Source organism: Adiantum capillus-veneris, chromosome 3 (genome assembly GCF_014529385.1).
Source record: "Adiantum capillus-veneris isolate H3 chromosome 3, ASM1452938v2, whole genome shotgun sequence".
NCBI lineage: Eukaryota > Viridiplantae > Streptophyta > Polypodiopsida > Polypodiales > Pteridaceae > Adiantum > Adiantum capillus-veneris.
Genome location: NC_140933.1, coordinates 104,187,391 through 104,331,569, shown reverse-complemented (window position 1 = coordinate 104,331,569; position 144,179 = coordinate 104,187,391). Strand labels below are relative to the sequence as shown.

At 43.5% G+C, this 144,179-nt stretch overlaps 3 protein-coding genes and 5 pseudogenes across 5 annotated transcripts; 5 read left to right on the top strand and 3 right to left on the bottom strand.

Moving 5' to 3' along the window:
- The first annotated feature begins 15,416 nt into the window (after positions 1–15,416).
- Positions 15,417–17,066, top strand: LOC147461437 (uncharacterized; annotated as a pseudogene).
- Positions 17,067–18,091: 1,025 nt separating this feature from the next.
- LOC147461436 (uncharacterized) lies at positions 18,092–18,710 on the top strand (annotated as a pseudogene).
- A 15,876-nt stretch (positions 18,711–34,586) lies between these two features.
- On the bottom strand, positions 34,587–36,662 carry LOC147461435 (uncharacterized; annotated as a pseudogene).
- A 2,952-nt stretch (positions 36,663–39,614) lies between these two features.
- Positions 39,615–40,146, bottom strand: LOC147461434 (uncharacterized; annotated as a pseudogene).
- Positions 40,147–41,296: 1,150 nt separating this feature from the next.
- Positions 41,297–105,241, top strand: LOC147461431 (cytochrome P450 709B1-like). 3 transcript variants are annotated; one of them, XM_086508995.1, is made up of 5 exons: positions 41,297–41,655; positions 58,047–58,282; positions 58,400–58,644; positions 104,285–104,582; positions 104,727–105,241. In XM_086508995.1, exons 1-5 carry the CDS (start codon positions 41,373–41,375, stop codon positions 105,156–105,158), a joined length of 1,494 nt encoding a protein of 497 aa, XP_086365121.1. In that variant the 5' UTR covers positions 41,297–41,372; the 3' UTR covers positions 105,159–105,241. The 3 variants fall into 3 exon arrangements, with proteins under 3 accessions (XP_086365121.1, XP_086365119.1, XP_086365120.1); XM_086508993.1 differs by having other exon boundaries at positions 41,299–41,655; positions 104,285–104,642; XM_086508994.1 differs by having other exon boundaries at positions 41,301–41,655; positions 58,059–58,282; positions 104,285–104,642.
- LOC147461432 (uncharacterized) lies at positions 45,604–57,424 on the top strand. The gene is made up of 2 exons (XM_086508997.1): positions 45,604–56,494; positions 57,077–57,424. The coding sequence occupies exon 1, from the start codon at positions 45,604–45,606 to the stop codon at positions 47,017–47,019; it is 1,416 nt and encodes a 471-aa protein (XP_086365123.1). The 3' UTR covers positions 47,020–56,494; positions 57,077–57,424.
- LOC147461433 (uncharacterized) lies at positions 49,152–57,424 on the top strand (annotated as a pseudogene).
- A 15-nt stretch (positions 105,242–105,256) lies between the features above and the next one.
- On the bottom strand, positions 105,257–108,054 carry LOC147461430 (uncharacterized). Its single transcript, XM_086508998.1, has one exon. The coding sequence runs from the start codon at positions 106,876–106,878 to the stop codon at positions 106,123–106,125; it is 756 nt and encodes a 251-aa protein (XP_086365124.1). The 5' UTR covers positions 106,879–108,054; the 3' UTR covers positions 105,257–106,122.
- Between the last annotated feature and the right edge of the window lie 36,125 nt (positions 108,055–144,179).

The following is a 144,179-nucleotide window of genomic DNA, read 5'->3' as shown; positions in this document are numbered from 1 at the left end:
TAGCCGGGTAGCTCATCCCTCCGGATTGATAATTTTGTTGGTCATTGGAGCTATTGCAACGATGGGACCCCCAACATAGTTTGATGAACAATTTTGCAAATTGGCCGTTCGAGTTCTACTGCTCGTTACTCAGGTGGAGTAGCTTACAAAGTTGATCACCTCATACATCTTGCAAGATGTACTCATTACTCATGGGGAAAGGGTCAAAAAAGTCTTTATCAATGTGGCCAAGAGGAGACTTTTAGTTACAGACTTTAAGAGATCAAAATTGCAAAATTTATGCTTTAATTGCATGGGACAACATCATAGAAAACATTGCTACCTCTTTTAATATTGGGCAATCCCATGATTCCCAATAAGCTGCATGATTTGGCATGGCCGTTCCTCTATGAAAGATCGACAGTGTTGATTCTCTTTTGCTTTGACATTTGTGTCAACCCAGCCACCTGTTAGCTAAGAGAAATCATGCTCAGGTTTGTCCCATCTCCTCGATGAACTTATGCAAAGCAAGGCTTCATTTTGGGGCATTTTTCCTAGAAGCTTCCAAAGTTTGGAATATGCTATTAGCATACAAACTTGGAAAAACCTTGGCAACATGTCTACCTACTTATTAGAGGCCAGTATGAACCAAGCCACAAGGGCATGTAGAGTACATTTACGAACATCTCAAAATTTCTCACCATATATGGCTACGAGTCACAGCTCCAAACAAAGGCAACTCTTCTTAGAGGGGCAACAAGGTTAGACAATTTTAAGTTCTACTTGTATTTATGTCTTTAACATTTCATTCAAAAAATTATTTCTCTGTTGTGAAAAGAAAAGTGCTTTGACTTACTGCAAAGCAAGGCTTTTATTACGTGCCACAATACTATCCATTGACTTAAGATCAAGGATAATAGCACACAGGTTTGGCACTACGAGGATATAAGCTCACAATTATGGTTTGCAATGACCAACTATGATATATACATGCCATTACTGTGGAATCATTCCACTAAAGCATGGTTTACACTTTTGCTATAGCATTAGCTAATATGCTCAAAGAGAGTTGGCGTTGCTATAATCTTGCTATATTTGCTTGTGATCGTTGTGTATCACTACAATGGCGGGCAATTTTTGTGCACAAGGTGCTAGCAATAGAAATGATGCTTTCTATGGATATCAAATAGGCATGACCTCTCTATCAAGAAAATATTTCATGGGACGACATGAATATATTAAGAGAGCGTCCCAGTAGGTAATCTCTTGTTGCAAACCCAAGAAAATCTAGTATGACTACTTTCTTCGGGGTGTTACAAATCATTCTCTTTTGTTCGTGGGAGAGATATGATCATTTTGAGATTCATTTGTGAATAAAACTCCAACTTAAGAAGAGTTGTTGCTTAGCTCTAGCCCTAATTATGTCTCTAGGATTTGTATTTTTAGGGGTATGATACAGCTAATACAGAATCGCTTCATCGTTGTTGAAAATCACACTTTGATCTTATCACAATTGTTTTTTCAAGGAAAGAAGTCCACAATTTTCTGAGGGGTAGTGGATAAGCTCAACATTCAAAGTTGATTTCAATCACTATTACACACGGTAGACACCGTTGGCCACTATTTTGAGTAATTTCCATGGAGAGTCTAACCAAGGGATTTGGATTGCAAAGGCAACACCAGGGGTTACCAGTGCGCTACTGCTTCATTTTCACTACTATTTCAACTAGTGTTACTAGTCCTTTGTTGGTGGGAGATTTGGTCATATGCATTTGACTACGGGTCAGTGAACACTATGTTCAACCTCCATGTATGCACCTGATTTTGTTTTAGCTCATTGTTAAATATGCTTTGGTTAATTTTTCCAAGTAAGATGTATACTCTTCTATGCTTTCATCCATTTTTTTCTTGAGAGACATGACACGATCATGTAAGAGAAAAGTATTTTGGGTCATAGCGTCCGAAGTACACTTTTGCATTATGTAGTTATCAACCTACGTATAGGATTTCATTCGGCACAGGTTGTCGTATGGGATACAACATAGTCTAGGGACTCATGGAGTTCAATTTAGCCAGAGTGGAGAAAATCTATGAGGACCCCTCTCACTCATGTCGATGAGTGTTTACAGTTACCTTCACACACAAGTATCTCTCGTACTTGAAGGATGTTCTTCTTTCGGACATCCTTATCTAAGATATGTTCCACATGTGGAGCATATGAGTGTCTGGGACTGACATTGGTACCCATTATTTCAATTATGTGTCTCGCCAAGTCCCCAGGTGTTGGTTAAACCTTTTTCTTTGACCATTCTGAGCACATTGTATCAAGAACAATTTTAGTGGTAAAAAATTGTCGGGTACTTAGTAATACTTGTAAAGGTTCCAAGTATCGTTAAACGACTTTAACAGATGTTTGTTTACACACATAGCATAATTATATTTTGTTATGAACTAGTTCATTTGATACCTAGATGTGATGGGATTTTCACATTCTATTATAGTCCAAATAAGTTAGCACGGTTTTCACGTGGATGGTATTTAGTTCTTTCCCCATGAGCTATGAGCATAACAGTAGCCATAAGCATTGGCAAGTACAATTATGGATATGCAAGTTCAGATTTTCTTTTGCTAAATGCATGCACACCAGGTGTTATGGGTCCTAGTGTTTAGCAAAGGCTAATTTGGAGTGGTATGCACATTCATGACATAATAGCTTATAAAGCATTTCGAACTCTATGTGCACTGTCACTATGAGATTAATTGTAGATCTACTAATCACCAATAGAGGTCATGGATCGGTTTGGGTGTTTGTAGATCAACTTACTAAATTTAACCAAGATGGTTGTTCCTAACATTGTTGATTAATTAGCATTGCTCCAAAGAATTCTGATTCCTATTTACCGATCATTATGGCGGACTATCTGAAAGCAAATATCAGTACTGCATGTCATAATAATCAATATCTAATTCTCCTAAATGATTTTCTCATGTTAAACTGATCATTTAATATGGGGAAGTGCCGCGGGAGAAAAAGCTAGAATATTGGTAAGTTAGCAGATCGGTCACAGTAGGGATCCAAAGGGGGGGCCATCTGCAAAAGAGCATTGTGCAACAATGGGCTTAAAAGACCTTAAGGTTCAGACCATTAAGACTTCCAAAATGCTAAGGTTCCAAAATTCAAAGGTTGTGTCCAAAAGTCAACTTTAGGGAAAATTGGATGCTTTGTGTGTGTCCCAAAAGTCTTGGTCAAGCCCTACATAGGAGGGAGCAAGCCCAAGACGTAGGGGACGAGAGAGAAACTCACACACACACACACACAAGCTCCCTTTACACAAAGGGAATGAGGGACACATGTCAGCTCCCTAGCCCAGATGCCCACAAGGTGTACCCAATTCCTATTGGATGGCCTTGGAGGTGGACCAATGAGAATTAGGCTAGAGTAAATCTAGTTTAATTAATTTAAAAACACTTAATAAAAGAACCAATAAGAATTAAGCTCTCTAGAAGACTATTGGATAGTCTCCCAAGGGGACCAATGAGCATTCAGCAACCCAATGGCTTGCCTGATTCCTATTGGCCAGGAGACAAAATGGTCCAATGAGAGTTTAGTTGAATTATTAAATGACCTAAAGCTCTCACAAAAGGGGAAAGGGGGACACATGTCAGAAGGCTATCACTTATGCTGCTTACTTGTCATTGGCTTAAGCATGGGGAGGTCCAATAGGATGCTAGCATGAGTAATTAGCAAGGGGGGTCGACCAAGAGAGAGAGAGGGGGCTGATTTTTGGTAAGGCATTATTGACACACACACTCACACTATCTCATGCGTGAAGTAAAGAAGACTCTCTCTCCTTCTCAACTTTTAATTGGAAAGCTTATCACCTGCTCCAAGCTTGTGAGAAGGAAGGCCTACACCAACAACTCTTGGCTTTGTGATGCAAATCCAACCAAGAGCCAAGCTTCAATGCATGCTCATCTCCTCTACCATGCTAATTACTAAGCTAATCTATGCTAATATGAGTGATTATGTGAGGAGATGTACATCTTTCTCATAAGAATACTCCTTCTTCCTCTCAATCTACTCTCATACCTCGCTAGATCTCACCATCCTTGAAGGTGTGTGAGGTCTTGGGTCTAAGACCGTGAGGGAATTGATGTTGTGTTTGATAAGTGTTTTGCTTAGTGCGTGAAGTTTCCATCTTCATTGCACTAGCTAGTATTGAAGGAACACAAAGAATTGTATTGTAAAATGTCTCCCTTGATGGGAGAAACCATAATACAAAGCCTTTTGGAGGGGGGACCGGCTCAATGCAAATCCGATCTTCAAGTGTTGTCAATTGCTTAATTTCTCTCTCTTTTGAAGTATTGTTCATGCTATCTAACTAGGTGTTATGCTTTTTGTTGCTTTCTCCACCCAAGCACTCTTGTTAATCTCATTAGGAATCTATTCTAATGAAATGCTCACTATGTTCATTCTATTTTCTGCTACACACAAGTTACTAGGCCCTTGAATGTTACATTGGTATCAGAGCACAAGGTTTTTATTTTCTTGCTCAAGAAGGGAGGTCCTCAAGCTAGCTATAAATGGTTGGTACTATTAATTGCATGTGAGTAAGTAGAATAGGGATTTTTCAGCCTTGCAGTGCGCCTACCTTTGTGCAGTTAACGGGGCATCACCGTCGAGAGATATGGTCTTAATAGTGGAGTCCTACGGGGCTTGCCTACGGCTTAACCACTATTAAGCTATTAGAAGCTTGTCAAGAGCCGGTGTTGTTTTAGTGTTGAACGACCCTTTCTTCTATTCCTTGCAATTAATGGTATTCAAGCCATGGGTATAGTAGCTTGAGTGCTTTTTCTAAAGGGGTAAAGAGGAGTAGCAACTAGGGCTTGAAGTGCCAAAGTACACCTAAAAAGTTTACACCTAAAAGTTGTTAGAATGGCTGAAAATAGTAAAGAGAGTGAAATTAATGTTGATAACTTTGATTTTGCTAATGAGCAAGCTACTAATGATGCCCCGATGCTTGTTAACTATCTTGTTTCTAGGCTTCAACAAGCCATGGGCAATCCATCCCTCCAAAGTGAAGTGCAACAGCAGCTTCGTGCTCATGGGATTCTTCAAGCTCCCCACCATGACGAGAGAACACCTAGCAAGTCTCCTTGTGAGACTTCCAAAAGAGGTCTCTCTTCGATTCGGGAAGAAGAAGAGGATCCCTATGAAGGGCTCAGAAATTTTCTCCTTGATGATTCATCTCCTTCTCAAAGGACAATTCAAGAGCCTCCACCAAACGAACGAGAAAGAAGTGAGTCTCCCGCCACCTCGGTGGAGATGGCTCCACGAAGACGGCGGGCTAAACACTCTCCATCACCTCCAAAACGGAGAAGACCATCGCATACTTCTCCACACCATACTTCAAAGAGGGATTACAAAAAGCAAGAGAAGAAAAAGACGAGAAAGAGGACACCCTCTTCTCCATCTTCTTCATCCTCTTCCTCTTATGAAAGTGATGGTGAAGACAACGAAGATCAAGGCAAGAAAAAGACGAGAAATAGGTCACCCTCTTCTCTATCTTCCTCAAATTCTTCATCTTCTGAAGAAAGTGATGGTGCAACCTTTGAACCATCAAAAAGAAGAGGCCATAGGAAATCCTATGCCGCGTGGAAGAGGTCATCCAAGCTCAAGAAGTTCAAAGAGGGAGGGAAGAGCATCTCTTTCCTTACCTACAATGGCACTTTTGGTGCTACGGACAAAGTCTTGGCCTTTATCCAACAATTCGATGCGGCGGTTGGAGATGAGGGCTTCACGGCGTCCTCTAAGCTACACCATGTAGCTATGCACTTTCAAAAGTCCGCCAGACATGGTGGTCTAGCCTACGGGCCAACGGTGAAGCTCCACGAACATGGAAAGCTTTAAGAGCTTCCATTATGAAGCAGTTTTTGGCCACTGATGCCAAAGACAAAGTACTCACTGAATGGCGAAGCTTGAAGCTCTCTCCCTATGAATCCATCCACACATATATAGACAAGTTTTGGGACCTACAACTCAAAGCCACTGTCTTCAAAAAGTTGGATTTTGGAGAGCAAAAGCAGCAATTTTGTGCGGGCTTAACCGAAGAAATGGTGGAGTATGTCAACTCCCAAAGGCCAGGGACCATATCGGCGGTAATACATCATACTATGGTGGCCTCTCGAATCAATTTCTAAACAAGGGCTAAGAGGAATTCTAAGCCCTCTGAAAACAAGGGTTCCAATGAGTCTAAGGGGAAGGACAATGTCCAAAATTCTCCTAAGGGCAACTCCAACAAAGCTAAAGAGAAGGGAGTTTATAAAGGCAAAAATAAACTCTCTCCTGAAGAGCTTGAGCGTTATCGCAAGGATAACCGGTGTTTCAAGTGCGACGAACAAGGGCATGTGTACCGCACTTGTCCCCAAAAGAACAACCACCATGATCCTCCTAGAGCTACCTTGGTCGAAATCCAAGAGGAGGAAACTCACCACAAAGGATCTCCTCTATGCCATGCTTGGGGAAAGGTAAGAGAACAAGATGCTTTTATTCTCTTTGACCCCGGTTCTACTCACAATTTTATAAATATAGAGTTGGCCACCAAGCTAGGCATACAAGCCTACGAGATGGGAGATGTCCTACCCGCAGACGGTGCTTTAAAGGGGCAAGAAGCTTTAGTCACTCCCTTAATCGGGAAATTGAGGCTCTATATCCAAAGCTATGTGGACAAAGAGGATTTCTTTATCTCTCCTCTCAAGCATGAGGATGTAATCCTAAGGGCACCATGGTTTGATCGCATGGTTGCCAATGTTAAATTCCCTGAAAGGAGAATCTCCTTTAAGTTCACAGAAAAAGATATGTATATAGATGCTAAGGAAATGGGTAATACTATACCCATTGTACGTATACAACCTTTCAACAAGTCAATAAAGAGCTCTATTTCCGTGTACATGATTTTTGTTTAAAGATTCTCAAAATGAACCTAATGTTTTAGCAAAAGAAAATATACACAATCAAAAGGAATTAGAGTTATCCAATTTTCTCAAGGGGTTTCAAGCTAGATGTCTTTATTGACGACATCCCTTGTGAGCTACCTCCTAAACAAGGCAATGATGACTATGCAATTGAACTTCTTCCAGGAAGTTCACCGCCTAACAAACCTCCTTATAGAGTTTCTCAAGCTCAACAAGAGGAGATTATGCGGCAAGTGCATGAGTTAGTTGAGAAGGGCATGGTTAGGCCTAGCTCATCTCCATTTTGTTCTCCTGTGCTACTAGTGCAAAAGAAAGACGGCACATATCGTATGTGTGTCAACTATAGAGCACTAAATAGGATACTATAAAAAATAGGTTTCCCATTCCACGATTAGAAGACCTATTTGATAAGCTACAAGGCTCCACCTACTTCAATAGGATTGACCTAAAAAGTGGCTATCATCAAATAAGGATAGTTGATCAAGACATTGTAAAGACCGCATTTCGCACTACGTTTGGTCTTTATGACTACATTGTTATGCCTTTTGGCTTGACCAATGCACCAGCCACATTCAACCGCTTGATGGAGAAGCTATCGAGGCATCACCGGACCTTTACTGGAGTGCTCTTTGATGATATCATCATCTACTCTAATTCATTAGACGAACACAAGCAACACCTCCAGGTGATATTTCAAGTTCTAAGAGAGAATAAACTTTATGTTAATTGAAATAAAAGTGAATTTTTCTTACAAGAGATTCAGTATTTAGGTCACATTATCTCTCAAGATGGCATCCAAATGGATCCATCAAAGTTAGAGGTAATAAAAGGATGGCCTAAACCAAGGAATCTTCATGAGTTAAGAAGCTTTATAGGTATGTGCGCATACTATAGATGCTCAATAGAAAATTTCTCACTAATAGCACGACCATTACATGATCTAACAAAGAAAAACATTAGGTACACATGGTCTGCCAAGGAGAACAATGCTTTCGAAAAGCTTAAAGAAAAGCTTATATCTCAACCTGTGCTTACACTACCGGATCTCTCAAAGCCATTTGAGGTCCAATGTGATGCTTGTGGTGATTGCCTTGGAGCTGTTTCGCTTCAAGAAGGGCACGCCATAGGCTATGAAAGTCGAAGGCTCGACCCTATTGAGCAAGCTCTAGGCATATATGAAAAGGAACTCCTTGCAGTTCTACATGCCTTAGACTCATGGAAGCACTATTTATTGGGGACTCCTTTCATTCTGCGAATGGATCACCAAAATCTTAAGTACTTCATGATGCAGACCAAGATCTCCGACAAACAAATGAGGTGGGCAAATTTCCTTTTGCAATTTCATTTTCATATTGCTCACATTGCTGCCAAGCATAATCAAGTAACCGATGCACTCTCAAGACGGCCGAGAGTGAATGCGGTTTCCGTAGCAACTCACAATGATCTATCTTCTATGATAGATGAGTATGCTATTGATCCCGATTTTAGAGATGTGATTTCAGCCCTTGCACTAGAGAAGAAAGAGGAACCATTTACTTTACAAGATGGTTATCTTCTCTACGGCAATAGACTATGCGTTACTAGCTCACTACGTGAGAAAGTAATGTATGAATCTCATGCTCCTCCTTATGCGGGGCATAGAGGGATTCAGTCTACCCTAAAGGGAATTGAAACATATTTCTATTGGCCTACCATGAAAGCAAACATACAAGAGTATGTTTTTAAATGTGTGGTATGCCAAAAGACAAAATTTGATAGAGGGAAGCAACCTGGATTGCTTCGACCATTGCCAATCCCTAATTCACCATGGGAGAGCATATCCATGGATTTTATCTTTGGATTGCCTAAGTCTATCCATGGGAATACGAGAATATGGACGATAGTAGACAGGTTCAGTAAACAAGCTCATTTTATACCTATCAAAAAGACTATCAAAGCCCATCAAATGACAACCCTCTTCATTTCACAAATCTTCAAGTACCATGGCTTGCCAATGTCCATAGTGTCGGATAGAGATCCTAGAATGACCAGTAACTTCTGGAAGGGTCTCTTTGAGAATTTAGGAACAAGGCTAAACTTCTCTTCGGCCTATCACCCGCAAACGGATGGCCAAAGTGAAATAGCTAACCTAACAATTCTTGATCTACTAAAAGCCTATGTAACGGAAGTAGATCAAAGATCCCAATGGGAGAAGTACTTACCCTTAGTGGAGTATGTCTACAATAACACTGTACATACTTCCACGGGAAAAGCACCTTTTGAGGTAATTGAGGGAAGATCAAAAAGTCCCTTGCTACTTAAGGTACGGGAAGATCTTCGCTGCAGATGAGTATAGCCGAGACATACAAGAATCTTTCCAAAAGATTAAGGATGCTATCTCTATCTCACAGCAAAGGCAAAAGGCTGCTGCTAACAAGCACAGAAGAGCCCAAGCCTTTAAAGAAATTGATTGGGTCTTACTCGAATTTCCCAAGGCTCGATTAAGGCACACGACGGGCAAGAATCCTACGGGACACCAAAAGTACTATGCTAAGTTAGCAAAAAGGTACTATGGTCCTTTCCAGATTCTTAGACCAATCAATGAGATGGCCTATCAACTCAAGTTGCCCAACCATTGGCTCATACACAATGCTTTCCATGTGTGCCTACTAAATCCTTACAAAGGAGAGCCACCTCAAGAACCAACTAATGAAGACCCACCGGAGATCGAGGACCAAGAAGAGGTGTTGCAGCCCGAGTCCATTCTCCGACATGAAGACAAGGTACTAAGAGGCGGTAAGACTATCCGACGATATCTTATTAAGTTTAAGACTTATCCTTTTGAAGATGCTAGATGGATGCAAGGCATACAATTAAAGGATAACCTAAATCTAGTCAATGCTTACAATGCTTCCCAAGAGTAAGCAAATGTACAAATGTTAAAAATGAACAAAGTTTTTTTCTTATAAGACTCTCTTTTTCTTTATTGTGCACAAAAATGAAATAGTATGCATGCTTAGATCAAGTTTGCGGAGACGATGTCTCCCGAACACCAAGTAGAGCTTGCCACTCTACTGTGGAAGATTGATAGGATTAATGTGCAGACATGCTTTCGGCAGCCTCAAGCTCTCAAGCGCCAAATGGACTAGTCATCCATTGTGGAATGATATCGTAGGGTAACATAGGGATCCTCTACCCGCTAAGAAAAAGGACTCATGAATATGCTTTATCTTCTCTACACCATAGTCGAGGACGACTATGATTTCAAGAGAGAGGTAATGTCATAATAATCAATATCTAATTCTCCTAAATGATTCACATGTTAAACTGATCATTTAATATGGGGAAGTGCCAGGGGAGAAAAATCTAGAATATTGGTTAAGTTAGCAGACCGGCCACAGCAGGGATCCAAAGGATGGAAAATAGAGATCCAAAGGAGGGGTCATATGCAAAAGAGCTATGTGCAACAATGGGCTTAAAATACCTTAAGGTTCAGCCCATTAAGACTTCCAAAATGGGCTTAAAATACCTTAAGGTTCAGCCCATGAAGACTTCCAAAATGCTAAGGTTCCAAAATTCAAAGGTTGTGTCCAAAAGTCAAATTTAGGGGAAATTGGATGCTTTGTGTGTGTCCCAAAAGTCTTTGTCAAGCCCTACATAAGAAGGGGTGAGCCCAAGAAGTAGGGGATGAGAGAGAAACTCTCTCTCACACACACAAGCTTCCTTTACACAAAGGGAATGAGGGACACATGTTAGCTCCCTAGCCCAGATGCCCACAAAGGTGTACCCAATTCCTATTGGATGGCCTTGGAGGTGGACCAATGAGAATTAGGCTAGAGTAAATCTAGTTTAATTAATTTAAAAACACTTAATAAAAGAACCAATAAGAATTAAGCTCTCTAGAAGACTATTTGATAGTCTCCCAAGGGGACCAATGAGCATTCGGCAGCCCAATGGCTTGCCTGATTCCTATTGGCCAGGAGGCAAGGGGGTCCAATGAGAGTTTAGTTGAATTATTTAATTACCTAAAGCTCTCACAAAAGGGGAAAGAGGGACCAATGAGCATTCAGCATCCCAATGGCTTGCCTGATTCATATTGGCCAAGAGGCAAGGGGGTCCAATGAGAGTTTAGTTGAATTATTTAATTACCTAAAGCTCTCACAAAAGGGGAAAGAGGGACACATGTCAGAGGGCTATCACTTATGTTGCTTAATTGTCATTGGCTAAGCTTGGGGAGGTCCAATAGGATGCTAGCATGAGTAATTAGCAAGGGGGGTCGACCAAGAGAGAGAGGGGATTGATTTTTGGCAAGGCATTATTGACACACACACACTCACACTATCTCATGTGTGAAGTAAAGAAGACTCTCTCTCCTTCTCAAGCTTTAATGGAAATCTTATCACCTACTCCAAGCTTGTGAAAAGGAAGGCCTACACCAACAACTCTTGGCTTTGTGATGCAAATCCAACCAAGAGCCAAGCTTCAATGCATGCTCATCTCCTCTACCATGCTAATTACTAAGCTAAGCTATGCTAATATGAGTGATTATGTGAGGATATGTACATCTTTCTTGTAAGAATACTCCTTCTTCCTCTCAATCTACTCTCATACCCCGCTAGCTCTCACCATCTTCAAAGGTGTGTGAGGTCTTGGGTCTAAGACCGTGAGGGAATTGATGTTGGGTTTGATAAGTGTTTTGCTTAGTGCATGAAGTTTCCATCTTCATTGCACTAGCTAGTATTGAAGGAACACAAAGAATTGTATTGTGAAATGTCTCTCTTGATGGGAGAAACCGTAATACAAAGCCTTTTGGAGGGGGGACCGGCTCCATGCAAATCCAGTCCTCAACTGTTGTCAATTGCTTAATTTCTCTCTCTTTTGAAGTATTTTTCATGTTGTCTAAGTAGGTGTTATGCTTTTGATTCTTTCTCCACCCAAGCACTCTTGTTAGTCTCATTAGGAATCTATTCTAATGAAATGCTCACTATGTTCATGCTATTTTCTGCTACACACAAGTTACTAGGCCATTAAATGTTACAACTGCCAGTCATTCGGAGAGGATAGAAAAATTGCAAGTACTAATCTTGTGCTTAAGGATATGCTAAGCGCGTATATTAGCACCAAGAAATCCAATTGGAAAGGTTATCTCTATAGTTGGAGTTTGCTTATCATACAACAAAGCATGTTGGCGACTAAGTTTAGCTTCTTCATATTTAAATCAGGTTCTCAACAACTGTTATGGTGGGGTTGTAAATTAATGAAACATGATATTAAGTCAAGGACTTATACTTTGCTGATGAATTACTTCAACCAATTACTTTCATGGAAAGTGAAGAGAGGTACTCTTTTAGGTACATATTAGTTGTCATAATTCATTTAGCATACTCATTTATACGCTATATGGGCCAGTTCCACAAGACGGTTGCAAAAGGACAACAATGTGAAAAATCAAGTTGCTTGTGTTGATTTCATTGAACCTCCTATTGAATTGTATCCCGGTCAAATGGACAGGTGTATCCATGAAGGATGCCACTGCCAAAAAAATTTAGTGTTTTTTCTATTACCACTTTTGTGTTTGAGGACAAAAACTCTTCTCCAAGGGGGGAGTAATGTAATGCAAAGGGCAAACCCAGGTGGGTCACAAACCCAGGCCAAGGGCTGACTGCTAGGTGTGGACACAAGGGATTCTAAATCTGGATGGCCAAGGGCCTATATAAAGGGTGGTAGGATGAAGAATCCTTATGGCAGTTCGTTGGGCTCTCAGAAAACCCAACACTTTGTCTATATTAAATATTACAATTTTGGTACCACTTCCTAGTGCATGGCTCAAGCAGGAGCTTGCTAGTGTGTTTGAAGTTCAAACTGAAAATTTAGGCTACAATCAAAAGGTGACATTACGTAAGAAAAAGTGATGCATTGTATACCTTGTTTCTTATTTTCTAACAAAGTGAACTTGTGCAGTTGTAGGTACCCTACAATTTGTGAATATCAACACTGTGTCAATGGAGAAGCATTGTAAAAAATGTATGTCGACAAAATGTATAGGACGAGCATAGGACCTTGTTGTCAATTGTGTAACAACAACACCGCTATAATCACAATCGCAAAGTTGGAAGCATGTGTCATAGATAAAGACAAGAAGGTTTTTGATGTGCAACTTATTGGTACAACAGTAGATTTGGTACATGCATTGGATAGAAGCTTCAACAAGATTTACCACGACTCCATTTTACTGCTAAAGGAACGAGATACTCTGGCAGCAAGCTCATGTGTTGGTCGCTTCAAAATTAACACAAGCGGGCATGTAGTGGTATATGAGCCTGAACCTTAGTGTTTTGGATTATCACCTATCATTTCTAGCTATGTACATTTGGATGTCTGTTATATCTAGGTCTTTGAATCGGACCTACATGCATGTCATCTTCACTAATTTCTAGCATGCATGTGCACACTTTTGATTGTGCGTTTAAACATTATAACCTTATAGTTGCAATTCAGATCTGAAAGGATTACACTCTCGATCTCTCTCTCTTTATCTCTAAGTACATGACTACCTCATTATCTGAAGCCATGCACACACAAAACCCACTATTTTTCATAGTCATGAATAATGCTATAGTGATTTGAAAACAACACAACAATTTCCTAATTATGTGTGTGTGTGTGTGTGTGTGTGTGTGTGTGTGTGTGTGTGTGTGTGTGTGTGTGTGTGTGTGTGTGTGTGTGTGTGTGTGTTTGTTTGATAGAAATTATCACAGCAACTTGCATCAAGTATAGCATTTTGTTTTTGCCTCGCACACACAAAAATACACAAACACATACATATACACACACAAGCAAGTAGTCTCTCTCGTTCTCTCTATTCTCTCTCTCTCACTTACTTTAGATCTCTCTTTCTCTCTTGCTCTTAGGTGCATGCACACATACATACAAAAACACAAGATTTTCACAATCATGGACAATGCTCTTAATTTAAGTATTCCAATGGACATACACATCAACACAGTCTTCATGCAAATCCTTTCAATCAAGAAATGTTTTTAGCACTCCATAATATACTCCAAACGAGCATAAGTATCGAGACATTTATGACTGCCATTTTGGAATCCCTATTTGAGGACTACTCAATCAAGAATTGTTTTTAGCACTCCATAATATACTACAACGAGCATAAATATCGAGACATTTATGATTGCCATTTTGGAATCCCTATTTGAGAAGTACTCAAAAAATTTGATAACAGAACCTGTTGGCTCATTATTCTTTGTATCATAACTAGACTCGATCAACTGGAAGCATTGCAAGGTTCAATGCTTTGTACAAAGCTTGTAGTACATCAATGAGTCTAATAATGGAGGTTATTAATATTTTTACCCACCACAAATTCAAAAAAGCCCTTGTCGTCATCCTTCATAGTGTTACTACAAGAGAAAGCAAACAACAAATAGTGGGCAAGTCACTTGTAGATTTTCAAAAAGGCCTTCTAATTATAGATACATCAGCTATGGGTTTAATATATTATGCTTTCACAATTTCTTATTCACAACGTAAGGTCATTTCTTGGGGACAGATGAAGATCGTGATATGTTAATACACTTGTGCAAAGAGAACATGTGTAAAGTGGCAAGTCTAATTGCAAATTCATTTCTTGAAAAAACACTACTTTGTGAGCATACACACTCTGCAATTTCAATGAAATTAAAACGACTAAGAAATATAAAGTCTTTGCAAACTGCCCCATTGATCCAACATCCTTTTGTTCATCTACATCCCTCAGGACTAAGTTCCACAGGGTCTTAAGGGAAGGGCGAGCGATGGGATCAAGGGTAGGGAAGTTGGGCGCAAAGGGAGAGGGGATCTTGGCGCTCCACGTCAGCATAAAAAGTAAACTTGGAAAAAATTGGTAAATGCGGACAGGCCTGCTGATGTGGCGCGGCTAGGTGGCATGGCGGGGCTGAGCTATGCAAATCGTGGCTGATCTGGAAAAAAATTTGGATTTGCGTTGGGTGCGGGGCCCATTTTTGAAATTGTGAACGTTGTGCACTAGCTTTGGTGCAGGACCACCCTCCTTGCTTGTTGCAAAATATGGGGCTGGATGCAAAGTGTGCCTGTCAAAGAGAGGGTTGTCCAGTAAATCTATTGTTGCTCCTCAGTAATGGCTAGTAAGTTTTAGGGTTTGGGAGGGGCACCATCTGGGTGCTTGTTTAGGGTTTGAGAAAGAACAGCTTGGGAAAGAAAAAAGTACCTTTAATGAGGCTACACACACTGGAGTCCAACAGGAATGTCAACCAGGTTCTATTTTGATCTTTTTTTCTACAAATGTCTCTCCCTCGTGTGTGCATTGCAATAAGCATCTAATGTCTCCACTATTTTGCCAATCTCTTTGTCTACCAAAGTCTCACTAATGTGTGCATGTTTAATATCAGCAAGTTGGGTTAGTTGGGTTGCTTGCAAGGGGTTAAAATCATTAGGCTGGCACTGTTATGCTCTTGCAGGTGCATCAAGCCAACAATGCAACCAATCTTTTGTTTAAAGATTACCTTGGTTTTGTGACTACTATGGAGGGTGAATCAAGCGATGATGATCTAGATCAATATGGATTTTTGGAACACTATAATCTTGGGGATGAGATGGATGTTTGTATGGATCCATTGCCTAATGTTGAGGACTTGGGGGATTCCTTAGATGCATTACAATACTTATCAAACACATTCTTCTCATTTGATGAGAAGATGTACTTCTTAATGGTGGTGAAGAATTTGACTGGGGTAGTCACAATGTCGCTTTCAATTCTAAAAGCACATGACGTGAGAGGTTTGATGAGTCTAAAGAGGTGGAATAGAATGAGAGATGATATCTCCCTCTACCCAATTACCACCTCACAACAACTCTACTTGCAAATGAAATCATCAAGCCTAAAAATTTCATACATAGAAGATTGGGCATGCATTGTACGTGTAGCCCATTGTCCCTCAAGGATGAGAAACACTTGGGAGTGGCTACCACTATTAACGCAATCAAGAACGAATGGTGCATTGACATGAGAGAACATGGGATATCTCATGACTACATAAGAGATTTGGTAATTGCCTGTGGTTGTTTGTTGGAAGAGAAACCTATTTCCCATGATGTCTCCTCTTGGCATGCTTTGTAGTTACTACTTGTAGTTGGGTCTATTACTACTTCAAGCACATCGATTGAGACAACCCTATCCCAAGTGGAGCCACAATTGGTAAACATCATGATAAAGCATCAGACAAGGTTTGTCTTGGTCAGATCAACAAAGAGGCATGGATTAAGCAAGTGTGTGCAAGAATACATGTGTCATCGATGGGGTAGCATTCAATGAAAAGGTACAGACAAGCGACGAGATCGAAAATCCAAAAGGCGGGGATGTGGATTCAAGGTGGTGGTCCAACGCTTTGAAGAATTTGATAAGGTGATTATCAAAGTCCAAGGTACTCACGAGGGACATGTACCTGGCTCTTGTGTGGACCTTTTTCACCTGCCAATGCATCCATCTGTAATTGCATGTTGCAAGAAGGATATAGGCACTTGCCGGCATGTTGCAAAAAGAGTCAAAGTCAAAGGAGCACCTTCACATGGATCATGCATCTCACTTGATCGTGTGATCTATCGGTTCTTCATGATACCAAAAGAAGTGTGAATGTTGCTACACCGGATGCGCACATAAGGTATTTCACTCTCTCCAAAAGCATCTCAAGGGTTGAATAGTATCATTTTATGAGTAACTCTTTGCAAATCTATATTATGTTGCATCTCTTGGCCTTACTGTAGGAGAATATGCAGAGCATTATTGGATTGCAATACTTATGAAAGCACTTTGCTTGCAAGATTTGAAGAAGGTACCATTCAAAGCTCAACATCTAGTCACAGTTTTCATGCTTTTTGGTTCATGGGCATGCGCTTGCTTGTAGGTCATATTTGTCCAACCGTACAACCGGAGGGCAGATGATGAATGCAAGAGACCCTTTATTCTTTTCATTCAAGATGAGGACATGCTTGAAATTTCTATTTGTTTCTCTCATCATAACTCTTGGGTAGTGGATAGCACATTCAAAACTTTGGGTTACCGCTTTATGTTGCAGTCTTGCCCAACCAAATTGGTGTAGGGATGCCAATATGGCTAACGTTATGCACGAGCGATGTGGGCACTAATCAATAAAAAGTGGCTTTGGAGTTGACCTTCAAGCTGGTCTAATTTGCAAGGCTAGGCAAAATTTGTCCTGCAACTATTGTCATTGACAAGAATCAACAAGAGCTGGAAGTGATCTCATGGTGGTCAATGTGGATCCTCATTGCTAGAGAGAAGATGAAGCCGGCAACTCAAAACAAGTTGCATGCCATGTGTTACTATGCTGGTTCCATGTCAAGAAGGCATGGGTGGAGAACTTAATGCCGTAGGTATGCAGTTGTTGTAGTTGTTGCATAGATTTTGGTTCCTTTGGTGTGTCAAGGGCTACTATCAATATTAATAACCAACTTGTTGAAATCATTTTATAGGTCCCTAAGGACAAGCAAGCCGACGTCTATAATCACTTATCAAATCTAATGCAAGCACCAATTGAGGAGATTTTTAATATGGGATATAGACAATTGCTAGATACATCAACGCATGAAAACATCCAGCGTTACGTGACAAACGGTTGGTGTGGCAGCACATGCATGTGGCAAACAAGGTGGCCAAAGTTTGGGCATCTATTTGTACATGGGAATGTGGACACTACAAACATGGTTGAATGATTATGGCACTATATCAAGTATACTTTGCTTGATGCAAAGATAAATAGATCGATACTTGTCCTTTTGCATGCACTTGTGGGTGATTCATTGCAGGCACCTACATCGGAGGAACCTTGCTTGAGTTCTTTAAGCAAAAGCAAGAGATTGGTAAGAGTTGATTGGTTTTGGAGTTTGTAACATCGTATTCTATTGTATATGCCAACTCCTAATTTCTTGTGTTTAAACTTGTGGCAGCTGATTCTACGCGTTTTAATTGAGTTGGGTCAAGCAAGCAGCACACATCTAGATTAGCAAGTGGTGAGGCAATTCTGAAAGGTTTGAGGCTAGGTTTGAGGCTGATCCTACCACCCTTCAAGTGATAGAGGAAAGCACTTTGCTGTTCAAAATTCTTAGCATGTCATCTCCTTCCCAATGGTATCATGTGAGCGTCCAATCTAGCTATTGTGATTGTCCTTACTGGGTTCAGAATGAAAGCATCAATAGTTCAAAAGCATTTTCCTCAACTTCTATGTATTTTCCCAGTTCTTGATAGCATGCATGCCTTCAACCATGTGGTGCGGGAGGCCAATGCTCAAGCAAGGGAGCAAGATGCAATGTTGGGGAACCAAGATTCAATGGGGTACCAAGAGATGTCAAGCCAGCTACCCACCATGGCCGAGGAAAGTGTAGCCATTATTGATAACCAGATTCTTGGATGCATCTTGGACTTGAAATGACTTTTACAAAGCTTTGAAGAATAGTTGGGGAAGTGTGATAGTGACCTAAAATTGATTCTCTTTAATCAGTTGTGCAACTCAAGGGATTGCCTCTCCACTCTGATTGTCCCAAAGCGCATTGACTTGCTAGCAAGGGGCTCAATCAGACACGTCCAAACACATGTAACACAAAATCGGCTTGGTCATGGTGTGGCACGAGAAGCCGATGGATGTGGAGCTGAAGCTGGTCTGGTCTCAGTTGTCCCTCCAAAGACTACTAGAATTTTAAGACATAAACATCAGCGAGGAAGGAGCTGAGTAGGCTTCAAAAAGAGAGCTAAAGTGTTCTACTTCCATTGTTGTAGCAAAAGTATTTTTCTTGATCCAAGAGAAAGCCACTCATGCCATACATGCCATGCTCTCTTGCCCTTGACACTTAAGCAAGCCGGTTCAGAGTCTCTGTTAGGAAATATAACGTATCTAAGTAGATAATTGAGTAGATTACTTAATGGAGAGAGATACTTTTCACACACAAGATATTATAGAATAGAGAGAGAGAGAGAGAGAGAGAGAGAGTACACACGATATACGTGGTTCACCCAATGTGGGCTATGTCCACGGGAAAGCAACCACTCAATGGCTTTAGTACTTCAAAACAAGAAGTAGGCTACAAACGGATTATACCCTTTTGGAGCTCCCGCCTTACTTCACTCTCACCACCTCACACCCTCCTTGTTGCATCAACTTCACACTGTGAAATGTGTATAGAAATGGCCTCCTTTTATAGGCCAAAAGCAACCTCTCTCATGAGAGGCAACCATGTGTAGCCGCCCTTGTGTAGATAAGTCCAAATCGGACCCTCCAATCTGTCCATGTGTGGCCGCCCTTGAGAAGACAAGTTCGCTTTTGAATTTGGCCACCAGCCATTGAATTCGGCCATCGGCCACCGACCATTGACTTCTGACCACCAGCTACTGGCCATTGACTACCGGCCATTGGCCATTGACTATCGGCCACCGGCCAACGGACCGGTCGTTTTTCGACCACTTTCCGACCACCGTCCGGCCATAATATTCCGGTGAGAAAATTTTGATTTCCAGAGAGTTATTTTTCTTCACGCACAATGGCTTCTCCTCATAATGGGAGACTTATAATGTGCGTTTTTAACACAAAAAATTACAAGGGGTAAATCAAGCTCCAAATTTAACAATCTCCCACTTGGAGACTAATCTCCAAACCAAAACTGTGACTGCTTTCCATCCTAGCTTCTTATCCTTGAATGCCGATTGAAGATGAGCAAAATCTCAACTTCTCCTTGTTGAACACCTTTGTAAACATGTCTGCAGGATTTTCACTTGTATGCACCTGTCCTAACTTTAGTTGTCCCTCTTCCAAAAGAGTGCGTATGAAGTGATATCTCACCTAAATGTGCTTTGTCCTTGAATGAAAGGCTGAGTTCTTCGCAAGATGGATAGCGCTTTGGATATCCCTGTACAAGACATAATTGTCTTGTTTGAATCCAAGCTCTTCTAAGAATCTGTGAAGCCACATAATTTCTTTGCTTGCCTCCGTCATTGCTATGTACTCTACTTCCGTGATAGAAAGTGAAACCAGTTTTTGCAGCTTTGAAGCCCAGCTTACTGATGTGCCTCCAACCGTGAAGACACAGCCAGTAGTGCTCCTTTGAGTATCTTTGTCACCTGCCATATCTGCATCATCATACCCTTCTAGAAAAATATCAGCTCCTCCAAAATACAAAGCATTTGTTGTTGTCCCTTTTAGATACCTAAGTATCCACTTCACAGCTTGCCAGTGCTCTTTACATGGGTTGTTGTTGGACGGATACGCCACGATGGACGTCAGCATAGCGAGAACTCACCTAACATATAATGTCAACTGAGGATGGAGCTCGACCCGCAGGCGCGTGGAAGCAAGCAAAGGGTGTCAACCTCTACTCGACCGACTAATGACTACTTCCTACAGACATATCAAATCTACATGCCATCGGTTTTGTGAATGTGAGAGTCTCCTATGATGCTACCGCAAGCCAAAAGCCCATTAGACATTCTCAAAACACCACATCACTTGAAGGAGACCCTACTAACACCAATAGGTCGCTCTCCCTAAGGTCCATGAACCAAAATCCCAACCCTAAACACCTGGTGCAAAATCGCGTAGGATGTCTGGTCAAAATTTGCAGGTCCTCGTTTCCAAAAACTAAAGTGCTTAATGTGTATCTCTACTCACTCTGATCGTGTGGATATGCTGAAATGCAAAAACGGACAACATTTACTCACCGAAACTCCATAAGTAGCTCGCGGGTGAATCTGCCAAAACACAGACGAACGCGCGTGATGTAAGCATCAACGCATAGCTCCCTCATGAGCAACACAATGCTACTCTCCGTTTGCGATTCCGACCATCGTAGCTCCTGTAGCACACACACACACTCTCTCACTCTCTCGCGGTCTCCCAACGACACAGAAGATCAGAGTATTCGAAGTCCCCTTTACAAAGCTTTAGATTTTGGCTTATATACTAAGCCTTAGAAAACCTAATGTCAGACCAAAATGACCTGATTTGTCCCTAGGCTTCTATAGAGCTTAATTACAACACTGTGAGAGCTGGCTTCGCTCATCCAACAAGCATTTGTGGCCAAAATACAATTGTCGACTTAAAATATGAAGTTCCAGTAAACATTACAAAAGTGGGCGTAATGGCTCAAAATGATAACAACGAAATATTTGATGATGTCCATGAGCTTGTATCTTCACATTACAGTATCCATCTTCATCTTCATCTTCATCACTTCATCAGCATCTTTATTTGGAATCTTTAGAGAATCTTTGAGGAATCTTCATGGAATCTTTGTGGAAGCGTTGTTGAAAGGTTGACCTGTCAACACTCTCCCCCTCCGAAGTCTTGTCGTCCCCGACAAGACCCTATGTCTGCAGTGGCCTTGACAAGTGCTTCATGTTTTGGTGTTGGTTGAAGCTTTTGTTGTTGCAGTTGCTTCTACCAGATGCTTTGTATGTTGTAGAGTTACCTTTTTCTTGTACATGCAGTGTAGTTGAAGCCATAGCTCTCCCCCTCCGATTGGTTGTTGTAGCGTGAATAAGTCGAGTGAGGTTTGTTGTTGCAGCAAGCCTTTATCTTGGCAGCTCTGTATTGTTTGTTCTTTGGGTGTCATCCTGCATGTGTACCTGTAATCTTGAACCCTTTTTGAATTTTTTCTGGGCCGTTCCCCTTTGATCTTCTAGTTGATGAGCATGTAGTTGTTTGGGGATGTCGTTGGTCTGCTTTTCTGTGTTTTTATAAGAAAAATAAAATGTGGCATATATTACAAAATGAAGGTCTTGGATACCTGGATAGGACTAAAGGGAAAAACCCAGTGGAAAAAAATACCTTTAGTCACAATTAAATGTGAGGCTATATGTACTTATGTTTTGATGTAACCGAGTTTTGTTGAGTTAAAGTACTTATGGCCGTATGGCTACTATTATTGACTTGATATACATTGGATAAGTGTTAGTAGCTTGAAGTCAAAGTCATTGTTGTTGAGCAAATGCTCATGAAACCTGTTACCGCTTCGTCATCGTCATTTTGTTGTGTAAGTGCATGGGTGGAACACAAATCATGTCAAATGCAAATGTCCAATGATGGGACATTGTATATGCTTGCACAGATAGATGCATGGGAAACAATATTTTGTGCAAGAAAAGTTTGAATGGGTGCTTCCAGGAGTGGACGTAGCTAGAAAAGCAAAAATATATTTGACTTCAAGAGCTGCCGTTACTCACAAGAAGGGTTTTTGTCGACGAAGTTTTTTCCACTCTCCTCACTGTGTTCATGTGCGTGAGTGTTTTCTGGACTACTCTGCCATTCCACCATTTAAAATAGTAGACTTTGACTCTTATGCTCACCTCTTCCAGCATGAGTGACATGATTTTATGTATGCTCAACTCTCCAGCTTGAGCTTATATCTATTAGCTAGACTCATAGACCACAGAGAAAATATTAGACTTGAAGCTTGGATCTGACACTTTGCTCATTTAGTGGCTCAGCTACCCGACTCTAGACTCTTATGCCATGTATTTTTAATGGCGACTTGGACTTACCTGATCACGTCCTGAAATCCAATTCCATATGCTATTGAGGTTTAGGCCATTCTCTTTGGTTTGGTTTTGTGATGCCATTTTGTCAAATACCTGCTCTTCATGCTTTGGTAGCACACTGATGTTGCGTGGTGAGAGGTTTTGAGGTTGAAGCAATGGTTGATGAAGTCTTCTTCCAGACTGTGTTCTTTAAAACTGTGACTTCTTCTTGTATCCTTGCTTTACCTTTGTTGATAAGAGGCTGTAGACTAGTTGTGGGCCTCTGTTGTTGAGTTCCGGCTATAGGTTTTGGAATCCAAGTTGTCCTTGGTCCTTGTGTGACCTGCTTTTCCACTTGCCTTGTTGCTTGTTCGACTTGATGGTCCTTTGGCTTCAGTGTCCAAATATTGTTGTTACCTTTGTAAAAGCCTTGCTCCTGTAGTAAATGACGAGGGATCCACCTTGGAGTTGTAGCACTCATGGTTGTGTAGTTGGGTTGTCGTTGTTGGGCACGTTGTGCTACATGAGTTTTCTTCATGATCTCAGGGGAAGCTTTAATCTTTGGCAACCAAATTTGAGTGTTATCTGTATAGTATCCTTGTGCTTCCAGTAGCTTGACTGGGATCATTCGTTGCACTGCTTGCTGTGTGACCTTAGCTTGACGTTGTGGGGTATTTTCACCGCAGAGCTCTGACTTTGGTACCCACAACTGCTTCAATGTTTGTTGCTTGGAAGGTCTTTGCTTCTTCTTCCTGTACCTGTTTTTACTCCTGTATGAACAGTTAGACCTGCGCTTGATGCCCTGTTGATCTTGTTGTGAAGAGATACCACATGCTGGGTATGTCCAAGCTGTTACCTTTAGTTTTTTGACCCATACTTTGATGTTCTCATCATAGTAGCCTTGAGTAGTGATTGAACTGTTTGATGCTATCCAACCTGTGACTTTTGCTTGTCGTGGTTCTTTTGATGCTGGTACCCAAATTGGATCTTTGTCCTTGATGTACTCCTTGAATACTAACACTTGGTTGACGTGTTTCTTCCTTTTGTGGAGGCTTTGTTGCGATAGAAACTTTGGTTGATAGACTTTGCGCTTTGGTTTCCATTGTGTTATCGAGGGCTTGGCTTTTGATGTAGAGGCTTCTTCGTGTACGTGAATTGGCTGGGCTAAAGACTCTGACTGAAGTGAAGGATTTGGGTTGCAGAACACTATTTCACTTGCTTTAGCTTTTCCTTTGTCGATAGTGGCCGAAGATCTTTGAGTTGTCGTAGGCTTAACCACTGTTGAAGATTCAGGTGCTTCTTCAAACATTTTCGCCCATTGCTTGGACAAAATCAAGTGTGTACTCATTTTTTGAGAGTCCACCATTAGGAATTTGTCTTTGATTACCTTTGACCGTAGTGTAAGGGTAGATTTTGCAATCCCTAAACTTGTGACGGCTATTCCATGTGATATAGGAACCTGTACTTAATTTCATACAGTTCTGGTTTATCTAGAAGTAACCACAACCCATAAGACATGACATTAGTCGTGGCAGTGCAATTTATGTCTGCTATAAAATTGAATTTCAGTTTCTCATGCACATCCAACGAGAATTTAATCTTCTTGTTGGCTGCCAAGTAACTGATGTCCTCTTTGCTTTTGGTACTTTTCTTGGACTTTTGTGCCTTGGAAGCTTTGTCATCCTCTTGTATGTTTAACTTCTTTGTCATTTGACTGGTTGTAGCATGTCCCAAGTGCTCACTATCTATTGTTGTAGCTGCTTGTTGGTGTTCATTGCTAGTTTCTGACTGTGACGCCTTGATTCTTGATTTCAGAAGCTCTCTATTACTATTTACTGCTTCTAGCACTTGAAGGTAATTCAATGGTGACTTTTTCTTCTTGGAAATCTTCTGAAGCTTGTGTAGCAGGATGTTGAGGCTGACTGTCTTCTTCTGATCAATGGTCGCCGTGGCCTTTGGTTTCCATTGTTCCATGGGTTTTTGTAGAGTCTCTTCTTGAAAATATTCATTCATATTCTATATTTCTTGTCCTTGGTAGTCAATCTTGGACTCAGTCATTTCCTGTTCTTCTGTGCATTCTATGTCTTCAGTTACATCTTCTTTTAGCTTCTCATACTCTTTGATTTGTTCAATCACCAATGAAGAGTCCACAGTAGAGAATTTATTTGGTAGACGTTCAACTTCATCCATTGATTCTATTTGCATGTCTTCCACTTGTGACGTGGCACTAAGAATTTTTGTTACCTCTGCCACCTCTTCTGGTGTTGGCTCACTATCGTCAAAATCTTGGCTTCTTTTGCTCTCAACCCTTGAACTGCGAGCGTCATTTTCATCACCTTGTGGATGCTTTGACTTGTCCTCACTGAGGTTCTTTAAGCGATCTTGAATCAGTTGATTCAATTGATCTTTTTTGAAAGCCTGATTCTCTATGATAATGTCGTTGACACCCTTGAATTCAAGCAACTGTTTCTTGAGCCTATCTTTTGTGCTCTGCGACAAGATCTGCTTCTTTTCCGGAGATCTTGTTGGGGATTCTTGCTTCCGTTCCCTTGTTGTCACTGTCTGAACTTTGCTTTTGGCTTGTTGCTTCTTCTTTTCCATGTAGAGCTTTGCTAGGTAGTCCTTCACTAAATGACCAATGGCACATTGGTCGCAATATGTTGTTATCTCAACATGTGCACCCTTTGGACGAGGCAGCTCTCCATAATACTGCTTATAATGGTTTCCTGTGGTATCTAGATACAGATATGACCTCTTCTTTGCATGCATGAACCTGTAGATTACGACTGACTTAGGTGTATCCACTGGCTTTGTCTCTTTATCCTTCATTGTCTTGTCCTTGAGAAGCTGAAAATAGCTTCCATTATTGCTTGCATACAAAATCAAATCACTATCCATGCTTTCTAGCAGTTGTAATGCTAATTCTTCCATTAGTATATGGTCTTTGACATGGGGCTTCTGCATAGCCTTAGGGCTATGTTTCCGAGTTGATTTTGGCGAGTTCTGCACCGAGGGTGAAGATCGAACCGAATCTTTGTTTTCTGTTTCCCTTGATGGTGCTTTTGGACGGGGTCCAAGTATGTGACTTACATGTTGCCCAATGCTAAACTCATCCATATTTTTCACATCGGCTATTTCATAGTGCCTATCGTATTTGTCGACCACAATGACATCTTGACCTGACCTTCTACATTGGGCATTGTGAATTTCCAGTGGTTTCTCCTCCGGCTCGGCATCTTCCAATGCTTCTTGAAATTCCACTTGGGTTCCTGAAAAGGACACTGCTTCTTGTAAAGCTGGACTTCTTAATCCCACTCTTGAAGATATAGGGTCTTTTTGTTGTGTTTGAACTCCCCCCATCTGAGAGGGTTCCATATCTGATGTTGGCATCTGTTCAATGCCTGATGATATGACTTGTTGTGCTATGTTAAGTAGCTCTTGAGACAGAGCTAGTTCTTTTTGAAGTTGTGCTATCTTCATAGCTGGTACTTCCGGCGTATTCATTGTTTGTGCAATTTGGTGTGTTTGTGCTTTGTCTTGTGCTGGTGTGGTGCACGAATCCAATGATGTTGAAGGTGACCGATTGATAACGTACTTACAGCTTCCGCCCAAAGCTCAAGCGGTAGGCCTGCATGTAGCCGCATGCTTCATGCTCGCTCCATGATTGTTATGTTCATCCTTTCGGAAATGCCATTTTGTTGAGGTGCCCTTGGGGTTGTTCTTTGCCTCTGAATGCCACCGGCCACCGGCCATTGACTTCCATCCACCGGCCACTGGCCATTGACTACCGGCCACTGGCACCGGCCATCGACTTTCGACCACCAGCCACTAGCGAATGACTACCGGCCATCAGCCAACCGGCCAAACGACCGGTCATTTTCCAACCACTTTTTGACCGCCATCTGTTGGCCATAATATTCCGGCAAAAATGAATATTCCGGCGTGAAAATTTTGATTTTCGACGAGTGATTTTATTTTCCGGCTAGTTATTTTTCTTCACGCACAATGGCTTCTCCTCATAATGGGGGCCTTACAAATGTGCATTTTTAACACAAAAAATTACAAGGGGTAAATCAAGCTCCATACTTAACAATCTCCTCTTCTAAATTGAAATGTTACTCTCTTCAATGATGTCATTTAGAGGGGGCAAGTGGCTAGATGTGTATATGGAGATCTTGGTACGGAGGAGAGGAGGTTTACGATTCGATGTGGGGATGACACAATACTTGATGGGGTCCTTGCATCCCAATAACAAATGGTTCTCATAACACCACTCTTTGCCCTTCGAAAATATTGCTCTTTGATAACAAAGTAGTACATACGGTGGTTTACGCCGATCCAAGATTGTAAGTGTCTCTTCATAATGCATGTTTGTATTAATACTACTTTGACTGGGAGTTTTAGTGATGTATGGCCTTTGGACTTTGCAAATGCAAGCAAATCTTGCTGTCTTAAATGGTCATTGCTAGGCAATCTTTCTGTATGGTGATAGTTTTTGTCTTCCCTTTTCTTCGAACATGCAAGGATTGCTTACATACCAAATTGGTGGACAACCAACAATGCAACAATTTTTGGGTCAATATTTGGAGCGTTTAGTGCCTGGTCGTTTATTGCATTGATATCTGTAGCTTTGGAGGCCTTCTTACATACCAAACTTTTGGGCAAATGAGTAGGGTTGGGTCTAAGGTTGAAGTAGACCACATGGGTTTGGAGGTTGCATCAATTTTTGGGTTGATATTTGTAGCTTTCAATGCCCGGTCACTTATTGCATCGATTTTTGGATCGATATCTGTAGCTTTTAAGGCCTGCTTACATACTAAACTTTTGGGAAAATGAATAGTGTTGTGTCTAAGGCTGAAATAGTGGAGATGGGTTTGGAGGTTGACGATAGATTACAATTATTGCATAGATTTTTGGGTTGATATTTGTAGTTTTCAATGTCGGCTTACATACCAAACTTTTGGGCAAATGAATAGTGTTGTGTCTAAGGCTGAAGTAGTGGGGATGGTTTTGGAGGTTGACATCAATTTTTGCATCGATTTTTCGGTTGTTATTTGTAGCTTTTAATGCTAGTTCTCTTATTCCATCGATTTTTGGATCGATATCTGTAGATTTCAAGGTGTGCGTACCATGCGTGGTCACTTATTGCATCAATTTTTAGATCGACGTCTCTTAGCTTTGGAGGACGTACCAAACCGTTGGGAAAGTGAGTAGTGTTGTGTCAAATCAATCCATTGTGTCTCAATGTCTCATGCATTGAGGAGTTAAGGTTATGTGGGTGACAATAGCCTTAAACAAGTTCGAATTCACCATGGTCAAGTCACGATGGCCATAGCCAATAATAAGGGTTGACCCCATGCTGGCTGTAATGATTATAACCTATAAACATGGAGAGTGACCATTGCAACTCTATCTACTGAGAATACCTACATAAGAGACTTAAGAATTGAAGTAAAGAATGTAGAAAACCATAACCAGTGACTATAGAAATGATGATCATAACCTACATATTGAGACTTAGCAACCTTAACTAGAAAAATCAAATGTGCCCATAATGAGGTGACAATGGCCATAACTTATGAGTTCAAAGATGGCGATGGTCACAACTTCACCTGCTAAGAATCGCATGCTATAACCTTGTTGCATATCAAAGCCCTAACCAACAGATTCAAAGGCCAGGACTTCAAGACATTTCAATTTCACCTTTACAGAATGCATTTGCAAACCATAACCTTCAAAGCATAGCCATAACCAACAAATCCGGGCCCTGTGAATTGAAATAAAAAGTTTGAAACCATAGGCAGTGACCTTTGTCAAGGCACAGTTCGCATAATCGATGACCATATTGGAGACATAATGCCAGAGACATAACAAATGATCATAACCATCATATTGAGACTTGGCAACCTTAACTAGAAAATTTAAATGGGTGCATAATGAGGTGACAATGGCCATAACTTATGAGTGCAAAGATGGAGACGGTTGCAACTTCACTTTCTGAGAACGCAACCGCATGCCATAACCAACAAACACATTTCAATTTCACCTTTATAGAATGCATTCGTAAACCATAACCTTCAAAGCATATCCATAACCAACAAAGCCGGGCACTATGAATTGAAATAAAAAGTTGAAACCATAGGCAGTGACCTTGGTCAAGGAACAATTTGCATAATCGAGGACCATGTTTGAGACGTAATGCCAGAGACATAACAAATGATCATAACCAACATATTGAGACTTGGCAACCTTAACCAGAAAATTTAAATCGGCGCATAATGAGGTGACAATGGCCATAACTTATGAGTTCAAAGATGGAGACAGTTGCAACTTCACTTGCTGAGAACACACCCGCATGCCATAACCAATAGATTCAAAGGCCAGGACTTCAACACATTTCAATTTCACTTTTCAATCGACGACCATATTCCAGACATAATGCGTATAACTTGTGGGGGAGCAGGAGAGAGAGCCCACTTGCTACTCTATGCAATGAGAGTGAAGGAGAAGAGGAGAGTGGCGCAGAAGAAGCACACGCAGAGAAGAATACGTGAGAGAGAGAGAGAGAGAGAGAGAGAGAGAGAGAGAGAGAGAGAGAGAGAGAGAGAGAGAGAACGTAGAAATTTGGGAAAAGTCACGATATTTCTTTTGGGCTTCACCTTTGAGTATATGAGTAAGTGACTAGGGGGCCATTCACACTTGGGCCCCCTCACTTATAAGTCTTTTAACTTATAAGTTAATAAGTACAAGGCACTTAGGCCTTTATTCCCTAACAACCTCCCACCTAAAGGCAATGTACCTTGGGAGAGCAAAGAATCAACTAACTATGATACATCAGCTGATCATGCACTTACTCATCCAACACCCATCATCTGTCGGCAATATGCAAACCGCTCTGCTGGAAGACTCTTGGTCAAAAGATCTGCAGGATTGTCATCTGTGTGCACCTTGACAAGTGTAATGCTCTTGTCATCAAGCACACTCCTGATAAAATGATACTTCACCTCTATGTGCTTTGTCTTGGCATGAAAAACAGGATTCCTTGCAAGCATAATAGCACTCTGACTATCACAGTGGAGCACAGGAACCGGTGACTTAATGCCAAGCTCTTCTACCAAACGCATGAGCCACAAAGCTTCTTTGCATGCCTCAGCGGCAGCCACATACTCAGCCTCAGTGGTAGACAAAGCAACACATTTTTGCAGTCTAGAAATCCAAGAAACTGCACCTCCTGTGAATGTAAACACATATCCAGAGGTAGACTTCCTGCAATCTGGATGTCCAGCAAAATCTGCATCTGTAAAGCCATGCACAGATGTCTCACTCTTCCCAAAACAAATGCACAAGTCTTTAGTGCCTTTCAAGTATCTCAAGATACACTTCACTGCTTCCCAATGCTTTTTGCCAGGATTGCTCATGTACCTGCTTACCACTCCCACCGCAAATGCAATGTCCGGACGTGTAGCAACCATAGCATACATCAAACTGCCAACGGCTGATGCATAAGGAATCAGCCCGCATATCATCTGTGTTTGGGCAGTCATGTGCAGTCAGTTTTACATATGGAGGCAGCGGAGTACCAAGTGCCTTTCCCCCATCCATATGAAAACGATGTAGCACCTTATTAACATAGTCTCGTTGAGATAGATACAGACGCCGGTTAGGTCTATCTCGAGAGATACGCATGCCCAAAATATGATTAGCATAACCAAGATCCTTCATGTCAAAGCGATTCTTTAAGCTTTGCTGTAATGCATCCAACTCCGTGACAGTTTTACCCGCAATAAGCATGTCGTCAACATACAAAATCAGCAATAGAAGAGATCCATCACTTGCCGTTTTGATATACAAACAGTGATCAGAATTACTTCTTTTGTATCCTTGAGACCTCATGAATGTATCAAACTTGTGATACCATGCACGGGGAGACTGTTTCAAACCATACAAGCTCTTCAAGAGTCTACATACTTTCTTCTCTTGCCCCTTTGACACAAAACCTTCTGGCTGCATCATATAGATCATCTCAAGCAAATCGCCATGCAAAAACGCTGTTTTGACATCCATTTGCTTTAACTCCATATCTTCAGAAGCAACCAGGCCTAAAACAAGACGTAATGTGGCAAGCTTTACAACAGGAGAAAAAATCTCATCAAAATCCACACCATGCTTTTGCTTGTACCCTTTAGCAACCAAACGTGCCTTGTACTTAGAAGAAGCATCAGATGTGACCTTGGTCTTGTAAACCCATTTACATTGGCAGAGCCTTATGCCCTTTAGGCAAATCAACCAAGTCCCATGTATGGTTTTTCTCCAAAGACTGCATTTCCGAAACCATTGCTTTGAACCATTTCTTACTGTCTTCCCGTTGCATAGCCTCTTTATAGCAAGACGGCTCACCACAATCAGTAAGCATGACATAGTCCAAAGACGGTTCATATCTATCGGGGGGCCTTGTCACCCGAGTAGACCTACGCACCCAATGATCCATAACAGGTGGGATTTCAGCCTGTAAACCATCAAAAACAGCAGGCTGTTCAGCCCGTTGCATCGCAACAACGGGCGGTCTAGGAGCATCAACCTGTTCCCCTACCTGTGGTGCATCAATGGCAACTTGTTGGGGCTGATTTTCAGCATTTAATGGCTGATTTTCAGCACCATTTTCAGCATGTAAAGGCTGCTGAACATTGGGCCTTCTTGGCTAACCATATGTAACATCTTCACGAAAAACAACCCGGCGCACTTCCTCGACCTTTGTGGGCTGTTTGTGCATGCAATTCTCATTGAAGATGACATCATTGCTGCGTATGATTTTCCGTAATGCGGGATCCCATAATCTATACCCCATTTCACCATCCTCACCATATCCTAGGAAAATGCATTTATGAGACTTTGGTTCTAGTTTGGTGCGCAGTTCACTCCGGATGTGAACATAGGCCTCACAACCAAACACTCTTAAATGTGCATATGAGGGTGGCTTGCCAGACCACACCTCCTCAGGCACCTTTCCACCCAAAGCCTTGCTAGGTGAGCGATTAATCAAGTGAATAGCTGTTTGCACAGCTTCTGCCCAAAAACCATGAGGTAATGCAGCATGTGACAGCATACTCCGAACTTTCTCTTGGATAGTCCGGTTCAACCTCTCTGCAACTCCATTCTGAGAGGGATTAAAAGGAGCCGTGAGCTCTCTTTTAATACCTTTAGTAGCACAAAAGTCAATAAATGCTTTTGATACATACTCCCCCCCATTGTCTGAGCGCAAAGACCTAAGCTTCTTGTCAGTTTGATTCTCAACAAACGCAAGAAACTTCTTGAAAGTATCCAAAACATCGCTTTTAGCACGTATTGGATACACCCACACCTTACGTGTAGCATCATCGATAAACGAGACAAAATATTTCTTTCCCCCTAAGGACAACTGTGGCATTTCACATACATCGGAATGCACTAAGTCTAACCTGTCAGACTTCAAAGAAAGAGACCTTTTGTGCGGTGTTTGACTGTGCTTACCATAAATATAGTGCTCACAATGAGAAAAATCAGCATACCTCAAACACGGCAAATAACCACAACGAGACAGAGTTTCCATTCCTCTTTTACTCATGTGTCCCAACCGGCCATGCCACAAAGAAACACTTGGCTGCTCGGTTACGGCGACAACATGGTCACGCACACTAGATACATGCAAAGGATACAAAGTGTCCGATTTACAACCCTTGGCTACAATCCGGGCCCCTTTACAAATTTTCCACTTGCTATCACCAAAAGTGGTGTGATAGCCTGCATCATCTAGCTGCCCTGTACTAATCAAACTCTTCTTGAGTTGTGGCACATGGCGCACTTTGTGCAAAACAAAAGTCATACCATCAGCAAAGGAAAACTGGACACTGCCAATACCTGCAATGTCACATGCATAGTTATCTCCCAAATAAACAGTGCCCTGCACCTCACCTGAGTACTGTGTAAACCAATCCCTATGAGGTGTTACATGAAAGGAGGCACCTGAATCAAGAATCCAAGTATGCATGTCCACATCAGAACCCATAGCAAGGGTATGTGCATCCACAGAAGAGGCATTGAGTACATCAGTGCTGCTGTCACTGTCACAACTACTAGCAACATTGATTTCCTCAATCAACACAGTGCTCTTCTTGGCATTTCCCTTGTCCTTTGCATCAGTTTCAGCACCCTTGTTCTTTTCTTTCTTCCACTCATAGCATTCCCGTTTATAATGCCCTTTCTTTCCACAATGATGACACACAACATCTTTCCTACGAGATTTGTTGCGTGCCCTGTCCTTACTGTCAGATTTCTCCCTCTGTTGAGACCTGCCTCTCAAGTGCAATGCATTAGAAGACCCACCTGTGGTGTTCTTCCTGTTCATCTCTTCCATCAAGAGAGAACTCTCTACATCTGCATACTTAAGTGACGCACTTGAGTTACTAAGAGCTGTCCGGAATACATCCCAACTCTCGGGCAATGTGCATAGCAGAAAAGTAGCTTTGAACTCCTCATCAATCGTGAATTTCAGCTCTGTCAGTTGGCTGAAAATAGAATTGAATTCATTGAGGTGCACTGACATGTGCGTGCCCTCCTTCATGCGGAGATCCATAAGCTTCTTAAGCCAATACACTTTACTGGCAGCACTCTGCTGTGCATACAACTCGTCTAAACGCTTCCACATGCCCCATGCTGTCTGCTCATTCTCTACATTGAAGAGTAAATTGTGAGACAGCGAAAGCATGATCGTGGAGCGAGCCAACTCGTCCACTTCTTCCCATTCTTCAACCTCCATATCAACCGGTTTCACACCCTGTAACTTAATAGGTTTCGCCTGTTTCTTCTGCAACATCACATTATAACATTGCTTCTTCCATATAGCAAAGTTATGGGCACCTTCAAGCTTGCGAATGTGCAACAAATTGCCACTTTCACTGCTAGAAGCCATTCTGAGTGATTGCAAACACTGAAACCCTGTTTTGCCGACCTAAACACGCCCAAATGTGCGCAATCGGGCAAAAAACAGCGAGCAAATTTCACGCGAAATCACCCCAAAACGGCGTACATTCACTGCCAAACCCTTACCAAAGGTTTCCACAAGGTGTATACCTCATTTGCTTGCTGAAATTCCCTGTTTTGGGGCAAAAATCAGACCTGTAAACACCTGTTTTGCTGAATTTTCAGAACCTCGTTGGTGGAAACACCTGTAAGATTGACCTGTGAGACTTGCCCTAATGTAATTGCATCAAATTGACCCCGAAATTGGTCAATTTCAGCAGAAATAGGCTGCTGTTCACCAGTTTTTGAAACCCTAATTTTGGGGAAACTGTCATCGGAGGTCGATTCTACACGGTGAGAGGATCCCTTCGCGACAGAGTTGATCGAAAACGGTTGAATATCCTTCCCGCAGCGAGCAAGAACAGAATTCTGATCTGTGTTGCGAAAATGGCTCTCTTGGAAACCCTAAAGCTCTGATACCATGTGTGGGGGAGCAGGAGAGAGAGCCCACTTGCTACTCTATGCAATGAGAGTGAAGGAGAAGAGGAGAGTGGCGCAGAAGAAGCACACGCAGAGAAGAATGCGTGAGAGAGAGAGAGAGAGAACGTAGAAATTTGGGAAAAGTCACGATATTTCTTTTGGGCTTCACCTTTGAGTATATGAGTAAGTGACTAGGAGGCCATTCACACTTGGGCCCCCTCACTTATAAGTCTTTTAACTTATAAGTTAATAAGTACAAGGCATTTAGGCCTTTATTCCCTAACATAACTGATAGCCCGGGAGACGGCAACCTAAATTATAAAATCCTCAATCGGGACATAACTTGGGATGACAATGAGCATTAAACCATAGAATTTTTAGAAAGAAACCTTTGCGAGATAACAAGTAGACCAGTAAAAGACCAGTAAGGAAAGTATTGATTCAGAAAAAAATACATATAGTCATAGTCACAAGCATCTATTACAGCCGAAAACCCAAAATCACAAGATGTATTGCAAGTCATATATTATGTCACTGATACAAGTTGTCGTAGTCATTGATGTTGTTAAGCCCAAGAGCTGGGACACAATAAGCCTATATTGAGGACAAGCACTCCATACACCAATCATGGAGCTGTTGCTTCATGTTGCATACTTCGTCGTGCTGAAACCAGTTTCGTGTCAGCCAGTTCCTTTGCGGCATCTCCTCCAATCCTCCCACAATAAGTTCCCTGCAAAACAACCCAACTGTTTGTAAACCTTCCAAGAGATACACTTATAAAATGCACTTGATGTGTGTCTTGGCTAGCCAGGTACCTAATGTATTTCATGACATAAAATCCACAATCAATGCTATTCGACTGTTGCGAGGCATCCACAAACTTGAGCTCAAGCTGTGACTCCTCAATTAAGGCACACTGAAGGGCTATATCCACTTGAGCAAGGCTCCAAAGGCTACTACAAAAAATTCATGGCACTAAATGGGTTTGTTGCTAGAGGTCATGTAGAAGAAAGTGATGTACATACATAGGTATCAAGTATATTGACATGTGCATAGCATCAAGGCACTCAAATAGACTCATGAGATGTAAGGAGTCAAAATAAAGAAAATAGTGCTTCTTTCCGGGCAAGCAAAGGAGCTTTGCACCTCTATTAACATAAAGAACAAACAATGACCAATGGTGCCTAAAACAAGAAGATCACAACTGTGAATAAGAGTATTTATTATTGAAGCATTGCACTGTGTCTTTCTTGGATGTGACTAATACCTGCAAATTAGTGGCCACACAAAACATAATACCATTTTCAACAAGTCAAGGCTATCAAACTGTGCTGAGAGAAATTGCTCAAGAAGGTGGCCAGACATTGTGTACCATAAAGCATCAACAAAGCAAACCTTCTTAAGAATAGAAGGTGGCAAAACATGTTCCATCCACCTGCATGCAACCAACAACCTTGGAGATTAGAAGAACACATTGCCAGCAAAGAGAGAGAGAGATAGAGAGAGGGAGAGAGGAAGCTTACTAGCCAAACAAGTCTATAGTCCGAGAGCTAGCCTCTCCATGCAATGTAGCATTGACTAGGGGCTGATCTACATTCGTCGACAGTTTGAATCTTGAGGAATTGAATGTGATGCTAGCATTAGAAGAAAGCCTAAAACACTAGCATGCAAGGCTTAGAATGATGTGAATTCTTACCGACACTCTTTAAAAATGCAAAGCTGGGATATGAAATCACCTGGCTGTCGCAATATTTTTCCGTGTGGTGACCACCCTACCGCCCCCTCTTGAGAAACTAATACTCGGCCATTCTCGATGGTGAATTTAAGAGATACATGGGTCTCATGGTTCGGTGATGAGACATCAATAACCACACTTGTCTTTGTAGATGACCAAGTTGGCAACTTTTACCGATGTTCCATTATGAGTCCCTGCACAAAGTTCCTGGAACGATTAGCCCAACAAAAAAACACAGCCATAATCAGATCATCAAATAAAAGCATAGCTGCAATCAATGAAAACCTCAAGATCCAACAAAAACACACAGCCATAATTAGTGACAACCCAAAAAACCGGCAAAAAACACAACCATAATCAGCTTTACCTCATTTTGGGAAACACCAATGTTCAGTGTCATGGAAGCAAATCTATCAAAGGTGTCCACAATGTGCTCATTGTTGGGTTCATCACATTGGTGACCCTCAAACTCGACCACTGGAAGATCCTAGGCATCATCACTGGGCGGCATCTTGTATAGTGGCGTATCTCCAAGGCCATACTGGGAGCTGGAGCTAGTAGACCCGCTACTAGCTGCAGCCTCATCTTCCTTCGCCTTGGACCCTTCTCCCTCCAAGACCCCTCCATCTTCCTTTTTCTCTTCTTGTAGATTGTCCTCTCCTGGCTCATTTGTGATCTCATCATCACCAAGGTCATCTTCCTTTATCTCTCCTTGGAGATTGTCCTCTCCTGACTCAATTGGGATCTCATCATCACCAAGGTCATCTTCCATTTTCTCTCCTTGGAGATTTTCCTCTGCCTACTCATTTGGGATCTCATCGTCACCAAAGTCATCTTCCCAAAACACATCCTCATTGTGCTCTTCTTCATCGGTTTCAATCCCCTTCTCTCCTTGCATATAATTGTTTTCTTTTCTTCCTCAATGTCATCCATCATTACATTCAGCCAGGGTGGCAACACCTTCACTCACCTCTGCATCAAGACCAAGCATAAAAGAATGGGGTCAACACATTAAGAAAAAACTCAAACTCTAGAAAAACAATGCCTTATATCAGTCATGAAGCGAGATGTCCAGGTTCTACAAGACTAGACATAGACAAACTTCAACAACGCATTAAAACCAAACAAAAATTGGATAAACATGTTGTAAGAAATCGTCCATCGAGCGAGATGTCCAGGTTCTTCTTGTTTATATCGTACATGTAGAATCCTTGTCATGCACCTGTGCATCAAGACTAGACATAGACAAGCTACATCAACGCACTAAAACCAAACAAAAACTTGATAAAATAGAATGCAAGAAATTGGCCATATAGAGGGACGCACGGGTTCTTTTTTATTATGGCATGCATGTAAAATCCTCATCATGTACCTCTGCATCAAGACAAGACATAGTTAAATGGAATCCGTGTATTAAAATCAAACAAAAACCTGATAAACATAATGCAATAAATCGGCCATGGAGTGGGATGCACCTGTTCTTTTTTATTATGGCGTGCATGTAAAATTCTTATCATGCACCTCTGCATGCATACTAAACATAGACGAATGGAATCCGCATGTTGAAAACACAGACATAACAAAAATGCTGAAAAGTAAACTTGAACCTAAAAAGTAAACTCGGACACAAGGGTTTTCCTTTTTTATTTTTGTGCCTCACTTCAAAACAAGGTCCAAGCTTGGCACCTAGGACAATCAAGGAAGAGTGTAGATAAACAATGGCAACTCAAAGTATACGTGAACATGGTTTACTTGGACCACCTCTCCTATTGTGTCCTCAACCAGTCTGAGGCTAGGCCAGCCTTAGGACCCTCATGACAAAATGGCACGGAGCCATGGGATCGACGGTGGATGATGGATGGCGTGGATATAGAGGAGATCCAATGGTAAGTCAAAAATTGGGAGCTAGTCCCCCCCCCCCCGCCAACGGGTGTCGTGGCAACCCAATCCCCTAATCGGACGCGCGTGTGCATTTCATTGAAACGTAGGTATGTTTACATCTACTTATGCTTGTCTGAGATTACTCTTTAGATGTCCGAGTTTACAAAACTTGTCAGAACAGCGCATTAAAATCGGACAAGTTTTGTAAACTCGGACATCCAGAGAGTAATCTCAGACAAGCATAAGTAGTTGTAAACACACCTATGTTTCAATGAAATGCACACGCGCGTCCGGTTAGGGGATTGGGCTGCCACGGCACCCGTCTGAGTTCCTGTCACCAAATTTTTGTTTGTCGTTGGATCTCCTCCAGATCCACGTTGTCCACCGTCACTCCCATGCCAAGGTCTTCATTCATGACCTCGTGCCACTTAGTCACATGAGGCTCAACCAGGTGACAAACAAGGACAAACCAAGACAACTCTAGGCAAGCTATCAACAAGGGCAACTCAAGCGAAGAAACCTTTGCCATGCCGTCAGGTTTTGGATACCTTGGAAGAGAGGAGCAAGCAGAAAGACGAATGCCGCTGAGAGGGATTTTTTGGATGCCTTGAAAGAGAGGGATTAAGGATTAAGGGTCTAGTTGCTTGCAAGCTTGAGTGAGTTGTTAAGCTAATAGGGGATCTGATACCATGTAGGAAAAACCAAAACAAACACTAACACTAATCTTAAGCTAGTGACTAATGTGCACAATGAATAGAAAAGAATACTTAGCTAAATGTATTACCTCGATTGCACAATACTTGTTTATATACATGAATGGGAGTTAATTGTGTGTGATAGCTAGAGCTAACTACGGCTGCAATGTAGGAAGGTAATTGGCCACTAATTTAGGGGTGATTGATGAGAGAAAATAGGACCTAATTTACGTAAGAAGTGGGATGGCACTCCCAGTTACAAAGAAAGACAATGGCCATGAAATTAATAACTTGCTCACATGCTTCATGAAGCTTCAAAACATGCAAGGAACTTAAACATTCTCACAAGCAAGTGGAGCAACACTTGGACAATGGTGGATGGGTAAAACGGGCCCATAGTAACGAACAAGCGCAAGGAAAGACCTTCATGCAAAGAAAGCTAGTGGCCATGAAAGCTACAGCCAGCTAACATGCTTCATGGAGCTTCAAAGCATACAAGAAATTTAAGTTAAATTGTAGCATCCATAAGCATAGAAACACTTTGAACATGCTCACAAGCCACCCTTCAAAACATAAAAGCTGTGAAATTACCTAACCTTTGAGACTTAAACGCTCGTCATAGCAACCATAAGTAAACAAGGAACTTAACCATGCTAACATGATAAAAGGGACCTAAACAACATCCATAGGCATGCAGGAAAGAAGCCACTTAACCAATTAATTAACTAGCTTACATGCGCATCATAGCCTTCGTCGATACGTTTTTGAATGCGTGCAAGGCGCAATTGAGTTGATGCATGGTAGGCAATCATGCATTCCTTCACAATATTCTCCACAAATTGCTCCTTTGGCACAGTTCTAAACTCCGGTTTGAGCTTGTCCCATTTCTCAATTGCTCAAAGACTATGAAGATCCTCAACCTTTTTTACATTTATTGCGAACTTCCTCTCCTTGTCCTCAAACCGCTTCTTTGCGTGTGCCATTCAACTTTCTCTACTCTCCCCCTTGGTGCCTTGGATCTCGAGGCAATTCAGCTTGGGAAGGACAACCCGACTTTCGTACTGGGATGTGTATGTCAAGGCCATGCTCTCTCTCTTGAGATACCTCTCCATTCGCCACCTCACCAACTCAAAGAGAAATTGTCCAGGGCATTCATCGTTTGCACGACATTGCCGAGCAAGCTTCCCATTGGGTAAGAACACCTCCGCATATGGCATCAACCCGGACGACATGAACTGCATGCTACTACCCTCAATTTCCTTGTCATCTTCTTTGCATTCACCTGGCTAGCCTGCTTTCATTTTTGTATCATTCGGATGTCCCTCCTTTAACTTGGTGTCACCTACCTCCTCATCAAGGAGTTGTTTGCCTTTCCTTTTTGCAACTACAGCCTCTATTGCCTTTTTGTGGTGGGACATAGGTTGTGCTGACATCTTCTCATCCTTCTCCTCATCCCAATCAAATGCCTTTTCCAACTTCTTCTTAGGCCGTGGATTGGTAGAAGCAGGCGGCTGGGGTTGGCCTTCTTCAAAAGGGTTGGCTTTAGGGCTAGCGTTCAGGTCTACCTGCCTTGCTCTTAGACGGGGGCTACTTCGGATAGATTTTGGAGGCGTGGCCGCCCCTGCAGCCTCCCCAACCGGGGTTGCCTTCTCAACACCATGCCTGCCGCTCCTGGCTCCTTTCTTGCCGCAAGCCTGTTTTTTTCCCCTTGTTGGCGCTATTGGGCTTCTCCAACACTTCACACTTCCTGTTGCTCACCTACCCCCTCCACAAAATGGATATGCCAGACTCACAGGGCCTTGCTTGTGTGCAATACCCCATTGGCAATCGCTCAACAATCGTGCTGACAAGACCCGCTCCCTCAGATTTTTCATGCAGAGCCTCTTGCATGCCTTTGCATGGCCAAGGACACCCTCCCTGCCCCCCAATCATGCGCCCCACGCCCAATGCAAATCTAAATTTTTTTCTAGCTCAGACACAATTTGGATAGCTCACCCCTGCCGCACCACCCAGCCGTGCCACATCAGCAGGCCTGTCCGCGGTTACCAATTTTGTCTGAGTTTATTTTTTATGATGATGTGGAGCACCGAGATCCCCTCTCCCTTCACGCCCAACTTCCCTGTCCTTGATCCCACTGCTCGCCCTTCCCTTAAGACCCTGTGTAACTTAGTCATGAGAGAGAGAGAGAGAGAGAGAGAGAGAGAGAGAGAGAGAGAGAGAGAGAGAGCTACCTCGACTCCAACGAAGTGAGAGAGTGAAGGGGACACTCCCATATGCACTAAAGTAATAAGGACATTTGCATATCAAAACCAAAAGTTGAAAAAAAAAATCTTAGTGATGAAAAAATTCTTTCATTTAAGTATACAATTTATGATTTTTTAGTTAAAAATTGTCTGTAAATGAAAAGAAAATTTACACGAAAAAAAGTATATTTTAAATCATAAAGTTGACAAGAAAGTCATTAGATCTTTAAATGAAGAAACCCATTTATAAATTAAATAAAGATTAAAAATAAATTATCAAGTGAGCATTAAGTAAATGGACCGTTATGAAAAGAGACCGTTATAAAACAAAAATATAACCTTCATAAAACTTATAAACTAAACAAAGATTTTTTTTAAAAAAGTCAAGTGAGCATTAAATAAAGGGACCAAATTAAAATGATGAAAAGATCCATTTACATTATAAAAAAAATATATATAACCTTTATAAAACAAAAAAATCAATTGAACATTAAAAGAAGGGACCAAGTTGAAATTAAGGAAAGACCGATATACATTATAAAACAAGCTCACCTGACATGTTTCGCCAATCAGTGATTCTTAATTAACTATTTAAAAAATGCACCAGTTCTCCAGCCACTCTGCCTTCTGAAGGTCAATAATAAAAGCACTAAATGTCACGTTTAAACGTATTGTCGTGGCTTTAGGGGACAGGCATCTCACACGCAACGTACGTCGCTGGTACAAAGTTGGCTCTTCGGGACGTACTGAAATGGACGGGAGCAGACGACTCATCTGCGTAGAGCCTGCTGCCCGGATGGAGCTAAAAGGGTCAAGCTTCTTTTCTTGCTTTGCATGCAGCCCTAGAATTTTCTGCCATGGCCTTGTGTGCCTTGTGGGCAGTAGCGTCTCTGCTGCTTTCGCTTCCTCTGGCACTTCTCATATGGAAAGTGCTCTCTTTGTTAGTTTGGGAGCCCTTGCGCATGCAGAAGTGCTTGAGGGATCAAGGCATCGGCGGCCCTCCTTACCGTATTTTTGTTGGCAATCTTCGCGAGATCATTGCCATGACCAAGGCCAGCCGAGCCTCTCCCTTGCCTCATATCACCCATGATATCATGCCTCGCGTTCTACCTGATTTTTCAACATGGTCTGAGCAGTATGGTATGCCTCCCTCTATTCCTTCAAATGAGAGTTGAGGTTCATACTATTGAAATGGTTTGGTGGATTATGCAGAGGAATGCTGTGGGAATATCTTTAGTACTGTTTGTAAATGCTTTCTAGATAAACATCATCAATTAAGAGAGAGCGTTGCACTTTCTCTTGATATCAGACATATTCTTCACGTAGAATATAGTGAGGTAGCATAAGCTAAAAGGCCTCTACATGAGATATCAGGAACAAGATGATGGTTCACGTTGGCATTCTAAAACCACAAAAAGAAAAGTAAGTCAAATCATGTAAAGCTCTGAATGAAATCAAGGAATCCATTGAATTAAACCTGAGAACAAAAGAAGATTTCAATGGTTGACACGAAAAGATAGGTCAATCAATGTAGGAAAAAATAATATTTCAAATGTGTGCCTAACTCTCTTCTTCTCTAAGACTTGCTTTAGAAAGCAAAAAAGGAATTTTATTGATAGACCTCTTGTTGTTCTAGATTGTTCAAAGTCTTTGCTTCAACCATGGTCATCTACGTCATGCAAGGCCATCACTCATACTTATAGGTTGTGCTTTTAAAGATGTCCCAAGAGATATCCACGAGTTTGAAGCATAACAACAATGATCTAGTCTTGCTTGGTTGGCTTTGCCAATGAAATTTGTTGATATTGTTAAGTATTGATGTATTGTTGCGAGTGATGAAATGTACGATGTGCTATTGGACAGATGCGCACATCATCACATCAGTTAGAGATTGAGGCTGGTAGATTTAGAGAAGTACGAGCAGAGGCCAGGATTTGTCGGCTATGCCATATAGAGCCAGAGACAGATTTACATTACATTTGTCCTCACTGCCCAGTCTACTATGAGATACGAGGCCGTTTCCACTGCCTATTTAGAGAGGGTTTTGAACCACTAGCCAAAGTGATGAGATATCAAGATCAGAGATGCCTTGGTCTATTTTTATTGGAGTTGTGCAGACATAGGGAGAGCCTCTTAAGGAGATCAGACCATAGGAGACACTCACAGAAGGAGATCATTGATTTTTTCAGACTACATACGCGACATTTAGACGAGCAGGCATCACAGCAATATTCAGAGTCCACCTGTACTAGAGGTACATTGACTGACAGGGCCGCTGAGCTTGGGATATCCGGACGCCCATGATTGCGAGGGTCATCGAGACATCGGTGGAAGCTGCATCAGAGGGTCCGGACAATTCTGGCACGACATGGGAGACGCCCAGTCAGAGTACTCATTGAGGAGGACATTGATGAGCTCCGCCAAAGACTGATGCTGGATATTATAGGATAGAATCTTGATTCAAGCATCTCATCCTTTCATTTCATTCCATTTCACTTTAGCTCAATTCAGTTTCAGTTTTCCAGTCTTTTACATAGACATCGTATCAGGTTCACCATATGTAAACTCTTTTGTCTCATGGGTCAATTTTGCCTTTTGAAGACGTTAATATATCATTTCATTTCCATTTCATTTCTCTCTCTCTCTCTCTCTCTCTCTCTCTCTCTCTCTCTCTCTGCGGGCTGTTGCCCTTGGTCCATCACGGACTGCTGCCCCTGCGCGCTCTCTTTCTTTCTTCCCACGCTGCTCTCCTTGTTCACCCTCAGCCCGCACATCCCCTATGAGCTGCTCATGCAGTGAGCTGGAGGCTGCTCACACCACCTCCCTCTTGTGGGCTCGGGGTTGCTAGAGCCGCCCCTCGCAAGCACCAGCAGGCTGTGCTTTGTCTACGTGTCCATGGTCTTGTTGGGTATTGCTTCACCCTCACAGAACATGGAAACCGTCTCCCTTGCTCCACTTTCACAAGACACGGAAGCCATGAATGTTTCACCTACTTGCAAGCCGCGAGCAAAGGCCACCTTCATGCTCACGAACAAGCGGATGAAGCAAATGGAAAGGGAAATGAAGGAATGGAAAACAGAGATGGAAGGATGGTTGAAGGAGAAGGCCAACCTCCTTCAGATGGTCTTCAACGAAGGCGCACAATGGAAGAAGGAGAAAGAGAACCTAAACTCAGAGATAGAAGCACTTAAGGCGGACTCACAGACACTCAAAGAAGAAGTCTGTCACGTGACACATGCCAACCCTATGTGTCCGTGGACAAGCTTACACCACAGCAGGGTTCATTCAGTCCGATCAAGTTAGATTAGCAGTGATCTGACACTTTTGTGAGTCTATTCGTAGTCCGTGCATGCCCAGTCACTTAGCATAGATGCATATCCTCCGGTTGCACATAGCATGACCATCGGAATTCCCATCAGAATCCATTAGCATTAGTTAGGGGAATTTTCCAATGCATTTAGCCTATTTTCCTATTTTTTGGGATTTTCACTTATTATTTTTAAGTGACTTTCCTATAAAAGTAGGTAGGGCAATTTTGCTAAGTTTCTATATAAGCAAACCCAAGTTAGCACTAAATGGCAGAAGAGGCAGCAGGAGCACCTTGCTGAACAGGCAACTTCTCAGCAAGAACAACCTCCGCGACTACTCTTGCGTTTTCTCCACAGATGACCTAGCGTTTTTGCATCAGATCAGCCTTGGCGATTTGTGCACAGTAGATCAGCCCCGGCATCATCACGACACAGCAGATTAGCCTAGCGTTTTTGCATTTGCAGAACCCCGGCGATAGAAGGACCAATTTCAGCCCTTGGCGTTTTTGGATTTCAGCAGCAAATTAAGACCGGCATCATTCACCTAAAGTGTAGCAAATTCAGCCCGTAAAGACCATCAGTTTTCAGCCCTAAGAAACCTCATTTTTCAACCAAGAAAACGCAGCCAAAACAGTCATTTTCAGCCACCGAAACAGTCCAGAAATTCAGCATCAAGAAGATCCCAGATTTCAGCCATCGTCGTCGTCGTCGTCGTCACCGTCGTCGTCATCGGCATAGACCAAGTTGCATAGTCCATTGCATACGCATTGTACACCTTTGTGCAATCAAAGAATAGACCACTCTCGCCGACGAGAGTGGGGCCTTCGGTGGAGGGTTTTACAACCTCTCGGGTGTCGTATCTCTTCTCTCTCCTTCTCTCAGTCTCATTCACTTGCACGCACAATATCCACTCACTTTGTTCGTGATCATAGCACTCTCCATAAGACGGAAAGCTCTCTCTTTCCCTAAGAACTAAAAGGAACCTTGAGCAATAAAGATCACTAATCTTGAGAAAATACAACATTCATTCCGCTGCACCTAACATCGGTATCAGAGCTTTGGAAGTGTTCTGCATTATTTAAGGAAAGAACCACAAGAACCACAAGAACCACAAGAATTTTTTTTGCTTGTTACGGTCGCACGAACCCAAGTTTACTTGGGCGTGGCGATTCCTAATCGTGTTTTGTTGAAGAGTGACAGGAATCCCAAGAAAGAAGGGCTTGTCCAGCCTCCCCTTCTGTCTCTTTTCACTCATTGAGAGCGGACCATGCACTTAGCGGCCGGCCAATCGACGTGAGGTGGGAAAAAGAAACCTTGGTGTGAGCGCAGGGCGGCCAAGGGGTGCGCCCGCAGAAAGGAGTAGAACTCGGGTGAAGAGAAGATCCTTCTCCAACACGATTTGCAAGCGAAAGAAAACCTCAAGAACCTCAAGAACCCAAGATTCTCACGAGTCAAGGACCTCAAGAATCTCAAGACCCCCAAGAACCCAAGTTCCTCGTGAACTTAAGAACCCAAGACCCGCAAGAACCCAAGTTCCTCGTGGACTTAAGAACGCAAGAACCCACACGAACCCACAAGAACCCACGATTGCAGAATGATCATCACTCGAAGCGGATTGGATACTTCGCTTGGAAGTGATGAGCATGAGAGAGGCGAAGAAGAATTTTCCCCATCGGGAGGTTTTTCCGACCCTTCCCCATCTACGACAAAGATTGCACTAACTCCTATGGAGGAGTTGGACCAAGACAGAGAAGCATAAAGAAAAGCCTACGAAGAAGATATGGCAGCCATCGAGCGTAAGTACCAAGAAAGAAGGGCAACCATAGAAGCAGAATCTTGGTACTTACGCTCGATGGCAACCATCGAGCGTAAGTACCAAGAAAGAAGGGCAGCCATAGAAGCAGAATTTTATCGCGAGAACAAAGCACAAATGCAAGAGTTATTGCGACTCTTTTCTCAAGCTCAGGCACAGATGCATCAGAATCGGAAAAAGGAGACTCTCTCAGTCTCTTCTTCTCCACAGCATGACACACAGGATTTGCATGATTGTGTGAAGCATGATGATGATTTGATTGACAATGCCTTGCATGATGTTTTGATTGACAATGATAAGCACAATGATTTGGATGACAAAGATAAGCATGATGATTTGCATGATATTGCTAAGCATGATGATTTGAATGACAATGATAAGTATGATGATTTGCATGCTCAAGATGTGATTTCTCACAAGCATGATGATTTGCATGAAGATGATGTGATTGTTCACACGGATGATGTGTTAGTGGATACTTTTTCTAGCGAAGCTAACCTTGTTGTAGATTCGATCAATCACAAAGAATTGATCTTGGCTTTCGAGTCAAGGTCCACAGATCCTCCACAAGAAGATTCGATAGACCCCGGAGAAGCGATCTTGGCTCTCGAGCCTTGGTCCAAAGAACCATCACAGGAAGTATTATGTGTTCGCATGATTGATACGCACGCATTGTTTGAGTGTTTCATTCGTGATCGTTTCCTGTATTTTAGTCAGCATCGTTATGTGATCCCTTTTCTTAGGCATGACATATTGTATGTTGAGCACGTTTCTCTCATGGATGAGCACGAATGTATGCGGATTGTGCATGAAAAGTTGAAAAGTTTGTATGTCAAGAAGTCACATTCCATGTCTCTTCCTTGGCATGACACAGTTGTTGATAGATCACATGATAGTATGAGTACCACGCATGGGCATTTCCATTGTGATTTGCCACAGTTGATTGATTTTGATCAAACAGAAAAGATTCGATCTAATTGTTTGCATATGTTTGATGAACGGGTTGTCACTCCATCTCTATGTTCATCTACATTGCATACACAGTCTTTAGAGAAGACAATATTTTTTTCCTTCACTTTACATGAAATGGGTATGTTCATGGTTTTGTGTTGGAGATGGTTTCAGGAATTTTCAGCCATGGAGATTCTTGAAGACGAAAGAAGGAGGACTCTAGACGAAGTTGAAGCAAGAAAGGAGATTCAGAAGACTTTGTATCGCTTTCGGCGCGGCCCAAAGAAGCAAGCGTTGCAGACCTTTATGAAGTTCAAGTACCGCACGACCCACACATCAGAGTGGGCCGGCGAAGAGTCCCTTCCAGGATTCCGGATGCTGTTGGCGATCTCCCTCGACGCCATACAGTTCGGTACCAGTACCTCACTTTGAAAAGGAGGGGATGTCACGTGACACATCCCAACCCTATGTGTCCGTGGACAAGCTTACACCACAGCAGGGTTCATTCAGTCCGATCAAGTTAGATTAGCAGTGATCTGGCACTTTTGTGAGTCTATTCGTAGACCGTGCATGCCCAGTCACTTAGCATAGATGCATATCCTCCGGTTGCACACAGCATGACCATCGGAATTCCCATCAGAATCCATTAGCATCAGTTAGGGGAATTTTCCAATGCATTTAGCATATTTTCCTTTTTATTGGGATTTTCACTTATTATTTTTAAGTGACTTTCCTACAAAAGTAGGTAGGGCAATTTTGCTAAGTTTCTATATAAGCAAACCCAAGTTAGCACTAAATGGCAGAAGAGGCAGCAGGAGCACCTTGCTCAACAGGCAACTTCTCAGCAAGACCAACCCCCGCGACTACTCTTGCGTTTTCTCCACAGAAGACCTAGCGTTTTTGCATCAGATCAGCCTTGGCGATTTGTGCACAGTAGATCAGCCCCGGCATCATCACGACACAGCAGATTAGCCTAGCGTTTTTGCATTTGCAGAACCCCGGCGATAGAAGGACCAATTTCAGCCCCTGGCGTTTTTGGATTTCAGCAGCAAATTAAGACCGGCATCATTCACCTAAAGTGTAGCAAATTCAGCCCGTAAAGACCATCAGTTTTCAGCCCTAAGAAACCTCATTTTTCAGCCAAGAAAACGCAACCAAAACAGTCATTTTCAGCCACCGAAACAGTCCAGAAATTCAGCATCAAGAAGATCCCAGATTTCAGCCATCGTCGTCATCGTCGTCGTCACCGTCGTCGTCATCGGCATAGACCAAGTTGCATAGTCCATTGCATACGCATTGTACACCTTTGTGCAATCAAAGAATAGACCACTCTCGCCGACGAGAGTGGGGCCTTCGGATGAGGGTTTTACAACCTCTCGGGTGTCGTATCTCTTCTCTTTCCTTCTCTCAGTCTCATTCACTTGCACGCACAATATCCACTCACTTTGTTCGTGATCATAACACTCTCCATAAGACGGAAAGCTCTCTCTTTCCCTAAGAACTAAAAGGAACCTTGAGCAATAAAGATCACTAATCTTGAGAAAATACAACATTCATTCCGCTGCACCTAACAAAGTCTCAGCCCTCAAACGGGAGCTTGTTAACAGAGCAAGCAGTGGACTAGAGGAAGGTGAATTTCAGCCCTGTGTGATAGAGGAAATCAAGGTAATCAAGGAACAGGTAAGGATGATCAAAGAGGAAAAGAAACTGAATGTGGCGAAGACGTCTGCATGGGCGGATATGATAACAAAGACACAAAAGAAGGCGGATGAGGCCGAAAAATGGATTGAGGTCGCCAAGAAAGGGAAAGGTAAGGAAGTTCTTTGTACACCGACGCTTATCAACATGACCCTCGAAGAGGAACAAAGAAGGCGGATGCGGGCTCTACATGTGAGAGTGACCGGCCTCAAGGACATAAACAATGTGGAGAAAGAGGTCACAAGCCTCACATCCATGATGGGGGTGGAGAAGCCTTTGCACATAAAGGCATGGAGAGTAGGCAAGAAAAGTGATGGCCCGGGAGAGACTTCAAAGGAGAGAGCTCTCATACTACACTTCCCCTCCTTGGAAGAGAAGAAGGAATTCTTGAGGAAGAGGCCTACTCTCAAGAAGACAAATATTTTCCTCGGGATGACCTTACTCTCTCACAGCTTATGCATATGAGAGAGATAATGCTAGAGATTATAGCGGCAAGGGAGAAGGGAAAGATAGCCTTCTGCAGAAGATGGTTGGGTGGTGATTGTAGAGCGGCGCATTGCGTGACGATGCGAGACCTATGGGACCACACTGAAGATTGCTACTTAGAATTGTAATGGGTCTATGAGGTTGGGCAATGGTGCATTTGCGGACAGTTTCTGAGAAAGGGATATTGTATTCTTCTCAGTGACTCACCAAGCCCCTGGACAGGTGATGCCACATGTGGTGGGATAATGATGGGAGAAGTCCATAGGATAGCTACGAGATCTGAGCATGGGAGTAGAGGTTGAGCAGGAGTAGCAGTGCTATTTAAAGAGGAGCTATAGCCACTACTACACATTGTACAAAGAGATGAGCATGCAAGATACATGTGGGTAGGACTGAGAGCTGACACACGTCGATTTCTATACATTGCCATATGTTACTTTCCTCCCAGTACGTCAGTATATGCTACATCCAGAGGGCAGTCGCCTTTCTCTATACTAGATGATGACATATGGGAGTTTTCTAGGGATGGTGATATCATTCTCCTAGGGGGCTTCAATGCCCGAACAGGCAACTCTCAGACAATCTTCTATGACACTTCAGATGAGATGCTTAGAGAGCTGGATGTGGGTGAGTTGGGGCTTGATAGACGCTCACATGACAGACAACAGACGGAGTATGGGAGATACCTCATGGAGATGACGACTACACATGGGTTAGCCATACTTAATGGCTTACAACGATTTCCTGGAGCAGCCGGTTTCACATGCTTTCCACACAGACATGGGGCCAGTACAGTGGTCTATGTTATGACACAGCCGAGCTTTGTCCCTTGCGTTCATGATTTCACAGTGGGAGCCAGGCCAGTGGGCATAGCAGTGGATCATGCTCTCTTGACACTGTCTGTTTAATTTCAGTATAGTACAGCCCAGACATCAGGAGGCAGGTCACACACCCGTTATACATTTAGACCAGAGACTGATTTCGTTTATACAGACAAGATCTGGGATCGTCTATGGGAAGGCACAACTGGCACAGCCGGTACAGGCCTCTCAGTGTGCACCACTCTACTGACTGAGACATTGCATGGTGCTGCATCAGTGGCATACCCACACACTCAATCGGGTAGGAGACGACATTCTGGGAGCATGCCCCAGAATAGTTGGTATGATGAGGAGTGCAGAGAGATGAGAGCCCAGCTTCAGAGGGATCTTCTTTTAGGAATCATCACTTACAGACAGTCTCAGATTGCTTCTTGACGCCTTGTGCGACGGAAGAAGCAAGCTTACCTGGCTTAGATGGAGCGAGACTTGTATCAGATGTTCTTGAGTAGGGACTCAGGAGAGGCATGGCGACTCTTTCATGAGCACTCACCTCCCCCAGTGATTACTTCACTTGATGTGTGGATCCAATATGCGACATCGTTATATACGGTTCCTGGACAGGGACCCCTTCCAGACCCTACAGAGCCATGCCCAGCTACGAGCACCTTCTCTACCACTGGGATGGTACAGAGGGCCATTGACAGGACGAGGACCGAGAGGGCATATGATCATGACGGTCTAGTAGCGGAGCACTTTATACATGCTAGGGATATGTTGATGGAGGTTCTTGCAGTGTTGTTCAATCGTGCCATGTGTGAGGGGTGACCTAAGACTCGGAGGTTGTCTACTATTGTGCCTATCTTCAAGGCAGGTAATCCTACAGAGCCTGGGAACTACCGCACTATTATGGTTGGACACAAATTGGCACGGTTGTATGCATCCATTCTTGAGCAGCACTTGAGTAATTGGGCAGAGGGTGAGGGTGTACGAGCAAAGGGTCGGGCTGGTTTCAGGAGGGGTTTCTCCACTCTTTATCATAATACATATTATGACACTCAGAGCGATCATTGAGGAGGGCAGGTCACATGGGAGACGGATTTATTGTAGCTTTGTGGATTTCCGCAAAGCATTTGCATGGTACCGAGAGCTCGATTGATGCGCAGACTACACGAGATGGGGGTGCCCATAGAGTTGATTTGGGGGATTATGGCTTTGTACAGATCAATGATGGGACATGTATGCACTCCGGAAGGGGTATCTGATTTAGTTCACTCTACTATTGGTGAAACGGGGCTGCCCATTGTCTCCTACTCTATTTGGTATGTATGTTGATGAGGTGTCTGATTACATTGACAGAGAGGGTGACAGGGGTGCCCAGCTGGCAGGGACGTGGATCCCATTGTTGTTATATGTTGATAATATTGTGTTGATATCTGACTCACCAGAGGGTATGCAGCGACATTTGGATGCACTACACAGTTTTGCAGAGGATAGTGGATTGTGTGGAAAGATTGGTAAAACCAAGGTTATGGTGTTTAACACCACACCACACTGGATCTGGAGATCAGCACCTACTTTCACATATGGTGAGGAGATTGTGGAGTACACAGATGCATACACTTACCTGGGGTTAGTCTTTACTTGGCCGAGATTTTCTTTGAGAAGAGCAGCAGAGACTAGACTGACTAGAGCTTATGCGGCTTTGGGAGGCTTGGAGAGGATGTGTTCGCAGGTTCAGTTCTAGGAGCCTAGGACAAAGTTATGGCTCTTTGATACTTTGGTTGCCTCTACTATGCTATATGGGGTGCAGGTTTGGGGACCTTCTGTAGGCCACGATGGTTGGAGACGTATGGAGAGGCCCTTGGTATCTATGATCTCTCGGCTGATTAGAGCCAAGCCCTCCGTACCAGAGATAGATATGCCAGGTTTGCCCTAGAGTCCTCTAGACAGTTAGCTCTACAGGGGGATACATCATGCTGGTATTCACAGATGACAGCATGGTTTCAGACACATGGCTTCACCATGGACAGGCTGCCTCCTTTTTAGTACTCTCTACAAGCACCCTTGATGTCTCTAACACGGGTGGAGATTACTAGACTCATTCGTCAGGATCTGATCCAACTGGACACGAGGAGGACATGGATAGAGCCGGTATAGGAGTTGGGCACGAAGATGGCTTTCTATAGAGAGCATCTTCTCCACCTCACAGGGGATGGGTTTGTGATTCGACCTAGTTATATGGACACATATTTCTCATGGTTTGCGTTGTGCCATTGGCCAGATACGCACATCCTCACATCAACTCGAGATTGAGACTGGCAGATCCAGAGGAATACGAGCAGATAGCAGGATATGCCGCTTATGTCATCTAGAGCGAGAGACAGAGTTACATTACATATGTCATTGCACAGTGTACTAAGAGATACGAGGCCATTTTCATTGTCTATTCAGAGAGGGTTTTGGGCCTCTATCTAGGGTCATGAGTTATGAGGATCAGAGATGTCTTGGATTGTATCTACTTGAGCTACACAGGCATAGAGACACTTTACTGAGGAGAGCTAGAGAGAGACAGTCCCAGAGACAGATTACATATTTCTTTACACTAGATATTGGACACCCAGAGGAGCAGCCACCATTGCAGAGCTCCTACCCGCACTCATACTACCACTACTGGCATTCTCATAGACCGAGCATTGGAGCTAGGGAGATCTAGACGATTGCGATTGAGGAGAGGAGTTACACAGTATCGACGGAGACTACAGCAGAGGATTTGAGCCATACTTCTTGATGTCCAGAGTGCAGATGAGGATGGATCTCTACCATATCTTCCCCCCGCCTCCTCCTCTCATTGTACTACACACTGTACTGGGCACCTTTTGTATTAGATGGCACATACATACAGTCCCACTTGTAGTAGTTGTATTTTTTGTTTCAGTTCTTTTTTATTCCGGACATGGTATGAGAGAGAGAGAGAGAGAGAGAGAGAGAGAGAGAGAGAGAGAGAGAGAGAGAGAGAGAGAGATTTGATTTTGATTTGATTTTGATTTGATTTGATATTTACGTCCTCAGGGGGCCAAAATGACCCATGGGACCCTCGAAAACTCTAAGCAAACTCCCCTTGCGGGGGTGTGTGGTGTGTAGCACCCTTTGCCTTTTCCATGAGTAGTGTGTGATGTTGTAGAATACTGGCTAGGTATATGCCTAGAGCTGTAGGAGATGGGTCGGTTTTAGAGAGCAATTCCTCAAGAGTAGTGCATCCCCTTGTAAGCTGCTGAAAATCAGCGCGTATGTCGGTGTATGCGGGGCATTCTAGAGTCACATGTGTCTCATCCTCAATCTTTTGTAAACTGCATTGGGTGCATTCTCTTTGGCTTGCATCAATTTTCAGCCATCCTCCTGTCTCTACTTTCAGCCTGTGAGCTCTCATACGCATCATAGTGATGGCTCTTCTTGCTCGGTGACACATAGGAGTTCTTATGTGAACTTGTGTTTCTGACATTTTGTATGCCTCCCAATACTTTGTGTGTACATGTTTGCAGTAGTATTCAAATTTAGATTTGTGTGTAGCTGTCTTCCATTTGTTGTGGAGACTGTCTAGCGCTGTTAGCTCAAAATTCAGCATATAATCTCCTTCTTTTCCTTCTTCGATAGGCATGTCTACATATGCTTCCACATTCCATCTTGCAAACCATCTCTTGATGTCTTGTACCAGACTTGAGGAGAGGATTTTGCTCTTGTTGGGATTTTGTGGTGCACAATCGACTCCCCATGCCACTTGTGGTATTCTATTGGGAGACATCTTCTTCACTTTCATAATGTATTTGTACATTCTCTACAATGCTTTCATTTCTAATGGCCTGTTGCCTGTTTCCAACATCATCACGGAGTATGGTGTCGTCGTTTTGACCCCAAGATGTCTACATAAAGAACTTCTTTTGTATCTTTTCTATTTCGTTCCATGTACTGGCCGATATGCTAGCACCCCAAACTTCCACCCCATATAGTATGGTCTGTACTACGCATGTTTCAAATACCATTGCTTTGATCTCCCATCTTCGGATATTGCTTTGTGTACACATATTCTCAAATTGGTAGTATTTGGCCTTGCCCGCATCAAGTCTGCTTCTTACACAACTTCCCCATGCATGATTGGAAGGAATATCCACTCCCAAATATTTAAAACTATCCACCACTTCGATTGCTTGGTCTAGGTACATCACCTTGGGCTGATTTTCTATTTTGTGTGTTCTTATGGACATAATCTTTGTCTTTTTCACATTGACAGCTAAGCCGTAGCTTCACAGAAAGCATGCACGGCATCCATTGATCTTTGTAATGACCTGAGGTTATATGCAAAAAGGACTACATCATCCGCATATATGAGAAGCCAAAGTATGAAAGCTCCAATACTTGGTCTATCTTCTTCTTGTGCAAGTGCTTGTTGTATGAGGTCCTCAAGTTGATCTATGCGTAATCCAAAAAGTGTTGGGGACAGAGGGCAGCCTTGTTTCACTCCCATGTTACTTTCGAACTCTTGGGATTTTCAACATGCATCTCACCTTTTTGTAGAGACGAGCCACCGCCGCTCTAAGGTGTATCGGTACTCCAATGTTTTCCATTTTCAACATGCATCTCACCTTTTTGTAGAGACGAGCCACCGCCGCTCTAAGGTGTATCGGTACTCCAATGTTTTCCATTCTTTTCCACAAACCATCTCTACAAACTGTGTCGAACGCTTTTTGAAGTCCACAAAACAACAATACAAAGTTTTGCCCTTCAATCGGCTTTCTTCCATCAATACTCTGAGCGACATGAGGTGATCTATGGTGCTGTATTGACATCTAAAGCCTGCTTGACCAATTGCACGTTTGTCATTACATTCAGCCCATACACTGATCTCTTTTTCCAAAATGCTACCCAAGAGTTTTGCCATGCATGAACCAACCATAATAGTGCGATAGTTTTCTGGCTGATTTTTGTCCCCACTTTTGAATAAGGCCTTAATCCAGTTTCCTTGCCAATCTACGGGTAGATCTTGCGTGGCTGCTTGATTTAGGAGTCTATGGATCCATTCCTTGGCCACCTTGCCTGACCATTTCAGCATTTCCGAGCTCATGTTATTGGTGTCTAGTGCTTTCCCATTCTCAAGCTTTTGTATACCTTTTAGATTTGCCTTCATAGTCGAGGGTTCTTTCGTTTGCAACTCGGGTTGATTTCCAATCATTTCCTTAGCATCTTTGTGTACATAAAGTTGTTCCACATAAGCATACATGTCTTCTTGGCTGATGTCTCCCATGATATCCTGTCTTTTCCCTTTCATTTTCCGCCATGCCCCTTTCGGGTTCTCTTTGAAATGCTTGATCTCTTTTTGTTCTTTTTCCAACTCATATCTTCTTCTTTTCTTTCGTAGGAGTGCATTATATTCTTTGACTAAAGGTGTCCATTCCTCCTCTGACTTGAGTGTCATTCTCAACCTGTGTTTGGTTGCCTTACATTCTTCATCAAACCATGAATTATGTGGCATGCCTTTTGCATCTTTCTTCTGTTTGCGAGCTCTACCCATTACAACTTCAAGGGTTGTGATCATTACTTGTTTGAAAATTAGCCACGTGTCTTCAACATTGCAGGGCATGTCATGGACCATGAGTATGCTATCAAGAAAAGTCGCATATTCCGTTTTCTTTTCTATTTGCATTTTGTATGACCAAGTCGGCTCTGCTGCTATCTTTTCCTTCCTTTGTGTGGGCACTCGTAACCATACGTGAATGGGTGTGTGGTCCGAGTTTGGGGATCGTTCTCCCACCGCAAAATCATGTATTATGTGTGATCCATCGTAACTAACCAACATGTAGTCAATGGTGCTCATCCCTTTATTGGCCGTGTAGCATGTGTATTTACCCGAGTTTGCAAATTTTCGCGATCCATTTATGACTAACATTTGCATGGAGTTCATCATGCTAATCAAGGCTGATCCTTGTGGATTTGTTATTTGGTCATGAGAGCTCTCCCACATAGGATCGGGGGTGTCATATGCCTCCTTATTGGCAGGATGTAGTGTGAAATCCACAACTTGCATTTGAGTGTGTGCTATACGAGCATTCAAGTCTCCCATAAGCATGACTATGCCCTCTTGTGTGTAGGTTTCAATATCTGCATACAATTCTCCAAAAGGATCTCCTTTGTCTATTTTGAAGGCATTATAGAATGACGACTCTCTATGCGGTATGTAGCATCCAGCAAGGAATATTGGCTTATCCTTTGTCTCAATTTTGATCCAGATATATCTTTTATATTAATCAACCTTGCTTATTTTGATCACCTTGTGCAATTCCTCCTTGTACATCACTGCAACCCCACCTTGACCCCTCATTTTCATACTTGGCATCCATATGGATTGTGTCATATATCCCTCAATGTAAGGGATACGGCATGCATCATGTTCCCATGTTTCAAGCAAAAAAAGTACATCTGCTTTAGGCAAAACTTCTTGCAGACCATCTCCTTTGTGCCAGGGGAAACCCCGACAATTCCAACTTGTTACGTGTATATCTGTGATCCCATGGGTCCCTACCTGTCATGCCTCCTGTGATGTCCCCGTATTAGGGGATGCGTTCTTCTTTATGCGTTCTTCATATGCCTGTCTCCGTTTTTTTTGTTGCATGGGCGTCCTGTCCTCACTAATGTAGATTGTGCTATCTTTCAGGAAAATCCGTGCATTCTCAAGGATGATGGCTCGTTGGGCGCATCTAACAATGTGCATACAATCGCACGATTGCCCTCGGCTCTTTTTTGGCCCACACGGTGTGCCCCGTATACGACCACGTCTTGCATTCCAAACTTGTCTGTGATGATATCTGTTACATCCGTGTTCAATGTGAGCAGTTCTTCATTGTCAGATTCGGGTACGCGCCACGAATCACAATGTTCATATTGCGTTTCTCGCGTTCATGGTATTCTGTCTCATCCACATTTACATACCTATCTGTCGCATGTGATATAGCATGTGAATTCGCATGGCCATTCCTTACTACATTTGCCCATGAGTTTGCATGCCCAAGTACATTTTGTTGTGTGTCGCATACATTTGCAAGCTTCTCCTCTTGGGTAGTTACCTGCTTGTTTAAAGTGTCTTGTAATGCTTGGAATTTCTCTTCTTGTTGCGTGATTTTCAGGTCCTGCATCTTGATTGTGTGCTCTAACTCCTGGTTTTTGAGAGCAAGTTTCTTAATGTCCTCACTCTGCCTCATCATCATTTCTTGCATAGATGTAATGAGACCCCATATGTCTTGCATAGAGCATACAACCGAACCGTCCATTCTTGTGATTGTACCTGTGTTTTTCCTTGTACCTGTACTTGTCCTTGTACCTGTAGTTGTACCTGTACCTGTTTCTGTTTTGGGTGGAGTAGCTAGTTTTTCTTTCGTGTTCGCCATTGTGCGTATTGGTGATGATCGTACTGATAGGCCACTTCTTGAGACTCGCAGATTGACGGCCTCACTCATACATGAAGAGAGGGATGCTCTATTATTGGAAATGAGACTGAGACAGCCTGCGCGCGAGCAGCAGGCATTGGCCTGCGCTTGAGGGAGGAGGGCCTGACCTGCGCGCGCGTCAGCAGCAGCAGGCAGCAGACGCGTCAGCAGCAGTCAGAGAGAGAGAGAGCAGCAGGCATTGGCCTGTGCCTGAGGGAGAAGGGCCTGACCTGCGTGCGTGTCAGCAGCAGCAAGCAGCAGACGCGTCAGCAGCAGTCAGAGAGAGAGAGAGAGAGAGAGAGAGAGAGAGAGAGAGAGAGAGAGAGAGAGAGAGAGAGAGAGAGAGAGAGAGAGAGAGAGTGCTACACTACTCTGAGCTGCTTAGATTCATGACAGCCATTTAGTCTTTTAACTCATTTCATTTTATTTTGTACTCTGACATTGGATCAGATTCATCAGAATTGTACCGGTTTGGTCTCATAGGTCGTTTTGGCCTTTTTAAGACGTTTAATATAACATTTCATTTTCATCTCCCCCTCGAAATTCAAAAAAAGTTTTGGACTCAATAATTAGTAGTTATTCTTATCCAAGCATTGCAAAACAATATGATGTCTACAACAAATCATTCATTCGAAGTACAAGTGCTGAAGGGCGTAAAATGAGTTATCTTCAAACATACCATGAGTTTTTTTGTCTTGGATGAATTATCTTGACACTTTGGAAGTACACTATCGGTTTTTCTTTGGTCTCATGTGCTATTTCTAGTATTGTTGCACCGAACTTTATTCCCCTTGATTATCTCATTTGGGTTGGAACTGCATTGTGTATGGATGATGATCGATTTTTGACATCTACAAGCGGTGACAGTGTGTAAATTGATTAATCAAACGTTTCAGTCATATTCTCAGCTTGTTGCTTGACTTCTACTGTCATAGTTACCCAGCTTTTTCTCCTTGAAGGCACACAATTGATCAAGCGGTAGATTTTTGTGCAGGCAAACCATTCCTTTATTGGCAGGGTTGGAAGTCTAGATTGGCGGTTGTTGATCCTGAGCTTTGCAAAGAATTGTTCACTAATAAGTTTGGTCACTATGTGAAGCCAGCTATTCCAAAACAAATGAATGATCTACTTGTAAATGGGCTTGTTCTTCTAGAAGGAGAGAAGTGGGCACAACACAGGAAGATAGTGAACCCTGCATTTTTCCTAGATAAGTTGAAGGTACAGAACCATTTTGTAGCTTTTCTAGCTCAATTGAGCACATGTTGATAGTCTCTTCAAAAGAAAGGTCGGTAGGATCGTTGAGCTGCATTGAATTGATAGCAAGTACTTCGACAGGGAATGGTTCCAATAATTGTGACCTTGACAAATGGCATGTTGGAGAAATGGAAACGGGAGTCTGAAAATCCTGCATGCAAGGAGATTGATGCTTTCAAAGAGTTTCATGGTTTGGCAGCAGATTTCATTACCCATACTGCATTTGGTAGTAGCTATGCTGAAGGGAAGCAAGTTTTTCTGCTCCAATACGAGCAACAAGCTCTGCTTTTAAAGCTTTCGTTTTCAGCTCTTATTCCAGGAATCAGGTCTGCTTTGTACTCTTTATTCATCGTTTGCTTGTACTTCATTATCATCTTTGCTCGATTGCATTATGTTTCTACTGACTTTTTTTACCTTACATGCAATTAACCTAGTTGCAAGTCCAATTTACATCTCTCAAGGCATTCATGAATGAGACGGATGTGGTATATTTCTTTTAATTGTAGACACTTTTAAAGGATACTGATTCTTGCATTGCGACAATGTGAAAGAGGAGAAAATCATGTTTGTAGAACTTAACGTGACATCATCAGAGGGTTTCTGCCATCTTCTAAAAAATTTCAATTTACTTTCTTTTCATACGAAATGCACATTTTAGCTATGAATCGACAAGTGCACCTCTTGTGCATAATGTCGCCTTGCTAGTACCACCTTGAAAGTAGTATAAGTCATTTTTGGACTGAGAGGTTAACCCTATAGCTTGTGGCCACCATACATCAAAAGATGTGCACTGTCAGTTGGACAATGTAAAGTGCCAACCCCTTTCCTGACAGGTTTCAAAGTTGAATCAACCAAGGATCGGTTCTGTTCATGCCTTTATGGTTGCGTTGTGATGCTTGTGTTAAAAAAAAATGGAAGCTAGGTGGTGGCGTTTGAAGTAGGCATTACACTGATAGTTATTCAAGGCAGTTTCTGTGGGTTTACTTTTGTCCATCTCTAATCAATTGTTTGCATTCATTTGGCACAACGAATGTGGTTGCAGATGCTTCATCTTCAAGGGCCTGAGATGAATGGAATACTTTATTCTTTTATGTTGTCCTTCCAGCTCTTTCTATGAGTGAAAAAGATTTACCGACCTATGTGTCTTGGGTTAAAATTCATCCCTTTGATTTCTTATCCAGATTTAGTAAAGCTACAAAACTACAGAAGAAGATCACCTCAAGACTTTGCATATGTAAGTTATGGAAAAATCTTTTTGCCACAAAAGGCTTGGAGGAGGGCCAACTTATTTTCCACTATGGAAGTGATTAACATTTTGACAAATAGGTGCATGCCATCTGTGCAAGAAGGGTGGGTGTGCTATAAGAGTGGTCAAAAGATGCACTTTTCCCCCAAAAAAGGGAGGACAATTTTATGAATGTTGGCCTTCCTTTAACTCCTACATAGGATCTCCAATTTGAGCGGAGATTGTAGATCTATGATCCACACATCGATCTCTTTCCATAGGTATGTTACTTGATATGGTTTTACCCACTAGATATTATATTTCATTTTTGGGAGAAAAGTTGAATTCAAATAAACTAGCTGTTTTGCCTGTTTCAATTCAAAAGGCATCCCTTGATTTCTTTCTTAATACTAAGGGTTTGAATTCCCAAATAAAGAGGCCCTCCTAGACCCAATTTCTTCCTAACTGGTGGCTGGCCCCCTCCCAAAACCGCTCCAAGACTCCTAGTCTTGATACATAAGGCATTCGCTTTGAGAGGAGTCAAGGGAATCTCATTGTCATTGCAAGATCATTGCCTATCTCCATCTATACAAATACCAAAATCCCCGACCAAATTTCAAAGGGTGCAAGAGCATCATTTGCTTGACTTGGTGACTCAAAATGAACCTTAAAGCAACCTCTCCCTATAGGGAGACATTAAAGATCTTGATGTTAAAGCGGTGTGACAAGTTGTGGACATTGCATAAGCCACTTGATGGAAGCAAATGGGTGAAACGTAGCAGAGCCAAGAAACAGAGGCCAAGTCTGAGCGCAGGTTCTACAAATCACATCGCAAAATCTGGCTCGGACACTGAGGATGTGATAGGTTGTAGGGAGGTGCTGGCATGGCAGTATTTTACGCTAGGAGCATTCTGGTGGCTTAACTTTTATAGCAAATGCTTTTGGAGGTCAATGTTAAAATAGCATTGCTTTAAACCTGTTTTTTGAGCCAAAGTACCTATAAATTAAAGGCTTTAGTGCGAGTGGTACTCTGATTATGTGTGTGTTCCCAGAGAGCAATTATGAACTCTATCTTGCTAATAAATAAAGAAATAACACCTCTTCTATTTCAGCTCAATTGAAGTGTGAATACTCTTTCTGTTCTATTTTTCAATCGTATCATTGTTTTTCCCATTGGCACGTGGGGCCGACACAACTACAGTGGTATCAGAGCTCAGCCTTTTTCTTGTTTTCACAAGGTAATGACCACCTATGGTGGACGCAAACCCTAATCGGACTTCAGTTGAGGACATCAACAGAACTTGCAAGAGCTTATAGATCATGCGGTCATTGGTTATTACATGATGAAGGAAAATTTTGTTTTGCTTGAAAGAAATCTATGATCAAGTCTACCACTCAACCCTCTACTTTGAAACCATCCGCCGATCTATCATTTGGACCTACCCCAACCAATTGGCAAGCCTTTTAGAATTTCAATTTTACCCTGTGCAATGAGAATTTCTGAGAAAGAATAATCAGTGCTACCATTGGTTCCAAACCGGACATATTTTTTTGTTTTTGTCTACTCATAAGACAATCTAATCTCTCTGCATATCTGCAACCTAACAATTGTACCAAACCAAGTGTTGGGACTGGTGTAGATACAATTGGTCATGTTTCCCATGACAAATCTCGAGAACGTTGCAGATCTTGGGGGCAAGTTAAGGGAGAAAAATATTGGATCTTCTTTGACCCTGAAGCATCACAGAATTCTTTCACAATGTTCTACCGAACAACTCGGAATTGATTATGCTCAACTTTTTAATTCAATTCAAGCAGAATTAGCTATGGGTGACATGACCCTGATGTATCTTTTGATCGAATCACTTCATGTTAAACTTTGGGACTATCTCGACATAGTCGACTTCCACAGTATGAAGTTGCCTCACGGGAATTTCACTCCGTTGCTCTTTTGGGCATGCCATGGCATTACAAAAACTATACTGTTTTGGTTTTGCTGAAGCAAGTCCTCATCTTGCCACAGAGAGGGCAAACTACTACTATTGATGTGAAGCTGGAGGAGGATACTTCTTTTGGAATTGGAAACATTTGGTTGTAAATTCTAATCTTCCTTCAAATATAAAGAAAATAATTTGAGGCCGATACAAACCAAATTTGGATTGCTGTATAGGTATTGAACATCGCAAAGGCATAGCTCGACAAGGTATATGTACCGGATATACTAGGGGGCTATGTGATGAGAAGGCACATACCAACATTGGATTGTTGTACGAGATTTAATGGCATAATCAGGTATGGTTGTGCAAGGAATGCTTTGTTGAGCATAATGTGGAACATGTCATACATTGTCAGAAACTAACACTTGATTGATCTGTCAACGCGATACGCTTTGGCACTTTGTGCAGAAACCAATGTTAGATTCATGTGTCAGTGCACCACCTCACTTGGAAAACACCATCACGGGATTAATGTATCAGATCCTTGTTCTATGTTTTGTGGTGTAACTATTGTGAGTAATAGTGTATGTTTAAAATCTGTTGCAAAAGTGTGTGCTCACGTGAACAAGAATTTACTATGATTCTGAGGAAGCATTCGGGTGCGGCCTGAATGCAGGGGACCCATGTAGTAGTTTATGAGAGTCGGATGCTCTCAATGATTGAGAGTGTTGCACAGACATATAAAAAGGAACTCTTAGCAATGAGACATGCTTTGACTTCGTGGAAGCATTACTTGCAGCTTTCACAAATATACACGGATCATTAGAGTTTGAAGTACTTCTTGTCCCAGACAAAGTTGTCAGAAAAGCAGATGAGATGGGCAAACATCCTGTCTTAGTTCACTTCCAGATAGTGTACTTGAAGAGAGAGAAGAATGTGGTTGCAAACGCTTTCTCTTGCAAGCCATAGGTATCAGTTGTTATAGCAATGCATCATAAGGAGTATGATGAGATGCATGTTGTAGATCCATATTTTGGTGAGATCTTTGATATGGTACAGAGTGGGGAGACAGTGTTAGGATATTCTCTCAAGGGTGTTTGATGCGAAAAACCATGGTGTGTGTGACACATTGTTTGAGGCAAAAGGTGTTAATGGAGTGTCACAATCCTCCTTTTGTTGGGCATCAGGGCATATAGAGGCGACACTCAAGGGTATTGGGCAAGCGTTACTTTTGCTGCTCTTGACTCAAGAAGGACGTGGATGAGTATGTGCGCACTTGTACAGTGTGTCGGAAACTCAGTATGACATGCACAAAGTGGCCGGACTCTTTTATTCTAGATTGACCATGGGAGAGTATAGCTATGGATTTCTGTAACGGGACGGGCATCACGTGCCAACGGAAAGAACATACTGAACAGACTTTAGGCACTACAAAACAACTGAATTGAAAGAGAGAGACTTCGCACGAGACATTGAGTGGCGTAGTTTCACCCCCAGAGTGCACTGACCCCAAATTGTAGCGCCCCTTTCCTTATTTCTTTATATTGCTTCAACATGATACAACACTCGAGGTTCCGCTTTGCATCTCCTATATTTAGAATGCCAGAGAGTGAGCCCTTGTACATATTCAAAGGCCCTCGGCCATCCAAAAGCAGTTTGCATGAAAAGCATCAAGTCTAAAAGCATCTGGTTCCAAAAGCTAGCGCCAAAGGCAGCCAGTGTAAATCACGGAAATCCGCACAACTGCCACATCAGCGCAAAACGCAGGTGTCCGTACAACAGCCACGTCACCGGCCTTTTACGCAATTTTTAGTGTGTGAGTCTGCTTTATTTTTAAGCCCCATCAGACAGAGTTCCATAAGTTGTTGGGGGTTAGGATTAAAATTGTCACAAAGTGATGACGTGGCTACAGGCAGCAGAAACCCTAATTTCTGCCAAAAATCTTGCAAACCCTAATTTCTGCCAAAAACCCTAATTTTTGGAAACCCTAACCCTAACTGTTGGCTGAAACCCTAAGTGGCTGGAAACCCTAAAATCTGGCGCCAATGCCACGTGGCAGTAGTGTACGGTATTCCCGGAAATTGCGGAAGCTTTAAAAAAAAAGCAAGCGACGCTTTTTCCCCTGATTTTGGCTACGCAAGGAATTGGAGAGAGAGAGAGAGAGAGAGAGAGAGAGAGAGAGAGAGAGAGAGAGAGAGAGAGAGAGAGAATTTGCTTTATTTTTACTTGCTCTCTCTTGAGATAGAGAGAGAGAAACTGATTTTGACTGAAAGCTTTTGGGGCTCTGCTTTTGGGCATCCCTTGTAACCCTTATATTAGTGGTTTAGGGCTCACTTCTCAGACCATCTGGACGTAGAGTCTGAGAGTGAAACCCTAACCGCTCTTGTACTTTGACATTGATTTAATACATAAAGAAATACCGAAAGGGGCGCCAGTCTTTGGGGCCAATATCTCTAGGCTCCACCGGGCCAGTGCAAATCTATTGTGATCTGTGAATTGTTTTGAAGTGGTTATTTGGTGCTGTCGCGATTGATTCTTGACTTGGAGTGTCCAAGTCTGTTACAGTGGTATCAGAGCACGGTCGATTTCTCTTCTACGGGAAATCCGATCCCCAAATTTTTTCCCGCGACACCTATGGCTTCACGCAAGGATCAGTCGACTCCCTCTGCATCTGGAGATGCGGGCATGGATCACAACGAAGATTCCGGCAGAGTATGGCCCGCCTCGGCCTACTTAGGCGGAGCAAAGAGAGATGAAGCGTCGTCAATTGATCGGCGATGCAACAAAGATGATGCTCAGTTTTGCGAAGGATCCGAAATTGGCAAAATATATGAGCGAGACTTCTTTTCAGGAAGTGCATGCGCAGTGGCAGAAAACCACTACACCACCCTTGAAACCCGCTCTCAAGAAACCTTCTGATCACAAACAATATTCAGAGAAGGAATTACAAGAGGTGGTTGGTGCACGGATTGCTCAGCTTTTTGACGCGCAAAAGAAATCCAAAAAGCACGGCAAAAAGCACTGACTTCCCGGGATATTTAGGTCGTCAGTTGACTTTTGACAAGGCAAAGAAACAGAAGAAGCATGTTCGATTTGAAGGAGTACCCAGTTCTTCTTCTTCTTCTTCTGACAGTTCTTCTAGCTCTCCAGATTTGAGCGAAGAAGACAGAAAAGGTAAAAAGCGAAGCAAGAAACAAAGCTTCGGAAAGGGCAAGAAAAAGGCAAAGAAGGCTAAATCTCGCCCAGAGACTGACAGTTCTACTGAGGACTCGTCTACAGACAGCTCAGATTCTGATGATGGAAACTTTTATGCAAACAAGAAGAATTTTTACAAAGCCAACCAGTATGACTTTCTTGAAGATAAAAGCAAGAAAGTCCGAGAGTTTAAGGAAGGTGGCCACTCGATCAAGTTTGATACTTTTTCAGGATACTCAGATGCTTCGAAGGCTTTGTCTTTTATACAGCAGTTTGACATCGCTTTCGCAGGAGGACGCTATTCAGAGCACTCCAAGATTCGGAGAGCTACCTCTTACCTTAAGGGGAATGCTTGTACTTGGTGGTCCACACTTCTTTTAAACAAGACTGCTCCAGTTAAATGGCTGAAATTTAAGAAGCTTTTGGTTGATGCAAGAGTATGAACGAGATATACGAGCTGCTTGGAACCATCTTCGGATGACCAAGAAAGATACAATCAATGCTTACTGTGAAAGATTCTGGAGCTCTTTTCTACCCGCCTCTTCATTCAAGAAGATCTCGTTCAGAGAACAGATTGAGCGGTTCACCTTGGGTCTACCTACAGAGATCCGAGATCACTGCTTGGAGCAAAAGTCAGCTTCTATTCAGGAGTTGATGAGTCATGCGAAGCGGGGCTTTGCCATTCACTCTGGCAGTCTGACCTACCCCACAGATGAGGCCATGACACAACGAGCCAAACAGACTTCTGGAAATGAAAGTAGAAAGAAAAAGAGCAACCCAGAGAAAAAGGATGCACGACCCAAGCTTACTCCTGAGGAGAGAGCTCGCTTCATTAGAGAGGGGAAGTGCTTTGGATGCGGGGAACATGGACATATCTCCGCGAAGTGCCCTAAAAAGGCACAGAAAGAATAGAATGATAAAGACGACGACAGGCCTGAGAGTTCGAGAGCAACTGAGGAACGTGGTAGAAAAGGCAAATAGAAAAGCAAAACTGGTACCACATGGCGTGGGACCTGCACCGGTTCAAACGAATGAAAGTACAAACTTTGCCGCTTTTTGGGGCAAAGTGAAGGATCAGGAAGCTCTTTTGAAGGAGCCAAGGCCAACTTCTTTTCACTGGAATTGGCGACTCGATTTGGAATTACGCCCGACTGACTGACGCCACAGGCGAAGGTAGTTCGACTGGCACCCGGACGGGATGTTGCCATTACACCGAGCATTGGCAAACTTCGTTTGCAATGACAGGGGTGTTCAAGGCACGCGAGTGATGTTCTACTCGGAATCCCTTGGTACCACCAGAATTACGCCGTGGTTGACTACCGGGCCGAGAAAGCGACTTTGACAAATGAAGGGCTCAAAGATTGTACTTGATGAACTTTAGTTTCTTTACTCATTCTTTTGGGAGAGAACTGAACGATATATAAAGGTTGAATATGTTTTGACCTGAACAAAAGAACGCCAAGATTTTTCTCCACACTCATGCCGATTGCTTTTTTGAGGGCCTGAAGATCAGACCATTGACCTGATACCTGGAAGCACGTCATCGAACCGGCCACCTTACCGTGTGAGCCGAGTACAGAATGAAAAGATTATGAACCCAGTGAAAGACCTCTTGTCCAGCATAGTACTTCACCATATTGCTCTCCACTGTTGTTGGATTTGAAGAAAGACGGATCTTGGAGAATGTGCATCGATTATAGAGCTCTCAACAAAATCCCCATCAAGAACAGATTTTCGATTCCTAGGATCGATGATATACTCGACAGGTTGCAGGGATCCTCGTGCTTTAGCAGGATTGATCTGAAGAGTGGATATCATCAGATCTGAATCGCGCCAGGAGACGTCTACAAGACAGCCTTTCGGACTACTTTTTGGGTTATTTGAGTTTTCGGTGATGCCTTTTGGTTTAACCAATGCTCCTGCAACATTTAACTGGATGATGGACATGATTTTTCAAGAGTACAGGTTATTTGTTGGCACTTTCTTTGATGATATCATTATTTTCTCCAAGAATGAAGCAGAACACAGAGATCATCTTCTTCAGAGATACACTTTTTTTTTTTTTTGGGACACTTTGTCTAGCAGCAGGAGTGCAACTGGATCCGGCCAAGATAGACACTATCAGTGATTGGCCCGATTTGAAGAATGTCCATGAAGTTGGAAGCTTCTTGGGACTGTGTTCGTACTACAGATGGTTCATTCGAAAGTTTGCAAAGGTTGCTTCCCCTTTGCATATCTTGATACAGAAAGGAGTCCCTTTCTCGTGGGGATCCACAGAGGTGACTGCCTTTCAGACATTGAAAGAGAAATTGACTACAGGACCAGATTTGACTTTGTCGGACTTGCAGAAGTCATTCGAAGTATATTGTGATGCTTGTGGTCGTAGTCTGGGTGCGGTCTTGATGCAAGAAGCCATCTCATTGCTTACGAGAGCCAGTTGTTCTCTAGGCCGGAGATGACAGCACAGACTTATGAGAAAGAGCTTTTGGCGGTTATCCATGCTCTTACTCAGTGGCGGCATTACCTACTCGGAGCGGATTTTACCGTCTTTACAAACCATCAGAATTTGCGCTACTTCTTGTCACAGAAGCAGTTTTCGGAAAAGCAGATGCGGTGGGCGAACATCTTGTCACAGTTTCAATTCCAGATTTTCCATGTGCAGGGACAGAAGAATGTGGTTGCAGATGCTTTGTCTCGGAAGCCGTTTGTTCTGGCTATTCCCGCGATACATCATAGGAGCTTCGAGGATATGGTCGACCAGTATGCCATAGATACAGATTTTGCAGATATTTTCACACGGATACGGGATGGGGAGACAGTAGCAGGATACTCCATCGGGAAGGCTACTTGATGAGAAAAACCATGTTGTGCATTACACAGCCGTTGAGGGAAAAGGTTATGACTGAATGCCACTGTCCACCTTTTACGGGTCATCGCGCCATTGCTACCACCATGAAGGGGCCGAGACTCAAAAAGGATGTGGAAGAGTTTGTGCGCAGTTGCTCAATATGCCAGAAGATCAAGTTTGACAGGCATAAGGCATAGGGATTGTTACAGCCTTTACCCATACCCACCCGCCCTTGGGAAAGTATTGAAATGGATTTCATTTTTGATCTCTCGAGAACACCGAATGATCACGATGATTTTCCGATTACATGGCATGTCTGAGACGATTGTCTCCGACAGAGACCCTAGATTTATGTGTTTGTTTTGGAAGGCAATTTGGGAGAACATTGGCACGCAGTTGCAGTTCTCGTCATCGTTCCACTCGCAGACTTACGGGCAATCTGAGAGTGCCAATTCAATGGTTTTAGATTTATTGAAGTCTTGTATCTTGGATCATAAGACTCAATGGGAAAAGTACCTACCTTTGATGGAATTTGCCTACAATAACACGATACACTCTTCATGGGGAAGGCGCCATTTGAGATTGTTGAAAGGGCTGCGAAGGTTCCACCCTTCCTAAGCACGAAAGATAAGATTTTTTGAAGCGGATGAATATACGCGAGACTTAGATACGGCTTTTACCAAGGTTTGCGAGACTTTGCAAAAGTCTTAAGAACGACAGAAAAAGACAGCGGATCATTATCATCGCGACTTGAAATTGAAGGAGGATGATTGGGTGCCCTTACGTTTTGAGAAGGCACGCCTACGAAAGAAAAAGGGAAAGGAGAGGCTTTTTCCAAAGCTTAGTATGCGATACTACGGACCTTTCCAGATAACTGAAAAGATAAATGATATCTCCTTCCGATTGAAACTGCTAGATACTTGGAGGATTCACAATGCATTCCATGTGAGCCTCTTGAAACCTTTTAAGGGTGATGTGCCTGATGATGGGGAGCCTGATGAGCAATCCGAAGTGGAAGAAAACAAGGAGATCCTTGTTCCTGAACAGATTTTGGCACATAAGGATATGAAGAATAAAGGTAAAGTCTGAAGGCGGTTCTTGGCTAAGTTCAAGAACTATCCTGCATTGGATGCGAAGTGGATGGAGGAGGAGGATCTAGCAGATACTTCTCAGATTGTGAAACTGTAGCAGGGCTACAGTCACTTCACAGGACATACAGTTGGACAGTGGGTTACACTGGGACTGGTTCACACTGGACGGACCTTGGTCTGGGAGTGACACGTGGTAGGGTACCTACCTACGACCGACGGTGGTCTAGTGGACCTCGTGGCCAGGTCACCACATGGCTGACATTTATGAGCCGTTGGTGGCTCTTTACGGTGGTACATATGAGTAGTAGCGGTTGGTGATCATCATCTTCTTCTTCACCTTTGGTCCAGCATCGTTCGGGAGGTAAGGAGTCTTATACAGAGCACTGCTTCACCATCCCTGCACATCTGAGCCTCGACACCCCATTTGTACCAGTGAGTCCTGGGCTGGAGCTGAGTGTGCTGCCACGCCAGAGTCTGTACATGGTTCTTTGAGCTAGTCGAGTCCACATGTTCTGGTCCACTGTTGTGTCTCTGTTGTTATCCATTGTTTTTGTGTTTCATTCTGTTTGAGAGAGTTTTCATTTGTTTGAGTGAGATTGTCACGCACATTGCACTGAGGGGCACCCACATTGGAGAGAGCACGACACATTATCCGCGCTACAGGTGCTCTCATTTTGGCGATCACGGTGGGACCTCAACTGAAATCTCACTTTGTGAGGTGCAAATCTTGAAGCTAGTTAGGTTTATCTAGCTTCGCCTACCTTCGCCAACCTTGCCTTGCACTGTTCTCCTCTCGCCTAGTCCAACTGGTCTAGTCTCCTCTCGCCTGGTCCAATTGGTCTAGTCCTCTCCCGCCCTGGTCCAACCTGTCCTCGTCCCTGGTCTAGACCTCCTCGACCCTGGTCTAGTCCTCCTCGTGCCTGGTCTCGTCCCTGGTCCAGTCGGGTCTAGTCACTTACCTGGTCTGGTCTGGTGGAGTCTAGACCTGTCACAAGTTTTCTTGCCCCAAGCTTGGTTGGACTGGTGGTCACTACATGACACATACAAGGAGGTCAGTCGAGCGTCAAAACGCACTACTGAGCCCTCTGAAGTACTATCATAGAAGACGACCTTTGACGCCTTGTAGAAATCCTTCAACCTCATCACCTATACCTCCACATACCACATCACCCATTCCTTCATCAGGTTCCCCATCTTCCCGATCACCTTCTCCAGTAAAGCTCTCTCCTATTCTGATACAGCAAGCTATAGAGCAACAGGCTCAGCAAGGAATCATGGAGCCACTAGCTAGTGTTTTGGCCAAGGTAAACATCAAGTTCCCTACCTTCAAAGGGCTTTCTTCAGAAGATGCTGACGACCATGCAAGAAGATTTGTATCTCTCTGTAGGGGACGTGGTCTGAACAGAGAAGATGCTTATTTGGTACTATTTCCATCCACCCTGGATGGCCTAGCAGATAAATGGTACAGTCAATTTGCAGAGAACCATTTTGCAACTTGGGCAGCCTTAAGACAGCAGTTCTGTGCAGCTTTCAGGCCGGGTGACTACCAGGAGAAGGTGTTGGATGAGTTGGCCAACATGGTGCTCAAGCCTGAGGAGACTTTTGCAGAGCTTATGACTAAAACTAAGTCGTTGGTGGCCAAGCTCCCCCAACAACACGGTGAATTCATGGTTAAAAGGTGGGTGGAGAAGGCGCTTCCCAAAACTTCTCAACAAAAACTCCGAGAGAGTCTCCGACCCGACGCCACTCTCGAGGAGTTCATCGCAGCTGCTACTAGGATAGAGGGGGCTAGGAAGCTGTTCAACAACTCTCCTCACATAGAAACTCCCTCTGTGTTCTCGGAAGGTAGTCCTGCTGATCCTTTAACTTCTTTACGCAGGGAACTGGAAGCCCTAAAGTTACAGCAAGCTCTTCAAGAGGAGAGGTCCTTCTCTCTTAGACAAGAGAAGCCTCCAAATCATGAGGCATTGGAACAGATTAAGCGCGAGCTAGAAGAGCTCAAGTGTCAGCAAGAGACTAAGGCTACGGTTTGGTGTAGCTCATGCCGCTCTCCAGGGCACCCTCCGCAGGAATGCCCCCTTCGGTTTTATTGCCACTTCTGTGAAAAATCTGGACATGAGGACAAGGATTGTTACTACCTAAAGGGATTGCACAAAATACAGCAAAGTCTTGGTCCTTCTCTCCAACAAGGGTTAGCACCATCATCCAACATGGTTTCCCACTACAGCCATCCCAACTACATGCCACCTTTGCTCAATACCCCTGCTGTCCAAGGTATGTCAAAAACTTTCCCGACTCAAAGTTTTTATAATGCTAATGCCACCTCAACCCCTCAGAGCTTCTACATTTCAGCCTCCAACTCCATGCAACAACCACCTCGTCCCCCGTTTCGTCCTTCCAATCGGCCCATACTCTGCTACAGATGCGGAGAGTATGGGCATTATCAGAGCAAATGCCCTCTGCCAGAAGGCTCTTCTTCGTGCCAACTTTGCCCTGAGGCTCAGGATCACTATACTAAGGATTGTCCAAAACAACACGCCTCTACCTCTGCGAGCCCAAGTCAGAGCCAACCTGAATTCACCTTTCCCAAGATCAATTTGATAGCAATTAGTACCAACCCCAAGCCACCCCTTTCTGCCCATATGATTGCCTCTCAAGACAAGTTGCAGCCGGTAGAGGAGCCAGCTGGTGTCCTCACACGAGCTCAGAGGGCAGCCCTCGGCCTCAATCTTCCAGCAGGTACAGCCCTTTCCTCCCCAATGCCTACACCTCCTCCAGCAGCTAACATGCCATCCCCTAGTGCTAAGAAAGGATCTTTTACTATGCTCTCCGATATTGATGGGGCTTTCTTAGAAGCAGTTGCTGACTTACAAAAGATCAAAGTACTAGAGGAACAACAACAGGTAGAAAAAGAGAAGCATACAGCAGAGACAGTCTTGAAGAACACTTTCCAACAAGTGTCCCTCTATGACATGCTTCGACTAGATGCGAGTTTCAGAAGTGACACCCTTGCAGTTATTCAGTCACTTTACCCTGGAGCAGGTCCTAGTGGCGGGCACCTCCCAGTGCGACAGTCAGAGTCCTATATGATATCCAATCCTGCTGCTCCACTCACTGATTATAGAAGCCCTCGCCTGACAGTGTCCGTTTTAGGTCGGCAATTCTCAGGAGTGATAGTGGATGGTGGATCTGGCATCAACCTGATGCCCGAGTGCACTATGCTAGCTCTAGGTCTACAGCCTACTCGCCCTGCTCCCTTCACAGTTACATTGGCCGACCAGTGGACAATCTACCCAGTGGGCATAGTGGATAATGTGCCTCTGCAGGTACAAGACTTTACTTTTAACTTGGATTTTGTGGTGGTTCGTCTTCCCCAGGTTGAGGGCGGATTTCCCTTGCTTATTGGAAGACCATGGCTGCGACACACTAAAGCACTCCACGATTGGGGAAATGATGCAATGTGGATACATAATTCTGGCTCCTCGATGCAACCCATTCTCTTAGAAGGTGGTATGGATCCCGTGGTGCAACATAGTTCTTTGTCCTTAGCAACCAGCCTCGAATTGGAACAACCTACTCCACCTGACGGGTCAGATGAGGATCTGTTGGAATGGTTGGATGCTACCAAATCTATGCCCTGTTTTGGAGTTTCAATTCACTCTTTGCTTGAAGGTACACCCTCTTCCAATGTTTCCAAGGTAACTAAACCTTATGAGCCACATGAGCCAGCTCAAGAGTTGAAGGTCACAGAAGATACTCCTGATGCGCTCTCGGTGAAAGCCCTCTTGATAAAAGTCGTTGAATTTGGAAAGCCGAGGAAAAAGTATATAAGCAAAAAGAAATCTCCCCTACAGGAGTTCAACCCCCTTCAAACATCAGCCCCATTGGTGTCTGCTTCTCCAACCAGAACGAAGCTAACCTCTGTGTCTAGCCAACTCCCTTCACAGAGCAGGTCCTGCTTGATGTGCTGGATGAATTCCCTACTCCTGCTCGTTGTCTTGCTGAGAATAGTTGGTTCTGTCCTCAACCTGCACTTTCATAATGCTCTGATCTTCCTCGCCCTTACCAACACACCCTCGTCCCTACCCACCCCCTCACATACCCTCGCCCCTACCCTAACCCTACTCGCCCCTACCCACCCCCCCTCGCCCCTACCCTATCCCTACTCGCCCCTACCCACCCCCTCACACACCCTCGCCCCTACCCACCCTCCCCCTTCCCCTCGCCCCTACCCTCCCCCTCTCGCCCCTACCCACCCTCTCCCTTCCCCTCGCCCCTACCCACCCCCTCTCGCCCCTACCCACCCCCTCACCCCCCCTCGCCCCTACCCTCCCCCTCTCGCCCCCCCTCACCCCCTCTCGCCCCTATCTAGCCCTTCCCTCTCGCCCCTACCCACCCTCTCCCCCCCCCTCGCCCCTATCTAGCCCTTCCCACCCTCGCCCCTACCCACTCCCCCTCCCCCTCGCCCCTATCTAGCCCTCCCCACCCCTCTCAGGCTCAGCAAGTTTCCCCCACCCTGCATGATCGGCTCCATTCACTTGGTTGCCATCCTGTTTGCTGTGAAGGCCCTTTCATTCTGCCATCATGATGGAGCTTAACCCTATTTGCTGTGTTACTCGGGCTTATGGTAATCCATCTTTTCGAGAAGAGTGTTGCTGCAAGCATGGACCAGGCTATGCAATCATACATACTGGTTCTTGCTTAGTTACAAGCTTAAGGCGATTGCAATCAAGAAAAGATGTATGGATGCAGTAGCTAGTGGTTCCTGCTTAGTTACAAGCTTAAGGCGATTGCAATCAAGAAAGATGTACGGATGCAATAGCTAGTGGTTTTCCGTCACAGTTTTTTTAGTATTCCTCTCACCGAGACGGTGAGCGGTCTTGTGGCGGGCAACCTGTAGCAGGGCTACAGTCACTTCACAGGAGATACAGTTGGACAGTGGGTTACACTGGGACTGGTTCACACTGGACGGACCTTGGTCTGGGAGTGGATGGACCTTGGTCTGGGAGTGACACGTGGTAGGGTATCTACCTACGACCGACGGTGGTCTAGTGGACCTCGTGGCCAGGTCACCACATGGCTGACATTTATGAGCCGTTGGTGGCTCTTTACGGTGGTACATATGAGTAGTAGCGGTTGGTGATCATCATCTTCTTCTTCACCTTTGGTCCAACATTGTTCGGGAGGTAAGGAGTCTTACACAGAGCACTGCTTCACCATCCCTGCTCATCTGAGCCTCGACACCCCATTTGTACCAGTGAGTCCTGGGTTGGAGCTGAGTGTGCTGCCACGCCAGAGTCTGTACATGGTTCTTTGAGCTAGTCGAGTCCACATGTTCTGGTCCACTGTTGTGTCTCTGTTGTTATCCATTGTTTCTGTGTTTCATTCTGTTTGAGAGAGTTTCCATTTGTTTGAGTGAGATTGTCACGCACATTGCACTGAGGGGCACCCACACTGGAGAGAGCACGACACATTATCCGCGCTACAGAAACTTTACCTCGATGCTTTGGCTTAGCATAGTCTACTCCAAACGGAACCCAGAAATGCAGCTTGGCCGGAGATTTGGTGCAGTGGGATGCACAAGAGGGGAGTCCCTCTGCTCCTTTGTCAACAAATGCCTTGATTTTGATACTAAAGTCACTGATGTCTCATTGAGCTTCAGGGATACTTAGAGCTGACAGTATTCTGTTGGATGACTTTATGAAATGGAATTCTTGATAATGATACTTATTTGTTCTTGACTTCTTTTGAGTGCAGGAACTGATAGACGAAATGATTGTAGCATTTTGGTCTGATTGATCTCGAATAGACATGGTTGCAATAGGGGTTAGTCAATCGGACATCGATGAGGTCCCAATTGGATCTAGATGCGATTGCTAGCTACATTACCGATAAATCATGGTCTAAGATCCGAATGAATGTTGAATGTCATGTGATGTCCTGTGATGTCTAGTGATGTCTTGTGATGTCGATTTGGTACATGTGCTAGATGTGTGTTCCTAGTACGTAGGTACTAACAGTCAGTGTCTGCTAAGACGGTTTATGGCTTCTGTTGGTTTTGTAGGCGTAATCGAAGTCGATTACAATGCTTTCAAGAGGGGGGTATGTCACAAAGTGATGATGTGGCTACCGGCAGCAGAAAGCCTAATTTCTCCCGAACACCCTAAAAATCCTGCAAACCCTAATTTTGCAGAAACCCTAATTTCTAGAAACCCTAACCCTAACTGCTGGCTGAAACCCTAAGTGACTGGAAACCCTAAAATCTGGCGCCAGTGCCACGTGGCAGCAATGTACGGTATTCTCGGAAATTGCGGAAGCTAAAAAGAAAAAAGCAAGCGACGCTTTTTCCCCCTGATTTTGGCTACGCAAGGAATTGGAGAGAGAGAGAGAATTTGCTTTATTTTTACTTGCCCTCTCTTGAGATAGAGAGAGAGAGAGACTACTTTTGACTGAAAGCTTTTGGGGCTCTGCTTTTGGGCATCCCTTGTAACCTTTATATTAGTGGTTTAGGGCTCACTTCTCAAAGCATCTGGACGCAGAGTCTGAGAGTGAAACCCTAACCACTCTTGTACTTTGACATTGATTTAATACATAAAGAAATATTGAAAGGGGCGCCAGTCTTTGGGGGCAATATCTCTAGGCACGGAACTCCGCTGGGTTAGTGCAAATCTATTGTGATCTGTGAATTGTTTTGAAGTGGTTATTTGGTGCTGTCGCGATTGATTCTTGACTTGGAGTTTCCAAGTCTGTTACAAAAATCCTAACCCATGGGCTTCTTCCTCTTCTGCTTCTGCTAGGGTTTAGGTCCCTCGTCCAGTGATCTGCAGGTTGGCTAGGGCTAGCGCTAGGGAGTCCTAACTAGGTCTTTGGTAGGATTGACACGTCAACAGTTTGTGACAATTTCATCTTCGATCTTCTAGGACTCAAAGTGGACATATGGTATTTGGGCTATTGCGGATAGATTTAGCAAGCAAGCTCATTTCGTACCAGTGAAGATGTCACATGTATATGGCTCTGTGTGCCATGTGGACATGCGTCATCGACTTCCAGAGCCAATTTTCCACTTATCCCTAGGTAGGAGTGTCTAGAATCCAGGACAACTAGTACCAACAATTTTGTGAGCCTGTTCATAGGACTTGCATGTTTGGATGAGTCCAATAGATTAGGTTTTCTAGTTTTGGAGTCCTCTTGCATAAATGGTTTGTACACGCGTTTTGAAAGATGTTATTACACTTAGATGGGCATTTGGCATGATGAGCATGTAGGTCTAGGTTAGAGGAACATGCTGGTCCAATGGGTTCGTCAAATGGTTCACCGAGCAGTGAGTTATCGCCCGTGTGCGCACATTTGCACATATTTACCGACTTAACCTAACTTTCCCGATGGCCAAAAGCCCTATAAAGGAAACCCATTAGCGAGCAATTCAATTCAGTTGAGCTAGTGCTAGTTGTAATGGAAATGGCCTATGAACTTTAACAATAGCGGAATTAAGAGAATTAGAGTGAGCATTTTTGCGAGATTACTTTGAGAACATAGAGGGTGAACTTAATTGATGGTAGCAACATAAACATAGTACTTAATAACTTTGCATGAACAATACTTTTGCAAGAGAGAGAGAGTATTAGAGAACATGACAATAGTTGAGGACCCGATTTACTTGGAGCCGGTCCCCCCTCTAAAAGGCGTTTCTATTATAGATTCTCCTATCAAGAGAGACTTAATACAATACAATCTTTGTGTTCCTTATGACCTAGGTGATGAAATGAAGATGGAAAGCTTCATGCATCACAAGCATAACATAAACTTTGCAAAAAGCATTAACTATTCCAAGCCTCACTCCCAAGGCCTCAAAAACCTTCGAAGGTGGAGAGAGCTAGCGGGGAATGAGGATAGGGAAGAGGAAGAAGAATCATCCATAGGAGAAAGAAACAGTTCCTCACTTATCATCATCACTCTTCTTGCTTAGCATAGCATAATAGCATAGTAATGAAGATGAAGAAGATGGCAAGCTTAAGCATTGAAGCATGGCTCTTGGTTGGATTTGCATTCCATAGCCCAAAGTGTTGGAGTAGCTCTCCACTTCTCAACAAGCTTGGAGAAGGAGATGGAGCTCTTGCACTTTGCACTCCACACAGTGAAAGAATGTGTGTGTGTGTCTGGGAGAGTATACCCCCCTCTCATGCTTGGTCCCCCCTCCCCCCCTCTCTCTCTCTCTCTCTCTCTCTCTCTCTCTCTCGCTCGTATTATTTAATTATTTCATTTGGACATGTGTCCTCTTTTACCTCTTTGAGAGAAAGAACTTAAATATTTATTTTTATGTATCTAAATTCTCATTGGACCCCTTTAAAGCCTATCCAACAGGATTCAAGCACATCATGAGGGCCACATGTGGAGGATCATTTGGACATGTGTTTTTTATGCTTCTTAAGATATCATATTTGAATTGAACACTTCAAGCACCTAGTCAATTAAGCATGGAAACCGTTTATGCCTCTTGAGAGTTTATGTTTGAATCACTTCAAGACCCTTAGTCATTTAAGCATGAGAAGCACCTCAAGCTTTGGCAAGGTTCCCACAAACACTTTAAGCACTTTAGTTAGCAAGCGGACAAGCTTGCTCAAGGTCAGTCCTAGCTTACCTGAGGTCAAAGGACTTTTTAACACTAACTTTTGGAGGTCTTTAATGAAGCTAACCTTAAGGTCTTTAAGCTATATTAGGTAGCATTGCTCTTTAAGAGACCATCTCTCATTTGGACCCCTTTAACCTTGGCCCTGTGTTGAGACAGATCCATAAGCACATGTCTATTTTCTAACCCTTGTTCCCGTTTATTCTTCCATATCAAATGATCAGTTTAATATGAGAAAATCATTTGGGTTGGTTAGATATTAGATTTTACGACACTAGTAGAGTCATCCAACGTTTTTGCAGCCAGCTCTTAGCCCTTGTCTCCTCTCACATCCGGTGCAAATCAGCCCCAGATCTACCCCTTGGTAGCCATCAACAACCCCTCATTGAGACGGATCCAAAGGTGTAACAGACTTGGACACTCCAAGTCAAGAATCAATCGCGACAGCACCAAATAACCACTTCAAAACAATTCACAGATCACAATAGATTTACACTGGCCTGGCGGAGTTCCGTGCCTAGAGATATTGGCCCCAAAGACTGACGTCCCTTTCGGTATTTCTTTATGTATTACATCAATGTCAAAGTACAAAGAGTGGTTAGGGTTTCACTCTCAGACTCTGCGTCCAGATGCTCCGCACAGTGAGCTCCTCTCCGCTTATTTAAAGATTACAAGGGATGCCCAAAAGCAGAGCCCCAAAAGCTTAAAAATCAAAAGCAAAGAGTTTCTCTCACAAACCCTCTTGGGTATTCCATGAAAAATAAAGCAGATATATTTCTCTCTCTCACACCATCTAATGCGTGGAGAAAAACATCAAAAACTGCGTCGCCTTGTTGATGCTTTTTTCAGTCCCGAAAAATCCAAAGTGTTCGTACTGCTGCCACGTGGCACTAGCCGCTTGCTTTTAGGGTTTCCAGCCACTTTAGGGTTTCGGCCAGCAATTAGGGTTAGGGTTTCCAAAATTTAGGGTTTTTTGAAAATTAGGGTTTTTGGCAAAAATTAGGGTTTGTAGGAATTAGGGTTTTTGGCAGAATTTAGGGTTTTTGCTCTCGGTAGCCACGTCATCACTTTGTGACATACCCCCCTCTTGAAAGCATTGTAATCGACCGCGATTACGCCTGCAAAACCGATAGAAGCCATAAACCGTCTTAGCAGACACTGACTGTTAGTACCTACAGACTAGGAATACACATCTAGTACATGTATCAAATCGACAGTCACATCACACGACATCACAGGACATCACATGACATTCAACATTCATTCGGATCTTAGACCATGATTTATCAGCAATGTAGCTAGCAATCGCATCTACGTCCAATCGGGACCTCATCGATGTCCGATTGACTAACCCCTATTACAACCATGTCTATTCGAGATCAATCAGACCAAAATGCTGCAATCATTTCGTCTATCAGTTCCTACACTTAAAAGAAGTAAAAAACGAATCAGTATCATAATCAGGAATTCCATTTCATTAAAGTCATACAGCAGAATACTGTCATCTTTCAGTATCCTTGAAGCTCAAAGAGATATTAGTGACTCTAGTATCTAAATCAAGGCATCTGTTGACAAAGGAGCGGAGTGACTCCCCTCTTGTGCATCCCACTGCACCAGATCTCCGGCCAAGCTGAATTCTGGGTTCCGTTTGGAGTAGACTATGCTCAACCAAAAGCATCGAGGTAAAGTTTCACAATCTGAGGAGTATCTGCTAGGTCCTCCTCCTCCATCCACTTCGCATCCAATGCAGGATAGTTCTTGAACTTAACCAAGAACCGCCTTCGGACTTTACCTTTAGTCTTCGTATCCTTATGTGCCAAAATCTGTTCAGGAACAAGGATCTCCTCATTTTCTTCCACTTCGGGTTGCTCATCAAGCTCCCCATTATCAGGCACATCACCCTTAAAAGGTTTTAAGAGACTCACATGGAATGCATTGTGAATCCTCCAAGTATCTGGCAGTTTCAATCAGAAGGAGACATCATTTATCTTTTCAGTGATCTGGAAAGGTCCGTAGTATCGCATACTAAGCTTTGGAAAAAGCCTCTCCTTTCCCTTTTTCTTTCTTAGGCGTACCTTATGATGGAAACTCGTAGAGTTTTCCATGTCTTTGGGGCTTCGTCATTGCCACGAAGGCTAGCCAACCATTGACGAGCAGATTTCTAGAAGTGCATAGCTACATGACGTAGCTTGGAGGAATCTATGAAGCCCTCGTCTCCAAAGAGAGAGAATTAGAGAACTTGACAGCAATTGAGGACCGGATTTATGTGGAGTCGATCTTCCCTCCAATAGACTTTTGTATTATAGATTCTCCCATAAAGAGAGACTTGGTATAATACAATCTTTGTGTTTCTTGTGACCTTGGTGATGCTATGAAGATGGAAAGCTTCATGCATCACGAGCATAACATAAAATTTGTAAAAGCATTAACCATCCCCGGCCTCAAACATCTTCGAAGGTGGAGAGAGCTAGCGAGGAATGAGGGTAAGGAAGAGGAAGAAGAATCATTCATAGGAAAAAGAAATAGTTCCTCACTTATCATTACTCTTCTTGCTTAGCATAGCATAATAGCATAGTAATGAAGATGGAGAAGATGACAAGCTTAAGCATTGAAGCATGGCTCTTGGTTGGATTTGCATTCCATAGCCAAGAGTGTTGGCGTAGGCTCTCAACTTCTCAACAAGCTTAGAGCCAAGTGAGAATGTGTGAAAAATGAGTGTGTGAGAGAGTGTATATCCCCAGCACACTCCTTGCTTGCTTTGGTCGACCCCTCCTTGTAGCTCAAGCTTGAAGCTCATTGGACCCCTCTAAGCCTAGCCAATCACATGCATAATGCATTTCCAACAACATGGGTAGCATTAGGACGAGTGTCCTCCTTACCTCTTTTAGAGAGAGAACTTGAAAATATCTAGATATTTGTTGAATTGAACTAGAAGCTCATTGGACCCCTCTTTAGCCAAGCCAATAGGATTCAAGCACACCATGTAGCTAAGCATAGGGAGAGTTTGACATGTGTTCATTTGCCCCTTGAGAAAGGGGGTGCCCTTTGGGCGAGTGGGAGGTTAAGTCAAAGATTCCCCTAACTTTGGGGCTTTTTTCCTCCTTTGTAGGGTCTCTTTTTGACTCAAGCACCTTACCCCCCATGCATGGGAAGCTTCTCAAGCACCTTCCTCATCAAGCACGAAAATCACCTCAAGCACCTTAGTCAGCAAGCACGACAAGCACCTCAAGCACCTTAGTCATCAAGCATAACAAGCACCTCAAGCTTGGGCCGGGTTCCCACCTCAAGCAAAGCCCTAGCTTGCCTAAGGTCTAAGGACTTTTAATACTAACCTTTGGAGGTCTTTAATGAAGCTAACTCTAAGGTCTTTTAAGCTCCATTAGATACACGTTTCTCTTTGATAGATTACCTCCTTTTGAACCCCTATTGAGATGTAACCATCTCTCCTCTTGGTCCCTTGCTGAGGTAAATCTAGAAGCACTTATTGCACATTGCTCTTTGGTAGACCGTCTCCTTTTGGACCCCTATTGAGATGCAACCATATCTTCTTTTGGTCCCCTGTTGAGATATAGACTACCTCCTTTTGGAATTCTATTGATATGTAACCATCTCGCCCCTTGATCCCTTGCTGAGGTAAATTTAGAGGCACTTATTGCACATTGCTCTTTGGTGGACCGTCTCCTTTTGGACCCCTATTGAGATGCAACTAGTTCTCCTTTTGGTCCCCTATCTATATCCTAACTCTTGTTCCCCTTTTATCTTCCATATTAAATGATCAGTTGAATATGAGAAAATCATTTGGTAAAGTTAGATATTATATTTTATGATGAAGGGTCAGGATTAAAAATCCTAATCGTGCCCACCTTAACAGGAACCCGCTGAGGGGCCTAAAACCCTTAAAACCAGCTAGCAAGACCAAATTGTGTGGAGATGACGATGTGGCTGAACTGTATAGAATTGCGGAACCACTTGGTAACGTGGCAACACTATACGAATAACCCTTTGGGCATGAGCTTTTGGACCAAAAGCTTTTAGTAGACTTGCTTTTCGAGTAACTACTTTTAGGTGAGGCCAAGGGCCCATAAATAAGTCATATGGGTTCTCTCTTTGGCATTCTACTCGTAGGAGAAGTAGAGCAAGGCCACAGAGTTGTACCTTGTTGAAGCAATATAAAGAAATACCGAAAGAACGCTACAATTTGGGGCCATTGCAGTCTTGGAGTGGAACTATGCCACTCCGTGTCTCGTGTAGATTCTCTCACTCTTTCTGTTAGTTGTTTGAAGTGAACATCTTTTTCAATCTTTTTTTTTTTCAGCTAGCACGCGGTGCCCTCCCGTTACAAAGGCTCCGATGTTACCGATGTTTCCACAAGATCAAGGCTGGATGGCACCAACTACCAAGACTGAAAGGTGCTTATAGAGGCGGTGTTTGAGATCTACGACCTTATCTTGATGGTGCACAACGAGATTGAGCAGCCAAAGGCTCCTTCGGTTCGGTCTCTTTCTTCCAAGAAGTTATAGAAGCTTGCATAACTTCAACACTCTTGGGATCAGCTTAATGGCTTTCATTTTTTTCAATTGTATTCAGCAGGCACTTGGACATGTTTCGGAGTATGACCAATGCTCGAGAGATCTTGAACCACTTGCAGAAAGTTTACAACAGGATGATGCGCGTGGAGGTACATTCCTATCCTTTGGACCCTCGACCGTCGAAGTCCATGAACGATGGGATGATTGTGAGGCAAGGACATTGACCTTCGGAAGATATGCCGCATGCGACTCCAAAGTACAATGCTTTCTATTCAGCCTTGATGGGATGACGTGTGATTTGATATGGGAGGAGCTTGCTCCCATGGTGTTGAATTAGGACCAGTTATGGAGGTCTGGATTTAGAGGGGTTCCAACTTAGGAGGAGGTCACATGTTACAAATGTGGAGAATAGGGGTATATTCGGAGGAATTTTCCGAAGAAGTAAGATTCAAATTCGGAGTTTTGTGAGGCAGCTATTGTTGCACATGTTCGTGCTTTTTAATACTTGATTCACCTACCTTCATCTTAAGAAGGTGCTAACAGAGACTTGTGGATGGATAGCACTCTTGTTAGATTTCTTTCTCAACACCAAACTTAGGTTGTTGCTCCTACTTCTTTGGAAAATCTTGGAGGACCTGTGCAATATTTGGAGGATGGTGTGGTCAAAGGTTATTCATCTTTTGATACTTAGCCACATGACATATGCATGTTGGCTTTTAACAATGTGAGCCAAACTTCGGAGCAGGATTGCTTGACTAGTTCCCAAAAGAGGCATAGTCGATGATCTACTTTTCCTATAACCCATAGTTATTGATGACATGTCCATGTGGCTTGGCGTATAGGCGTTGGAGGTCTAGTGCGTACGGTTGACACAAGTTTCTAGGACCTGGCAGACAGTTATGGTAATTATGCGCACTTGGTTGCCATTGTTGAATAGGATTGTCTATCCTCGGGCCTTGCGGTTCTTTGTGGTGTGCTTGATGCTCTGGTACACCGGACTTGCAGATTTCTTTTTCATTCTTGGAGACCTCGGATCCTTGTTGTGTACCTAGGATTTGAGAGGGGGTGTTAAAAAGTTTAGGAGGTCACCTGGGTTTCCTCGTCTAGATCTAGTGAGCAAGCCTCAAGGGCTTCTTTGGAGTTGTTCCCGGGCTTTGTTTATGCTATAATTTCCTCATTTTCCCACATTTTGGGGTCATGGGGTATTTGGAAGTGGGTTGGGTATTTTTGTTAGCCCCCTATATAGAGGGGAGGGGTGCCCCCATTCTGGCAGAGTTTGTGTCCCTCGTAGTCTGACTTGGATGCAGAGTTTGGTCACTATAGGGCTCGAGAAAATCTTCTGTTAAAATACACATCTCAAGGACACTGCCTCAAGATCACCACAAGATCCTAGAAGTGTTTATAAATGTGACCAAGGCTATTTCTTGGTTTTCAAAGAAAATTTTCTCAGAACTCTAACATATACATTCTTCTGTGATCCAAGAGGGGGAAATCCTCCTCGAGCCGTGCCATACGCACATCAAGATGATCTTAGCCAAAGAAGATGGCACAATAGAATCCCTAGGAACCGTGATGGGTTTTAGAGACGTCGGTTATAGCTCTGCCGAAGAAATGAAGCCCCTCTTCCTGGTTCTCTCTACCTTTGATCTCTTAGAATGTGATGATATCTCATTCTCTCCTACATTGCTTTCTGTTGTCACTGATTTGGACGCTCTATCCTCCTAGCGCATCGAGTTGCCATATGACCTGCTCTGCAAAAAACACAAGTGTTCTGGTAGACCAATGAAAAAGACTGATGTATATCTCCTCCATGTATAGTAGAGAGAGAGAGAGAGAGAGAGAGAGAGAGAGAGAGAGTTCTATTATCGTCCTCGGAGGTCAAATATGACCTATGGGACCAAATGAACATGTCACGTGGTGTGAGTGGAGGTCATAAGTGACTCTCGATGCTCAAAAATGGCTGAAATGAGTGTTGCAATAGAGAGTCCACATCGTGGTTGGGAGAGGAAGGTATGTAGGGAGAGCTCATGGCTGAATATATGGGGAAAAGAGGACCTAATGTGGTCAAAAGCTGAGCACTCAAGTAGTGTGTGGTACTCACTCTCTCGCACTTGACGAGGGCATAAGGTGCAAAGTCGATGACACTCCTCGCTAGTGTCCCAACGTCCTGTCTCGCAGCGTAGAGAATGGGAGCTAAGATGAATGGAGGCAATGGTGCGGATCGCACTCAACGGGATGGGCTCAAGGATGTAGGGATGGGTTCGGTTACCTCGTTCGGAGAAGAAGAGAGATTTGTAGTTTGGGGCAACGTGTGTGGTGTAATGGTTGAAGCGAGAACCTCCGGATTTCTCCCAAGCCGTGATACATTGGCGTTGTAAGAAGGCCTCATTAACTTGGGAGTCGATCGACGCATCCTTGACCAAGTGACATGCATCCCATCTTCCAAACCATTTGATGTCAAGCATCCACCCCAAACTTAGTATTTTGCTCTTGCATGTCTTTTGAACCTTTTGACTGGCTTCATATGCGATTCTAGGAAGTCGATGCAAAGGGCTACGTTGTGTCTTACGCATGTACTCCACAACCCTTTGCATGCCCAAGAGCTCAATGGGAAGCGATCCGGACTCAAGAAGTAAGAGCATGTAGGGTGTTTGTGTCTTGACTTGGAGAAAGTTGGTGAGAAAACGCTTTTGGACAATCTCAAACTCTTTCCAAGTAGACTTCCCGATGCTTCCACCCCACACCTCCACTCCATAAAGAAGTACTGGTGTCACCAATGTGTCAAAGAGGTACTTTTTGAGAGCCCAACACTTGATCTCTCCAGCATTGCACATGTTCTCAAATGCATAATAAGCCCTCTTTCCGGCTTCCAAGCGACGCATTGCACAATCCTTCCATTTATGATTGGATGGAACCTCAAGGCCAAGGTACTTGAAGTGATCTACCACTTCAAGTTGCTCATTGTTGTATACAATGCATGGATTTTCATCATCGAGGGTCTTTACAAGCATAACCTTGGTTTTGGATCCATTCACAATCAGCCCGCTATGTAGGCAAAAGCGTTCCAAGACACTCATAAGCTTTTGTGCATCTTCTAAGGTATGTGCCAAGAGCACTACATCATCGGCATAAAGCAAAAGCATGATCACCGCATTTCCGATCTTAACCTCTTCTATGCCTTCTTGTTGCATAAAATCAAGAACCATGCATTCCAATTCATCAATGAGTAGCCCAAAGAGGGTTTTGGGGAAAGTGGGCATCCTTGTTTGACACCAATGGTGCTTGCAAAAAAATCTGAAATTCTATCTCCCATACGTAATCGACATATCACTTTTTGATAGATGCGAAAGACTGCATGCATAAATTCTCTCGGCACTTGAAGGCTTTGCATACGTCTCCAAAGATTTCCTCGCGGTACCATGTCAAAAGATTTCTTGAAATCCACAAAGCAACAATACAACTTTTTTCCTTTCAATCGAGACGCGTCCATAAGAACTCGAAGAGTGACAAGGTGATCAATAGTGCCTATGATGCTTTCGAAAACCTGCTTGGCCAAGCGCACGTTTGCCATTCTTTTCAGCCCATTCACTTATCTTCATCTCCATGATACATCCAAATAACCAGCCATTATAGTGCGGTAGTTGTTCACATTGTTTACATCTCCTCCTTTGTGCAAAGGTTTGATCCAATTTGCACTCCAATCATGAGGCATGCCATACTGAAGTGCAAGGTTAAACATATCGCATATCCAATATCGTGTTTTCTTGCTTGTCCATTTAATCATTTCAGCCTTGACACCTTGAAGGTCACCTACCTTGCGAGTAGCAAGTTTCTCAAGCGCCCGGCATACATCTTCAATGGTAAAGAAGGGAGACAAAAACGGAAGGGAGCTACAACTGAAACCGGCCTGTTCAATCCAAAAAGGGCGGTAGACTTTAAACTTAAACCTTATTTGCTTTCACCCATTTAATTTGTCGTCCACTTTACCTGTACTTTCAAGACACAACAAAGGGGAGAGGGATACAGGCTGCTAGATTGCACCTGTATGAGTAGACCGACACCAGATTGGCCCCTAACTTCGGCGCCCCTTTCGGTATTTCTTTATTGTTCAACAGAGGGAATAAACGCTGTGGTTCCCTACAAGCTGCCCCTCACACACTTGGCTGAATTTCAACTGTTCCGGCCTGATTTCGGCAGCATAACTATACTAGGACCCTTCACTGTCAGTATTCCCACGCATTGACTGACTTTCCCGACGCATACGGGCACTTTGCAAAACATGGCGAGAATCTGCAGCACGCTGAATTCTCTGTTTTCAGCCCTGAAAATGCGCCAGATCACCTGTACAGCGGTCCCCTCGCGTCCCCGAACCTCTTGGGGGTATTAGGGACCGTTTAGGGCCAAAACCCTAAACCTGCAAAAATACATAGCAGGCTGTAATTTACCGTTTCGGGCTCCGTTTCGCGTGCCGGTCGCATCCGTAGCAAGTCCTCGAGCTCCCGCACCTGTAGGGCTACTTGCCCTTTGAATCGGACGAGATTTCTGGCGTGAAACCTCTCCGAATGCACCTGTACCTGTGGGGGATTAGCCGCTAGCTAATCCAGTACCTGTGCAAGAGGCTCTTGTCTCGCCCATCGCGCATGAACCCACACAACTGTACATTGGTCAAATGAAAAGCCCACTAGAGGGGCATAACATACTGCCATAGAGGAGAGAGAGGGTAGTGCGTAGCGTGCAGGGCATCACTCTTGGCACCGCACTGTACATAGGAGGGAAAGCAAGCACTCCATAGCTCTTAACCTGTGACAGACTGAAAATGAGCCCTTCTCCTCTCTAAAATCAGCGCCCCCTTCTCTTGCATGAGGAAAGTGCACCAGAAGGTGCCACTTGGCACATTTATAAGCATTTTCCGTTTCGGGGTTGCCGCCTAAAAATCTCCCAACCGGTCACCCAGTTGACTTCACGGCAGAGTAAGAAAATGTTCTCCTTGTCATTCCAGAGGTAATGACGCAAACACATTTTCAAGTCCCAAAATAGCACTTCCCTAAATTTTAGGAGATGCTACCCAGGGTGGTCTCGTACGGTCACGTACGAAGACGTACGGTACTCATCGAACTAGAAAATTTAATGTGGTACGACATGGTTACGTACATTCAAAAATAAAAACACGCAATTCTTAACCCTACATTTTACACTTGGGACAATTAGAGAATTGATTATCACATCGGACAAGAAGGCAACTTGCAAGTCCGCTCTTCGTCGAGCTTCTTGGTGCGCATGTCCGCATAGGATGGACCCGTCCACCCCTCATGGACCGACAGCCGCAATAGCTTTCACGATCCTCTTCCACCCTGTTTACGAGACCACCCTGAAAAGTCCGTCCGAGATCAACGTTTTTAAGCCGGTCAAACGGACTTATAAAATTTATTTTTTAAAAAAATTAAATAAAAAAATTGGCCGGACGGAACGGACGGGACGTCCGGACAAGACAAGACGTACGACGGACGAGAACAACCCTGATGCTGCCATTGTATCTTTCTAGGTCATCTGACCCTCTTTGTACATTGCAGCCACACCCAGAACTGAAATGTAGCCTCTGTAACAAAGGATTCCAGTTTGGCTAGTCAATGACCCCACTTGGCTAACCATAGTCCTTGTCCAACTTTAGTGCTCTCTTGCCCTCAGGCCTGGACTCCCTCTGGACAGTTCCACACTAGCTATGCAATGCAGGGCACTTAGATTTCCTGAGGGGTGTTTCCAAAAAGTGAAAGTAAATAGATAATAAGAAAGAAATCAACAAAAAGGATAGATAGTAGTCACACGCTGGTGACATACCCCCCTCTTGAAATCTCAAACGTCCTCGTTTGCATCTATGTCGTACATACTCACGGTCAACACTGATGTATTCAACACCTGTCGACACATGTACGACACATACATGCTCATTGTCAACCCTGGTGTATTCAACACCTCGTCGACTCATGTATTGCGTGCGTGTGAACCCTGTCCCAATGACATAGTGGTAGCTTTGCACTGTGCCATTGCTTTGAGTCACTAACTTTCCAATGACAAAATGGTAGCTGCACATTTTGCCACTGTCTTATAGTACACGTTGGATCCCGTAACACTTTCGAGCATACCCAAACCGACAGTTTAAGAATGCAGTTACACATGTACTCTTTAATAGAAGCAATTACTGTATCCTTGACAAATTGACAAGAAATACTCACTTCTATAGCACTAACCACACTTTTGGACATTCCATAAGAGCAATTGCCAAACTGACAATCTGTACAGCTCTAACATTCATGTAACAGGTATTTCATTTGAGCTCACTTTAAATACCATGTACATCATTTGTTTCAAAAGCCATTGTCACACTGACAATCCATGTAGCTCTGAAACTCAAGGGGTCAAGGTAGGTTGCAAATCGAAGGCTTCCAGGTAAAGTGATAACACAGTTGGTGACTCTGCAAGTTCACCTTCTTCCATCCACTTAGCATCCATTGGTGGATAGTTTCTGAACTTTACCAAGTAACGCCTAGCAACCTTGCTTTTCACTTTTCTTTCCTTATGTGCCAAAATCTGTTCGGGGACCAAGATCTGGTCAAGTTCATTGACTTCCGGCTGATCTTCAGCTGGCATATCCTCTGGCACATCACCCACATAGGGTCTGAGAAGACTCACATGAAACGCATTGTGAATCTTCCAACTGTCAGGCAATTTCAGCCTATATGCAACATCACTGATTATATCGCACACTTGAAAAGGCCCATAGTAACGCATGCTGAGCTTTGGAAACAGTCTTTCCTTGCCCTTCATCTTCTTTAACCTTGCCTTTTCAAAGCGCAAAAGCACCCAATCACCAAGTGAATATACCACTTCACGACGGTGACGATCAGCTGCTTTCTTTTGCTTTGCCTGAGTCTTTTCTAAGGCCACTTTGACCTTCTTGTACATTTCATCCATGTCCTGAACATACTTATCTGCTTCAAATATCTTGTCCTTTGTATGCAGTATGGGAGGAACTTTCTTGCCACCTTCAACTATCTCAAAAGGTGCCTTGCCAGTTGATGAATGCACTGTATTAATGTATGCATACTCCACCAATGGCAAATACTGCTCCCACTTTCCTTTATGCTCTAATACATAGCACTTCAGCAGATCTAGGACAGTAGAATTTGCCTCTTCTGACTGCCCATCTGTTTGAGGATGAAATGACGAAGAGAATTTGAGCGTGGTGTCCATATTCTCAAACAAGCCTCTCTAGAACAAACTTGTCATGCGTGGATCACGGTCGCTAACAATCGACTATGGCATGCCATGATACTTGAAAATATTGCTCATAAACAAGCGTGCCATCTGATCTGGCTTTATCTTCTTCCTGACAGGAATAAAATGAGCCTGCTTGCTGAATCTGTAAATAATGGTCCAAATACCATCGTTTCCTGTCTGCGTTCTCGGAAGATCAAAGATAAAATCCATAGCAATACTTTCCCATGGTTTATCTGGAATAGGTAGTGGTTGCAATAACCCTGGTGCCTTTTGCCTGTCAAACTTGACCTTCTGGCAAATTAGGCATTCTCGCACAAAGGCATCCGCATCTCTTCTCAATGTAGGCCAATAGAAGAATGTCTCAACCGCTTTAACTGTAGCATCTATACCACGATGCCCTGCATACGGTGGGACATGACTCTCTTCCATAACTTTGCGTCGCAATGGCTTTGTGACACACAATCTGCCATGCATCATCATGAACCCGTCTTTAAGAAGATAGTGTTCATGACGTTGTCCATCCATTAGTTGCTCGAAGACCCTTGCAAAATCTTCATCATTTGCATATTGTTCTCTCATATCATCAAGTTCATGATGATAAGGAATTGACACAACTGAAATTTGTGGCTTCCTTGACAAGGCATCAGCCACAACGTTCTTCTTGCCTTCCACATGCACAATCTGAAAGTGGAACATGGACAAGATATTTGCCCATCGCATATGCTTCTCAGATAACTTTGTCTGTGTCAAGAAGTATCGCAAGGTCTGATGGTCCGTTTGGACAACGAAATCTGCACCTAGCAGGTAGTGTTTCCAACTTAAGAGCGCATGAATCACAGCCAGTAACTCTTTCTCATAGACCTGCATGGTCATCTCTGGCCCTCGCAAAATTCTGCTCTCATAGGCTACTACCCTGCCATCTTGCATTAGCACTGCACCAATGCTACTACCACAGGCATCACACTGGACCACAAATGACTTTCTAAGATCTGGCAACACAATGACTGGATCCGAAGTCATCTTTTCCTTTAAGAGATTAAAAGCTGAAATCTCTTTCTGTGTCCATCTAAAGGTGACTGCCTTCTTTTGAAGAGCATGTAAAGGTGAAGCAATCTCAGCGAAATTTCGGATAAACCTTCTGTAATAGGAGCATAGTCCCAAGAAACTTCGGACATCATGCACCGTCTTCAAATCTGGCCATGACTTGATCGCTTCAACTTTTGTAGAATCCATGTGTCAATGGCACAAACCTATAGGAAGTTACTGGAAGTAGAGCTTTCCAAAACTTCCGATTGTAATCATCGAGATTCTTGCAAGTAGCAGCATTAAGCTGGTGCCATTCTGTCATGACATCTGCTTCAAAGTCATCAGATAACCATGCTGCTGCAAAAATCTGCTTGAAGTAAATCCATGTGTACGGAGCTTGCCCTTGCAGCAATAAAGTTGTCCACCATTGTCCCGCATTCCCTGTCAAGAAAGTGGCTGCCTTGCGGACCTTTGAAGCCTCTGTAAAGTTTCCCCCTGCATAGGCCTTGTCAAACTGCTGGAGAAATGAGAGAGCCTTCTTCCTGTCATCAAACCCTGTAAAGGTCGTGAATGTCACACCTTTGCCACCTTCTTTATACGGAGTTGGCTTCTCCAGCGGCGTTAAGTTGTCATATGGAAGTGACTGAAACATGGGAACACTGTTAGGGTTCATTTTTGTTCCCTGACCGCAATTAAGTTGACCTGGAAATGCCATATTTGGCTGCTGATTTGTAATTCCAGCCATACCAAAATTTGCCTGTGGCATCCCAAATTGGCCCTAAGTGCTCTGAAACCCTGGTAGCATGCCTGTGACACCATACATGGGGTTAGGCATCATCGTTTGAGCACCCCCAAACACTGTTCGTGGCGTGTAAAACTGATTTCCAGGTGCATGACCAGCCATGCTCTGGAACACCGATCCACCTCCAAAATAGCCAGGGTGTACTGAAGGTGGTGGGAAGACTTGTTGCATAGCCTGTAGGTTGCTTCCCTGCCCATTAGAACCAGCTATAGGCTGCTGAAAAGTGGCTGGCTGAACTGGTACAGCTTGAAAGACTGGCATCTCAGCCACCTATTCTTGCACCTTAGGCACAAGTTGTGGAGACTGCATGTTCTCCGTCAAGTGTACAGGTGTTTCCATTGACTGTGCAGTATGAATCACCTGTGCTTGAGCCTTAACAGACTTCTGAATACGATCCAGTGACCCAACTTGCTGAGACGGAAGAGGAGGTTGCAGAAAGTCTAAAAACCTAGGGTTCTGCATTACTTGTGTGAACATAGCCATAGCAGTAGCCAACTGGGTCCTGAATATATCATCATCCGTCTGTGGTGGTCTTGAGGACTCACCCACTTCATGTGTCTGTTGAGCATGTGAAGAGGAAACCTCTTCAATCACATCATCTGGTCTGTCAGCCATAATTACAATTCCCTGTGTCTGGTCTATGATCCCCTGTGTCTTCAAGCCCAAACTGACCAAGGCTCACTTCTATGGGAAAAAGTGATTTAATCCCGTCGATGGAACCATGAAACCGGCCTATTCAATCCAAAAAGGGCGGTAGACTTTAAACTTATACCTTATTTGCTTTCACCCATTTAATTTGTCGTCCACTTTACCTGTACTTTCAAGACACAACAAAGGGGAGAGGGATACAGGCTGCTAGATTGCACCTGTATGAGTAGACCGACACCAGATTGGCCCCTAACTTAGGCGCCCCTTTCGGTATTTCTTTATTGTTCAACAGAGGGAATAAACGTTGTGGTTCCCTACAAGCTGCCCCGCACACACTTTGCTGAATTTCAACTGTTCCGGCCCGATTTCGGCAGCATAACTGTACTAGGACCCTTCACAGTCAGTATTCCCACGCATTGACTGACTTTCCCGACGCATACAGGCACTTTGCAAAACTTGGCGAGAATCTGCAGCACGCTGAATTCTCTGTTTTCAGCCCCGAAAATGCACCAGATCACCTGTACAGCGGTCCCCTCGCGTCCCCGAACCTCCTGGGGGTATTAGGGACCGTTTAGGGCCAAAACCCTAAACCTGCAAAAATACACAGCAGGCTGTAATTTACTGTTTCGGGCTCCGTTCCGCGTGCCGGTCGCATCCGTAGCAAGTCCTCGAGCTCCCGCACCTGTAGGGCTACTTGCCCTTTGAATCGGACGAGATTTCTAGCGTGAAACCTCTCCGAATTCACCTGTACCTGTGGGGGATTAGCCGCTAGCTAATCTAGTACCTGTGCAAGAGGCTCTTGTCTCGCCAATCGCGCATGAACCCACACAACTGTACATTGGTCAAATGAAAAGCCCACTAGAGGGGCATAACATACTGCCATAGAGGAGAGAGAGGGCAGTGCGTAGCATGTAGGGCATCACTCCTGGCACCGCACTGTACATAAGAGGGAAAGCAAGCACTCCATAGCTCTTAACCTGTGTTTGACAGACTGAAAATGAGCCCTTCTCCTCGTTAAAATCAGCGCTCCCTTCTCTTGCATGAGGAAAGTGCACCAGAAGGTGCCACTTGGCACATTTATAAGCATTTTCCCGTTTCGGGGTTGTCGCCTAAAAATCTCCCAATCGGTCGCCCAATTGACTTCACGGCAGAGTAAGAAAATGTTCTCCTTGTCATTCCGGAGGTAATGACGCAAACACATTTTCAAGTCCCAAAAGAGCAGTTTCCTAAATTTTAGGAGATGTTGCCATTGTATATTTCTAGGTGATCTAACCCTCTTTGTACACTGCAGCCACACCCAGAACTGAAATGTAGCCTCTGTAACAAAGGATTCCAGTTTGGCTAGTCAATGACCCCACTTGGCTAACCATAGTCCTTGTCCAACTTTAGTGCTCTCTTGCCCTCAGGCCTGGACTCCCTCTAGACAGTTCCACACTAGCTATGCAATGCAGGGCGGTTAGATTTCCCGAGGGGTGTTTCCAAAAAGTGAAAGTAAATAGATAATAAGAAAGAAATCAACAAAAAGGATAGATAGTAGTCACACGCTGGTGACAACAACACTCCATTTTATCAACATTGGGTTGCTCATAGAGGTTCTTGCAATGCATATACATATCCTCAAGAGTCAAGTCACCAAAGCTCTCAACGCGCTTGCCTTTTAGATTTTGCCAAAACTTGCCACATGCATGTGCTTTCTCTTGCGCTAAAAGAACTTGTTTTTTGACTTCCCACCTTCTCCTCTTCTTTTGAACAAGTGCTTTGTATGTGTGAACATTCCAAGTAAACTTCCTTGTCTTTAATTGCATTCAATCTTAGCAAGTGTTTTCGGGCTTGACTACATTCCATGTCAAACCATTTCTTCTTGGTGCTACCCTTCTTAGACCTTTTGCAAGACATGTGTTTCACCGAAAATCATTCCTTCGCACAAGAGCATATTACTTCTTTGAAAACTTTTCACTTGTATTCTAATGTTGGGCTCTCTTGATGCTCTATCATGCTTAGCATTTGGTCCACCATATCAGCATATATAAGTGCTCGTTTGAAGTCTAGACGTAGGTACAAATGATTCACATCATGATTGGAGGCTACATGCTCGGGCCGTTTACCACACTTGAGGTCAATACATAACATCCTATGATCCGATTCCGGATTCCATTCACCAAGTGTAAAGCTTTGTATGCATTCTAGAGTGGCTTCCGAGAACAACATATAGTCAATCACGCTATCACCATTGTGCTTTCTACATGTAAAGTCATTGGTTCCTTGCCATAGAGATACACCATTTGCAATGAGCATTCCGGTAATATTGCACATATGTAGAAGTGACTTTCCATAGTGATCTAGTTCTTTTGCATCATTAGAACTTACATGTACGAGTCGTCCATTCTTCTTGAGACATGCGGCATGTCGACTTGTTGTGTGTCGTTGTAACATATTTGTGCGAGCATTCATGTCTCCAAAAACAATGACTTCACCTTGATCCTTGTAATGAGAAATGTCTTCCTCTAGTTCAACAAAGGGCTGATCTCTATCCATATTCAAGCGAGCATAAAAGTTGGGAGTCATAGTGAGGAATGTAGCAACCAGCCACAAACATGACTTGACCATTTGGTGGGCTGATTTTCAGCCATAAGTAGCGTTTATACTTATCTTCTTTGACAATGGAAACATCTTTCAAACCCTTTTTGGTCATACATGCTACGCCTCCTTGGCCTCTTCGTTGCTTTGCATTTTTGGCCCACATGAACGAATGCACATCGTATTTGTCAAATCCAAGAATTCGTTGCGCATCATGCTCCCATGTTTCAACAAGAAGTATCACATCGGAGTCATTGGTAAGCTCATCAATGCCAATTCCCGCATTCCATGGATACCCGTTACAAATCCAAAAGCTTATTCGCAAGCGTGAGTTGGTCTCATAGATCATGTGTCCCTATTTGTTGGGTGGACTTGCATCCTCCTCAAGTGGCTTTTCTTCTTGAGACCTTAACCTTCTTGCTTCTTTCCTCATATGCTTTGCGACGTACATTTTGTTGCATAAGAGTGCGATCCTCATATACATTACAACCCGTTCCTTTGAGGTAGATCCAACCATTGTCAAGGATGATCTTTCTCTTTACCTCATCAGCCATGGTACATACAATAGGTCTTTCTCCCGAGCGAGGGACTCCTTGTTTTCCAACTCGATGTGCACCATAAGCCATGATTCCTGACATGCCAAAGTGTGTAGCAAAAAACTCTTCAATAGCAACCGCAAGAGATTGGGGTGTTTTCATGCTTTCCTCCTTGATTCCACGAATGACGATGTTCTTTGTTGCTAATTGGACTATTTTCTTATTTTTAATGATTAATCTCTTTTTTAGGATATTTTATTATGTGCACTAAGAACTGTTAAAAGATTGTAGCTATAGGAACTGCCATCAAGAACGGACAAACTCTGATGTGTCATTTGATGGGTGACGGTAAACATCGCGAAGGAGTTTCCGTAAGTTCAGTGAAAAGGGCCGGGTTACGAGTGCCCCTGATGCGTCACATGATGGGTGACGGGTGCATCAGTAAGGGGGCATCCCGTAGGCTAAGGAGGAAATCCGAACTGAGTAAGAAAATACGCGTAAGAACGCAAGCACAAGAATAAAGATGGGTTCAATGAAGCTTTTTACAAAAAGCAGGAACAGTCGCGGGAGGACAGATGTTTTCCCGCGAGGAGTCTGTGTCTGCATTGCATCTGTGTCGTGTCTTGCACCCGGGGACGCCTGGAATGTGTTCGTATAGCATTGTTTTCACTAACTGAATGAGTTTTTTAAAGTTTGAATAGGTTCACACTTTATTTTATAAAGTGCCGGTCACTTTTAAGTGACCAGCCCTTTTTTTAATAAAATAAAGCAAGCAAGGCTCTTAAAAAAAAAGCCAGCGCTAATAGCTACGCAGGGGGGCTGATTTTGCGATCTCTCTCTCTCCTCTCTCTAGAAAGCGCCAGCTCCAACGATTTCTCTCTCTCCTCTCTCTAGAAAGCGCCAGCTCCAGTGATTTCTCTCTCTCCTCTCTCTAGGAGCACTAGGCTCTGCTTTTTGGACCCCTATTCCCGCCGGGTGCTAGGGCCTATAAAAGGACAGCCAGCGTTCAATTTCTGAACAAGCCGGGAGCAGCAGAAAGTACTAGCGCTGGGATTCTGGAGTAGAGGCTGGCGACGGAATTTGCAAGTGTTCGCGTGACGACTGAGTACGGAGGTCGATTCTTCGAGCAAGGAGCGACAGGTATAAGGTGTTGATACGCATTAAAGATTATTGCCTTGTGTGGTTTGTTTTGCAGGAATCTCTCGTCTTACGGGAAGGCCCTACACGGGAAGTACGGCTTCACGCCTAAGTCCCTTACGAGAAGGAACGGCCGTGTGCCCAAGCCCTTTACGGGAAAGCACGACCTACGGGTCTAAGATTACAGAACGGAGGGGTTTCCTTGGGTTCTCGTGCTTGTATAAGAATTCTCCCTGAATAAAAGAATACTCTTAACGGGGGGAGACCAGCCCATCTTCTGGTCCCCAATACTGTGTCGATCTTCTCCCTTCTCTCATGTTTGCAAAGTATTATAATTCTCAGATTTTCTAAGTGCTCGTGTACGCTCCGGTTTTGTGACATTCTTTGAGCGTTTTTGTCGTTCTTGCAATTCTTGAGTGTCCACATTCTCTACATTCTTTGCTTGGACAACGGCTTGCGTGATAGAAGAGAAACCACATTATCCTTACATATATCAGCCCATGATTTGGATGCATTTCTCATCTCACATACATCATGTCGTATTGTATCTATTGTTTCCTCTTTCAATACATGATGACTCTCAACTTTGCTCAAGCGCTCTTTCAATACATTCATGTCAACAAGAGAGCGTTTACATTCCTAAACTTCATTTTCAAGATGCATCAAGCGTGTTGTTTGCATTTCAAGAACCTTCTTGAGGTGCTCATTCTCCACAACAAGAACTCTTAAAGTGCCATTCTCCATTGCAAGTGCGCGCAACTCTTCGCCTTGCTTGTTGACGGTTTCTTGTAACGAGATCAAGTAAGCCATGATCATTGCTTCCGTTGTTGTAGACGATGTGGTTGGATTAGCATCCAAATTCCTTTGAGATTTTGCATCATTCTCCATGGCGAGTGTGGCTTTTCCACCCTTGCGAGTTTTGTCTGACATTGCTTTCAAGTCGGCAACAAAAACGCAATGTTTTGACAGTCTTTTCAGTTTTGAGATGCTGTTACAGCAAAGCCTTCCATTACACAGAAAAATTATGTCTTTACATCAATGCGTAGACGGCTTCGTGCTCTTCGATTGAGGCTATAGATCACCTAAATCGGAGTTCGGATGAGCAAGTTATGGTCAAAAGAGTGAACTGTTGTCTACTAGGTCAAAAAATGGCACAGAGAGAGAGAGATGAAATGAAATGTAATTTTAACGTCTTCAAAAGGCAAAAATGACCTACGTGACCAAACGCTTACATGTGGTGAATCTAATACCAAGTCTGGGTACAAAAAGTACAAAGAACTGAAAAGGAAAATAGTGGGTAGGGGTGGGGTGAAAGCTGATACAAAGGGAATACAAAGGGTGAGTTGATACAATGGAGCTCTCTAACAGTTGAGGCATCATACACATATACATCAGTATCCAAAAGGCTACAGAGATTCAATGTCCTCCAAGGTAGGCACTCTGTCGGGACGGCTCCTATGTCCCGCCAGTATGGTATGGATCCTCTGTTGCAATCTGCGTCGATGTCGAGAGGGTCCCCTCATCCATGGGCGATGGGATGCCCCAACTCTATCGCCCGATCAAGCAATATGTCTCTGGTGCCTCTGGTGTTTGAAGGGGATCGGGGAGCACCACAGACGGAGAGTGAGAGAGAGAAGGAGACACACGACACACAGATATGGGTGGGGAGACTCAAAGAGTGAGCAGCCCCCTATAGACTTATGCTATGTATAAGGTATACAAGTCAGTGGGCGCCTAGACTCTGGGCAGCTGGGCAAGGCACAGGCGCCTATACCCCAACAACCTCCCACTTAAAGGCGACTGTGCCTTTAAGCAAGGGAACCTAGTCTAAAGACTACAAAAGGTGAGAGAAAACCGCTCTTAACCGATGCCCACTGGCTGGCTGTGATCGTGTGCATCCGGCTGTCCTGCTCCTGTGTAAGTCCATACACCACCAGACGTACCGCACACGTACTGCAAGTATGTACGCAATACCTGCATATCTCCCTCGTGCACTATGCCATCATCAATCAACAAACGACTGACAACCCCAACTGCAAATGCTCCCACTACAGCTGCGATATCCGGTCTCAAGATCAGCATCTCATACATGAGACCACCGAATGCCGATGCAATGCTAGCGGGCCCTGCTAGCTCTACGGAGCATGCATCAACATATATATCCCTGGCAATAGGCATCTCTGACTGACAAGGCGTGTCAGCCACATGCATCTCCTGATTGTCCACAAAAGACGCATCAACCTGTCGTGCAACCTCAGAGCAAACCAGCTGCACTAGGTGTCTGCTGGAAGACATATCCTGCACAACTATATCCCCATGCTCACTGTCGAGCATAGAAAGGAATGACTGCATAATCACTGACATCTCAGCCTCCTCTGCAATCATCCACTGCAAACATGACCACTCAATCTGCTGTGACTCACTAGAGCTCTCATGCTCTAACTCCGTATGCATAGACTCTTGCACAACGTCCTCTTGTCGTGACTCACTAGAGCAAGACCGCTCTACCTGTCTATCCTGCATAGAAGTATCTCGCACAACTGACTCTCTGCTTTGCTCAGTCACTAGTAAAGCATGCATGTCTGACTCTGTCACCTCTCTGTGTGACTGCTCAAGTCGTGCCCCAACTGTGTGCACAACGAGCTCACTACTCTGCACTCCATGCAAAGTACCCTACAACCCATGAGCAAAAGAGACTCACCTGCTCTCTCGCTCTCTACCTGGCTGCATGATCACAGAGACAACACCGTCTCTCTCGTGATCCACATGCAATGGGTAACCTGTACCACTCCTGGCACCTCTCGCAATCACTAGCGAACCCAAATGCATCACAAAATCTCGCTCTCGTAGCGAGATCTGACATCCACTATCCCGTAACTGTCTCACTGAGATCAAATCCCGTCTCAGATCTGGCACATAACGCGCATGACGCAGGGTAAATCTCATACCACTGGGCAAGGACAAAGATACGTCTCCTGCACCCTCAATGTCATACAAAAAACCATCAGCCATGTGCACACAATCAAGTCTCCCACTAGAAAACGTGCTAAACCACTCACGATGCGACGTGACATGGAAAGTAGCATGTGAATCTAGTAACTAATGTGAAGACAATGTGCAATCCGATATGCAATCCGTAGACATAAGATTGTCTGAAGACAAGCTAGATGTAAATGTGACATCGCCGTCACAAGCATACTCAGTAACCATCGTACTGATCTCACTAGCATCTGTCATGCCCAAATCTGCATCACGCATCTGTCGCCTCCGTTGTCTCAAACGCCTGAAACATCGACGCCTAATGTGCTCTCTATGTCCACAATGCCAACATGTCAAGTCTCTATGCCGTCGAGACTTGCGTGTGGGATCAATCTCTCCCATGGACATAGAAGTGGGACTAGACTTCCCTGTAGACATGGATGTCGCGTACATAGCATGTAAACTCTGCCATAAAGCATGAGTTGTAGTCTCCCTCAAGACCTGCCAGTCAACAGACTCAACCAGATGCAAACGAATCGTAGACATTGCTAACTCATCAAGATCCTGCCAATCATCATCACGCATAGACTTGGGCTCCGCCGATAAACCACGCAAGGGTTTATCCTGCCCCAAATCCGCCAATGCAACAAGCATATGCTCCTTCCAAGCAACAAAATCTGCACCATCAAACTATGTCAGACCATAACGCTGGAAGTCAAATGAAAAATCAGCCATAATGCTCGCAAAAGAGCAACCAACAATGAGTAGCAAATGTCAACCAAATCAGCCCTAAACTGGCTCGAATCGCATCAACAAAAGTCTGCAAATATGGCTGTAAAATATGGCTGCAAATCAGCCCCAAAATTCAGCTCTTAAACAGCTGCATAAACAAGTCACAAACGTGTCCCATATCAGCCTACAACTGAGCCATACATGGACACCTGCAAAGAGGAAACAATGGCTGAAAATTCAGCGCCCAAATAAGCCCTCAAACCTGCCTGTAAACTTGTAAACCTGTAAAACCTGCTGAAAAACCTCAAGCCATTAGTGCTTGAATCCGGCTACCTAGCTCGTAGCCACACAAGCATACATCACAATACTCACTCCTGTGAGTGTGCCAAGATAACTGTACGCCTGTCAAACCCGTGAGCTAATCACCAAGCCCACAATGTGCGGTATCGATGCATACACACGCACAAATCTCCCACCTGCAGAGAACACCGCACTCAAATGCTGAGTGCAACCCGCAATCTCTACCTAAATCGCATAAATGATACGCATAAAACTCCTTGGAAAATTTCGCCAGAGTTTCGTCAGTAAAACGGCCACAAAACCAGTAACCAAACTGACTGCACGCTCAAAACCATGAGCAACCAAAGCATATCAAACCGCACTCCAAATGCATGCACCGATCTCCACACTTTGCATACATCATTGCAAACACCTGCAAATCTAGTACACAAATATCTGCTCTACCTGTGACTGCCAAAAAACATGCTCGAGGCATACATTGCCGAGCTCAAAATGCAATCACATTAGTCTCCCTGAGCATCAAACCACATAAGGCATACATCGTATCCTCCCACTTGTGAGGAAACTTGCAGCAAATATCACTCTCACATGTCAGAGCAAACCATGTGTGGAATCCTCGACACACAATAAACAACTGCTGCTGCTGAAAATTCAGCGTTCAGAATTTTAAAATTCTGATATGACGAGCGCGTCCGGAGCATGCCAAAACCCCAAGGTAGACTCCTGGATTACATGTATCCGAGTTCGAGTGTGCAAAATATGCCAAAAACACTGTTTTCGGCTGAAAAATGCAGCTCCTCAACCGTAGCTCGAATGAGGTTTCTGATGGCTCGAATGGCTTCGAAAGGGGGGTAAAGCGTCAGGACACCTGATGAAAACGCTCTCGGAAAGCTGAATTTGCCGATGCCGAAGTCGAAACCCTGTTTGCACTCTTGAAAGTGCGCGCGCGCGCGGACGCGATTTCGGGAATGAAACTGGCTCTCCGCTGTCGTCGTGACTGTGCACACAGGTGCTCCCTCCGCACCTACGCTCTGATACCGATTGAAGAGGATCGGGAAGTACCACAGACGGAGAGTGAGAGAGAGAAGGAGACACACGACACACAGATATGGGTGGGGAGACTCAAAGAGTGAGCAGCCCCCTATACACTTATGCTATGTATAAGGTATACAAGTCAGTGGGCGCCCAGACTCTGGGCGGTTGGGCAAGGCATAGGCGCCTATACCCCAACAGTGTTGTTATGCTGTTGGGGATGCTTTGACTCCTGTGTCTGTGATAGAAAGAAATCTGTAATTTTCCGTTGTTGCTGGATCTCTCTCGTTGTGCCCCTCTTCAAGAGGTCCTCTCTGTGTTTGCGAATCTCCAGTAAGTATAATCTGAAGCATCTCTGATCCTGGTATCTCATGACTCTAGAAAGTGGCCCAAAACCCTCTCTGAATAGACAGTGAAAGCGGCCTCGTATTTCATAGTATGCTGGGCAGTGACATATGTAATGTAGCTTTGTCTCTGGCTCTATCTGGCAAACCTGACAAATCCTGGACTCAGCGGGTACTCCTCTAAATCTGTTTGTCTCGATCTCTAGTTGATGTGAGGATGTGCGTATCTAACCAATAGCACATCGTATCCCGTGGGATAGATGAGTGTCCATGTATCCTGATCTGATCACAAAACCATCCTCCGTGAGTTGGAGAAGATACTCTCTATAGAAAGTCATCTTCGTACCTAGCTCGTGTGTAGGTTGTATCCATGTCCTCTTCGTATCCAGTTGAATCAAGTCCTGTCTGATGAGCCTGGTAATCTCTGCCCTAGTGATGAAGATGGAGGGTGCATCCAAAGAGTACTGAAATGGGGGTAGCCGATCCATACTAAAGCCATGTAACTGAAACCAAGATGCCATCTCTGCATACCAACATGATCTATCTCCTTGCAATGCTAGCTGTCGCGAAGACTCTAGTGCTAATCAACCATATCTATCTCTAGGGAGAGCCCAAGTGCTATGCATAAATGAAACTGATCCAGTGAGTGCCTCCACTACCAATGGAGGAGCAGCGAGCTCCGCCCTAATAATTTCATGTGGTACTGAGGCCTTCGCCCTAATCATCCGAGAAATCATAGACACCAAGGGCTTCTCCATACATCTCCATCCATCAGTACTGCCAGCTCTACTATGATGATCAACTGAGGGGACCCATATCTCCACTCCGTACAGCATGGCCGAAGTGACCAAAGTGTCAAAGAGCCAAAGCTTTGTTCGAGGTTCTTGGAACTGAACCTACGAACATATCCTCTCAAGTCTCCCCAATGCTGCATAGGCTCTGGTCAATCGTGTATCTGCTGCACGCCTCAGGGAAAATACTGGACCACTGAAAACCGCCCCAAGATAAGTGTATGTATCTGCATACTCCATGGTCTGTCGACCATATGTAAAAGTGGGGGCGTACCTCCTTACCCACTGCGCTGTGGTGTTAAACACCATTATCTTGGTCTTACCAAGGTTCATAGACAATCCACTGTCCCGTGCACATACATGCAATGCATCCAAATGACGTTGCATCCCCTCTGGAGAATCTGAGATCAGCACAATATCATCAGCATATAATAGCAATTGAATCCATGTCCCTGCAAGCTGAGCACCTCTATCACCCTCTGCATGTGCATAATCTGAAAACTCATCTACATATACCCCAAAGAGAGTCGGAGATAGGGGACAACCTTGCTTCATCCCAATGGTGGAGTGAACCATGTCGGACATGCCTTGAGTAGTGCGTACCTGTCCTACATTGTCCTGTATAAAGCAAAGATCCCCCAGATCGGCTCTGTGGGCACCCCCATGTCTTGCAATCTGCGTATGAATCTAGCTCGTGGCATTGTATCAAAGGCTTTGCAGAAATCCACAAAGCTACAATATATCCTCTTGCCATGGTGTCTACCCTCCTCAATAATGGTTCTGAGTGTCAAAATCTGGTCAAGAGTGGAGAAACCTCTCCTGAAACCTGCCTGTCCTGCTGCCCATATGCCCTCTCTCTCTATCCATCCACTCAGCTCATGCTCAAGAATTGATGCATATAGCCTAGCCAGAGTGTGACCAACCATGATGGTTCGGTAATCCCCGGGAAGCATAGGATCTCCCGACTTGAAGATAGGCACAATAGTGGACATACTCCAAGTCTCAGGGAAACTCTCGTACATGGCTCTATTAAACATCATAGCAAGAGGCTCTGCAAGCATATCTCGGGCATGGATAAAGTGCTCTGCTACCAAACCATCATGATCCTGTGCTCTTCCTGTCTTCATCTTGTCAATGGCTTTCCTTACCCTCTCAGCAGTAGAGAAAGTATATGTTTCTGGGCATGCCTCTGGAGGGTCAGGTAAAGGTGGCTGCCCCGATGCTATATAGAGAGATGTAGCATATTCCCCCCATGTCTCTGTGGAAGTGATGGCTGGCGGTGGAGAGTGCTCATTGAAAAGCCTCCATGCCTCACTAGAGTCCTGACTCATAAACAGCTGATATAGATCACGCTCTAATTGAGATAGGTAAGCCCTCTTCTTTCGTCGCACTAGATGGCGAAAGATAATCCGTGAAGAAGCAATATGAGAGTGGGGGGTGCATACACCATCAAATGGTGCACCACCCTCACCTCACCCAATACTACACACAGGTTGTTGCCTATCTCTAATATATGCAGATGGAACTCTGGCAATAAGCCTTGAAATCTCACTTTAACTGCAGGACCCTCCCCAAGGCTAGCTAGATACATCTCTTGATGGTTAGGAGGTGCTACTTCCATGGTTGAGTGTTGCAGATCTGGATCAGACTCTCCCAAGGAGAGAAGTCAACTGGTTCTCTGATATCATTGAAACCGGCAAGTCACCTAATAAGGCAGTAAAACAATGCAACAAAACCTTAAACTGATGGAAAACAGCAAACTTGATCTGAAAGAGAATGCTTGAGACGAGACTCAGTAGGGCGGAGTTCTCCACTTAGAGAGAGTGGCCCTTCCAACAGGTGCCCCTTGCGGTATAGTGTACTTATTTTTATCATTTAATCAAGCTGTAATGGTTACAATTGCTCGTGTGAGCCCACTCACAACAATGTAAGTGCCAATGGCACCTTGGCCTCTTACTTCTAAGCACCTGGCCCCAAAAGCAACTCACTTTTAACTGCTGTTTTAAACAATGCATAAAAAGCACTGATTAATCAACTGCTATCAAATATTGGTGCCCTGAAAGCATACCAGTTCAAAAATCTTCCATGTCAGCATCCGTATGCAGCACCACATCAGCATTACAAAACTTCATTCTGCTCCGGTCGACTCCTGTACGGTCGTCGTCTGTGGTCCTATGCCACAAGATCATTTTGTGACTATGCTTGGAGACTAAATTAATTTCTGTCGGAGAATTCATAACCGACAACCTTGCAAACTAGAATATCAATTGGTCCTTGTCTTTATAGTGAAATGAACCTTATGCAATGGGTTTGAAGTTCTTGGCATTTTATATTAGGTTCCTACCTACGGCAGTGAACCGGTATCGGTGGAAATTAAGAAAACAAATTGAAGCGACTTTGTTAAAGATTGTTAAAAAGCGCTTGAGTCTTCCCAGTGATGACTATGGAAGCGACTTGTTGGGATTGATGCTCTCTGCTCGTAAAGAGGAAGATCCAACAATGACTTTGCAAGATATAATTGATGAATGCAAGACTTTTTTCTTCGCTGGGCATGAGACAACCACGTCACTAATCACATGGACAGTCATGCTTCTTGCCAACCATCCTGAATGGCAAGAGAGTGCTCGGAAAGAGGTTCTCTCTCTCTTTGGCACCAGCTGTCCAAATGCAGATTTGTTAAATCATTTAAAGATTGTAAGTCTACTTTATGGCAATGAACGTACATGGGCATGCTTTTTTCTAACTATTATGTACTAAGACATATGTGGTATTTTGCAGATAGGAATGATTTTGCAAGAATCATTACGGTTGTACCCACCTGTTACAGGTACTTTAAGAGAAACAACCAGGGATGGAAAGCTTGGTAATATTTTTATACCAAAGGGCACTGGATTCTTTGTTGGTGTTCTGCCTTTGCATGTTGATCGTGAACTGTGGGGTGACGACGCATTGGAGTTCAATCCTCTGCGATTTGCAAATGGGGTCCTGAAAGCTTGCAAACATCCATCAGCATTTGTGCCTTTTGGGAGTGGCCCTCGGGTTTGTGTGGGCCAGAACTTTGCAATGATGGAGGCCAAGATTACTCTGTGTATGATCTTACAAAAGTTTCGATTCCGGCTTTCTCCTGGCTATAGACATGCGCCCACGGTAATTCTAACTATGCAACCAGAACATGGTTTGCAGATCCTGCTGGAGCCTCTGGTTGCATAGCGGAGCTTCTACAGGTTTATAACTCTTTTTGTAAATTTTCAAGGTGGTATTTTAATATGATGAATATGATACAACGTAGTAAATGCTGCCTCTAGATGTTTAGCAGACTCGGCTAAATGAGCTTGAAAAGTCCAGAGAGCATTATGACAGCAGGAAACTCACATAAACACGGAAGGTATAAATATCTGTAGTTAAACATCTATCCTTACCACACTTTTTGTGCTTTATGAAGTGCACCACATTTGGGATACATGTCAACCAAGGTAGTGCCAAGCACAATGTTTTCTTTCAAAAACCTAAGTCGTGTATTCTTTTGCTCATATGTGGATCTTGTGTAATGCCACATGTCTTCAAGGTGCAAGTGTATGTGATTGTGGTTGGAAAGAGGCCCTCTATTTGCACCTACTGAAAATAGCTTGGAGCTTTGTGACGCTGATCCTTGGCTGCAAGATGCAAGCATAAGTGATTGCATCTGGAGAGACACCCTTGCTTCGCATCTGTCGAAAAAAACCTTGAGCTTTTTGGCCCTTCCCAAGTTGGACAAATCTCGCAATCAGTGCATTCCAAGAGAGGACATCCAAGATAGGAAGCTCCTCACACACTTTTTGTGCCTTATGAAGTGCACCACATTTGGGATACATGTCGATCGAGGTAGTGCCAAAGCACGATGTTATCTTTCAACAACCCTAGTCTAACAACATCATCATGAATTCTTTCGCCCATGTAAGCATCTTGTGTAATGCCACATGCTTTCAAGGTGCAAGTCTATAGTAGGGAAAGGGATTCAGCACTGGTTTGTTGCTAAACCAGTTGCAACGTGGCGGCAAGCATATTCTGGTGGGTGCCAATGCACGCTTTCTTGATGGGTAATATGTTTCATTCAGCTTATCCACCAGCTCTTTCTGAAAGTGGAAGAAGAGACTCTCCTGCACCTTGATTGCATTATCCTCATTACTAGAAGGCATCATCCAAGTCGGATACTCTTGTTGAAATCTGTGTAAGGGGCAATTTTTATCAATTCTCCATTCTCGTCCCAGAGATTCATCCAGCTACCTGTGTCCACTTGCTGAAGGCACAAATTTTTCACCAGTGTCCTATCCCCAGACCAGTAGGATCCGTTGAGTCTTGAAGGCTGGTATATAATATCATGCTTTGCAGCACTATGTCCTTTGGCATGGTAGCACATGCTGCCACACTGCGCATGGTAGCACATGCTGCCACACTGCGGACAACTGGCTTCACATCTCGGTCGGCAGATCTCATCCGGTATGCTCGACAACTCCTTCATCACACCCTCTATCAGAGCAGCCAGTTTTTGTAGGCTCTCGTACAGTTGTGGTAGTTTCTTCTCATAAAACTCACCATCTAAATCTTTACTCCTATCCTCGCTCTTCACATGGATGGAAGTTACTGCCTTCGCGAGCTTTTCATCGACGGAATCTGCCAGTCTGTGGTTAAGAGTTGCTAGGAAGATGTCTATTGAAGGATTCTTGATACAGGCTTCCTCTTGCAGGCAGCTCTGCACCTTTCGGATCAGAGCGTCCCACTCTCGTTCTACAATGCATCCATCATGTCTACAAACAAAATGCAATGTTCCATTGGTTGCATACATGAGCAGCTTGTCCGTGTTCTTCATGTCCATGAGGGTGAGGAGGTGGTAATCCAGGATGGCCCTCATCATCCTCCAATCCCTCACCCAGCTCTCTGTCCCCAGCTGCATCACCACATACCGCACTACAGCAACACTGTGGGCATCTCTCAGTTGACACTCTAAGCCACGTTGTAATTGGTTTAGCAACAGACCAATGGCTTCCAACACATCTCTCTATTCTTGGAGTCTTTCTCTCCTGATTCCATTGTTGTATCGCATCCTCTCTCTCTCTCTCTCTCTCTCTCTCTCTCTCTCTCACACACACACACACACACACACACACACACAACCAGATAGCCTCCTTGAAGAACACATTCAAATACTTCTGTGCAACCTCTGGGAAGATGCATCCCAAAGCTCCATTAAGCATGGCCCATCAGCTGTTGATAACCTCCAAAGCCCTGTTCTTGGCAAATGCCTCAGGGTCTGCAGACAAGCCAACGGTGTCCCAGTCATAACCGCTAAAGAACTTGCCCTTGAGGTAGAAAGGGGTCTCGGCAGAGAAGGGGCCAAGGTATTCGGGGCATCGGGCCCATACCAATAGTCAAAGCTTATGCTGACTCTGGCTTGCGCCACAGGGACCTCCTCGCGAAGGGCGTTCTAGGGGGCATCGGGCCCATACCAATAGTCAAAGCTCATGTTGACTCTGGCCTGCGCCACAGGGACCTCCTCGCGAAGGGCATTCTAGGTAGCAAGGTTGTTGCCCACATGAGCAGCATTGGAGATGGACGCAGTAGCCAAGGTAGCCATGTTGCAGGTCAAACTCTGCTAGGAAGCAAGATCTCACAGTACAATGCGTGCTCTTTGATTGGTTTCTCTCTCTCTCTCTCTCTCTCTCTCTCTCTCTCACACACACACACACACACACACACACACACAGTGTGACTGATCTTGTCGGTCCAGTGTGTCACCTCGCGCAGGGCGCCGAAGGCGGCCTCTCTCTCTCTCTCTCTCTCTCTCTCTCTCTCTCTTTATCGCGTGCACATGAGCATTTCTCACTTTTGGCAGTTAGCCTTCATCTCGCAGCTTACGCCATGTGTAAAGGACGCTCCCCTCCCCTCGTTACTAATTGACACCTCCATTTGGAGGTGGGATCAATGGCTCACGATCACCAGTTGATCGTGATCGTTGGATTGTCTACGAAATGCAAAAGATTCTCACTTTCTCGGATCCGGAACTTGAACCCACTACCCTCTCCCCCACGAGATTGACTCTAACCACTACGCTAACGCGCGCTCGTTGAAAGGTGTGTGTGGGATAAGTTTATAGATCACGACGTCGCGGACAAGTTTACACCTAGTTCACACATAGTTCACACCGAGTTCGCACTGAATTCACACCAAATTTGGTGTGGTGTGCAGGCCCTCCCTAGTTCACACCATGTTCACGTCGAGTTCACACCAAATTTGGTGTGGTGCACATATCTCCGAGTTCACGATTAGTTCACACCTAGTTTAAATGTCGATCGGACAGCCCGGATTGCACCCGCCTCGCGATGCCTACTGTGGGCCATTGATCCCCTCCCTGGGGAGGTGTCATTTAGTGACGAGACTCCCCTCCGCCATATTATGTTAAGTAGATTTATCGCGTGCACATGAGCATTTCTCACTTTTGGCAGTTAGCCTTCATCTCGCATCTTGCGCCATGTGTAAAGGACATTCCCCTCCGCCATATTATGTTAAGTAGATGTGAAAGATGGATGCAGGATGGCTTAGAATACATGAAACACTAGATCCTCGAGTGAGTAACCTGGACCTAAGTTTCCAGAACAATTGTTTTTACATATTATGGATTGTATACGAAGGTCAACAGTAGTCGTTACCCTATTGATGAAGTAAATAGGTCACATGAAGGTAGTTCCTACGTCCTCTATCATCAACGTAGCCCCTATGGAATTGTTTCCACATCCTCTTGCATCAACCTATGGAATTTGATTCACATTGAAAGTTTCCTCCCGTTTAGGAGGTGCAATGTTAGGGGGAGAACTTAGAATATGATTGGCTTCCCTAACCTAAACTTCTATTGATTCTTTTCTCTAGCTAAAGGTGGTCTTGTGTGAGTTGTTGCAAAGGTAGAACTACTTGGGAGAGGTGGATAAGGTTGCTCAAACACCTAACCTTTTGGAAGAAAGAGACAAGCTCATTGGTAAAGCTAGTGCATTCGAGTAGGGGAAGCGAGGGAGCTTTGGAGCGAGCTTTTTATGGAGAATAGACTGATTGCCAAACAAAATTATTGAAAAAGTTCTCTCCATCAAGTTTGTGATGGACTCTCTAATCTTCTGCAAAAAGCTCGCTCTGCCAAGCAAGTGATAGCCACTCATCACCTACTCCATGTAACTCCTCTCTCTCTCTCTCTCTCTCTCTCTCTCTCTCTCTCTCTCTCTCTCTCTCTCTTATGGTTTTGGACTCTCTCTCACTGTTTTTAGGGTTTCGTCATCATTTTTTTACTGTTTTTAAGGTTTTGAAATTGTTTTTTGCTGTTTTTTAGGGTTTCGCCATTGTTTTTGTTGTTTTTTAGGGTCTCGTCATTGTTTCTTGCTGCTTTTTAGGGGTGCAACGGAAGAAACGAGCTTATTTGGCCGAAATGGAGCGATTGTATCAGTTGTTCTTGAGTAGACTCGGGAGAGGCATGGCGATTCTTTCATGTGTGCCCCCCTCCCCCAGTGATTACTTCTCCTGATGTTTGGGGCCAATATGCGACATCGTTATATACAGTCCCCGGATAGGACCCCCTTCCAGATCCTACAGAGCCATGCCCACCTACCAGCACCTTCTTTACCACTGAGATGGTAAAGAGAGCCATTGACAGGATGAGAACCAGCAGAGCATATGATCATGATGGTCTATTAGGAGAGCACATTATACATGCTAGAGATATGCTGGTAGAGGTTCTTGCAATGTTGTTCAATCGTGCCATGTGTGAGGGGTTACCTGAGACTTGGGAGGTTGTCTACTATTGTGCCTATCTTCAAGACAGGTGATCCTACAGATCCTGGGAATTACCGTACTATTATGGTTGGGCACACATTGGCACGGTTGTATGCATCCATTCTTGAGAAGCAGTTGAGTAATTGGGCAGAGGGTGAGGGTGTACGAGCAAAGGGCCCAGGCCGGTTTTAGGAGGGGTTTCTCCACTCTTGATCAAATTCTGACACTCAGAGCCATCATTGAGGAGGGCGGGTCACATGGGAGACGGATTTTTTGTAGCTTTGTGGATTTTCGCAAAGCATTTGACATGGTACCGAGAGCTCGATTGATGCGCAAACTGCAGGAGATGGGCGTGCCCATCGTGTTGATATGGGAAATTATGGCTCTATACAGATCAGTGATGGGACATGTAGGCACCCCGGAGGGGATATCTGATTAAGTTCACTCCACCATTGGGGTGAAACAGGGTTGCCCATTGTCTCCTACTCTATTTGGTATGTATGTTGATGAGGTGTCTGATTACATTCACAGAGAGGATGATAGAGGTGCCAAGCTAGCAAGGATGTGGATCCCATTGTTGTTATATGTTGATGATATTGTGTTGATCTTTGACTCACGAGAGGGTATGCAACAACAGTTGGATGCATTACACAGTTTTGAAGAGGATAGTGGGTGAAAGCATGTTAACCTGTCGCGCTTTTTGTGCTAGTTAGCAGTTTCAAGTTAGCACATCTTCAAAAAGTTGGGCGTCCGGTAAATTTTTTACAAATAATATCAAAATTTGTCGGAGGTTGTACTTTTGGATTCCTTGTTTCAAGTGCTTTCTATTGATATACCATATGTCATAGATCTTGGAGATGTAGCTCAAGTTATTGTACTAGTTAGCATATGTCAAAATTGTGCTAGTTAGCATTGTCCGGGACATGAAAAAGCATGACAGGTTAACATGCTTTCATCCTAGTGGATTGTCCGTAAACCTTGGTAAAACCAAGGTTATGGTGTTTAACACCACACCACAGTGGATCAGGAGATCAGTACCGACTTTCACATATGGTCAGAAGATTGTAGAGTATACCAATGCATACACTTACCTTGGGGTTGTCTTCACTAGGCCGAGGTTTTCTTTGGGGAGAGCAGCGGAGACTAGACTAACTAGAGCTTATGCGGCCTTGGGAGGCTTGGAGAGAACGTGTTCGCAAGTTGAGTTCCAGGAACCTCGGACAAAGTTATGGCTCTTTGATACTTTCGTGGCCTCAGCTATGTTGTATGTGGTGCAAATATGGGGACCTTTTGTAGGCCAAGATGGTTGGAGACGTATGGAGAGGACCTTGGTATCTATGATCTCTCAACTGATCAGAGCCAAGGCCTCCGTTTTCCACTGCTTATTTAGAGAGGGTTTCTGTCCTTTCTCTAGGATCATGAGTTATGAGGATCAGAGATGTCTTGGGCTATATCTACTTGAGTTACATAGATATAGAGACACTTTATTTGGGAGAGCTAGAGAGAGACAGTCCCAGAGACGGATTACAGATTTCTTTTCACTAGATATGGGATAGTCAGAGGAGAATCCATCACTACAGAGCTTGGCCCACACTCATTCGACCACTACCAGCACTCTCATCGACCTAGCACGGAAATCCAGACGGCCACGATTGAGGAGAGGGGCTACACAGCATCGACGGAGACTACAGCAGAGGATTTGATCCATACTCTCTCGATGTCCAGAGTGCATATGAGGATGGACTCTAGTAGTAGTAGTATTTTGTTCTAGTCTTTTGGTACCAATACATGGTATCAGATTCACAATTTTGTAACAGTTTGGTCTCATAGGTCATTTTGGCCTTTTGAAGACATTAATATAACATTTCATTTCATTTCATATCTCTCTCTCTCTCTCTCTCTCTCTCTCTCTCTCTCTCTCTCTCTCTCTCTCTCTCTCTCTCTCTCTCAGTCCACGGAAAGGGTTACATGAAAAGAAAAAATACACTCAATTACAAGATCATACCACTTGAGAATAAGCATTTCTCTATTCAAGAAGCATGTTAAAAGCGACCATAACGGTTTACAAAAAAGGGCATTGTCTACACAATGCAAGGTGCAGTATGAAATATCTACTCTAAGTCATGGGCAGGTAGATCTAACTCCACAATGTTTAGAAGCGGGTCCAACAGAGATGTTGCCTTCAATGCACGATTCACCTCTTCTACGTGCCTCTTGTCTCGCTACTGCATCTCTCTAAGTCGATGGGCTTGCATTTCCAAAACTGTTGGTAGTATTCTGGTGGAGAACTCCTCGTTTCTCTCGAATATTGTCATTATACGACCCATCTGGCTCCCCAGCAAAGCCAACGTTCCACAGTCTCCTTCGTACTGGACGACAATGTCGTTCTCGTTTATATACTACACGACCAACTGCCAAACAAACCAATGCCCGCGTTCAATACCTCCTGCACAATAAATGAAAGTCAAAGCAAGTAGAAAAACATTATTTTTAGATAGAATGTGCCAGAGTTACCTCGCATAGGTGTCCCATCCTCCTCTTTCGTCCAATCATCCTCCTCTAGCTCCTCTTTCGTCCAATCTTCCTCCTCTAGCGAAACGAACTGTAGCAGGGCTACCATGTCACTGGCACATGACATGCAGTTAGTTACAGCTGGGTTGGAGTTCACACTGGACGGACTCTCACCTGGGCAGTGACACGTGGGAAGTGATATGGATGGTGGTCCAGTGGACACCGTGGCCAGATCACCACCACCTCAGTTTGGAGATAGGCTTAGCTGGATTGGGATATCTGCCAACCGTTGATGGCTCTTCAAGAGATACATATGAGTGGTTGGTTCTAGTCGTGGGTAGGCAACATCATCTACTTTTGTGGTCAGTCGTCTAGTGTCTATTATCTCGAGTTATACACAGCACGTCTCCACCATCCCTACACAGTTGAGCCTCGACACCCCCACTATACCCGTGAGATCTGGGTTGGAGCTGAGTGTGCTTCCATGCCAGAGTCTATATTGGTTTCTTTGAGTTAGTCTCGATGTTCATCATGTTCATGTTCAGGTTCACTGCTGAGTCGTGTTGTTGTTGCTCTGTTGTTCGTTGTTTTTTGTGTTTTCCATTTTGTGGAGTGAGATCTCATGCACACTGCACTGAGGAGCACCTACTATAGAGGGCACAACACATTATCTCCGCTACGGGTGCTCTCATTTTTGGCACGCCCGGTGGGACCTTAACTGAAGTCTCACTCCGTCGAAAGTCGAGTCAAGGAGCTACCTGGTTTCAACTCCCTGTATCACTCGATTTTTTTGCAGAGGTCTGGGCCTGCCTCAACTTGGTCCCGTCTAGTTTTTCCTCAACCTGCTTAGTTTTCAACCTGCTCGTCTAGACTTGCTTTTCTGGTCTCTTGTCCTAGTCTAGTAGTCTCTAGGCTGGGTCGAGTCCTCTCTCGTCCAAGTCTAGCCAAAAGTAGGCTGGGTCTAGTCCTCTATCGTCCATGTCTAGTCAGTCTCCCAACACCTATCTAGCCCCGCAACCCACAACACTATCTACTGAGTGTCGTGTATGTTGTGTAGTGCTTTGTGGAATTTGTTCAAGCATGGCCTCACTACGTTAGGGTCACCTGAGGGAGGTTGCCCTACCTCTTCAGTCTCTGCATTCTGTTCATCCTCCCTAGCTGTGGTAGGTTGTCGAAATTCTTCACCATATTTTGCAATCCCTACATTTCATCAATTCTCCATATAAATTCTTCTTCAATCGAGTTGAACTGCAATATTTACTATTAGTTTCAATGTCTCTTTAATTCAATAGATCTGGGTTGGAGCTGAGTGTGTTGCCATGTCAAAGTCTATTGGTTTCTTTGAGTTAGTCGATGTTCATCTTTTTCATGTTCAGGTTCACTGCTGAGTCGTGCTATTGTTTCTCTGTTGTTCGTTGTTTTTTGTGTGTTGTATTATGTGGAGTGATATCTCACGTACACTACACTGAGGAGCACCCACTATAGAGGGCACTACACATTATCTCCGCTACATGAATCAAGCGCCTTCTGACGGTATGTCAATGGCCTCTAATGTCCCAGTGTGCTCTTTCCTCATTGCGGACACAACATTGTACACACAATCCTACTTTATTTCTTGCATATTGGTGTCTACAGACAACAACATTCAGGTGGTCTTCATGCCATCCAGCAGCAACAACAATATCACGAACCATGCCATAGTTATCTGACTGGCAGAGTACTACAAACACATCTTTGTCATCTATTGTTGCAAGCGCGAGTAGCACGAGTTGTCCAAACTAGCATACTTCCATTTTTTTCCAATGTTCCAATCTGGCACATCAAAATCAAAGAGCTCATATACATGATTATTGGACTACAAAAATAGAACAGAATCGCATCAAATACCCTGTCTCGCGACAATCATCTGAGTATCAAGGTAGTCAGCATGAGTGCCTTCCTCAACCAACCAGATGAGGAATCAACCAATCCTAAAAGTCAGGGCTAGATAGTGACCAGCCATACCATGCATCAGATTCAATGAAACCTAAGACCGAAAAGTCAAATCAAAGCCTACATACATTTTAAGGCAGTACCCCTAAGAGCCAGATGAATGAGAATGTTTTATGCATGAAAATGGTCAGATCCTAGTGAGATAGCCAATGCCAACCAGTCCCTAGTTGTAGGTAAAACAAATCCAACAAGCATACCATATAAGTTTACAGAAAAAATCCCATTTTTTGCTTCCAGTCACCAGTGAGCAAGTAGTTTCCCAAGTCCTACCGCAATAGTTGTAATAATGCCAGCAAAATATCAGTAGCAAAAAAATATTATCTCTTTGCCTTCAGTGACCAAAAAGGACATAGACCATCCCCCATTGCAATCAAATTTCCAAGGTAAGAGCAAGAAGCAGTCTCCCCCATATTACAATATCACCTAGGCCCAATTAGACTAGGCCAAATTGTCTAGTATTAACTCCTCCTTTTTCTTCTTGAATGTAACATCATCCGTAATTATCAGAATAAAAAACCATCCATCTTTTATATGTCAATAGAAAGAAACTCCTGTCATGGAATAGTTGTAAATGTGGAAAAATTGCAAAGTAAGCCCTACATATAGTGAATAGAAAACCTTGAAGTAGAAGCATTGCAACAGTCAGCACAGTAGCAGCGAAAAAAGGGGTAGTTACTACAGAGCCAATCATCAACTAGTCTTGCAGACTATCCTCCACACCAAGAAAGTAAATACCAAGACCTCGTCTAAGTGAGGGGAAGAGCCCTCACCTTATATGGTAGAGGAGGCAAGGAGGTTTGCCAAAAAGGTACTCATATGCGGGGGTGCTGCATCAGCCGAGAATCACTCATCCATAACAGCTACACATCTCTCCAGGTGAGGTAGGCAGAGACCTCGAGCCAGGTAACTCCAAATTCCAGCTCGATTAGCAGAGCGGGTGTTATGCACGCCGCGACACAATGATACAGAAATGCATCGAATAAAAACACCACACACGCCGAGGTAAGGGCTTTAAGAGGGTTTTAAGTGAAATTGGTAGGAGCCAGGGTAAGAGGTGATACCCATAAGGTAGTATTTTACTCAACCATGCAAAAAGTAGGTTAGCATTACCAATTCCGAGTTTTTTTAAAAATCTTTAGGCTATGAATAGGTATACTATGGTCAGCTGCTGTGACAAGGTAATCTCTTATAAGGCAGCAACTCAATTTAACCCCTCGAGCTTAGAAAATTGGATGATACAGTGATTTCGAGTATAGTCAACAACTCCCTCCAGATGAGGTGCTAGAGCAACCACAGCCCTAAGGCAGTAATTTAACATGTAAAGCATAAGGTAAAATCCCCTGAAGCCACAACTCAAAAAATAGTTTGTGGAGGTCATATATTTGGCCAGAAATAGTGATTCAGAACATTAACCGAGCCGTAGATGCTATCCAAGTCAGAAGTTGTGACCAAGTGTGTGTGTGTGTGTGTGTGTGTGTGTGTGTGGGCGTGTGTGGGCGTGTGTGTATGTGTGTGTGTGTAGCTATGGTCAGTTGTTGTGACACAGTGTGTGTGTGTGGGGGGGGGGGGGGGGGGGGGGGGGAGAAGAATGAAGAATAGAATACCTTGCAAGCTGGACAGGGAGTATGCAGGGATGTTGATTTTCCAAGTGTAAGGAGAAGCAGCCCACTGTTGATATGTGTGGTCGTCGCGGATGAGTGGAGAGGGGGGGGGGGGGGGGGGGTGTAATTCATTACGATGATTGCGTTTGCAACCCGTTCCAGAAAAATACAAAAAGTGGTGGGCCAGCTTATTAAAAGTCCATCGAACAACTGTCGTGGCCGCACATGTGTGCACCACAAGAGAGGATAGTTTTTCTCTTGTCTCTACAAGGCATTTTCAAGCACTTGAGGTGATTTCAGGTCTTGGATGGAGCTTTCCTTGTGATATCTTGGGTAGTGTTAGAAAAATACCGGGGTCTAGTGTATTTTAATGGGCTGAAATCCTCATATCTTGGTTAGATTTTGAGCTTGCCTTGAAGAAAACCGAGAAATTTTCACAAGTTTTAGTGTAAGTACTAGCAAAAGCTTCAAATTTTGACCTAAAAACCGGGAGACTTTCAAGTTTGCCCTTAGTTAGGAAAAATGTATTTTTCTAGCCCAGATCTTGAGTGTGGGTTGTATTTTGGTTGAACTCTACTCGGATGAAGCTCTTTTTCAAACCCATGAAAATATAGAGCACTTCAAAGAAAGTTCTCATAGATGACAATTGGTTAGCTGGGTTGTGTGTATTGTTAATGAAGCTATGAGACAACTATGGTTTGGATGGTTACTTACTTTCAAGATAAAAGCAATTGTTTATAGCCTTACATTTGGAGCTAGGTGCGCTTCATCATTGAAGATGTGCTAAAGATGCAGTACAAACAGCAATGGAGTTGCGGCTCATGTGGTCCATTTATTTCACACCACCTTCCTTGGTGGGGTCCCTATAGGTACAAAATGTTTGTGAAAGAGATTGTCTTGCGTATCATACACCTGCTTTTGAACTTTTGAAGGTTTGTGTTACGAAACAACTCTACAGACGTTTTGTTAAGAGACTTGTTTGGATGGCCAAATCATACACACATGTGTTTGAACGTCTGAAGATTGTGTAATTGGTCAAAGAAACTTGTACAATCAATTGTTCCGAGCAATGAGAATGGTCTCCCTCTCCGAGAGAGAGAGAGAGAGAGAGAGAGAGAGAGAGAGAGAGAGAGAGAGAGGCAAGTGGAAAGTTGAAGAGAAAAACAGAGAGAAAGAAAATCAAGGGGGGAAAGGGAGATATATAGGAAGTGAAATAAAAAATAGTGATGGTATATATGGAGATAAGGATAAAAAGGGAGGGATTGAGAGAGGAAAAAATATATAGAGTAGGAGAGAAAAATAGTATGATGTTTGAGAGAGAAGGACACGGAGAGGGGAAGATAGAGATAGGTAGTGGGTATGGGTGAATGAGTTTGAGGAGGAACGACTAGGAGAGAGGGTGGACTGGGAAGGTTGGAAGCAGAGGGAGGGAGAGAGATAGAGAGGGGCAGTGGGAGGTAGAGAGCGAGTGTGTTAGAGAAACAATGGAAGAGAGAAAGAGAGAGAGAGAGAGAGAGAGAGAGAGAGAGAGAGAGATAGATAGATAGTTCTATTATCGTCCTGGGAGGTCAAATATGACCTATGGGACCAAATGAACATGTCACGTGGTGTGAGTGGAGTTCATAAGTGACTCTCGATGCTCAAAAATGACTGAAATGAGCGTCGCAATAGAGAGTCCACATCGTGGTTGGGAGAGGAAGGTATGTAGGGAGAGCTCATGGCTGAATATATGGGGAAAAGAGGACCTAATGTGGTCAAAAGCTGAGCACTCAAGTAGTGTGTGGTACTCACTCTCTCGCACTTGACGAGGGCATAAGGTGCAAAGTCGATGACACTCCTCGCCAGTGCCCCAACGTCCTGTCTCGCAGCGTAGAGAATGGGAGCTAAGACAAATGGAGGCAATGGTGCGGATCGCACTCAACGGGATGGGCTCAAGGATGTAGGAATGGGTTCGGTTACCTCGTTCCGAGAAGAAGAGAGATTTGTAGTTTGGGGCAACGTGTGTGGTGTAATGGCTGAAGCGAGAACCTCCGGATTTCTCCCAAGCCATGATACATTGGCGTTGTAAGAAGGCCTCATTAACTTGGGAGTCGATCGACGCATCCTTGACCAAGTGACATGCATCCCATCTTCCAAACCATTTCTTGATATCAAGCATCCACCCCGAACTTAGTATTTTGCTCTTGCATGTCTTTTGAACCTTTTGACTTGCTTCATATGCGATTCTAGGAAGTCGATGCAAAGGGCTACGTTGTGTCTTACGCATGTACTCCACAACCCTTTCCATGCCCAAGAGCTCAATGGGAAGCGATCCGGACTCAAGAAGTAACAGCATGTAGGGTGTTTGTGTCTTGACTTGGAGAAAGTTGGTGAGAAAACGCTTTTGGACATTCTCAAACTCTTTCCAAGTAGACTTCCCGATGCTTCCACCCCACACCTCCACTCCATAAAGAAGCACCGGTGTCACCAATGTGTCAAAGAGGTACTTTTTGAGAGCCCAACACTTGATCTCTCCTGCATTGCACATGTTCTCAAATGCATAATAAGCCCTCTTTCCGGCTTCCAAGCGACGCATTGCACAATCCTTCCATTTATGATTGGATGGAACCTCAAGGCCAAGGTACTTGAAGTGATCTACCACTTCAAGTTTCTCATTGTTGTATACAATGCATGGATTTTCGTCATTGAGGGTCTTTACAAGCATAACCTTGGTTTTGGATCCATTCACGATCAGCCCGCTATGTAGGCAAAAGCGTTCCAAGACACTCATAAGCTTTTGTGCATCTTCTAAGGTATGTGCCAAGAGCACTACATCATCGGCATAAAGCAAAAGCAGGATCACCGCATTTCCAATCTTAACCTCTTCTATGCCTTCTTGCTGCATAAAATCAAGAACCATGTATTCCAATTCATCAATGAGTAGCCCAAAGAGGGTTGGGGAAAGTGGGCATCCTTGTTTGACACCAATAGTGCTTGCAAAAAATTCTGAAATTCCATCTCCCATACGTAATCGACATATCACTTTTTGGTAGATGCGAAAGACTGCATACATAAATTCTCTCGGCACTTGAAGGCTTTGCATACGTCTCCAAAGATTTCCTCGCGGTACCATGTCAAAAGCTTTCCTGAAATCCACAAAGCAACAATACAACTTTTTTCCTTTCAATCGAGACGCTTCCATAAGAACTCGAAGAGTGACAAGGTGATCAATAGTGCTATGATGCTTTCGAAAACCTGCTTGGCCAAGCGCACGTTTGCCATTCTTTTCAGCCCATTCACTTATCTTTATCTCCATGATACATCCAAATAACTTTGCCATCAAAGAACCAACCATTATAGTGCGATAGTTGTTCACATTGTTTACATCTCCTCCTTTGTGCAAAGGTTTGATCCAATTTGCACTCCAATCATGAGGCATGCCATACTGAAGTACAAGGTTAAACATATCGCATATCCAATATCGTGTTTTCTTGCTTGTCCATTTAATCATTTCAGCCTTGACACCTTGAAGGTCACCTGCCTTGCGAGTAGCAAGTTTCTCAAGCGCGCGGCATACATCTTCAATGGTAAAGAAGGGAGACATAAATGGAAGGGAGCTACAACCCTCCATCTTATCAACATTGGGTTGCTCATAGAGGTTCTTACAATGCATATACATATCCTCAAGAGTCAAGTCACCAAAGCTCTCAACGCACTCGCCTTTTAGATTTTGCCAAAACTTGCCACATGCATGTGCTTTCTCTTGTGCTAAAAGAAGTTGTTTTTCGACTTCCCACCTTCTCCTCTTCGTTTGAACAAGTGCTTTGTATGTGTGTGAACATTCCAAGTAAACTTCCTTGTCTTTGATTGCATCCAATCTTAGCAAGTGTTTTCGGGCTTGACTACATTCCATGTCAAACCATTTCTTCTTGGTGCTACCCTTCTTAGACCTTTTGCAAGACATGTGTTTCACCGAAAAGCATTCCTTCGCACAAGAGAAAATTACTTCTTTGAAAACTTTCCACTTGCATTCTAATGTTGGGCTCCCTTGATGCTCTATCATGCTTAACATTTGGTCCACCATATCAGCATATATAAGTGCTCGTTTGAAGTCTAGACGTAGGTACAAATGATTCACATCATGATTGGAGGCTACATGCTCGGGCCGTTTACCACACTTGAGGTCAATACATAACATCCTATGAGCCAATTCCGGATTTCATTCACCAAGTGTAAAGCTTTGTATGCATTCTAGAGTGGCTTCTGAGAACAAGATATAGTCAATCACGCTAGCACCATTGTGCTTTCTACATGTAAAGTCATTGATGCCTTGCCATAGAGATACACCATTTGCAATGAGCATTCCGGTACTATTGCACATATGTAGAAGTGACTTTCCATAGTGATCCACTTCTTTTGCATCATTAGAACTTCGATTATACATGTATGAGTCATCCACTCTTCTTGAGACATGCGGCATGTCGACTTGTTGTGTGTCGTGTTGTAACATATTTGTGCGAGCATTCATGTCTCCAAAAACAATGACTTCACCTTGATCCTTGTAATGAGCAATGTCTTCCTCTAGTTCAACAAAGGGCTGATCTCTATCCATATTCAAGCGAGCATAAAAGTTGGAGTCATAGTGAGGAATGTAGCAGCCGGCCACAAACATGACTTGACCATTTGGTGGGCTGATTTTCAGCCATAAGTAGCGTTTATACTTATCTTCTTTGACAATGGAAACATCTTTCAAACCCTTTTTGGTCATACATGCTACGCCTCCTTGGCCTCTTCGTTGCTTTGCATTTTTGGCCCACATCAAAGAATGCACATCGTATTTGTCAAATCCAAGAATTCGTTGCGCATCATACTCCCATGTTTCGACAAGAAGTATCACATCGGAGTCATTGGTAAGCTCATCAATGCCAATTCCCGCATTCCATGGATACCCGTTACAATTCCAAAAGCTTATTCGCAAGCGTGAGTTGGTCTCATAGATCATGTGTCCCTATTTGTTGGGTGGACTTGCATCCTCCTCAAGTGCCTTTTCTTCTTGAGATGATACCTTAACCTTCTTGCTTCTTTCATCGTATGCTTTGCGACGTACATTTTGTTGCATAAGAGTGCGATCCTCATATACATTACAACCCGTTCCTTTGAGGTAGATCCAACCATTGTCAAGGATGATCTTTCTCTTTACCTCATCAACCATGGTACATACAATAGGTCTTTCTCCCGAGCGAGGGACTCCTTGTTTTCCAACTCGATGTGCACCATAAGCCATGATTCCTGACATGCCAAAGTGTGTAGCAAAAAACTCTTCAATAGCAACCGCAAGAGATTGGGGTGTTTCCATGCTTTCCTCCTTGATTCCACGAATGACGATGTTCTTTGAGCGTTTTTGTCGTTCTTGCAATTCTTGAGTGTCCACATTCTCTACATTCTTCGCTTGGACAACGGCTTGCGTGATAGGAGATGTAGAAACCACATTATCCTTACATATATCAGCCCATGATTTGGATGCATTTCTCATCTCACATACATCATGTCGTATTGTATCTATCGTTTCCTCTTTCAATACATGATCACTCTCAACTTTGCTCAAGCGCTCTTTCACTACATTCATGTCAACAAGAGAGCGTTTACATTCTTGAACTTCATTCTCAAGATGCATCAAGCGTGTTGTTTGCATTTCAAGAACCTTCTTGATGTGCTCATTCTCCACAACAAGAACTCTTAAAGTACCATTCTCCATTGCAAGTGCGCGCAACTCTTCACCTTGCTTGTTGACGGTTTCTTGTAACGAGATCAAGTAAGCCATGATCATTGCTTCCGTTGTTGTAGACGATGTGGTTGGATTAACATCCAAATTCCTTGGAGATTTTGCATCATTCTCCATGGCGAGTGTGGCTTTTCCACCCTTGCGAGTTTTGTCTGACATTGCCTTCAAGTCGGCAACAAAAACGCAAAGTTTTGACAGTTTTTTCAGTTCTGAGATGCTGTTACAGCAAAGCCTTCCATTACACAAAAAAATTCTGTCTTTACATCAATGCGTAGAGGGCTTCGTGCTCTTCGATTGAGGCTATAGATCACCTAAATCGGAGTTCGGATGAGCAAGTTATGGTCAAAAGAGTGAACTGCTGTCTACTAGGTCAAAAAACGGCTGAAAGAGAGAGAGAGAGAGAGAGAGAGAGAGAGAGAGAGAGAGAGAGAAATGTGTGTGTGTGTGTGTAGGAAAGAGAGAAAGAGAGAGAGAGAAATGTGTATGTGTGTGTGTGTGTAGGTAATCAAAGAGAGAGAGACAGAGAGAGATGAAATGAGGTTGGAAGAGAGAGAGGGACTTCGAGAGCCTAGGGGACAGATTTAGAGAGAGATAGAGGGGAAGAGACAAGGGGGGAGAGCGAGAGGAAGATTGAGGGAGAGAAAGAACTAGTTGGGCGGGGTAAACAACTCAAGGATAGAGAAACAGGGAGAGATAGACAATTAGAGCGAGAGAGTGAAAGATAAAAGGAGAGAAGACAACTAGAGATGGTGAGTCTGCTAAATGGATACTTGCAGGGAGAAGGACAATCAAAGGAATTTTGAGAGAGAGAAAAGGGGGGACAATCAAAGAGTGAAAAATATAGACTTGGAGACAGGAAGGAGCAAGGAGAGGGAGTGGAAATGAGAGATATAAGCAGAGATGGATTTTCAATAGATAGGTTGAGATTAAGAATATTTCATTGTGTGGATTGTGGTGTTTGGATTGTCTATAAATATAGGAGTGGGTGTCTGCATGTCAGTCAAGGTACATCTGGCCATACTCTTGAGAATTTCTTTTGGCAATGTCTTCCTCTTCATCGTGCAAGGTGAGTTTGTTCTTGAACACTATTTGTCTTGAACCCGTGCATGAATGCCCTACAAGATTTGTCATGGTCAACCCCGGAGATTGTGGGGGGGGGGGGGGGGGGGGGGGGGGGCAGTGAGATGTTTGCCATCATTTCCACCTCTGATGGTGACATTCAGACTCAGGTGAAAGATAGTGTGATAGTAGGGGATCAGTTTCAATTTATATTGGATTCAACCTTGTTTGCAAGATTTATTTTGTTTACAAACACGTCGATCAAAAACTATCTGGATGTGGATATGTCCTCAAGGTCTGGAGTTATCTGACAACTCCTCTGATGAAAAAGAATGTTTTGCTTCTCAAACCTCAAATGAAAACCTTCAAGATCCAATTTCTATGTGCTATGAATCGGTACAAGATGTTTGGATAGAAGATGAGAAGAAACACAAAAACATATCTTCAGGTTCAGGTTGGGTGGAGAAAACATGGAGTACATTGGAGCAGATTGTGATAAATAGCCACAAGTACCCCAAGTTGAGCCAAATGATTTCTAGGTATTTGGTTAAGAAAAAGGTTGTTGAGGTTTCCCAGGTGTACAATGGAGATTCTATTTTTGAGCTGGACCCTCTGACAGACGGTGTTCCCAAAATGTCAGGGATGGATCAAAAGTATGACGACCATTGCTAGGTTAAACCTTTTCATTCTAGAATGAAATACCCGGCAGTAGTCAGGAGAAGTAAATGTGGCAAACATCTTATTTGTAAAAATGATTTGTGCTCAATCAGAGAGATAAATGGACGGCCAAAAGAGAATTCTTGGATTGGGAAGTTGAATACATCAATTATGTCCATTGGTATGTTGAGTTCTGAAAACAGCACTAAGGTGTCTTCATTGTGGTCAAAGTCTAGTTCTGGTTCAAGAGTGTTCTTCCACTATCTACTACTTGCTCGTTGAGGACAACTGGACTCAGTTGTTCATCCACATTGGAATCAACAACCACCCTGTCACAAAGGGAGTTTTGTGATCGGCAGTACAACAGAAGAGAGAGCTTGTGCATCGGGTGGTTTTCAAATCTCCCACAACCGGCCCAACTGCTATTGCAAGAGAAATTGAGGATCAGCTCGGAGGTACACCAGTCTATCAACAACCAACACTGGAGGGGGGTAATATTACAGTGGCCAGAAAGCAAAAAAATGGATTGGGAAGGTAAGTTGTGAGGAGGAGAATGCCCCGCATTGACTTGAGTATCTCACACAAAATATCCCGCAAAATCGTAGAGATCTCCAAGCAACCACCAAAGAGGGAGATCGGATAAGCAAGGATCATGAGGGTGGACTAATGGTTGAGGAGATAGACACTCATAAGACAGTGTGGGCAATCTGTCGTATACCAAGGGGAACTAGGGTTCAATGTCAAAGGTGGTTAGGATCTAGAGTCAGTAAATGAAACAAGAATATAAAAAACACGGGTGGAGGTGTTGTTGCACCATCCTTTTGGGGTATTCGGGCCTGGGAAGGAAGGGCTACTAGTGCTCATGGTAGCGGCTCAAAGGCATATTTCATGTGGTTCTGCAATGATAGTGTGGATCACACATGACAAATTTGTAACACAATCACTCAATGCCCTGCTAGAGTCCCCACCAATATATGGTGAGTAGAAAAGGGAACAAACATGACTTATTTAGAGTTACAAGAATTGGAAAGTGGAGGCTACATGGTAAAGAAGGCTGTAGTTAAGGAAACCAATAGTTTGCGTTATTGGCCATGAGTGTCAATTCAGGCCTCCAAGAGAATTGAATCGGCAATTACCATGGAAGCCCGGATTGTGCAGCACACTATTGTGAAGACAAGCATGCACGAGAAATTCATGGTGGAAACATCTTCTTCACAAGTTCGAGGCGAGAGGTATGAAGTTCATATTGCAAGTAACCCAATGTGTACATGCGGAGACTTCGCAGAACGATTTGCACAAGGCAAACCGTACATGGCTTGCAAGCATATTTACTTCATCTTCCTTTGCTACTTTGGCTTGGATTTAAACCACAACATGTTTATCCATCAGAGCAAGCTAACAAATGAGGATCTTCTACATGTATTCAATTGTCATTGTACGACATAAAAAAGGAGTGTATTTGAATTGTATTAAAAAAAAACCATTAGCCTTACCATGTATTTGTGTCACACGAACTGTAAATGTTCATTTGATATTGTAATTCTTTTATAAAAATTTCAATTTATGATGGTGCCTTGTGTCTTGTTGTTGTTGTGTTTCATCCAAAATGTACTTTTTAAAATGTGCATGTTGGTTTCAAAGTTCTTTTGGAATATGAAATTGTAAAAAAAAAGCTCCCTCCAAAAAGCTTTCTCTAACCGATGCATGAAAAGATTTTTTCCTAGAAACACCCGTATGGTTAAAGGCTTAGAAAAATCTCCCTCAAAAGCTCACTCCAAAAGCTCCCTCAAATCCCATCCCCAGTGTATTCAAACTTGGATCTTTCTAGGGTCATCCTTAGTGTCCCTTGTAGGGACTGCAGGTCCAAGAAAATCTATTTGGCTTCCACCAATGTTAGGCTAGCATTTTGGCTAGCTTGTTATTCTCCACATGTGATCTTTCTGGTGGATCCCCCTTGTTTGGTTCCATTAGAATTACCCGTTACCTCGATTTAACTATGACTTTCTTGCTCCATGGTCATCAAGTAGCTGGATGAGCTGAACTCATCCATTGAGGTCTCCAATTCCATGTTCTCCTTCTTGATGTCATAGTAGACTACCTTGGTCTTCTTTCCACTCCCTTTGTGTGGCTTCAAATCAAGCATCCTTGTGCCCTAGTCTTGCTTACTTTCTATGGCCATGACCATGGTCTTTATAGGACTAGTGGTGTAGCCCTCCCCCTTGGTGGGCATAGCATAAACATCAACCTCAACTTCCACTTCAGATAACTTCATTCACACCGAGCTCACACTATTCGCTACTCCTAAAGACCATCTTTATTGTTGGCTATCTTTGCTTTATAGGGTGCAAATTCACTTATCTTTAGATTGAGAAGATGCAAAGCATGCTCATTCATCACATGTATCTATGATTGTCGTCTATACAAAGATTGGAGATACACTAACATAACCATCCACTAGAAGCACACTTGAAATAAGGCATGTAGCCTTGGTCTTGACTCTTTTTGTGCTTACAATTTTGTACCAATGTCTTCAAATTGTAGGAACCAAATGTAGCACTTGGGGCCAATTAATCTTGGGACCCTACATAGACACCCCATCAATCAAATTTTATGAGTAAAAAGACGCAGTCAAGGCAAAATCCTTGATGATTATCTTTCATCAAGGCTCGCTTTTCTTGTTGATACTCTTACCACATTCTTTCCCGTTCCTTCTAGTAGTCACCTTGCTATTTGTCTCTTCTTGGGTTTCCCTTTTGATAGGCACGGCATCCACTTGTGCTTCCTCCTTGGCTTTGCCCTTGCCTTTGTGCGAGCACTTGCCTTCGCTTCTACCTTCACTTTTTCCTTCACATCCAGACTAATTATAGTTACAGTCCTTTTCTCAAGTACTGATGGTAGTGGTGAAATGAGTGTAGGAGGTGGTGGGAACGGTGGTTGTTATTGCAACGGCTACACGGGTGGTCTTAGTATCTCCATTGGTGGTGCTTGCAATATTGACATGGATGGTTGATATTAATATTTTCTTTCCCTTAGTGGTGGAAGTTGCTACTACCTTGGTCCCTGCAGTCCCCAATGATTCCTTCTTGTTGGGACAGTAATGCATGCCATGGCCATTCTAATTGCAACTATGACAGTGATAATTATACAGGATGCCCAAGAGTTATTGGAACAATTTGGAGATTGCCTACCAAAGGAGAAAATCATTGCCCCATTGAGACCTCATTGATAGTATGTGTTGTTTGACAACAATGATGACAACACCTACAACCTCTCCTCGCCAAACTTTGCATGCAAGTAGGGTAAATAATGATATACCTAGAGAAGGAGGTGGGATACTTACAGCCTAAGAATAATCGAGTAATAGCACTTGAATGAGCACCTTGAGACTTTCAATCTCTTATCTTCTTCAATGGTCCAATTGGAAAACCCTTGGAGCTATCCATCCATACTAGAGTGTAGACATCATCACCTTGTACACCAAATGTTCCATGAGCTTCCTCATTGGGGACAACAAATGTTCCTCATTGGGGACAACAAATGAGGACCAAAAATCAGAACCATTAGGACGGTACGGCCTCGAGGTGCCTCACCCTATTATCTCTACCTCACAAGGATGACAAAAGCGACCTTTTCTGTCGGAAACTTTTTTGTTTTGAGGGGTCCGCCGGGGGCACCTAGCTGGGTTGTAGTTTGTAATGCTAGAAACTTGCACCAAGGGCAATGATATATACCATTTCACACAAACATGCCATGCTTATGACATGTCACTGTTAATCACTGAGAGAGGGAGAGAGTGTGCAAGAGAGAGATGAATCAAATGAAAAGAATACAAACTATGGCAAGTGCATGGACTTGGAAGCCATTGTGCTGCTAGTGTGATCGTGGAAAAATGCTAGAGAGTGGCGATTCCATGACCAAAACCTCTCAAAGATTCCTTGTCTTGGATGGAGAATATATATATATATATATATATATATATATATATATTCATAGACACACACCACCATGCTACAAGAAGAGCATCATAAACCATGAGCAATAGCAAGTACCAAGAAAGAATCTTATGGAAAGAAGGCATCGTAGATGCAACCATTCTTATTAATGACACTCTTTACAATGGATGGTAGCTTCTTATTGTAGAGAACCACCATATGGTGCATGGTGATGGCACACAAGTTAGCGGATTAGAAATGGGTTATGTGTTAGCACACCAAGAGATGTTCATAGCTTATCTCGACGTGGTATTGCTTGTAATGTGGTACATCTCCACTAATACCTCTTCTTTCTTATGGTAATCACAATGATGCATAGATGGTGAATCGTCTTTATATGGAAATGTTCTTCATGCGTAGTGGTGCACACTCTCATGAGTCTAGCCTAAGGTACCCATAAGTGTCACTATCCTCTCATTCCACATTGTGGTGTACTCTACCATATCCCTAGTGCCTAAATGTGAGACTCTATCGCATGTGGTGGAGTGTCAAGATCTCTAAAGAGTGCTGCAATCAAGAGCTTCCCTCATTTGAGCTCTACCACGAATGTCGAGTTCCCCTCATGCATGTCGCTGTCATGTCAAGATCTAGCTCCCGTTTATCATGATTCTATATCTCTCTTTCCCTAGAGTGTGAATAAGGTCTCCTTTAATAGGCTTGGATAGAGGATTAGTGAGAGTGATTAAGACTTAATCCTATTCTACATTTTCAATTTCACTAGGACCAAGCACATGGCCTAGATCCCTACCACTTTAGTGTTGGTGTAAAGGCATGTGACCGTCTGACTTGACTGACCCTACTCTCATCAAATCTCTACTAATCTTCTATACATATACAATATACAATAAAGAATCACACACACTCCCATCCTATAGGGGGAGTCATCGACTCACCTCCGATGGCTTCCCTCTTGCGAGAGCCAGAGAGAGCATTTTTGGCTCTCCTCTCAACATCCAACCCCCAACCTCGACATTCTTCAGTACTTCCGTCTGGCATGGAAGACGGCATCGGCATCGGCTTTGGATCGCTGCCTCTTTTTCTCACATGTGTATAGGGGGGCTTTTTTGAGCCCGCATGCATTTACTTTCTTTGTGGCATGTTACATAGGCACATATTAGGGCGCATGCACTTATCTCTAGGTTTTAGAGAGACACCTTCACATGCATTTTTGTAGTTCTTTTGATAGCATTTTCACTACGACATGTTATGCATTCTCAGATTTATGCTTTTGAGTTTATTTTTGCTCTTTTTTAATGCATCATTTGGATCAATTTTTCACTCCCCATACAAAGGAGACTCTACTAGATCACTTTGATCACTGTTTTAGCTTGAGATTTTGCTCTTGTTACAGAGAAGGTTTTGCCAAAATTTATCAGGTTATAGTTTTTTGGTATTCTCGTATGGCCATAGTACTCAAATCTTGTAAAAATGGCCTCTTCTTTGCTAAGAAAGACATTTAAAGTATTAGAAAGTTCGATGGTACTAATTTTTCTATGTGGAAAGAGTGAATCCAAGATGTGCTAACCCAAAAAGGTCGATTAGAGTCAATCTTTAAGCTGTAGAGAAAGATAAAGCGCAACAAAAGATGCTAGATGCAAAAGCAAGGTCCACTATTTGCTTACACTTAGCCGAGTTTGTGTATTTCACCATAGTGGACGAAGCTACTGATAAATCCTTATGGGACAAGCTATGTAATACATATGAGAGCAAAAGTGCAAGAACAAAATGTACTTGATGAAGAAGCTTTTTGAGCTTCGCATGAAAGAAGTTTATAGTTTTTGAGCACTTGAATGCGTTCAATATACTTTTCAATCACTCTTGACATACAAAGATTGGATTTGATAGCAAAGTGTGGTCCATCTTCTTATTGTTCTCTATACCCTCTTCATGGGACATATTTTGTACAGCGATTAGCAACTCTACGTATGAGGGTAAATTGACCTATAATGTTGTAGTTTCTAGTCTACTCAATAAAGAGATACGCAAGAAATGTATAGAACTTGCAAAGCAAGATGATGCATATATTGCCATTGAAAAAGTTCAGAGAGGTCGCACTCATAATTATGCCAAAAGTAAACATCTGAGAATTCTTGTAGCAAATCTAGAGGTTGTCATGCATGAAGAAAAAAAAAATTTGAAGAGAGATTGTCGTGCATGACAAAGAGACAAGACAACATCTCAAGACAGCAAGAATTCTGACGATGATAGCAAGGACAAAGCTAAGATTGAGGAGCTCAATGTGCTAGAGTCTCCAAAGATTGTAGATGTGATTAAGGTCCAAACTTCTTTGGATGTTCTAGTCTTTACACTAGATCTTAGTCCCGAGGCTCTTCTTACACAAGATGCTAGCTTCGATCAAAATTGGGTCATTGATTATGGCGCTCTACATATGAACATATTTGTGGAAAACTGAAGCTCGATGATACCTATAATCTTGAGATCCATGGTGTTGGAGACATCAAGCTAGTTTTGCATTATGGTACAAAATTTATAGGACTTAAAAAACGTTCAACATGTTTTCAAGTTAGCGAAGAGTTTGATATTTGCTAGTCACCACCCTTGGGAATAGATCATGGTCAATCAAGAAGGAAAATCTTGTAATTCTCATGGATCAAAAGCATGGAACACCTTACTCCATGTTCGTTTTGTGTGTAAAAGAGGATTGTATATCCATAGCCAAGCTGCCATCTAATGAGTTGTGGTGGCATAGGCAACTATGCCATATGAGCCAAAAGAGAATGAAAACACTAGCATGTTTTGGGTATTTACTTGTGTGAAGTTATTTCGAGTTTTCTATGTGTGAGCATTGCATCTATGGTAAATAAATCAGGAAAATCTCATCGCCATCGAATAGCTATTTTGTGACTTTCATAGACGATTCCACTAGGAAGGTTTGGGTTTATCCTTCGCGTCATAAGGATCGGGTCTTCTCTACTTTCTAGAAATTCATAGCATTGGTAAAGAACCAGTCTGGCAAGAAGAGCAAAAGCTTGAGGACTGATAATGGTGATGAATATGACTCCAAGGAGTTTGAAAATTTCTATAGCAAAAGAGGTATTAAGACACCTTTTACCGCACCTTACACAACCAATTAGAATGGAGTTGCACAAACGATGAATCAAACAATTCAGGAACAAATCACATCCATGCTTTCTATGGCAAATCTGACTCAAGGTTTTGGGGTAGAGATAGTATTGACGACGATATACATCATTAATAGGTTACCTAGTACGCCATTGAATTACCATATTCTAGAGGATATGTGGTCCAAAAAGAAGCCCATTATGATTATTCGCGTGTCTTTGACTACGAGGCATATATACATGTGCCCAAAAAGCTTTGAAAAAACCTAGACCCTAAGTCACACAAATGTATTTTTCTTGATTATGGTGCAGATAGAGAGATGTGATATCATCTCTGGCACCTATATCTTGCAAAGTAATTCGGAGTTCACATGTTATCTTCAACAAGTGGGAGATGCACAAGAGACCTATCAAAGAGGTTGAGTATAGAATAGTCACATATGAAGCCATTGCCTTAGAATCTATGAAAACTTGAAAGAGTAGTGGCATACCTTCCACTAGCAGTGATCCAATTGATAGGTCAAAAAGCAGTAATCATGCTTTGAGACAATCTAGTAGATCCTCATATCCACCTGCGCGATTTGAGTCAGGGTTGGATTATATCATACTGATAGACTCCTATGATGAGCCATCTTGTTATTAAGAAGCCATGCAAATGGATGACGGGAGCATGCCATGCAATCTAAGTACAACTTGATTGTCAACAATGAGACATGGAACTTGTTTGAATTTCCAGAAGGCAAGCAGACCTTACCTTGCAAATGGTTTTACAAGAATAAGTTTACATCTGATTATCCCAAGCCTAAGTACAAGGCTAGATTGGTTGCCAAGGGATTGAAGCAGCAAAGGGAGTTGATTTTGATGAAATCTTCTCACTCGTAATCAAGATGACTACACTATGCACATTGCTTGGCAGCTTAGAATCCATTGAGGACATGGAGCTTGTCCAAGTGGATGTGAAAACAACCTATCTTCACAAGGATCTACACGAGGATATTTAGATGAATCAACCTTAAGATTTTGAGCAGCCAAGCAAGAAGGAGCTTGTATGCAAACACAAGAAAGCACTTTATGGCTTAAAGCACAATTCAAAGCATTGGTATCAAAAGTTTGATGCTTTTTTACGGTCTCAAGGATCTAGGAGGAGTCAAGAGGATCAATGTTTGTATACATGAAAACCCAGTGATGGTTCTTTGATCATTCTCATATTATAAGTAGATGATATGCTCATTGTAGGAAAGTCCATTAAGGAGATCGCCAATTTGAAGCAAATATTGAGGAAAAACTTTGCTATGAAAGATTTGGGTGTGGTAGCTTACGAGGCCATACATCGCATTCCACTAGGCAATGGCTTCATATGTGACTATTCTATGCGATGTATTTGCCATAGAAAGCATGGAATGCGATGTATTTGCCATAGAAAGCATCGGTTGGCCGGTGGCCGGTAGTCAATGGCCGATGGCCGGTGGTCGGAAGTCAATGGCCGGTGGCCGGTGGTCGGAAGTCAATGGCCGGTGGCCGGTGGCCGAATTCAAAAGCGGACTTGTCTTCTCAAGGGCGGCCACACATGGGCGGATTGGAGGGTCCGATTTGGACTTATTCGCACAAGGGCAGCTACACATGGCTGTCTCTCATAAGAGAGGGCAGCCCTTTTGGCCTATAAAAGGAGGCCATTTCTACACACATTTCATAGTGTGAAGTTGATGCAACAAGGTGAGTGTGAGGTGGTGAGAGTGAAGCAAGGCGGGAGCTCCATTAAGGGTATAATCCCTTTGTAAACTACTTCTTGTTTTGAAGTACTAAAGCCATTGAGTGGCTGCTTTCCCGTGGACGTAGCCCACATTGGGTGAACCACGTATATCGTGTGTACTCTCTCTCTCTCTCTCTCTCTCTCTCTCTCTCTCTCTCTCTCTCTCTCTCTCTCTCTCTCTCTCTCTCTCTCTCTACTCTATAATCTCGTGTATATAAATCTGTCTCTCTCCATTAAGTAATCTACTCAATTATCTATTTAGCTACGTCTTATTTCCTAACAACTGGTATCAGAGCAAGGTTTGCTCGTAGCTAAATTATCTCAAGGAAAGGATTCCTTGAATTGAGTGGGAGTTATGGCGGAGGAAGGGAAGATCAAGATTGAGAAGTTCAACGGAAAAAACTACCAACATTGGAAGATGCAGATTGAAGACTATCTCTACCAGAAGGACCTCTATTTGCCACTAGGCGGTCTTGCGAAGAAGCCCGCAACAATGGCAGATGAAGCATGGATTGTCCTTGATCGAAAGGCACTAGGAACAATCCGGTTAAGCTTGGCGTCAATGGTGGCCTTCAATGTTTCGGAGATGAAGACCACAGAGGACTTGATGAAGTCACTTGACGACTTCTACGAGAAACCATCGGCATCCAATAAGGTATTTCTTATGAAGCGCTTGTTCAATCTAAAGATGGCAGAGAATGGTTCAGTTGCAGAACACCTAAATGACTTTAACACAAACATAAGTCAACTTCGATCAGTGAAAATCAATTTCGATGACGAAGTGCAAGCTCTCCTTATACTATCATCTCTACCGGATAGTTGGGACAGCCTTGTGATGGCTGTAAGTAATTCTATCTCTGGCACAAATACTCTTAAGTTTGATGATGTTATGGGTGTTCTCCTAAGCGAGGAAATGCGAAGGAGAAGCACAGGAGAATCATCAAGTGTTGCACTATCAGTGGAAACAAGAGGAAGTCTTAAGGAGAGGTTCAAAAACCAAAAGGGTCGTGATCGCTCAAGGCGGAGCAAGTCACGCACAAAGTCAGTTCTTGAATGTTGGAACTGCGGCAAGAAGGGCCACGTCAAGAAGGATTGCTGGTCCAAGAAGAAGAAGGAGACAGAGTCTCAAGACAACAAGCCAACATCGGAGGCCAATGTGGCAGGTAAAGTAGAGCAAGATGCTCTAATTCTCTCATTAGACAATGTGTCTAATTCCTGGATAGTAGATTCCGGGGCTTCATTCCATGCGACACCACACAAGCAACATTTCCAAGACTACACCAAAGGTAATTTTGGGTATGTATACTTGGGAGATGATGAAGCTTGTGAGATTGTCAGCAAAGGTACAGTTTCTGTCAAAACTGCTAACGGAAATGAATGGAAGCTTAAAGATGTTAGGCATGTTCCTTCTCTTCGCAAAAATTTGATCTCTACAGGACAATTGGACGATGAAGGTCACAACATTGCATTCGGAAACAAACGGTGGAAGATCTCAAAGGGATCTTTGGTGGTTGCCAAGGGTGAAAAAGTCGGTACACTTTACTTGTGTACTGTTAGCACGCAACCTTCAGCTTGTGCAGCAACTACAGAAGTTGACAGTGCGGTGTGGCACTACCGACTTGGGCATATGAGTGCCAAAGGAATGCAAATCCTTCAAACAAAGAAGCTTCTACCAGGTTTGAAAGAAGTGGACTTAGAGTTCTGTGAAGATTGTGTTTATGGTAAACAAAAGAGGGTAAAATTTCAAAAATCAGGAAATGAAAGAAAAAATAAAAAACTTGAGTTGGTTCATTCTGATGTTTGGGGTCCTGCAAGTACACCATCACTTGCTGGCTCATTGTACTATGTAACATTCATAGACGATGCGACTAGAAAAACATGGGTTTATGTCATGAAGAATAAATCCGATGTATTTTCCATATTTCAAAGGTGGAAAGCCTTTGTGGAGAATGATACAGGTACCAAGGTTAAATGCCTCAGATCCGACAATGGAGGCGAATATTGCAGCCAAGCTTTTGAAAGCTTTTGTGCTAGCAATGGCATTCGGAGGCAAAGGACAACCCCAAGGACACCTCAACAAAATGGGATTTTGAAAAGGATGAACAGGACAATCATGGAATGAGCACGAAGCATGCGGCTACATGCAGGCCTACCGCTTGAGCTTTGGGCGGAATCTGTAAGTACGTCTGTGTACTTAATCAATCGGTCACCCTCAACGGCATTGGATGGGGGAGTTCCAGAAGAGGCATGGACAGGTAAACCGGTGAATTATGCATTTCTCAAAGTGTTTGGGTGTGAGGCTTTCATGCACATAGATAGAAGCCTAAGATCAAAGTTAGATGCAAAGTCCAAAAAGTGTTTCTTCATTGGCTATGGAGAAGGAGACTTTGGGTATCGCCTATGGAATCCTGAAGATGGTAAAATCTTAAGGAGTAGGGATGTAATTTTTAACGAACAAAATATGTACAAAGATTACTTGGAAAGAAAACAAACAAAAGAAACAGGTGATGAGTACATGGAGCTTGAGGACGGTGAAGACTCAAGGACTGCAAACGGTGACAATGTGCAACAACGTCAACCAAATAAGGAGCCTCAACCTATTCCCCGAAGATCTACAGAAGCAAGTAGACCTCCAGAAAGGTTTGTTCCTTCCTTCAACCATCTCTTGATCTCAGATTCTGGAGAGCCGGAATCATATAAAGAAGCTATGCAACATGAATCCAAAGAAGAATGGACGAAGAGCATGCAAGTGGAGATGGACTCACTACATTGCAACCAAACATGGGAGTTGGTTGAGTTGCCTAAAGGTAAGCGGGCACTTCAAAACAAATGGGTGTACAAGCTAAAGGAAGAAGAAGGTGGGAAGAAAAGGTACAAGTTTAGGCTTGTGGTAAAAGGTTTTTCTCAAAAGAAAGGTATTGACTTCAATGAAATATTTTCTCCTGTTGTAAAAATGAACTCAATTAGGCTTGTCTTAAGCCTTGTAGCTGCTCATGATCTAAATCTCAAGCAAATGGATGTAAATACGGCATTCCCTCACGGTGACTTAGAGGAGGAAATCTACATGCTTCAACCAAAGGGGTATGAAGTAAAAGGTAAGGAGAAAATGGTTTGTAGATTAAAGAAGAGCTTGTATGGTTTAAAGCAAGCATCAAGACAATGGTACTTGAAGTTTGATCGATGGATGTTGGATCATGGATTCACAAGATGCAACTCGGATCACTGCGTCTACACGGAGAGTTTGGGAGATGGGAAATTCATCATCCTAATGTTGTATGTTGATGACATGTTGATTGCAAGTGCTAACATGCAGGACATCAAAGACCTAAAAGAGGAGCTGTCCAAATCTTTTTCAATGAAAGATTTAGGTGTTGCAAAGAGGATACTTGGTATGAAAATATCAAGGGACAGGACGAAGAAGACAATAAAGCTATCTCAAGAAGATTACATCAAGAAGGTACTAGAAAGGTTTGCAATGCAAAATGAAAAACCAGTTTCTACACCTTTGGCTGGTCATTTTAAACTAATGAAGGATATGTGTCCAAAGACACAAGAGGAGATAGCCTATATGTCTAAAGTTCCATATGCTTTAGCGGTAGGTTCTCTAATGTATGCTATGGTCTGGACAAGGCAAGACATTGCACATGCAGTGGGAGTTGTGAGTAGGTTCATGGACAACCCAGGTAAAGAGCATTGGCAAGCTGTGAAGTGGATACTTAGGTATCTAAAAGGGACAACAACAAATGCTTTGTATTTTGGAGGAACTGATATTTTTCTAGAAGGGTATGCTGATGCAGATATGGCAGGTGACAAAGATACTCGAAGGAGCACTATTGGCTATGTGTTCACGGTTGGAGGCACAGCAGTAAGCTGGGCTTCAAAGCTGCAGAAAGTGGTTTCACTTTCTACCACGGAAGCAGAGTATGTAGCAATGATGGAGGCAAGCAAAGAAATTCTGTGGCTTCACAGATTCTTAGAAGAGCTTGGATTCAAACAAGACAATTGTGTCTTGTACAGTGATAGCCAAAGCGCTATCCATCTTGCCAAGAACTCAGCCTTTCATTCAAGGACAAAGCACATTGAGGTGAGATATCACTTCATACGCACTCTTTTGGAAGAGGGACAACTAAAGCTAGGAAAGGTGCATACAAGTGAAAATCCTGCAGACATGTTTACAAAGGTGGTCAACAAGGAGAAGTTGAGCTTTTGCTCATCTTCAATCGGCATTCAAGGATAAGAAGCCAAAATGGAAAGCAGTCACAGGTTTGGTTTGGAGATCAGTCTCCAAGTGGGAGATTGTTAAGTATGGAGTCTGATTTACCCTTGTAATTTTCTGTGGTAAAAGCGCACATTTGTAAGGCCCCCATTATGAGGAGAAGCCATCGTGCGTGAAGGAAAATCACTCACCGAAAACCAAAATTTTCACGGACAAGAATCAGGGGCAACTTTAAAGGCCTCGGGGGCGGAGGCCCCCGAGACTTTTTTTCGCCGGAATATTCTTTTTTCGCCGGAATATTATGGCCGGACGGCGGCCGAAAAGTGGTCGGAAAACAACCGGTCGATTGGCCGGTGGCCGGTAGTCAATGGCCGGTGGTCGAAAGTCAATGGCCGGTGGCCGATGGTCGGAAGTCAATGGCCGATGGCCGGTGGTCGAATTCAAAAGCGGAATTGTCTTCTCAAGGGCGGCCACACATGGGCGGATTGGAGGATCCGATTTGGACTTATTCGCACAAGGGTGGCTACACATGGCTGTCTCTCATAAGAGAGGGCAGCCCTTTTGGCCTATAAAAGGAGGCCATTTCTACACACATTTCATAGTGTGAAGTTGATGCAACAAGGTGAGTGTGAGGTGGTGAGAGTGAAGCAAGGCGGGAGCTCCATTAAGGGTATAATCCTTTTGTAAACTACTTCTTGTTTTGAAGTACTAAAGCCATTGAGTGGCTGCTTTCCCGTGGACGTAGCCCACATTGGGTGAACCACGTATATCATGTGTACTCTCTCTCTCTCTCTCTCTCTCTCTCTCTCTCTCTCTCTCTCTCTCTCTCTCTCTCTCTACTCTATAATCTCGTGTATATAAATCTATCTCTCTCCATTAAGTAATCTACTCAATTATCTATTTAGCTACGTCTTATTTCCTAACATCTACTCTCATACCTTGCTAGCTCTCACCATCTTCGAAGCTGTGTGAGGTCTTGGGTCTGAGAATGGGGATAATTCAAGTTGTGTTTGCTAAGTGTTTGTTTAGTGCATGAAGCTTTCATCTTCATTGCACTAGCTAGTCTTGAAGGAACACAAAGAATTGTATTGTACAATGTCTCTCTTGATGGGAGAAACCATAATACAAATCCTTTTGGAGGGGGGACCGGCTCCATGCAAATCCGGTCCTCAACTGTTGTCATTAGCTTAATTTCTCTCTCTTTTGAAAGTATTGTCGATGCTATCTAACTAGGTGTTATTCTTTTTGTTGCTCTCTCCATCCAAGCACTCGTGTAATTCTCATTAGGAATCTATTCTAATGAAATGCCCACTATGTTCATGCTCATTTCCGCTACACACAAGTTATTAGGCCATTAAATGTTACATTGGTATCAGAGCACAAGGTTTCTCTTTTCTTGCTCAAGAAGGGAGGTCCTCAAGCTAGCTACAAATGGTTGGTATTATTAATTGCCTGTGAGTAAGTAGAATAGGGATTTTTCAGCCTTGCAGTGCGCCTGCCTTCGTGCATTTAACGGGGCATCACCGTCGAGAGCTATGGTCTTAATAGTGGAGTCCTACGAGGCTTGCCTACGGCTTAACCACTATTGAGCTATTAGAAGCTTGACAGGAGCCGGTGCTGTTTTGGTGTCGAAAGACCCTCTCTTCTATTCCTTGCAATTAATGGTATTCGAGCCGCAGGTACAATAGCTTGAGTGCTTTTTCTAAAGGGGTAAAGAGGAGTAGCAACTAGGGCTTGAAGTGCCAAAGTACACCTAAAAAGTTTACACCTAAAAGTTGTTAGAATGGCTGACAATAGTAAAGAGAGTGAAATTAATGTTGATAACTTTGATTTTGCTCATGAGCAAGCTACTAATGATGCTTCAATGCTTGTTAACTATCTTGTTTCTAGGCTTCAACAAGCCATGGACAATCCATCTCTCCAAAGTGAAGTGCAACGGCAGCTCCGTGCTCACGGGATTCTCCAAGCTCATCACCATGACGAGAGAACACCTAGGAAGCCTCCTTGTGAGACTACCAAAAGAGGTCTCTCTCCGATTCGGGAAGAAGAAGAGAATCCATATGAAGGGCTCAAGAATTTACTTCTTGATGATGCATCTCCTTCCCAAAGGAGAACTCAAGAGCCTCCACCGACGGAACGAGAAAGAAGCGAGTCTCCCGCCACCTCGGCGGAGATGGCTCCACGAAGACGGCGGGCTAAACGCTCTCCATCACCACCAAAGCGGAGAAGACCATCGTATTCTTCTCCTCACCACAATTCAAAGAGGGATGATAAAAAGCAAGAGAAGAAAAAGGCGATAAAGAGGACACCCTCTTCTCCATCCTCTTCCTCTTATGAAAGTGATGGTGAAGACGACAAAGATCAAAACAAGAAAAAGGAGAGAAAGAGGTCACCCTCTTCTCCACCTTCTTCAAATTCTTCACCTTCTGAAGAAAGTGATGGTGCAACCTTTGAACCATCAAAAAGAAGAGGCCATAGGAAATCCTATGCCGCATGGAAGAGGTCGTCCAAGCTGAAGAAATTCAAAGAGGAAGGGAAGAGCATCTCTTTCCTTACTTATGATGGCACCTTTGGTGCTACGGAAAAAGTCTTGGCCTTTATCCAGCAATTCGATGCGGCGTTTGGAGATAAGGGCTTCACGAAGTCCTCTAAGTTACGCCATGTAGCTATGCACTTTCAAAAGTCCGCCAGACAATGGTGGTCTAGCCTACGAGCCAACGGTGAAGCTCCACAAACATGGAAAGCTTTAAGAGCTTCCATTATGAAGCAATTTCTGGCCACCGATGCCAAAGACAAAGTGCTCACCGAATGGCGAAGCTTAAAGCTCTCTCCCAATGAATCCATCCACAAATATGTAGACAAGTTTTGGGACCTACAACTCAAAGCCACTGTCTTCAAAAAGTTGGATTTTGGAGAGCAAAAGCAACAATTTTGTGCGGGCTTACCCGAAGAAATGGCGGAGTATGTCAACTCCCAAAGGCCACCGTACCATATCGGCGGTAATACACCACACTATGGTGGCCTCTTGAATCAATTTCCAAACGGGGGCTAAAAGAAATAATAAGCCCCCAGAAAACAAGGGTTCCAATGAGCCTAAGGGGAAGGGCAATGTCCAAAAGTCTCCTAAGGGCAACTCCAACAAAGCTAAAGAGAAGGGAGTTTACAAAGGTAAGAATAAACTCTCTCTTGAAGAGCTTGAGTGTTATCGTAAGGATAACCGGTGTTTCAAGTGCGGCGAACAAGGGCATGCGTACCACGCTTGTCCCCAAAAGAACAACCGCCAAGATCCTCCTAGAGCTTCCTTGGTTGAAATCCAAGAGGAGGAGACTCACCAAACTCACCACAAAGGATCTCCTCTATGCCATGCTTGGGGAAAGGTAAGAGAACATGACGCTTTTATTCTCTTTGACCCTGGTTCTACTCACAATTTTATATCTATGGAGTTAGCCACCAAGCTAGGCATACAATCCTACGAGATGGGAGATGTCCTACTCGCAAACAGTGCCTTCAAGGGGCAAGAAGCTTCAGTCACTCCCTTAATTGGGAAATTGAGGCTTCATGTCCAAGGCTATGTGGAAAAAGAGGACTTCTTTATCTCTCCTCTCAAGCATGAGGATGTAATCCTAGGGGCACCATGGTTTGATCGCCTGGCTGCCGATGTTAAATTTCCTGAAAGGAGAATCTCCTTTAAGTTCAGGGAAAAAGACATGTATATAGATGCTAAGGAAATGGGTAACACTATCCCCATTGTACATACACCAGCATTCAACAAGTCAATAAAGAGCTCTATTTCCGTGTACATGATTTTTGTTAAAGACTCTCAAAATGAACCTAATGCTTTAGCAAAAGAAAATAAAAGCAACCAAAAGGAATTAGAGTTATCCAATTATCTCAAGGGGTTTCAAGATGTTTTTATTGACGACGTCCCTTGTGAGCTACCTCCTAAACGAGGTAATGATGACCATGCAATCGAACTTCTTCCAGGAAGTTCACCACCTAACAAACCTCCTTATAGAGTTTCTCAAGCTCAACAAGAGGAGATTATGCGGCAAGTGCATGAGTTAGTTGAGAAGGGTATGGTTAGGCCAAGCTCATCTCCATTTTGCTCACCTGTGCTATTAGTGCAAAAGAAAGACGGCACATATCGTATGTGTGTCGACTATAGAGCACTAAATAGGATCACTATCAAGAATAGGTTTCCCGTTCCACGGGTAGAAGACCTATTTGATAAGCTACAAGGATCGACCTACTTCAGTAGGGTTGACCTAAAAAGTGGCTATCATCAAATAAGGATAGTTGATCAAGACATTGTAAAGACCGCATTTCGCACCACATTTGGTCTTTACGAATACATTGTCATGCCTTTTGGCTTGACCAATGCACCAGCCACATTCAACCGCTTGATGGAGAAGCTGTTCAGGCCTCATCGAACCTTCACTGGAGTGTTCTTTGATGATATTATCATCTACTCTAATTCATTGGAGGAACACAAGCAACACCTCCAGGTAATATTTCAAGTTTTAAGAGAGAATAAACTTTATGTTAATCGAAAGAAAAGTGAATTTTTCTTGCAAGAGATTCAGTATTTAGGTCATATTATCTCTCAAGATGGCATCCAAATGGATCCATCTAAGTTAGAGGTGATAAAAGGATGGCCTAAACCAAGGAATCTTCATGAACTAAGAAGCTTTATAGGTATGTGTGCATACTATAGACGCTTCATAGAAAAGTTCTCACAAATTGCGGGACCATTACATGACCTAACAAAGAAAAGCGTTAGGTATACATGGTCTGCTAAGGAGAACAATGCTTTCAAAAAGCTTAAAGAAAAGCTTATCTCTCAACCTGTGCTTACACTATCGGATCTCTCAAAACCATTTGAGGTCCAATGTGATGCTTGTGGTGATTGCCTTGGAGCTGTTTTACTCCAAGAAGGGCACGCCATAGGCTATGAGAGTCGAAGGCTCGACACTATTGAGCAAGCTCTAGGCATATATGAAAAGGAACTCCTTGCAGTTCTACATGCCTTAGACTCATGGAAGCACTATTTATTGGGGACTCCTTTCATTCTGCGAACGGATCACCAAAGTCTTAAGTACTTCATGACGCAGACCAAGCTCTCCGACAAACAAATGAGGTGGGCAAATTTCCTTTCGCAATTTCATTTTCATATTGCTCACATTGCTGGCAAGCATAATCAAGTAGTTGATGCACTCTCAAGACGGCTGAGAGTGAATGCGGTTTCCATAGCAACTCACAATGATCTATCTTCAATGATAGATGAGTACGCTATTGATCCCGATTTTAGATATGTGATTTCAGCCCTTGCATTAGGGAAGAAAGAAGAACCGTTTACCTTACAAGATGGTTATCTTCTCTATGGCAATAGACTATGCGTTACTAACTCACTACGTGAGAAAGTAATGTATGAATCTCATGCTCCACCTTATGCGGGGCATAGAGGGATTCAGTCTACCTTAAAGGGAATTGAAACATATTTCTATTGGCCTACCATGAAAGTGAACATACAAGTGTATGTTTCTAAATGTGTGGTATGCCAAAAGACAAATTTTGATAGAGGGAAGCAACTTGGATTGCTTCAACCCTTGCCAATCCCTAATTCACCATGGGAGAGCATATCCATGGATTTTATCTTTGGATTGCCTAAGTCTATCCATGGGAATACGGGAATATGGACGATAGTAGACAGGTTCAGTAAACAAGCTCATTTTATACCTGTCAAAAAGACTATCAAAGCCCATCAAATGGCAACCCTCTTCATTTCACAAATTTTCAAGTACCATGGCTTGCCAATGTCCATAGTGTCGGATAGAGATCCTAGAATGACCAGTAATTTCTGGAAGGGTCTCTTTGAGAATTTAGGGACAAGGCTAAACTTCTCTTCGGCCTATCATCCACAAACGGATGGCCAAAGTGAAATAGCTAACCTAACCATTCTCGATCTACTAAAAGCCTATGTAACGGAAGTAGATCAAAGATCCCAATGGGAGAAGTACTTACCCTTAGTGGAGTATGCTTACAATAACACTGTACATACTTCCACGGGAAAAGCACCTTTCGAGGTAATTGAGGGAAGATCAAAAAGTCCCTTGCTACTTAAGGTACATGGGAAGATCTTCGCTGCAGATGAGTATAGCCGAGACCTACAAGAATCTTTCCAAAAGATTAAGGATGCTATCTCTATCTCACAGCAAAGGCAAAAAGCTGTTGCTGACAAGCACAAACGAGCCCAAGCCTTTAAAGAAAATGATTGGGTCTTGTTAAAGTTTCCCAAGGCTTGATTAAGGCACCCGACGGGCAAGAATCCTACGGTCCACCAAAAGTACTATGCTAAACTAGCAAAAAGGTACTATGGTCCCTTTCAGATTCTTAGGCCAATCAATGAGATGGCCTATCAACTCAAGTTGCCCAATCATTGGCTCATACACAATGATTTCCATGTGAGCCTATTAAAACCTTACAAAGGAGAGCCACCTCAAGAACCAACTATTGAAGACCCATCGGAGATCGAGGACCAAGAGGAGGTGCTGCAGCCCGAGTCCATTCTCCGACATGAAGACAAGGTACTAAGAGGCGGTAAGACTATCCGACAATATCTTATTAAGTTTAAGAATTATCCTTTTGAAGATGCTAGATGGATGCAAGGCATACAATTAAAGGATAACCTAAACCTTGTCAATGCTTACAATGCTTCCCAATGAGTAAGCAAATGTACAAAATGTTAAAAATGAACAAAGTTTTTGTCTTATAAGACTTTCTTTTTCTTTCTTGTGCACAAAAATGAAGTAGTATGCATGCTTAGATCAAGTTTGCGGAGACGACGTCTCCCAAACACCAAGTAGAGCTTGTCACTCTATTATGGAAGACTGATAGGACTAATGTGCAGACATGCTTGCGGCAGCCTCAAGCTCTCAAGCGCCAAATGGACCAGTCATCCATTGTGGAATGATGTCATAGGGTAACATAGGGATCCTCTACCCGCTAAGAAAAGGACTCATGAATATGCTTTATCTTCTCTACACCATAGTCGAGGACGACTATGATTTCAAGAGAGAGGTAATGTCATAATAATCAATATCTAATTCTCCTAAATGATTTCCTCATATTAAGCTGATCATTTAATGTGGGGAAGTGCCAGGGGAGAAAAGGCTAGAATATTGGTTAAGCTAGCAGACCGGCCACAGTAGGGATCCAAAGGAGGGAAAATAGGGATCCAAAGGGGGGGGCATTTGCAAAAGAGCCATGTGTAACAATGGGCTAAAAAGACCCTAAGGTTCAGCCCATTAAGACTTCCAAAATGCTAAGGTTCCAAAATGCTAAGGTTCCAAAATTCAAAGGTTGTGTCCAAAGGGTTAAAGCTTAGGGGGAATTGGATGCTTTGTGTGCTCTACAAAGTCAATGCATATCCCTACATGGGAGGGGGTGAGCACTTCTTCTAGGGGATGAGAGAGAAAGCCACACACACACACACAGGCTCCCTTTACACAAAGGGAATGAGGGACACATGTCAGCTCCCTAGGTCAGATGCCCACAAGGTGTGCCCAGTTTCTATTGGATGACCCTTGAAGTGGACCAATGAGAATTAAGCTAGCGTAAATCTAGTTTAATTAATTTAAAAACATTTAATAAAAGAAACCAATGAGAATTAAGTCTCCTAGAAGACTATTGGGCAGTCTCACAAGGGGTCCAATGAGCATTCAAGAGCCCAATGGCTTGCCTGATTCCTATTGGCCAGGAGGCAAAGGGGTCCAATGAGAGTTTAGTTTAATTATTAAATTACCTAAAGCTCTCACAAAAGGG

What these genes read in the sequence shown, in the direction of transcription:
- LOC147461432 (XM_086508997.1), top strand. Translation starts at nt 45,604, where the DNA reads ATGGCAGCCATCGAGCGTAAGTACCAAGAAAGAAGGGCAACCATAGAA.
- LOC147461431 (XM_086508993.1), top strand. Translation starts at nt 41,373, where the DNA reads ATGGCCTTGTGTGCCTTGTGGGCAGTAGCGTCTCTGCTGCTTTCGCTT. An exon ending in AACATGGTCTGAGCAGTATG is followed by an intron (nt 41,656 to 58,046) that starts GTATGCCTCCCT and finishes ATCAAGCGGTAG; the next exon opens with ATTTTTGTGCAGGCAAACCA. An exon ending in GCTCTTATTCCAGGAATCAG is followed by an intron (nt 58,645 to 104,284) that starts GTCTGCTTTGTA and finishes ATTTTATATTAG; the next exon opens with GTTCCTACCTACGGCAGTGA.
- LOC147461430 (XM_086508998.1), bottom strand. Translation starts at nt 106,878, where the DNA reads ATGCAGCTGGGGACAGAGAGCTGGGTGAGGGATTGGAGGATGATGAGG.